The sequence below is a fragment of the Urocitellus parryii genome, chromosome 6 (assembly GCF_045843805.1).
Source record: "Urocitellus parryii isolate mUroPar1 chromosome 6, mUroPar1.hap1, whole genome shotgun sequence".
NCBI classification, from domain to species: domain Eukaryota; kingdom Metazoa; phylum Chordata; class Mammalia; order Rodentia; family Sciuridae; genus Urocitellus; species Urocitellus parryii.
This window is the reverse complement of record NC_135536.1, coordinates 132,171,377-132,315,555: the sequence shown is the minus strand read 5'-3', so window position 1 is coordinate 132,315,555 and position 144,179 is coordinate 132,171,377. Positions and strand designations below refer to the sequence as shown.

The window sequence follows — 144,179 nt, the reverse complement described above, 5'->3', positions numbered from 1 at the left end:
GAAAACGGCGGTCAGTATCCCAAGGCCAGGAATATTACAAAACCATCCGGCTAAACTGAAATTTCAGATAAACAATGAATAATATTCTTTGTGTGAGTATGCCCATGCAATTTTTAGGACATTTTACACGAAATTTTTTTTATCTGAAATTCGAATTTTACCGGGTGTCCGTTTTTTATTTGCTAACTCTGGCAACTCTACTTAAATTCAGAGAAGAGAGCAGGCAGATAGCGGGGTCTGGAATCTCACCAGGCTCTCTCTCTCCACGCATTAGGTACTCCTGTAGAAACTTGGCGTGGAAATGAAATATGATGAGATTAAGTAAAGCCCAGTAGTGTAGTGTTAGTATAGCGTAGTACCCTCGTTAGAGGCGAGGAAACGGAAGAGACATTTGCCTGCACCAGTAGGTGGCAGAGGCGAGAGCAGAATCCAGCAACTGGAAGGAGACCCAGCATACAGTGGGCATTGAGTACCTCCTTGCTGAATGAATGGAGTAAGAGCTCATTCACTGCCAGGCTGATGCCAGACATGGGGGTGTCCCGGGCTTTTTAGAGCCCACCCCATTTCACTGAACACCCCACCCTCCAGTTCCCTTCCTCTTCCCTTCCCTTAAACGTGGCTGGAAAGAGAGGACCATGCATTCTATATATAAACAGCAGGGTTTTATTCACAACTTCATCAGAGAAGCAAGAAAAACAGCAGGAACATAGGTTGTGTTTGCAACTGCAATATTTCTGGCGAACCAAACGGAAATCACAGTAATGGAATAACAGATTCAAGCTCAGGATTTACATCCAGATGGGGCCACCACTAGGGTTCCATTCAGCAACTTGCCTGGGTGGGCACAATCTAAGCCATGTTGTGTCTGCCCCATTACTGGCATCACTTCTGCAGTATCTGCACCAGCAGCCTCCTGTACTGAAGGAAAACAAAGAGAAGAAATGACCTGGGGAGAGGGAAAAATGATAAAGCCATGCTGCCATTTCTAAGTGCTGGGTGTTTGCAGATGTGGGCAGAGACAGACTCTCGATAGAAGCAGGCCACGGAGCACTTTCTCTCTGAAAGTCCTGAGAGGAATTAGGGGTGGTGGTTTTCTCAGAACACAGCCCCAATAGCACAGGGCAGGCATGACAATTACAGGAGATCATGGCAGTCAAGTAAAAGTATGGTGTCTGGCACTGGGCCATTGTCAGTGTCATTCTCCCTACCCCAAGCTCTGCCCAGACCTCCCTCAAGTTCCCCCAGTCCCATAGCTAGGGATTCTCTAGTTAATCTGTACATTTTAGGCCTTCAAATTCCATGGCCCTAGAGGTGATAATAGTCTTCCTTCAGATGGCCAGCCCAACCTCCTAGCCCTTATTATGTGAGGTTCCCAGGAGTTATGCATCTGAAAGTCAGGGATGTGGGCTGGGGCTAGACCTTTTCTAGGGAATGTCCCTCTCTTCTCTCAACATATGCATACTTTATGGTAGACACAGTGGCAGATACAAAAATAAGGCACCAACAGGTACTGCCAGAAAGCTCACAGATTGGTAAGTGCTCCTGTTTACTGAGGGCTTTCTATGTGCCAGCACCATGCTGCACAAATAACATAATGGGAGAAGGGCCTGTATTTCCACTTTATGGATGAGGAAGATGAGCCTTTGAGTAGGTAAGTGACATTCTAAGGTTATATAGCTATTGAGTAGCTAGGTTTTGAGCCTGGCACAGTGGCCAGAGCCCACATTCTGCCACATCACACTGCTTTCTGCACATGATAACAATACCAAGGAGGGTGTGTGTAGTAGGGATAGCACTGGGAGCAGCAAATGGAGGAGCAGCCACCCACCCATGCTAGCCAGGAAGGGTGGCTTACTTCCAGCTTTAGGACCTTGAACCCCATAGATTGTTGGTTTACCACCAAGAGTGATTTGCCCCACCCTGGGAGACACCTGGCAATGTCTGGAAGTATTTTTTGTTTGTTTGTTTTTAAAGACAGGGTCTTGCTATGTTGCCCAGGCTGACCTCAAACTCCTGGGCTCAGGGATCCTCCTGCCTCAATTTACCAAGTTGCCAGGATTACAGGTGTATACACCACACCTGGCTCAGAAATAATTTTGTTTGTCACAACTTAGGAGAGGCAAGGTGCTACTGACATCTAGTGGGTAGAAACCACAGACATGGCTAAACATCTGACAATGTGCAGGGATGCCCACAGCAAAGAATTATCCAGCCTAGAATGTCAAGAGCACTGGTGAACGTGAACAAGGTTTTAATTCTGTCTTGGTTGCTGACTTCTCTTGCCCTCTCTGGTTCTCAGGGTCCTAGCTCTGGTCATAACCATATGTAAGGCACAGCAAATATACACTTGGTTTATATAGTAGGGGACATCTGGAGTGGAACAAAGCTGTGTAGTTAGGGGAGAAGATTCTGCTGCCAAGAGGCCAGCCTGTGACTTTAGACTGAGTGATGGGGAACTTCTTTCCCTACTTCTTGCTCCATGGAGTCTGGTGGGAAGGTCAGCTTCCTTTCTTTGGAGAGTGTCTCCTTTAAGACTTGGGACACAGGGAGGGCCCAGAATCCTGGCTTTCTGGAGTTTATACCCATTATGCCCTGGCTGCGTAATCACCCAATCCTGGGTGGTAATTCCTCCATGCTGGATCGTAGGTGGCCTTGGCTAAACCATTCTGGTATTGGGGTGGAGGCCTGGCTCACCTGGGTTTGGGGTGCTGGGGTGCTGGGCTGCTGAAGCTCATGCTCAGAGCTTTCTTTATCCGTAGGATCCTGAGCAGATCATGACTCAGCTGCAGTCTCTGGTCCCTCAGGGAGGTATGGGGAGTTGTCCCCAACGGGAATGCTCTGGGGGACTCCAGACTCTTCTTCCCCATGAAGTGACCTAGAAAGGAGGTGCCCAGGTACATGGAAGTCAGGGAGTGAGGATCCTGCCCCAGTGGGAAAGTTCCCCATCTTTCCCACTTTTCACTTCTCTTGGAAGGAAGACAGGAAACCTTCATTCTCTTCACCAAGGAGCCACAAAGACATTGGAGTGGTGACAAAGACTGCTACCTCAGCTTTTCCTGAACAGGTGTAGGGACAGCACAGCTGGAAGGAAGGTGGGACAAACTAGGACCAGGGGGAAACTGCCAGTTGTACTGCCTGCTTGGAGGAGGGTCAGAAAAGGGCAAGGAAAGAAGTAGGGAATGAAGAGGTGCCTGGAAGATGAATGTGCAGAAAGACACACCAGAGGTTATAAGATTCAGCAGTCTTGCTTAAGGGAAGGACACCGGTTGGCAGTCGACCTAGGTAGGATTCAAACCCAGCTCTGCCTTAAACTTGCTAAGAGATCTTAGCCAAGTTACTATCTTAGCCAAATTACTCAACTTCTCTATCTACGAAATTAGATGATCCCCTAGTGCTCGGACACTAGGAGGGGCCACAGTGTTGAGAAAGAAACGGGGCCAAAGCGGGGTGAGGGACGCTTGCTGGGGTCCCCTGAGACTTACCGGTGGCCCAGAGGTTGCCCCGCGGGTGCACTCGGATCTTGCTTGTTCGGCCCCGGGATTCCGGAAGATCCCAGTTGAGCGGGGAGACACCTGCTGCCAGCAGCGCGAAGAGCAGGAGGCCACTAAGCCACCAAGCGCCCCCCGCGTGCCAGGCCATGGCCGTGCCCACAGCTCCGTCTGCCAGCCCGCGCCCGCAGCTGGCTCCAGGGGCCCGCCTTCGCTGCTTTTAAACCTGCGCCTGGGGCGGAGCTGCGGCAGGAGCCCCGCCCAGCCGCCCGTAGCGGCCCCGCCCCGCACCTGCTCCTGGCGGGGTGGGCGCTGCCTCCTCCATGGGTCCTGGATTGAGCAGCCCACCCTCCCGCCGCCCCCGCAGCAAGACAGTTCCGGGACCTCGCTCGCCACGGCCGCTGGCTTTTGGCCACCAAGTAATAACTTCAAACCCTGAGCTTCTCTAGGAGACTAAAAGTGGGGCAAAGAAGTCCTCCTCCTGCACAGCACGGGCATTTTTATGCCACTCAGGCAAGTGCCAGGCACCACAGGAGCTCCATAATTAATTCTCGACACCCCTCATTCTTGGAGCATCTGGCTCGTACCACTCCCGGGAGAAGGCACCAGCTGGAGGGCCCGCCTTAACCGTAGGCAGGAGGCAGACCTCTGTGGGTCCGGGGAGAGGAAAGAGCATTGGACCAACTCTACTTCACTTTCAAGTATAAAATGGAAATAACCACATCGCCTTATTTTTAAATTTTTTTTTAGATGTTGATGGACCTTAATTTTATTCATTTATTTGTATGTCGTGCTGAGAATCTAACCCAGTGCTTCACACATGCTAGGCAAGCGCTCTACCACTGAGCCATTACCCCAGCCCTAAATCATCTTTTTTAAAAAATTATTATTTTTTACTTGTAGATGGACACAATATATTTATGTATTTATTTTTTATGTTGTGCCGAGGATTGAACCCAGTGCCGACATGTGCTAGGCAAGCACTCTACCACTGAGCCACAACCCCAGCCCTCGCCTTATTTTTTATAGTTTTACATAAACACAATTATTTTGTGGCAGCAAGCAGCAGTTTTATAGGACCTGCCCTTTCACACCCAACACTACCGTCCTCCTACTTGAAAATAACTTTTGGATTAGTGGTATCACTTAAGGAGAAGGGGAAGACACTATGCTCCAGAATAATCCATTTATTTTTTATTTTTTTAAAATATTTTTTAGTTTTTATAGTTGGACACAATACTTTTATTTATTTTTATGTGGTGCTGAGGATTGAACCCAGCACCTCACACGTGCTAGGCGAGGGCTTTACTGCTGAGCCACAACCCCAGCCTCCATTTATTTTTTCTTAAACATTTACTGAACACCAATAATCAGAGCCCCATGAATGCCACAGCAGGAGGGGAGTCAAATTCCCTACTCCCAAGAGAGCTATCCCTCTCACTAGAAACAGTACAAGGAGAGACTGATGGAAGAGTGGGGTGTGGGCCAAGCCCTGGGCTCCTTGCTGGACATTGGACAGTATGAGTGTGACAGAGCTTACTACAATTATCTTTAAGAATTATTTTTTCTGACTTAATAATGACACCTGCTATTATTACTCTTGCCCTGGCATTTACACCTCTCTGCTTTCTTGTCACAGATTCCCATGGTGTGCAGATATAGCTCTTATCACCTTCCTATAATAATCATTCCCTTTGCATCCATTACACTCCCATCCTACCTTCTCTGGTCCATGGATGTAAAAATTAGTGGAAGCTCATATTAGTGATTCTTCCTTGCTTAAATGCTTGAACGAAATTATTTTATGTTTCTCTCCCTTAACTGGTGGAAACAGGATGAAAGAGTCACTTGCTTAGATATCTCACTGGAGTCTGGCTTCAGGTCTGTTGGGATCACTGTATCAGGTCCCCAAAGCTGTGAGGGCAGATACAGATCTCCCCAAATTCTCAGACCCACTCCTGTTTTACCATCCCATTTCAACACCAAGTTGGGCTTCAATTTCTCAGGGAGGAGAGGGAGTGAACACTGTATTTTTTACTTCTTTCCTGACAGTGACCCTGTGACCTTTTCTTACAGATTTATTTATATTAAGCTAAGCTTCCTCTAACACAAGCTCAGGTTCACGGCTCTGAGACTGGCTCCAGAAGCCCTCAGGACTATTTGAAATGTCAGCTCAGCACAGGAAAAAAGGGTCCCTAAGGATCCAGAAAAAGCAGCAGCTCCAAAGCCAGCTATATAACACTGTCCAGGAGACTGGGCTTCCCTGGGGGAGTGGAAGGAGCTACAGCAGAAAGGATGGCTAGTCCAAGGCAGTGCTAGGCTTTGGGTTTAGCATGAGGACTTCAACTGCTCATCGCATATATTCCCTATATACATGCTGATGACATGTATATAGGGTTGGGGGTGTAGCTCAATGCTTAAGTGCACCTGGGTTCAATCCACGGGGAGAGACTCAGTGTTTTCATCTCAAAAGTATATGGGGTTCATCATATCTTCAGGGTTTACTCATGACCCTTCCAGAATTCTACAACATTCAAGAACATCCGTGGAAAATGGGGAGAAGATTCATAGGATGATCAAAGGATCACCAAAGGGATGAAAGCTATATGGCAAATCCCATTATAACTAGCACCAACAAAACATTTAAAGTAGCCAGGTGCAGTGGCCTGGAAGACCCGATACATTCAAAGCCAACCTCAGCAAATGTGAGACTCTATCTTTAAATAAAATACAAAATAGGGCTGGTGATGTGGCTCAGTGATTGAGTGCACCTGAGTTCAATCCCTAGCACCAAAAAACAAAAACCAAACCTTTAAACTGCACCAAGTTTTAAAATCCAAAACAGTTTGAAATAAAGGACATAAATATTAATGTTTTTGCATGTCTTCATTAAATTGAAATCAATTACAAGTAAAACCTTTTCATAACTCTGTCTTTTTTGCCTGTTTTCTAAAAACACTTTCATGTATGTTCCCTTGATTCTCAGCGTGGATTTGAAGTAGAAAAGACTAGTACCATGCCCATTTTATAAATGAGTTAACTCACATAGAAAGCAAGTTAGTAAGAGAGAGGAAACAAATGAAGAAAACCAGACTAGACTTGTAACACAAGTACAGAGGATGACAGAGAAAGGGGAAAGCAGAAATTTAAATTAGACATAAATTAGTCTAGGTGAAGTCTCAGAAACTAGAGCTGTGTAGAGCAGGACAGTGTGAAGTCTGTCCTGGTAGACCTCTACACACAGTTCTCCATCTGTGTGGCCTGCAGAAATGAAGAGAACATCTTGGGAATGCTCAGGTCCTGCTCTTTAGTTTTACAATCAAAAGGAGTTTATAAAATCAGGAAAAGAATAGAATCTTCAAGAAAGGAGAAAGGAAGGGAGAGTCAGGGATTTGTGAAAGAATTTCCTGAAGTCAGGGGGAATACATAGGGGTTTTAGCTGTTCTGTAAGATCAGAACAGTAACCATTAAGAAGTACTATTAAGAAGAAATCCACAGATGGCCAAATGCCTGTAATCCAGCTCCCCGGGAGACTGAGGCAGGAGGATTGCAAATTTAAGGACAGTCTTGGCAACTTAGATCCTGTCAAAAAGGGTTGGGGATGTAGCTCAATTCTTAAGTGCACCTGGGTTCAATCCGTAGTACTAAACAAACAAACAAACCAAAATCAAAACCAAAACAACAACAAAAAACAAGAACTCAGGAAGGAAGGAAAGATCTACATCTAATGAAAAAGGATGAACACTTCAACAGTGGTTAAGAAGCTACTGTTCAGGGCTGGGGATGTGGCTCAAGTGGTAATGCGCTCGCCTGGCATGCGTGCGGCCCGGGTTCGATCCTCAGCACCACATACCAACAAAGATGTTGTGTCCGCCGAGAACTAAATAATAAATATTAAAAAAAAATTCTCTCTCTCTCTCTCTCTCTTTAAAAAAAAAAAAGAAGCTACTGTTCAGCTAAATGGCTCAAGTGCTCAGGGACACCATGAAAACCTAAGAAAGCAAGAAGCCCCAGGCAACATTAATAATTCATAATTACTTGCATGTAATATTCATGTATTTAAGGAGACATTTCCATAATTGAAGTAAATATGCGTTCAACTCCAAAGAGGGTTAAAAAGGCTTGGAAATCTGGTGGAGAATCTCAGTATTAATAATCTGAGCAAATCTGAGGAGGAAAAACCTGCGGCAAATCAAAAATTCCCATTTGACTTTACAGGGTAAAATAACCGGATTAAGACCTCCAGCATGGTGATGTGGTAAAAGTAACACACCTCAAGTCTGATTCTGCCATACATGCATTAGAAGATCCTGGTCAAATCCCTGAACCTCTCCTGACTTCTCTACTTTGTAGGATGGAGGTTATTTTGAGATTTATAAAATGAGAGAAAGTAAATATTTGTTGTAAATTATAAAGCACTTAGCAGAGCATCTGGCACATTCTAAGTACTCAATATTATTAGCTGGATCCTAGGAAAGCAAAACCTGCTTTAAATCTGAAGCCCATGACAGAGGGAAATGTTCGCTTGCTAGCAGCAAAGACCACAGTGCTCACACAATAGGGCCTAGCTCTGGCAGCATGCCTATTGCATCTTAAGTTGTTTGATAAACCAAAATGCCAACACATCTACCTAAACTCTTGACCAATTTCAAGAAAAGAATTCTATACTCCACATATTGTTTGAAAGTCATACTCAAAATAATAACATAGCTATTGAGAAAAGAAGATTGTTTTTATAATACAAACTTAAGAAAAAGAAATTTAAAATATTTTTCATTGATGAGGATAAGAGGGAAGTACTTATCAGAATGAAAATGAGGTATGAGATTTTCATGTTTTCTAAAAGGCCATGAGTGAGCTTTTTTCTTTTTTGGTGCTGGGGATTGAAGCCAGTGGTACAACCACTGAGCTACATGCCTAGCCCTTTTTATTTTGAAACAGGGTCTCACTAAGTTGCTGAGACTGGCCTCAAACTTGTGATCCTTCTGCCTCAGCCTTCCAAGTTGAGATTATAGTTGTGCACCACCATGCACAGTAGCCATGAGGTTTTTAAAGATCACAAAACACATTGGGCTGGGGATGTGGCTTAAGCGGTATCGCGCTTGCCTGGCATGCGTGCAGCCCAGGTTCGATCCTCAGCACCACATACAAAGATGTTGTGTCTGCCGAAAAAACTAAAAAAAGAAATATTAAAAAATTCTCTCTCTCTCTTAAAAAAAAATCACAAAACACTGTTCTAGAGAGAAGTTGAAAGTTCTTGGCTGATTAGATTATGAGGCCTTTTGCAGAGACTGACAAACTATACCATGTATGGATGAACTTTCTATGAAATTGCTCCATGAAAATCATTATGCTAATTAAAAAAATCACACAACATCACAGTATGTTTCTTGGTTCTCAGGTACTATTACAAAAACAATTTTTTAAAATTCCACAGAGCACAGAAATAACTATTTCTTTGCATTAGATGCTAAGGATGAGAGTCAAATGTATGGATCTCTTCTAGCACACAAAAGAATCTTCTGACATCTTATAGGTACTACTCTCGACTCCAATTCCATCCTTTTCTTTCTCCACACTTACTTCATCCCTGAATTCTTCAATAATTAAATTGTATTATGTTAATTTTAGTTTTTTACCCCCCAGCACAGGGAATTTGAATCCAGGGATGCTTTATCCCTGAGCTATCCCCAGCCCTTTTTGAAATTTTTTTTGAGAAAGGATCTCACTAAATTTCCAGCACTGGCCTCAGAATTTCCATCTTCCTGCCTCAGTCTTCTAAGCTCCTAAGGTGTGATCCCAGCAGCTTATTGCATCTACATAGGTTTCACCTGGCCCTCTTTAATTATTTTATATTTATCACATAGTGCTAGGTATATCTTTTATGAAACCAAGGCAGTGTATAAATAAATCTAAAATAAGTAAAGTACTATGATATATACAAAGATGAAACTGAAGCTGGTCTTGTCTTGATACCTTCAAGCAACTGGCCTTCCCTGGGGTGGGAGAGAGGGACAAACAGAAAGCAACCACTGTGAGGACAATGTTAAAGAGGAATATGAACAAAGTACAGGGCAGTCCGGAGGAAGTAGCACTATATAAATTTGAAAGCTTAATCAAGAATAAGAAACAAGCAGGGGGCAGGTGTGTATACCTGTATTCCCAGGTACTCGGGAGGCTGAGGCAAGAGGATCACAAGTTCAAGACCAACCTGGGCAACTGAGTGAGACCCTGTCTCAAAATAAAAAATAAAATGGTCTGGGGATGTAGCTCAGTACCTTGGGTTTAACCCCAAGTTTGACAAAAAAAGAAAAGAAAACCCCTTTTGGGGGCTTTCTATGCATCTATTATTATACTTATGATCCTATACTGAAAAATTTGTTTATGCACATCGCCTTATTAAGGCAGAGTTTCTGGCAAAGCAAGAAGGACTTTGCCTTACTCACTTTTGTATCCTCAAAGACTAGCTGAAACTCTACACATTAAATGCTCAATAAACGTCTGCTGAATGAATTGAGAAAGTTTTCAGCAGGTGAAGTGTGCAGGGACCCCAGGCAGGGACTAGCATAAGCAAAGACAGGTTATGTCTGTACGGTGAAACCTATGTAGATGCAACAATGTGGGACCTGGGGAGAGCCGAGACTGGAAAAGTCCAGAATGACACTTGGAAGATAAGGTTTTCACCATCTTTTTGGTAAGTCCTGCACATTCTAGTTTCCGTAATACTACTTGGTTACACAGTATTCTTTCCACACCCACTCACCTTGTGTATGAAGGATGCTGTTTGTTGTTTGACTTCTAAGAGCCCATGAAGGGAAGAAGGGAGATGAAGACATGCCTAGCCAGCAAACAGACTGAACAGGCTATAGCAACTGAAAGAGGATTGTGAGAAAGGTAGACAATCCATTTAACCAGATAGAATCAGCTGGATCATCTCTGACTCTTAACAATGTTAAATATATTGTCATGAGGAGGCTGACCTCAGGTGCTGAAATAGTCCCCTACTATGTTATGAAGGATTAGTTGGTCTTGGTAAAACTTATGCAAACAACTACTTTCGCAAATACCATCAAGAAAGAGGACACAAGAAGAGTCCAAGAACAAAAAAGAAACAGGATTAACATAAGAAAAATCTGGAAAAGGTACATGCAGCTTAAATGGAATCATGGAGAAATGAAGTTTTCAGATTCAAATTTGGCAAGATCAAGAGAATGTACTTACTAAATAACAGGAAAGCGCAAATCACTTTAATGATTCATATGCTCTACTCCAGAATAATAGTTCAGCAACAATGCTAACTGAAATTACTGCCTATGGTTCCAAAGCATGATTATACTGAACATTTAATATATGCTGTTTCATGTTACCAGGGAAATACAGCATAGTGTCTATAATATGAGACCCCTACACTGGAAAAGTTTCCAATCTGCTGGGGGATCTTGAGGCCATATCCATAAACTTAAACAGTACGAGACAGCCACTCGGTAGTGGCAGTAGAATAATTAATTGTGAAGATGGTAAGACTCAAAGACTAGCAAAGATAAGGGTATATATACAATACTAATGTGAAAAATTGCTGGGGATGTAGCTTAGTGATAGAGTGGCTTGCCTAGCACACATGAAACCCTGGGTTCAGTCCCCAGCATGTCAGGGGGAAAAAAAAAAGATGATAATGTGAAAACCCAGGGAATACAGCACAGGGATGCTTAATGTTAGCTGAATTCAAAGTTTGAAAGGTAGGAGAGACACAAAATTTATGGTCCAAGCAACAGACATTTCTGAAAATAAAAAGTACACTGAAACTAATTAGCAGGTGGTAATTGTCTAAAATAGGCACACAATGGAACACTGTGATGGGAGGTGAACAGATATAGTAGGAAAATGAAAAATCTAGGGAAGTATTCCTTCACTGAACATATGAACACTGAAGGGGAAGTTTGAGGGAATCACTACAAACTTGAGTTTAAAGATGGAACAATCAAGTGAAAGGGTCCAGGGGGAAGAGAGACAAAAAGACTAGGACTGAGGATAGGCAGTTAGTGTTATGAGAGTAGATAAGTAGCCAAGAGATGATCTCATTATCAAATTCTTAAAGTTTTATAGTTCTCATACTGTTTTCTAATTCCTTTCATTCACCACGTTGCGTCTCCAATTTGCCACATACTCTGCTAAATCTCAAAGAGCTGATACGTCCATTCAATTACCAAATTAAACCTCTCTGGCATTTCTTGCATTTTCAAAGAGCATTTAAAACATATTTACTAATAAAATCTCATATATTTAAGTCTTATTTTTAGTGCTAATCTACACAATATATAACTAGGAACATAAAATACCTCTTCCCCCAAATAATCTTTTTCTGTTTAATGAAATGGTTCAAATGTTTTTAACAGCTTTGAATACTTTTTCAGAGAGTTTTATCCATTGCTTAAAACAGGAGCATCTAGTAAAGGAGAAAGAATGATACTTTTACTGAAACATGCAAGTGAGGAAAAGTATTGTTTTCCTCCCATTTAGTGTCTAAGGAGGAGAAATTGGAAAGGAAGGAGATACAAATCTGAGGGTGTTTATATCTGGCTAGACAGGATTGCAGAGGATGATGGGATCCCAACTTTGGCCAGGAAAGCACACTATCTCCAGTGGACTGATAGGGCTGAACAGCTATCATTCTCTATAGATGATTAGGTAGGAAGAAAGAAGGTAATATAGTAATATTCTGCCATTCCACACAAGGAGTTGTTTCAGCACTCTCCTTTTCATGAGAAAATGTAAATATTATATAAGGACAGGTTCAAAAGAGCATTTGTTAACAGTGACTTGACAAATTTCACACACTGTTGAGACCATTAAGCACCCATATCCAAAGTTAGAAGGCTAAAGCCTAGTTAATGGATTCAAGGGTGGCACTGTGCTCTGCAGGGGAGGGCTGCAGAAGTGTGTCTCTGTTCTCATTCCATTAGCATAACAGCACGAACTGACTTCCACTTCAGTTGAACAAATAATAGAACTAGATCATGTAGCCCAATACAGAAAACTTGCCTATTTTGAGACTTATGCATTAATACAAGAAGAGAATAGAAAGACTTAATGAGTATTTTGTGCTTAAAACATACTGGCTTACCCTACACTTCCTGTTTCCCTATCGGTCTCAATATTAAAAGAAAATGCACAACTGAGCTTTGCAGTCGTTGCTTTAAACTCTGCCTTAAGTTTGCATTAAAGAAAAGCAGAGCCACGCACTTAAAAGAACACATTCAGGCAAATTAGAATTTAAAGACTAGTACAATGCTTGCCATCCAGCACCCTGTCCTGCCTCCTGCACATGCCCTGGTATACAAAGGACTAAGAATGTCTGAAGTGTACAAAGGGCTATGAGTTTTTACAGGCCAGTGAGATTTTCTGAATCTCTCAGGAACACTAGTTGGGTTTATACACATCTGAGTCACGCCCTAGTGAAGAATCAATTTTATGACTAAGAGATTTCCTATGAACGTCAATGGCTACTTTTGCTTCACAAAAACAAAAACAAAACAAAACAAAACAAAAAAATAACAGTATTAGGGCAATCTTCTTAGCTGAAGGGCTCTTCAACCCAAAACTTTTATACCCCCACAAGGAGTACTAAAACCATCCAAGGAAGGCAAGTCTCAGGAGCTTTCTGGACAAACACAATCCAGGGATAAGGGGTTCAATGTGCAAAGTCTTTTATTTAAAATTCTGAAAAGTTAAAGACTTATGACCACCTCAGTATGTGCCATTCCCATTATAAGGAGGAATGACAGTTTCAAACTCATGCAGAGCTGCATTTTCATTTACAGAACTCTGTAGGCACTTTAGAAGTGAAGCTTGGCTTCAAAATACAAACACTGGGGGCTTTGGCTCAACCTTTTAATATAAAAATTCACTGATGTACAAAAATGTGAAAGTGTGACAATGACAACATATGAAATTCTGTGATTGAAAGTCCCCTTGAGTGCACTCTAGTGCACACGCACCCGCCCAAACAGATTCTGGCGTGGAAACATAAACTAACGTAAACCAGGGCTACTGAGAAGCGCCAACATGTGTGTTCTCCATTCCACCAATCACAGACCAACAGCTACTCCAAACGTTCAGTAACAAAAAGTACGGCATCTTCCCAGGAACAGCAAGGCAGACTTCTTACTCACGATGGACCAGCACGAATAAACCCAGCAAAAAAAGTACTGCATACTACAAAATAAAGACAGAAACACAAGTCAGAGATGCTTTTAAAAGTTCTTAAGTTCTCAGAATCAATTAATAAACTAGACTTTTTGGCCATGATATATTTAAACTATTATTTTTTTCATGTCTCAACTATAATCCACTTAAAGTTTCCAAAATTAAGCAAAAGATCACTGTTTAGAGGCTTTAACCCAGGACCTCATGCATTCTAGGTGCATAAACTCTTACCACTGAGTTACACCCTCAGCTTGAAGTCACTTTTTTTTTTTTTTTTTTTTGGTGGTACTGAGGCTTGAACCCAGGGTGGGCACTATGCTATTGAGCTACATCCCCAGTCCTTTTTCTTTTGAGATAGGGTCTTGCTAAGTTGCCCGGGCTGGCCTGGAACTTGTGATCCTCCTGCCTCAGCCTCCAGAGTGGCTGGTATTACAGGCATGCACCACAATACCAGGTCCAAGATCACATTTTTAATGAAACATATGGTATAATCTCTCACCTTAAATTTAGGATAGTCATTCATGAGGATCGTCACAATTCCAATATAAGGAACAAATCTAAAATAAACAAAAACATGATCATCACAGAATTTCCTAAGCAAAGCAGCTGTTATCATTTACCAAACATCCATATCTTTCAGAGAAAACTAATTTTCAGTCACAAAGATCCTTTGTATATATTATTCTATTTATTCCTTCCAATAGCTCATGATAGGGAAGTTAGGAATATAACCATTTTATAGATGAGGAAACAGCTGATCATGCCCAAGGCACATAGCTTCCTTGTGGTGAAACTGCTACTAGACCTGAGGTCTTAGATCTCTAGTTGGTAATACTGATACAGGGTGTGTCCTCACAAGCTTTAGGGAGCTGTCAACCTAGTTGGGGAGACAAGGCAAACACAGCCAGAATATTACAAGGTATTTCATGTTAAGTGGCCACAAAGTAAATGTAAGAGCTCTTACATAGATGTACTTAGGATTTCACTGCCCTCTTATTTGAACCACCTGTAATTTGGGTTTGGCCCTCTTAATCCTGAAATTTAAAACAGTTTGAAACACCATACAGAGCAAACTAATCTCAGCCTCCATCTTTCTTTACATCTCTACAGCATTTGACCTTGATGACCACAACTTGTCTTGAAATCCCTCCTCCTTGGATATGTTTTATCTATCTGTAACAAATTTGTTTCTCCACCTACCTCTGCTATCATACAGAAGAAAGCCAAAGCGGAAGCTGATCTTTGTACACTTTGTAACAGCCCACAGATTATTCAAGGCACGACAACCTTCGCACCTTCATCCCATGCCAAAGGCAGCGGAAACAGAAATTATCTCCCATGTAACACTTCCACCATCAAAGCCTAAGGTAAATTTCAAGAATGGACATTTTGTCTTTGGTGTATTTCACTTCCTAATTCCGGTGGCTTGGGAGGCTGAAGCAGGAGGATCACAAGTTCAAAGCCAGCCACAGAAACTTAGAGACCTTGTCTCTAAATTTAAAAAAATATAAAAAGGGCTGGGGATGTGGCTCAGTGGTTAAGTGCCTCTGGCTTCAATCCATGTTTTAAAAAAAACCCACAAAAATACAAACAAAAATGTCCCTTACTCCTGTCTCCTCTCCTCACCCTTTTCCTGTTCTCTCTTCCCACAAACTTCCCTTCTACATACATTGGTGTTTCTTAAAACTTAGATCTCCTTTGTCACAATCATTTGAATGACTTGTTAAAAATGCATATTCTTGCCAGGCACAGTGGCACATGCCTATAATCCCAGCAGCTTTGGAGGCTGAGGCAGGAGGATCATTGAGTTTAAAGCCAGCCTCAGCAAAAGTGAGGCACTAAGCAACCCAGTGAAACCCTGTCTCTAATAAAATACAAAATGGGGCTGGGATGTAGTTCAGTGGCTGAGTGCCTGAGTTCAATCCCTGGTAACCCCCCCTCCACCCCCAAAATACATACTCTTCAATCTTCCCCAGATTTATTGGGTTAGGAAATCTCTGAAAGATGAGCTCCAAATGATGTTCTTGCACACTCAATTTCAAAAAGTCTAGCTCTAGTGTGAGGTGCACAGCACAGGTATGTGGTGAAAAGAATATCAACTCTTGGGGCCTATGTCTTAGTTTCAACTCCTGGGTCCTTCAAGAGCTGAAAAGTGACAGTCTCTATAGAATGGTATTGCTAAGCTCTAGGAGGGAAGATAGAGGCTGTCTATATTGTTTTATACATATTTTTTAAATTGCAATACATGTCTTGTCATTTTTAACCCTTCATAAAAGCAATCACTTTCAGTGAAGGTAAATCATCTAATTTAAGGACATAATGGCAAATGCCTCACTGTAAAATGCAGATTAAGACCTATAAAAACATCTGTTTTCTATAAAACATCAAGCTAATTCTGATCTGATGACCAGCAGCCATTCTCATAGGTAGAAGCTTTCTTCTGTTATCTCCATACAATGGTATATATGCCCAAAGAAAAACAACCACAGACCACAATTTGCTTAGGAGAAATTCATGGAAATTTTTTTGTTGTTGTTGTTTTTGGCTTTTCCTTGTCCAATATAGGTTAAAATGAAAGCAACCTCATCTTTTTTTTTTTTTTTCAATATTTATTTTTTAGTTGTAGTGGGACACAATACCTTTATTTATTTATTGTTTTATGTGGTACTGGGGATTGAACCCAGGGCCTCGAATGGGCTAGGGGAATGCTCCACCACTGAGCCACCACCCCGGCCCCAAAAGCAACTTCATCTTTAGGGGTAATATAAGAAAAACATATGGCAAGCCAAACCAAAGAGTTAATTACTTGTACCACTCCTTCCTGCCATAGACAGAGATAGCGGAATTAATAATTAAGTATATAAAGCGGTATCATCAATTATCTTAAAGGCATCAATCGTACTTTTTCCCTATTCTGCTCAGGTAAACTCATATATTAAAGGAGAGTTGAAGATAAGCAGAACAAGGTTTAAAGTAAATAAAATAAATACCATTCACAAGGCCAAATCCAATAGCAGCCTTCGCCAAGTTAACACCTAAATGGTAGAGTATGGTTGAACACATTTCCCTGGGAACTCTTGGGATCAAAGGTGCTATTCAGAAATAGCCTCTTTGGCTGATGTTTTTTTGGGGAAAAATGATTAAAAAGAAAAGATCAAACAGTAAAGGAGATAAGCTCCCCAACCCCGAAAAAAAAAAAAAATTAAGAGGAGAACCCAGAACACTTTTGTCAGATATTGAAAGGGATCTTAAGGAAGTTTGGACCCCAGCAGCCAACTAAGAGAATATGCAATTATCCAAAATGGATCATTTTGTTTCTAGAATGACCTGTGACTTGTTTCAAATAAAAATACATTTTAAAAGACTTATTTATAAAACTGATTTCAGTCAACAGAGAGCTCAGATACTCTGCTCCTTATATCTTATATCTATATATTTTAAATTTTGGCTTAACTTGTAATACTGGTACATTTTTTCAACATTTTTCAAATCAAGGGAGTTAGCATTTCCATTTCTTTATCATTGCTTTGTTTGGAAACTTCAAGCTTCTCTATTATAGTTCTTCCTTATATTTTTGTTCTTTTCTTTTCATTATTAATACTTCTATTTCCTGATCTTCTGCCAGGCTTTTAGCCTTTTCTCTTGTTGCTCTTTGAAAAAGAGGTCCTTTTGTGTTTTTCAACTTCCTGAATTTAGAAAGAATCACCCCTACTAAATGCTTAATGGGGCCAATATCAGTTTCATTTTCTAAAAATTGTTTTTACTATATGTTACAAGATGAACAAACCCTAAAAATTAGGACAAGTGAAAGAAGCCAGACATAAAAGACTAAAAATGGTATGGTTCTGTTATATGAAACACCCAGAACAGGCAAATCCACAGAGACACAAAGTAGATTAGTGGTTGTCAAGGGCTGCAGGGAAGGAGAGGATGGGAAGTGACTGCTAATGAGCATGGAGTTTTATTTTGGAATTGATGGAAATGCTTTGGAATTAGTGGTGATAGTTTCACAACCCTGTGAATAAAATAAAATCCACTAAATTGGACACTTTGAAATGGTGAATTTTATATCCCACTATATGAAAATTCTATTTCTTTTTTTTTTCTTTTTTTTTTTATTGTTGGTCGTTCAAAACATTACATAGTTCCTCATACATCATATTTCACAGTTTGATTCAAATGAGTTATGAACTCCCAATTTTATCCCGTATACAGATTGCTGTATCACATCAGTTACCCTTCCATTGATTGACATATTGAAAATTCTATTTCAATAAAAAATTTTTTCTTAGATAATTTTGATTTGGGGCTTTAGGCCCCAGTGTACAACTGTTCAAAAAATCAAAACATTTTTTTAAATGCCTAAAGGGATGTTTGTACCACAGTCACAAACTTGTCTGCAGAAAAACTCTATTGTCAAGGTTTGGCATAGCCTGACTTATCAGCTTAGTGTTTTATAAATACAATTTCCACAAGAGAAGGTGATAAATTACATTACATGTCAAAGTAAGTGGTGGTTTAATCAATGGAAAGTGAATTTGTACAGTCAAGAGTCTGTCCTCCTGCTGTTCATGTACTGTATGTTTATACTTCATAGAAATTTACTTAATACAGAGAGTAACAGACTATTACTTTCTTTTCTTTTCCCTCCTTCCCCCCCTTCCTTCGTTCCTTCTCCCTCCCCCCTCCCTTTTTTGTGGTACTAGTGTTTGAAACCAGGGACATTCTACCACTGAGCTACAGCCCCAGTTCTTTTTATTATTTGGCAGGGTCTTACTAAGTTGCTGAGGGTCTTGCCAAGTTGTCAAGGCTGGCCTCAAACTTGTGATCTTCCTGCCTCAGCCTTCTGAGTCACTGGGATTACAGGCATGTGCTGCATTGTTTAATTAAAAGCCACCAAAACATTGTATATATTTAAAGGTGGCAGTATAGAAATATTGGTATGTATAGTTTGGGATTTTTCAAAACTTCTTCAGAAAGACAAGTTACTTCAGTAAAAGTCTGGCTTCCCCAACATTTTAGAACATGGTATCTTTTATTCAACAAAGGGCCAGAGTGAGAATACACAGCTGTAATAAATACTTTAGAATCAAGACCCACATAAAGGGAGACACATGTAGGAGCACACATAAAAGTATGGCAAAATTTGCTGAAAGACTTTAACATATACATGTTTTACCCAATAGTTCCACTGTTTGGAATTACTGGGATTACAGTAATCCCAGCATCTTGGGAAGGTGAGGCAGGAGGGTTTCAAGTTAAAAAACTAGCCTTAGTAACTTAGAGAGGCTCTAGGCAACCCTGTCTCTAAATAATATACAAAAAGGGCTGTGGATGTGCCTTGGTGGTTAAGCGCCCTAGGTTCAATCCTCAGTACAAAAAAAAAAAAAAAAGATTGCTTGGGCAGAGGCACTGAGATATATATAACAAGGATGTTCACTATAACATTGTTCACAATTAAACAAAAAACTAGATTAAAAATAGAAGCAAAAAACTAGATACAGTCAGAATATCTAAATAACAGGAGAATGACTAAATAATAGTATGATCTATTAATCTATCCATATAGTAAAATAACAGCTTTGCAAATGATGATACACAAATAAATTTATTGATTTGTGAATATATTAGCAATTTTCTGGGTGAAAAGGGGTTATAAAATAGTTGTTTCTCCATACATGTGTTAATGTATCTAGAAACATATCTATTAATGTCTGCATCTTTATCTCTCTATATAAAGACTTAAAAGAACTTAAACCAAAAGGCTAACAATAAATACTTAAAAAGTAGAGAAGAAGGACAGTAAAGTGACTTTGCTTTTTGATGACTGGTATTTCCTTATGTATCTACATCTATCTGTTTTTCTGCAATTAAAGGGAAAACAAAAATACTAAAAGGGGTTGACAAGTCTGAATAATATTAGGGGCATCTTTGGAATTGTGGGAGATAGGTACTATTATTTCTTGAAGCACTGATGACTTAATTTGGATTTGTCTGTCATAATAAATGAAATTCTCCTAAAGCAGGGGTACAAGTACATGCGTGTATGCGTGTATGCGTGTACACATGCACACCAGCTCTGAGGGTTCTAATCTGATCTCTTTGGCTCAAAAAAAAAAAGCATCTCTCATGCTATAACTGAGGCAACTTTCACTTGTAACCTGCACTTCGGTCTGTACAGTACAATTTTTCATTGTGGTGGCCTGCTTATCAGTGTAATAACTCTGGATTCACACAGTCTAACTCTGGATTCACACAGTCTATTATAGGTCAGAAGGACCACAGATTGTGATAGCATTAAGAGTGCCATGAAGCACTGAAATAGTGAGAACCAGTAACCACCCTGTTCAGCAATGTTATGCCAGTAATTCTGGTGTGATGGTTAAGAGGGTAGGCCCTGGAGCTACCAGCCACTTAATACTATCAGTGTGATTTTTGATAAGTAACCTAATTCCTCTGAGTTTCCTCATCTGTAGAATGGGAATATTAGGGTTGTTCCAAGGTTAAAATGAGGTAATACCTATAAAGCATTCACAATCAGTCTCTGATAAATAGTAAACCCTAATGAAGGTGAGTTATTGTTAATACTATTAATAACAGTAAGGTAGTTAACAATTCCATACTTCTTTATACCAGTAACTTACAATTCCTGTTCTCCACTGATCTGTTCTCCTGATAAAATCTGAAATAAACAGGCTTAATATAATTTTTAAATTTCATATTACCTCATCAATTTCAAGACTAGAAATAAAACAGTATGGAATAAGTGGACATGATAAAATTAATTTAGATGAACACTTTTAAGTTGTTGACTCAGTAAATTCCTAAGAAATTATTTCAGGAAGCAGGATTAATACTGTTCCAAATCCTCACAGCCTTACCCAATACAGACAACAGAGCATTAAAAAAGCACCCAATATTTCTTTTTTTTTTTAATTTTTTAAAAAATTTTTTTAGTTGTCAATAGACTTTTATCTTATTTATTTATATGTGGTGCTGAGAATCGAATCCAGTGCCTCACACATGATAGGCAAGCGCTTTACCGCTGAGCCACAACCTCAGCCCGGCACCTGATATTTCTTGAGCAAACTGAATAAATATGAATTTTTAAATTGTCACATCCAATTCACCATCTCTTTTATTGTACCCAAGTTCATCCCCTCTGGAGGAGCAGACCTGAAAATATGGGTAAATTTTAAGAAGCACACTTTTCAAATGACACAAATATGATATGGTGAAACCAGGGCCAAAATGCTATGTATTCAGTTGCAAATGATCAGATAATATGATTGAGAGGGCCATGTTTCAAGTGACATAAAATTTCAAGACGTTCCCCTCTATACTTACCCTCTGGCTCTCCCCACAACATCTTTTTTCTCTAGCCAGTGTTGTCCTTGTTTATAGAGGCCTCGGTCATCAACAGCATTATTATCTCCTTTGGTCAAAAACTTGATATGCCCATTTTGCCTTGAAAGAGTAAGGTAAACTCAAGTCATTACACACCTCTTCATGGCATGTGAAAGCACAAAATATGCTCTTGTTAACCCAAAATTCCTGTGGCACTGGGGTACTTTATCAAAATTCCTAGCATTAAAATAACTCTTTAACTAAAAAATATAATTACTGTGTTTAAAATAAAGATTAAAAACAAACAAAAAGTTCAATTTTTTTTTTTAGAGAGAGATATTTTTTTTTAAATATTTATTTTTTAGTTTTCGGTGGACACAACATCTTTATGTTATTTTTATGTGGTGCTGAGGATCGAACCCAGCACCCCGCATGTGCCAGGCCAGCGCGTCACGGCTTGAGCCACATCCCCAGCCTCAAAAAGTTCAAATTTAGGAGCTGAAATACTATGCAAGCATTAAAATTAAAAACAAAGTTGTAGAAGAATATTTAATGGCACTGGGAGATCATACAAATTTTACTAAGTGAAAGAAAGGTTACAAAACATCATGTATATACTGGGGAATGAAACTGACCAAATTATGTTATGTGCATATATAAATATGCAACAACAAATCCCACTGTTATGTATAATAATAATGTACCAATTTTAAAAATAGCACACAGAATCCATCTCATTTTTAAATTTTTAAAAAATTATATGTGTGTGTATGTGTATAGATAGATAGATAGATAGATAGATATTTAGTTGTAGGTGGACACAACACCTTTATTTTATTTATTTATATGGGATGCTAAGGATTGAAATCAGTGCTTCACACATTGCTAGGCAAGTGCTCTACTGCAGAGCCACAACCTCAGCCCCAGAATCATCTAATTTTTACATTAAAATACATACAATCAATTTTCTAGAAATATTAACTGAGTAAAGCAATACATTAAATTACCCTCAGGATGTAACTGACAAAATGTAGACTTTCAGAAACAACAGAATGACCTAGTTACTTCAAATTATTTGCAAGAAACAAAGAAAATTGGAGAAAGAATCTCTAGATGAATTAAGACTATAAAAACACATCAACCTATTTAGCCAAGGACTTTATTTGAATCCAGATTCAAATAAACTGTTAAACTTATGACCTATTTGGGAATTTGAACAAAGATTATAAACAATGATGTAAGCAATTACTGTTCTTTTTTTTTTAAAGTGTAACTGAGATAGAATAGAATGAATAAAGAGGTAGAAAGGAGACAAAAGAAAACAGTGGCTTTAGCTGTAAATCTAAAAGCCCCATGATCAGACTTTACTCCCCAGACCTGATTTTTCCTCTAGGACTATTTACTCCCTAATTTCTGAGAAATCTATAAATCTTAGAGTTACTATAAATTTACTCATGTATGAAAATTAGCTAATTTTGATTAAAGTTTTATTAAGTGCATGTTATATGTTTTCAGATTAGATAAAACAAAGGGAGATTCTGGCGGGGCGGGGGAGACCAGGGATTAAACTCAGGAGCACTCAGCCAATGAGCCACATCCCCAGCCCTATTCTGTATTTTATTTAGAGACAGGGTTTCACTGAGTTGCTTAGTGCCTTCATTTTGCTGAGGCTGGCTTTGAACTTGTGATCCTCCTGCCTCAGCCTCTGAAGCCGCTGGGATTACAGGTGTGTGCCACAGCACCCGGCAAGGGAGATGTATTTTAAGAAACCTTTAAAACAGGCACATTCCAAATGTTACGTAGATAGAAGAGACAAGTGAAGATCCTAGAAAACCAGACCACCATAAATATCATGTAATTCATGACCAAAGAGCTGAGTTTGGCAGAATGACCTTGTTACCAAACACCTACCCACTCTCCCGCAGAAGAGGTGGGGATGTAGCTCAGTGGTACAGTGCTTGCCTAGCATGCATGAGGCCCTGGGTTCAATCCTAGCATCACACACAAGAACAATAAAAAAGAAGTACCCAAGGGCTGGGATTGTGGCTCAGCAGTAGAGCGCTCATCTAGCACTTGCGAGGCCCTGGGTTCAATCCTCAGCACCATGTAAAAATAAATAAATAAAATAAAGGTATGTGTCCAACTACTTCTATTAAAAAAAAAAGAAGTACCCAAGACCCCCAAAGCATTTTTAACTCTTCAGATGGTGGTCTTCATTCAGAATGTATCTTCAGCTTTCACTTTCTAATGAAGCTTTTTTATGGTATCAGGGATTGAACCTAGGGATGACTATCACTGAGCTACATTCCCAGACCTTTTTATTTTTTATTTTGAGAGAAGGTCTTGCTAAGTTACTGAAGCTGGCCTCAAACTTATGATCCTACTACCTTAGCCTCCTGGGTCCCTGGGATTACAGGTGTATGCCATGATGCCTGGTTCTAATAAAACTATACTCTGCTAAAATCCAAATCTGTGACATGTCGACATGTCATGTACCTGGATGATCCCCATAGAGATCTCCTTTGCCTCTGGAGAAAACTCTTCAGAACCCTTTATGGTGACATAACCACACTAATTGTTAAGTTTTACAAAAGTTTAGTAGTAAAGCTTGGTAGATACTTACTGAAATGCTTATACATGACATGATATGATATCAAAGATTTGATTCAAAATAATATAGGAGAGGGGGAAGAGGAGAGAATGTAGATGGGGCAGAATTGGTTCCACATTAATTATTACTGGGAATGGTGATAGATACATGGGGTTTATAATACTCTTCTGTGCATGTTAGAAAATTTCCAAATTCAAAAAACAGAATATAAAAAAGTGTATTAAACAATATATAAAATAACATACATAAAGGAATAAACAGTGGCTACCTATGACTTTCTGTAGATTACCATTCTTTTTTTTCTTTCTCTAACCAACATATATTACTTTACTAGAAAAAGAAGCTAACTTTAAAAGAAAAAAACACCCCAATTCTTTTTTCTTTTTAAGAGAGAGGTGTGAGAGAGAGAGAATTTTTGATATTTATTTTTCAGTTTTTGGCGGACACAACATCTTTGTTTGTATGTGGTGCGGAGAATCGAACCCGGGCCCCACGCATGCGAGGCGAGTGCGCTACCACTTGAGCCACATCCTCAGCCCCCACCCCAATTCTTCATGCTAGGATATACAGGAATAGAATCGTGCTTGATCAGAAACTGTTAATTTAATTCTACTAGAGAACTATGAGGCTGATAGTAATTTAAATTTTTAACTAAAAGCAAAGCATATTTTATAGTTCAGCCTAAAATTAATTCAAGTATTTGAACTAACCACTATACTAGAAAAGAAAATTAGCTTCAAATTTCTACTGACTAATATTCACTTTAATTCTAAGTCAGAAACTGCCTCACTAGACACTAAATCTGCAGATGAAACTAAATTGGGAGGTGTTGCAAACACCAAAGACAGTTAAGTGCAAACTTCACATTAAAAATGGTATTCCAGTAATAAAAAAATGCAAATATATACAGAGAAAAGTAACCTGTAGCTTACAATTCAGTAAGTGAAAGAATGTCTGAGAAATCTTGGAGTGTAAAAGAGGGTAGGTAACAGAAGGAGCTGGCTGCTATAGTCCAAGTCAGGAGCATCAGGAAGAAAGAATCAGTTCAACCAGGAAAACACATCAACTGCACAGATGCTGAAAAGTGAAATCAGATATGAAAAAAAAAAAAAAAACAGGAAATGGGAAACTGCATGGAAGGAAGGAAATGCTACTGATCTGGGCTATTTCCAAAGACTTGATGTGTCAGCAAAACAATCAGATACAACCAATTTTCCTCTACTAGCCTGTAATCAGGAAAGATCACAATAAGTTTTTTTTGAAAAAGCATAGCTATCCATCTGTTTAATGGTGCAAAAAATATTCTCTGGTGGTGAACAGCTCTTATTAGACTTATTAAGACATACTCTAGCACTTCACAATTCATTGACTCAAAATAGTGATTGGAGGAACATTTACATAGGTACTCCTCCCCTGCTAACACAGGGACCAAATATTTAATATGATCTACCACCAAGGAGCTCAAAAGCATTAAAATTTAATTCATTCATCACAATACTGTGACACTAGGAAGAAATAACCACTTCAAAGATGAGAAAAAAATAAGTCCCCAAAAGCCAATTAGGGGCAGAATAACGCATCTGTATACAAGAGAAAACAAAACAAAACAAAACTAAGGGCTCAAATCAGTCCTCCCAATGGCCAAATTTCCCCTTTGAAATAATTAACTGGTCTCATGCCAGTGTTCAATATTATCATATTATAATACTTCTTAAAGACTGAACTTACTAAATATATACATTTGGTTGTCAACTGACCTCACAGTTAAGTACAATGTTAACACTATTAAACCAAATAATAACTGCCAACACCAAAAGGAAAAAAAAAAAAACCCCAATGATTCCAACAAGTGTTTTCATTATCCCAAAAGAAAAGAGGAAACTGAAAACTTCTGAAAATTAATAGAATCTGTTACCTAAACAAGATGGTAACTTGGGGGTATCTCATGAATATAAAATAAATCACCCAAAACCCCTGATTATAAGTGCCATACACCTTAAAATTTTCAGAATTCTGTTAAAAATTATCCTAAAATTTAAGGAATTTGTAATTAACTTATTATCTGTCAATAAATCTGTCCTGAAACAAGATGAATTTTAAAAAATATATATTATTTATTTACTTATTGAGTTATTATTTATCTGTTTATTTTACAGTACTAGGGGTTGAACCCAGAGACCCTTTACTGCTGAGCAAAATCCTATTTCATTTTATTTTGAGCCCTTTCTATTTTGAAACAGGGTCTTGTAGAGCAGCCCAGGCTGTCCTCAAACTTGCCATCCTCCTGCCTCAGCCTCCTAAGTCACTGAGATGACAGGAGTGCACCACCCCACCCAGCTGTAAAACCTTTAGAATCATGTCAGGATAGATGCGGGGCATAACATCTAGGGAAAAAATTTCACTCTGTGTCTCAACCGCCTTATCTGTAATATAAAGAGCTAACATTGAGCATGGTGGCATAGGTCTGAAATTCCAACAATTTGGGAAGCTGAGGCAGGAGGACCTCAAGTTTAAGGCCAGCCTCAGCAACTCAGCAAGACCCTGTCTCAACATAAAAAGGGCTGGGATGTAGCTCAGGGTAAAGTGCCACTGGGTTTAATGCCCAATATCAAACAAACAAAAACAATCTAAAGGTTTTATAAGTATCTTTTCTGGTTCTAAAATGTTACAATTCTATATTTAAAGAAATAGTTCATGCTTCAGAAATTTTATTTTGAATTTTAAAAGTTGATGAATTTATTCTAACTTATTTGAAATGTATATTATAGTTACATTGTCTTATACTTCTTTTTTTTTAAGATTAGAACTGCTTTATTCCATTATATCATAAGAATTTATAAAGGATCAATTTTTTATCATGATTATGGTAGTTATATCCATGCTTACTAATTGACAGGGAAGTAGAGAAGAACCAAGAAAAACCTCTGGAAAAATCAAGGAAATAAATTAACTAATAAATAACTACTTCAAGTTTTCCAAATGTTCAAATCCTCAGATGTTCATAAAAATGGACTGGGCCCAGTGGTTTCTTGTTCTATCATAATTGTTTTGCTATCAAAACTAAAGACTAAAAAAAATAATAATAATAATTAAACACTAATAAATGTTTAAAAACAGGAAAGAGCAGGGCATGGTGGCACATGCCTATAATCCTGGCAATTCAGGAGGCTGAGACAGAAGGATTGCATGTTCAAGGCCAGTCTCAACAACTCAGCATAGCCCTAAGCAATTTATTGAGACCTTATCTCAAAATAAAAAATAAAAAGGTCTGGGGATGTAGTTCAGGGATCAAGTACCCTCCCCATTCAATCCCCAGTCTCCCAAACAAATAAACAAACAACAACAAAAACCGAGAAAGACATAATGTGTACCTACTTTTCATGAATCTTTAAGACTCGGTGAACTATAGGAATTTCTCTTCCTTCTATTCTAAAAACAACAATTTCTCCCACTCGTATGGGATCTTCAACTCTATTTGTTAGAAAAAGAAGATCTCCTCTATGAAATGCAGGTTCCATGCTGCCGCTGGGAGAGAAAGAAAAAGCATGAGGTTAAATTTACTTTTTAAATTAGATATTCAACACTAAGTCAAAAGTATCAACCTTTTACTATACACAACACTTTAAGAACTATCTCTTGGGGCTGGGGATGTGGCTCAAGTGGTAGCGTGCTCGCCTAGCATGCGTGAGGCACTGGATTCGATTCTCAGCACCATGTAAAAATAAAAAAAAATAAAGATATTGTGACCACCTAAAACTAAAAAATAAATATTAAAAAAAGAACTATCTCACCAAAATGCATATTTTTCTTAAAATACATTTTAAGAAACATTAAAAACTTTGCTGTACATTGAAATCACAGGGATCTTAAAAAAAAAAAAAAGGGGCTGGGGATGTGGCTCAAGCGGTAGCGCGCTCGCCTGGCATGCGTGCGGCCCGGGTTCGATCCTCAGCACCACGTACAAAGATGTTGTGTCCGTCAATAACTAAAAAATAAATATTAAGAAAATCTCTCTCTCTCTCTTTAAAAAAAAAAAAAAAAAAAAAAAGATGCCTGCTTCCCATTCCCAGACTTTCTGATTTTGGCATATGACCTAGGCATATGACTTTGGCATGGCCTGAACTAATAAAGAATTTTTAAATTATTGGGCTTTACTAACTAGGTCCATTTCAAGCATTTCTATTCAAAGGAGCTTAAGTCTTGAAAAGGGCAGTGTTGCTAATTCCTTAACCTTTTAAAATTTCAAATGACAAACAGAATATAAAAGAATGAACTTTAAAATACTGCCCTTATACCCACCTCATCTGAAAACACTAAACATATTCAAATATTCAAATGAGAACTGGATCATCTTCTTTTGCCTTTTATAAAGATAGAGACCAAGATGACCTTATGGGCTCAACCCATCATGGAGAAAAACAGCTCATCAAGTCAAAGAACTGTCAGCTACAGAGATAACACTGTTACCAATTTACTTATTTATTTATTTTTAAAAGAGAAACAAGAAAAAAAAAAGGTGGTTATGGCTGAGATTTTTACTTAATTCTATGGTAAAAAGTAAGAAAATTCTACAGAACATAGTCTTAACTCTCACGTGTTTTACCTTACACCATGTTCTGATAAAGTCCTTAGATATTTCACTAATTAACTATGAAAAAATAGCACATCAGTATAATTTCAGGACACAAGCTTCAGTTTTTAATTTCAATAGTTCTGAAGTAAGACTAAAATAGGCAAGAAATAAAATTCAAAATAGGAATATCATTGAACATAATGATGCATGCTTTTAATTCCAGCGACTTTAGAGGCTGAGGCTGGAAGATCACAAGTTTGAGACCAGCCTGGACTACTAAGCAAGACTCTGTGTCAAAAATAAAAAAATAAAAAGGGCTAGATATGTAGCTCAGTGGTAGAGCACTCCTAAATTCAACTACTAGTACCAGGGATAGTGGGCAGGAATAACTTCAAAGTACAAACATTTTTGTTTGAAGAATTCAGTTCCTCTAAACAAGGGAATAATGGAAGTGATTCCCAAACTTTACTGCACATTGGAATGACCTAGAGAACTTTAAAAAACAAAACAAAACAAAACAAAACCATGTCCAAGTCAAACACCAAACCATTTATACCAGAATGCCTGGAAATGGGAGGTAAGTATCATTTTTCAGATCCCACCGATTCCAATGTATAGCAAAATTTGGAAACCACTAAGAACATGGGTTTTTGTACGTTTGTTATTAAAGCTCTTGTTCAGGTTCCTTGAGGGGCAGTGAGTTCTCTTCTTCGACAAATATCTAGTCAGAAGGAATGCGTGTCTGGTGAAAACATTAGAGAAGATATTCTAGACACAAAAATTTCAAGTTTCACTTTGATTAATTTTTAAAATTAGTGACACTTTTTCTTCAAATAAAACCTTACCTGAAAAAGTATATAAATAAAACAGATAAAATTTGAGCTGCTCTGGTTGAATAGCTTGTCTTTATTGGGCCCTTATATACAAAGTGCTATTCTAAGTCTTTTTAAAGCAATTCTTTAAAACAGCTTTATGATATAGGTACTATAATTATTCCAACTTACAGATAGGAAGGCTGATGCTTATAAAAGTCCAAGAAGTTATACATCAATAAAATGAGAAGGGTGAGATTTGATTTAAAGAAATCCCATATAATCAACTCTTGCTAAGCTAAATAGCCTCTGAGCCACTCTAGAATTTTAAGCAGGGAGTACCATAATTATATTTACATTAAAGAAAAATCATCTCAGAAGTTATAGAGTACACAGAAGACACACAAATATTTTTAAATTAATAAGCAAACTGGAAAAATGATAAGACAGATTGGGAGAATAACTTTCTAGGTTATTATTAGAATTGAATGCTTAGTTGTTACTGTAATTGAACACTTGGTAACTATTAAAAGTATCACTTAAAACTCTTAGTAGTGGGCTGGGATTGTGGCTCAGCAGTAGAGTGCTCAGTAGAGCACTCTCCTCGAATAGGTGGGACCCGGGTTTGATCCTCAGCACCACATAAAAATAAAGGCATTGTGTTGTGTCCATCTACACCTAAAAAATAAATATTAAAAAAAAAACTCTTTTTAGCTGGGCATAATGGCACAGGCCTGTAGCCCCAGCTACGTGGAAGGCTGAGGCTGGAGGAACTCAAGTTCCAGACCCTGGGTTCGATTTCCAATAACACAATAAAAACAAAAAACCCCACTTCTTTGTAAAAATGGATATAGGCAAATAATGAGAAAAAAATAGACATTTTTAGATAAAGGATGCCCATAGTCAATTATATTAAAAATATACATAAAAACACTAAAAAGTTAACAGTTAATTATATCTCAGAATTACGAGTGACAGTTCCATCTAATTTTTTGTATGTTTTCAACATTTCCTATAATAAAAATATATTAACATTTTTCCTGATTATAAAAGCATTTTTTTAAAGGTCAGTACAACAGCCTAGGCAGGAAATGACAACAACCTAAAATAGAAAAACAGCAGGGAGAACAACTATAAAATGATAGAGGGAAAATAACAAATTTGGTGACCAATTAGATATGGCAGAAGGAAGAATCAACAATGACTCCTAGGTTTAACACTGGCAACTGAACAAATGGCAGTGTTAAGTCGCAGAAATGAGAGAGTAGTTTTGAGAAAAGGAGATGTATTTCAAATTTATTTTGTAGAGATTTAAATGCCTGGTCAACATCCAAATAGAGATGTCCAAATATGGGGTGAAAACAAGAGTCTAGACTTCAGTGAAGCAAGCTGGGTGAGAAACAGACTTAGGAATTCAGATATATACAGCAATTAAAATATATGAAAGTGGGCTGGGGATGTGGCTCAAGCCGTAGCACGCTTGCCTGGCATGCATGGGGCCCGGGTTCGATCCTCAGCACCACATACAAACAAAGATGTTGTGTCCGCCGAGAACTGAAAAATAAATATTAAAAAAATTCTCTCTCTCTTAAAAAAAAAAGAATTACTACAAAGCTATAGTAATCAAAAGAGGTAATATTGGTAAAAGGGTAGACATATAGGTCAATGAAACCAAACATTGAGCCCAGAAATTGATTCACACATGTGATCAATTGATTTCTGACAAATATGCCAAAACAACAGAAAAAGGTTGTTTTTCAACAAATAGTGCTGGACATCCATTTGCAAAAAAAATGAACCTTGACCTATATATGTATTACATCAAAAAATATATATATGAAAGTATGAAGTGAGAGGATCATTTAAACTTTCATTATTATTTTTTGTAGTGCTGGGGATGGAATTCAGTCCTTTGTTCATTCTAGGCAACTGCTCTACTACTGAGCTACATTCCTAGTCCAAGAGGACCATTATAGAATTAAACTGGGGGGGAGGAGGAGGGAAGGAAAAAAAAAGTTCATTGGATTAGACAAAGGGGAACGAAGGGAAGAGAGCGGGGATGGGAATAGGAAAGACAGTAGAAGGAATCAGACATAACTTTCTTATGTCCATATATGAATATATGACCAGTGTAACTTCACCTCATGTACAATCACTAGAATGGGAAATTATACTTCATGTATGTATGATATGTCAAAATACATTCTACTGTCATGTATAACTAAAAAGAACAAATAAAATATTTTCTTAAATAATTAAACAGGAGAAAGCTTTATTTTTATTCTTGTAGTACTGGGATTGAACCCAGGAGTACTCCACTACTGAGCCCACATCTCCAGTCCTTTTTATTTTTTGAGACAGGGTCTCACTAACTTGCTCAGGCTGGCCCCAAACTTGAGATCCTCCTGCCTTAGTCTCCAGAGGCACTGCGATTATAGGCGTGTGCCATGGTGCCAAGTTGGGGAAAACTTCTTAAACATTAAATAAATCATTAGCAAACCTTACTATTATCTGATTTAACTATACTTTTAAATTTATTATATCAATCATGATAAATTTTATTTTTTAATTAACACATTCAATTGTACATATTTATAGGGTGTCATGTTTTGACATGGGTATATGTTGTATAATGTTCGAATTAGGGTTAATACATCACTTCAAACATAATGTCTTATAGTGAAAACATTCAAAATTCTTTCTTTTTGCCCTTTTGAAATACAGAGTGCATTATCATTATCTATGGTCACCCTAATTATGTAACGAGACACTAGAATTTATTTCTCCTAACTATAACTTAGTACCCACAGATCAGTCTTTCCCCACCTTTCACTCTCCCTTACTCTGCCTAGCCTTTGCTATCCAGTATTCTACTTTCAACTTGTATGAGAAGTTGTCTTTCTGTGCCTGGTCATTTCACGTAACACAATGACCATTCAGCTCTATCCATGAAAATGGCAGGATTTCATCCTTACGGTAGAATAGAATTCCACTGTATACATGTACATTTTCTTTACCATTCTTCAGTTGATGGACACACTGAAGTTGTTACCATTTCTTCATTACCATGAACAGTGCTGCAATAAACTGGAGTTGAAGATGTCTCTTCAACATATGATTTTATTTCTTTTGGATACATAGCCAATAGTGGGATTGCTGGATCATGTAAAAGTTCTACTTTAATTTTCTGAGGAACCATTTTTTAGAAGGTATATAAAAAAAAGTTAATTTTTTAAAAACAGAGTTATGCTTCCAAAGCAAAACATTAGGTTCTGAATATTACCTGAAATTTTAGTTAATAAAATAATATGGAAGTGTCTTTATAGCCAAAGCGTCACAAAAATCCTACAAGTGGGGCTGGGGTAGAGCTCAGTGTTAGAGCACTTGCCTTGCATGCATGAGGCCCTGGGTTTGATCCTCAACATTACATAAAAATAAATAAATAAAAATCCTAAAAGTGGATATGTAGTCACCCTGAGTCCTCTGAGACATATTTGGTTTCAGGTAAAATTTATATTCCTTGAAGTTACACAAAACCCTGACCAGGTAAACCTACCTGGCCTCCCTGTAATCACATAGATTACCTTCCTCTAGAGTTAGAGTGTAGCTCAGTGTTAAAGCTCTTACCCAGCATATATAAGTTCCTGGGTTCAATTCCCAGCATAGAAAAAAAAATTTTTTTTAAATTTTTTACCTTTCTCTAATGACTACTTTCCTTCTAGTCTTGACCAAAGTCTTCTCTAATATAACCTGGTCTCTCTTAATTTATTTTCTTGATCTTAGATTGGCAAACAAAAAAGCTTATTAGTATATAAACACCCTAGCTACCTAATTGTCCAAATGTGGCTTTTAAGTACCAACTCGTAAAACAAATTTATCAGTTACAGAAGAATAGGCTACTTTCAGGATCATCAATATTTTGAGCAGGTCCTCTAGTCTAATTCCCTGTTGACTCCAGTACCCTCAGTTTAGAGGCTGATTGTCCTTAAACACCTCCACCGAAGGGAACTAAATCTGAAAGAGTCCCAGAAGAATCTCCAGAAGAAGGCTCCATTGGCCCTTTCTCTACAACTTTTCCCCAGAGTGCCAATTAGTATGGATTCTCCTTCTGTTGGTTGTTTAAATACTTTGCAAATTGAAGCTCTCTTACTGAATTCAAGGCTGGGAATTTAGGGGCACATAATTTCAGAACTGAAGAGGTCTTCTGACATCATCCCCAGGTCTAACCTTCATTTCTTTAAAAAAAAATTTAACCTTCATTTCTTTTTTTTAATATATTTATTTTTTTAGTTTTAGGTGGACATAATATCTTTATTCTATTTTTATGTGGTGCTGAGGGTCAAACCCAGTGCCTCACTCAATACCAGGCGAGCGCGCTACCACCTGAGCCACATCCCAGCCCCCTTCATTTCTTTAAAAAAAAAAAAAAAAAACTTAACCTTCATCTTATAGACGAGGAAACTGTGGTTTAGTGAATAAGTAAGTGACTTGCCCAAGGTTGTAGCAGCTGGACAATCAAAGAGCCAGAGATTTATACATTAAATGCTTTCCTGGCTAACAAGATTCATACATTTCTTTGGATCTCTAAAATCATAGTTGCATTTGATTAATAAGGAGAGAATTAAAGTGCAAGTATAAGTAATCAGAGACCTAGAGCTGGGGTTGTAGCTCAATGGTAGAGAACTTGCCTAGCATGTGTGAGGCACTGGGTTCAATCCTCAACACCACATAAAAATAAATCAATAAAATAAAGGTTGAAAACAAAATCAAAGACCTAGCCAGTATGGTGGCGTACATCTATAATCCCAGTGACTCGGGGGCAGGGGGCTGAGAAAGGAGAATCACAAATTCAAGACCATCCTCACCAACTCAGCAAGACTATATCTCAAAAAAAAAAAAAAAGTGTGGGGTGCGGGGGCTGGGGATACGCCTCAGTAAAGTGCCTCTGAGTTCAATTCCTAGTACTGAAAAGTAAAAAATAAACCAGAGACCTAATGTCTTCAACCTGGAAGTATGAAAAAATGAAAACAAAATAGTCAGGTTCATCTTGATAACGGTAATGTTAAACTGAGAGTGGTGGTGTACACCTATAATCCCAGCAATTTGGGAGGCTGAGGCAGAAAGAACCGAGTTCATGGACAGCCTGAGCAACTTAGTAAAACCCTGCCTCAAAATAAAAAACCAAACCGGGTGTGGTGGTGCATGTCTATAATCACAGTGGCTCCAGAGGCTGAGATAGGAGGATCATGAGTTCAAAGCCAGCCTCAGCAACGGTGAGGGGCTAAGCAACTCAGTGAGACCCTGTCTCTAAATAAAATATACAACGGGGCTGGAATGTGGCTCAGTGGTTGAGGGCCCCTGAGTTCAATCCCCACTATCCCCCAAAAATAAAAAATAAAAAATAAATAAAAAACAAAAAAGGGCTAGGGATGTAGCTCAGCAGTACATGTTCCTGGGTCCAAATTCCTAGTACTGCAAAAAAGAAAAAGGGGAGGAAAAAAAATACTGCTTTTTTAATATCAACTGTACCTCAGTAAAGTGGTTAAGAAAAAAAGTGTAATGTACTATTATCTACATTATAGATAATGTTAATTAGTCTATTTATTTTCTATTTGTACTCTATTATTTCCAGAAAAGATTTGAAATGATTACAAAATTAAGCCTAAAATAAGATAGAATATAATAATTCAATTAAATAATTGAAAATTCTCCAAAAATGAGATACTAAAATAGATTTTAAGATCACTAAGAGTATAAATACAAAGATAAGAGAGTGGAAAAAGAAATTTAATATTATCTTCACCTTAGAAGATGGGATTAATACCTCAAAATTCGTACAGTCTAGTTTAGAACTGATATTTAAAGGTCAACAGAAAATAAGAAAATAATTAGTGATGCTTCTTATTGCATAAAAACTCTTTTAATTTCTAGAGATACCATAAAATATAATGAACCAACAACTAAATTATCAAAGTAAGGAATGAACAACAGAATTTCAGGAAAATAAAGTACAGTGAAATTTTCTTAAGGGATGTGCCAAAAATAAAGCTCACCATAATATCCTTTTTAAAAATTTGTTTTATTTTATTTATTTATTTTTATGTGGTGCTAAGGATGGAATCCAGTGCCTCCCACATGGTAGGCAAGTGCTCTGCCACTGAGCTATAGCCCCAACCCCTCCCATATTAACCTTTTATAGAAAGGTCATGGGCCCTTTAAGGTTCTGATGGAGTGCCTGAGAAGGTGAGAATTTCTCATAATTGAGAAATAGTAACTAATTTTTTTCTAGGCCTTCTTCTGGGAAAGAGTTTTTCGAAGGGACTGTGATAAAAGTTACTCAATATCTCAAATTTTTTCCAAGTAATGCCATGCAATTTCATGCCTTGAAAAGAAAAATTGTTACCTGAGCACCACTACAATTGGACTTTCACTTCCAGTTATTACCATTAACCCCTTCCAGATCATTAGTGCCGAGGAGACAATCATTCCAAAATTTAGGACTTGATAATATAGCTGTAGGAACAAAAGAGAACAAATCAGATCCACTATTATCCCCAACCAGGAGAGCAAGTGAAAGTAGTATCCATTAATTTAAAAGTTAGGGCAGCTGAAGTTCTGAGACATTCTTTAAAATACTATAATAATTAAACCCTGAGCATCCCAGAACAATCCTCCTCTCACCTAAAGTACCCTGCTCCATTTTGTTTACTAAAACACTAATTACACCTTTATTACAACATAATATTTTCAGAATTTTTCACATAAACTATTTCATTTGGGCTTCATAATAATTTAGCTTAAATTCAACAGCATCCACATGCACTAACAGTGATAGTAATGTAGCTTTGCTTCTGAACTTTAGAACTTAATTTTCTATAGTACTTCTTCCTTGACAACCACAAGATAGTCAACAACATTTAACCCCACTTCCTCATTTTATACTTGAGAAAACTCAGAGAGAAAAGACTTCATAGAGTTCTAAGCTTATCAGACACATAGTTAAGCCTTGAAGACCAGTCTCTGTCTTACTAAATTTCCACTACTCTACAAACCTAAAGTTTTTATGACTTGAATAAGCAAATAGAACAGAAAGGCATTTCAAGTGAGCTAAGTGTGTTGGGGCAAGATTAGAAAATTGGTAAAAGTAGAGAGGATAAATGTACCCCAAGGCAAATATTTCAAGAAATGAAAGAATGGTGCTGGAAAATACTAGAGAAATCTGACAAAGCATATTAAGGTCAGATTACAAAGAATCTTAAATGTAGGACTGAAATATGGGCCTGAAAAAGCATTCACAATATAAAGTTCAAAAACAAGTTTCAAAAATATATATAATATAGGCTCATTTTTGTATTTTAAAAAATAATAATATGTGCTGTATGTGTGGCACATGCCTGTAATCCTATCTACTTCAAGGCTGAGGCAGAAGGATAACAAATTCAAGGTCAGCCTGGGCAACTCAGTGACACCGTGTATCAAAATAAAATAAAAAAAGGTCTGGGGATGTAGCTCAGATGAAGAGCACTCCTGGGTTGAATTCCCAGTACCACACACACACACAAAAAAATTATTTTTACTTATTCTTATCAAGAATCTCTAGAGGTGCTGAGGTTGTGGCTCAGTGGTAGAGAGCTTGCCTAGCAAGCACCACATAAAAATAATAAATAAAATAAAAATATCGTGTCCATCTACAACTAATATGTGTGTGTGTGTCTATATATATAAATTAAAAAAAAAAAAAAAAAGAATCTCTAGAGGACTGGGGCTGTAGCTCAATGGCCCAGTGCTTGCTCACACATGTGAGGCACTAGGTTTGATCCTCAGCACCACATAAAAATAAACAAATAAACTGGGGAGAGTGGCTGCCTCTGGGAAGAGAGACTAGGAGTCAAAGTGGAAGGGAAATACCTTCTAATACATAGTTTCATGTTTTTAAAGTTTCTACTTTATGCAAGTATTACCTACTCAAATATAACTGCTTAAGGGTCTAGAGGTGTGGATCTGTGACAGAGCACATATTTAGCATGCACAAAGCCTAAGTTCAATCCCCAGCAACAAAAACACATAGATAAATAAACTGTTTATTTTCTTAAGTCCATACTGATAGCCAGGATACAATTTTTCTGGCATTCCAATTAACATGAATAACATACTATATCAGTATAATTAACAAACATCATCCACAAAGAATAAATGGACATTTTCTAAGATACATTTGGAAATATTTGCTGTTCTCTGAATAATGGAATAGTAGGAACATATAAGTCATCTGACCAGTCTGACACCTTCCCTTCTAGTTGAGAAAATTGAGGCACAGAGAAGCTAAATGAGGTACTGATGACTGCAAAGCAACTGGCAGAAAGAGCAGCAACTAATACCATCTCTTCAAGATGGAGGCTTTCAAAAAGATAAAACCAATCTTTTTATTCAGATGACTAATTTCAGGAAGTGGAGGGGGAGATGATAAAAGGAAGAAAACAAGCTTCTGAGAAGTAACCATGGTCAACCAGGGGTAAAAAATCATGAATTCAGCTTAGTCTTCATTTTTCAACTTTCCATACAAAAAATATCATTTATAGTACCAATTTGTAAATGACAGGTTGTAGGCCCCAATCCAGAACCTCTGAGGGAGGGGTTGGGGAATTTTACAAAAACTAGGAAGTTTAGTTCCATAATCCCTTACTCAAAATCCTTGGGAGATCAGATATGTTTTAGAATTCAGAATCAGCCAGATTTTTAAAACACAATACCTGCATGGACCACATATGCTATTCTAAGCAGGGTCTATGGCAACATCCCATAATCAAACATATTAATATTTCCTCATAAAATGAACATAAAAATACACAGTAAAACAAATAAGAAAAAAAATAGTTACACCCCTATCAAGTCAAGTATATTGTGTTGAGGAAAACTTTGTCTTCAGAAAGATTGAGACACAGGACTGTCAGAAGAGTTACTTAATAAGATACCCAATAAGATTACTTTTTTTTATTTTGAGACTGGCTTTGTTGCCCAGGGTGGCCAGGCTGTCCTGCTTCAGTCTCCAGAGTAGCTGGGACCACAGAAGCACTCCATCGTGCCCTCTATAATCATTTATTTAATTTTTTTGTGGTGCTGAGGATTGAATCCAGGCCATGCTTGAGCTAGGCAAGCGTTCTACCACAGAGCTACACCCCTATTCCAATGACGTATCTTTTAAGTGAAAAATAAATGACATAAATTTTATAATTTCCTATATCTCTGGCAAGGAACTCATTATCCCATCCATATTTAACCTTTTCCTTAGACAGGTCATGCTACATTTACTATAGAATCATTATTGTGAAATTTATCAAGATCCTCCTCCTCTTCTTTTTTTTAGGGGGGTGCCAGGGATTGAACCCAGGGGTGCTTAACCACTGAATCACATCCCCAGCCCTTTTTAAAGTTTTATTTTATTTTTTATGTGGTGCTGAGGATTGAACCCAGCGCCCCGCATGTGCAAGGCAAGCGCTCTATTGCTGAGCCACGACCCCAGCCCCCCTTTTTAAAATTTTGGTAAAGGGTCTCACAAAGTTGCATAGAACCTCACTAAATTGCTGGCTTTGAACTAGCATTGCCCCTCCACAGCCTACTAGGCCACTGAAATTATGGGTGCTGCCACCATGCCTGGCTTCTTTTTAAAAATGGTACTAGGGATGGAAATCCAGGGCCTTGCACACACTAGGCATATGCTCTGCAACCCCAGACCACATCCTCTTCACCTTTCATACAAAAGTTAAATGTCCCTCACTGTGTTTAACTGGTATGTTCATTAAAAGGTGCCTGTGTGTAACACTGCTAAGTCAATCTATGGGCAAAAACTTAGAAAGAAGCATATTATTTGCTAAAACAAATACCCTATCTAAAAAACAGTTTGAAAAGTATTATACTCTACTCCCTTTATTTTTTCCTCCTCTTTTTCTGCCAATGATCTTCACTCAAAAGTCAAACTTATTTTTTAAAAGTAGGAAAAAAAAAGTGAAACTTACTGCCCCTCTAGTACCTGCCTTTTTTTTTTTTAAAGAGAGAGTGAGAGAGGAGAGAGAGAGAGAATTTTAATATTTATTTTTTAGTCATCAGCAGATACAACATCTTTGTTTTGTATGTGGTGCTGAGGATTGAACCCAGGCCGCACACATGCCAGGCGAGCGCGCTACCGCTTGAGCCACATCCCCAGCCCCAGTACCTGCTTTCTTTACCACTACATCTGAATGCTTATGAGTGTATATTATCAGAAAAAGGTTTTATCTGGTATTGGCAGAAATAAAGTGGCAGCTACTTAAACTCATACCATTTGATCACATCAAGCTAACTATTAATAAGACATTGTGGTGTGTGTAGAATAACAACCACAGAATTGAATAGTCCTATTATTGTTTTCTAAGAAGTGACTTGAACAGTATGTTCCTCAATGTTCAAGGTGAAACTAAAAACAATATTATTAAAACCAATGAGGTGGGTGCAGTGGCATATGCCTGTTATCCCAGCCGCTTGAAAGGCCGAGGCAGGAAGATCATAAGTTCAAAGTCAGCCACAGCAACTTAGCAGGACCTTTTATCAATATTATTTAAAAAAAAAAACAAAATTAAAAAAGAGCTGGGGATGTGGCTCAGTGGTTAAGCACCCCTGGGTTCAATCCCTGATTAAAAAAAAAAAAAAAAAAAAAAAACCAGACCCTCTATTATAAGACAAAAAAAATCAGCCAAATAATAGCTGAGATTATGGGCTAGGGATGTGGCTCAAGTGGTAGCGCGCTCGCCTGGCATGCGTGCGGCCTGGGTTTGATCCTCAGCACCACATACATACAAAGATGTTGTGTCCGCCGAAAACTAAAAAATAAATATTAAAATTCTCGCTCTCTCTCTCTCTCCTCTCTCTATCTTTAAAAAAATAGCTGAGATTAATTAAAATACTATAATTTAATAGTCCAGTTATATCTACTACAGTATCAAACATACCATTATGTTTCCAATTATTTTAAGAGATTATGTGAAGTTCAATACATAGGATATTTGGGAGCAAGGGACAAAGTTCAGTGGTAGAGTGCTTGTCTAGCAGGTATGAGGCCCTGGATTCAATTCCTAGCAGTGTAAAAAACAAAAACATATAGAATATTTTCACAAAACTTAGACTTATGGCAATTTCAAGCAAAGACAGTATTGACCATGGAAGCAAAAATGTGTTTTAGACTACAAAATAGTAGTTTGTGTAAGTCTTAAATTCCATTTATTTTAAGACCTCAAACTAAGAAACCACTAATCTATAAACACAATTCTGTTTTCTAACTCACAGGAAGAGGAGTATTTAGAAACTGTGAAACTTGTGGTGCTGGCAAAACTGAAGTAAGCTCAGGATACCCACTTTTACTGTGACCCAATAAAATCACCAAAGGCCCCAGCATGTACCTTAAGTGATAATTTTTAAAAATCCTTTTTAAACAAGCATAATATCAATAATAGTAAATTTAATTTTTTAAAAATCTGGGTTGAGGGTGTAGCTCAGTGGTAGAGTGTGTTTAGCATATACAAGGCTCTGGGCTCAATTCCGAGCACCAAATAAACAAATAAATAAATGTATGCTGCATCTTTCAAAAATCTGACCGATCAGCCCAGGTAAGGTGACTTGTGCCTGTAATTCCAATTAATTGTGAGGGTGAGGCAGGAGAATCACTTGAACCCAGGAATTTGAAGTCTAGAGTCTAGACAACATAGCAAAACAAACAAACAAACAAATGATAAAATGAAAATACATCTATACACACACCTGTTTACCAGTTTCCCTCATAATAGCCTCAACCTTGAAATAACTCAAGTGTCCATCAACAGTGAGTAAATGAACTGCAATATTTCCAGATAATCAAACACTACTCAGGAATAGAAAGGAATGAATTGATACATTAAATATAGGTGAATCTCAAAAATATGCTGTTTTAGCCAAATTCACCTACCTGCCTAAAATAACTAAAACACTGAACAAAACATATAAAACAAGGGTTTCAGGCATTGGACATGCGGCTGTGTCCAGGTAGCATATGGCTGTGATTACTTAGAAAGCAGAAACTAACAGGGAGAGACTAGTTGCTCCAACCTATAGACCAAATACAATTTCTAGACCACAGGACAGAGCTCAGTAGTTCACTTGAAGGATAAAGAAATGGTAGTTTATAGCCAGGAGCAGTGGCAAACACCTTTAATTCCAGTGGCTTGGGAGGATGAGGCATGAGAGTCATGAACTCAAAGCCAGCCTCCATAACTTAAGTGAGCCCTTAGCAACTTGGTGAGACCCAGTCTCTAAATAATATACAAAAAAGGGACTGAGGATATGGCTCAGTGTTGAGTGCTCCTGGGTTCAATCCTTGGTATCAAAAAAGGAAAAGAAATGGTAGTTCAAGGAGGTAAAGGCGGGGCTGGGGATGTGGCTCAAGCGGCAGCGCGCTCGCCTGACATGCATGCGACCCGGGTTCGATCCTCAGCACCACATACCAACAAAGATGTTGTGTCCGCCGAGAACTAAAAAAATAAATATTAAAAATTCTCTCTCTCTCTCTCTCTCTCTCTCTCTCTCTCTCTTAAAAAAAAAAAAAAAAAAAGAATTACTAACATTTGGATCTGGAATGTACCCCAGAAGCCCCTGTGTTAAAAGCTTGGTTCCCAGTTTGGTGATATTGGGAGATGGTGGAAACAAAGATGTTGTGTCCGCCGAGAACTAAAAAATAAATATTAAAAATTCTCTCTCTCTCTCTCTCAAAAAAAAAAAAAAAAGGAGGTAAAGGCATCTAGAGACTACAAAACAGTGCAGAAATAAGAACTACACAGAAATCTGCAGAGGGTTTCTTCTCAAGTCTTGGACTAGGTGATGATCAATGCATGCATGTAAGGAAACTGAGGATTTAAACCATTTAAAAGGAACAGACAGAATAATTCTCAAAGCTCACATGGGGTAGGAATAGTTTGCTTCTACCAGCTGGAGTGGAAATCCTAACAGATGGGGCTTTCAATAGAATATGCAGGAAGATTTTAGTCACTTATGGTACTCCTAGACTAAAGGCTGCTCTGAATCTACCTAAGGTTCAAAAGAGCCTTGAAAGGACTAAGCTGTTTCCAAGTAACCTGCCTGCATCTCTGAATAAAGCTCAAGAATATTTATGTAAACATGAAAATATCTAGTACCCAAAAAAGGTAAAATTCACAAAGTTGGGCAACCAATAAAAAATTACCAGATGAAGGTTGGAGCTATAGCTGAGTGGTAAAGCACTTGCCTACCATGTGTGAGGCCCTAGGGTTCCAACCCCTACAGTGCAAAACAAAACAAAAACAAACCAGACATGCAAAGAGACTAGCAAATATGACCCAGATGAGAAAAATCAATTGAAACAGACCCAGAAATGACTGAGGTGGTAGGACTAGTAAACAAGGACATTAAAATAGCATGTTCAGAAAAAGATTGAGCATGTTAAATAGAGAAAGAAATGAATATCCAAGACAGCAGGGCACAGTGGCATATGCTTGTAATTCCAGCGGTTCAAAAGGCTGGGGCAGGAGGATCCCAAGTTCAAGTTCAGCCTCAACAATTTAGTGACACCCTGTCTCAGAAATCATCATCATCATCATCATCATAAAATAAAAGAGGGCTGGAGATGTGACTCAGTGATTAAGTTCTGCTGGGTAATCCCTGGTATTTAAAAAAAAAAGACATAAATCAAACTTCTGCAAATTAAAAAACACAATGTCTGAAATAAAACTTACACAAGTAAAATAGCAGATTAGATACCACAGAAAAGTTTAGCAATTTGAAGTCACAGCAACAGAAATAATCTCAAATAAAAAAGTGATTAGGAAAGGAAAAAAAAAGATCGGAAAAAAAGGGAACAAAGCAATTGAAAAATAATATCAAGCAGTCTAACATAATGTAATTGGATTCCCCAGGAGGGGTACGACAGAAAAAAAAATTGAAGAAATCATAAACAAAATTTATCCAAATTTGACTAAGACCATAAACCCATCAATTCAAGAAGCACAGCAAACAACAAGCAAAAGAAACATGAGGAAAATTATAACAAAACACATGATCATCAAACTGCTTAAAATCATTGATAAAAAGAACATTGGCTAGGTCGGGTGGTGCATGCCTCTGATCCCAGCAACTTGGGAGGCTGAGGAAGGAGGATTACAAGTTCAAAGCAAGCCTCAGCAATTCTGCCAGGCCCTGTCTCAAAATAAAAAGTAAAAAAAGCTGGGGATGTAGCTCAGTGACAAAGTGCTCAGTATCAAAATAAATAAATAAATAAAAGCAAGAAAAAAATATGTAAAAAGAAACAATGATAAAAACATCAGCTTCTCTTTGAAAGTATCAAAAGCCAGAAGACATGGAGCAAAACCTTTAAGTACTGAAAGAAGTCAATTGTGGTGGTCTTGCCTGTAATCCAATGACTTGGGAGGCTGAGGCAGGAGGACCACAAGTTTGAGGCCAGGCTCAATAGCAATACCCTGTCTAAAAACAAAAAATAGGGCTGGGTTGTGGCTCAGAGGTACAGCACTTGCCTACCATGTGTAAGGCACTGGGTTCGATCCTCAGCACCACATAAAAATAAAATAAAAATATTGTGTGGGCTGGGGATGTGGCTCAAGCAGTAGCGTGCTCACCTGGCATGTGTGCAGCCAGGTTCGATCCTCAGCACCACATACAAAGAAAGATGTTGTGTCTGCCGAGAACTAAAAAATAAATATTAAAAAATTCTCTCTCTCTCTTAAAAAAAAATTGTGTCTACCTATAACTAAAAAATAAATCAAAAATAAAAAAACAAATAAATTGAGCCAGGGGTGTAGTTCAGTGAAAGCTTGTCCCTGGGTTTAATTTTCAGTACTGCAAAAATAAATAAGTAAGGAAAAAGAAAGCAGCAGTGACTGCATTAATAACATACAAAGAATTTTCTGCAAAAAAATATTACCAGGGACAATGGTAGTCATTTCATAATGATAAAAAAGTAAGTTTGTCCATGAGGATATAACAATCTTAAATGCTTATGTAATAAACAACTTAGCTTCAAAATAGAGCAGTCAGAAATTTCTTTTCTTTCTTTTTTTTTGGATATTGAGGATTGAATTCAGGGATACTCTACCGCTGCACCACATCCCCAGTTTTATTTTGTATTTTTTATTTAGATATAGGGTCTCACTGAGTTGCTTAGCACCTCGCTGTTGCTGAGGCTGGCTTTGAATCCTCCTGTCTCAGCCTCCTGAACTGCTGGGATTACAGGCGGGTGCCACCGTGCCCAGTTATAGTCAGAAATTTCAAAACCACTCTGTTAGTAACTGATACAGCAAGAAAACAGAAAATCAATAAGGATATAAAAGATTTAAACAACACTTCCAACCAACTTGACTTAATTGATATTTACAGAACATTCAGCTCAACACCCAACACCAGCAAACGCATATTAAATTCCTTTTACGTACATATAGAACATTTACCAAGACAGACCATCAAGACTACAAAACAAATCTCAATTATATAATGTAAATTATACAAAGTGTATTCTCTGTTTACAATGGAATGAAAATCAATAATAGAAAGACATCTGAACAATCCCAAATATTCAGAAGTCAAATAACACATTTCTAGATAACTAATGGTAAAAGAAGAAATTGGAAATTAGAAAGTATTTGAACTGAATAAAAATACTACATTGTAAAAAGTGTGGGATATGCCTAATACAGTGGACATAGAGGGAGTTTTTATAGCTTTAGAGGCTATAACTCAGTGGTACAGCATTTCCCTGGCATGCACAAGACCCTGAGTTGAAAGGGTTTACATTTTAGTTTGTTTTTGTTAACACGATGCATTCTACCCATGGTTCCTAACCTTACTAAAGAGAGAGCTTCCTCCCTCACCCTGCATTTACTATCTCACAGGGAGTTCCCAGATGACTATGGAAGACTCTAGACCTGGTTTTTATGTTTCTATATAAATCACCTAGCACCAACCCAAAGTAGATAGCTATGATATTACAACCTCAGAATTGATCATGAAGCCTGATGGCACGCTTCTTTGTCTTCAGTGTTCCTATCAAAATCACCACTCATAACGTTATGGAAGGCCTTATTCTGCATCACAGTATCCCAAACAAACTGCTTTTGATCACAAAACGTATTTTATGGCAACTAAACTACAGTAGTAAGCACAAGATTGTAAAATGTCTTACTATGTCCTCCACAGCCTTCAAAAATCTTGTGTGAAAGAACAGTGGAGGTAGGCCAGTTATCAACTTATTCTCTCTCAACTTCAAATACACCCTTCTAAGTGTTACTTGGGGTGATTTTATAACATTCTCCTTTGCCAGCTGGTTAAACAATGTCAGGTTTTATTAATAAAAGGTGGGGCACACCTGGATTCCCACCAATTTGGGAGGCTGAAGAGGAGGTGCCCAAGTTCAAGGCCAGCCTGGGCAACTTAATGAGACCTTGTCTCAAAAAAAAGCAGTGGAGAGGGTAGAGAGGCTGGGAATGTAACTTGTGGTAGAGTGTCACTGGGTTCAATCCCTATTACTGCCAAAAAAGGGGGGGGGAGCGCTGAAGGGCCACTGCTAGGCAACAGAGGGAGTAAGGGGATTCTCCTGGTTCCAGTGGTGTTTATATACGACACAGCAGTAGTGGATCTGTGTCTAGGAGCCTAGTAGTGCTCACCTCAGGGAACATCATAGTTGGGCTCTGGCAAATTTCTCAGCTTCTCATTAGGCCAGATCCAGCTGACTAATCTGAACCAGATCCAGCTTACTAATCTGTCAAATGTCACTGCCATGCAATAAGAGGTTGCAAATTCCTGTGGCAGTTACATCTTCTTCAAAGAGGTCTAAATCTCAGTTTAGGAAGGGTGGTTGTAGGAAAGTACTTTGTTAGCTCTTTCCTTATCCTACTGGGTAGTGCTATTTTCTGCCTATGCTACCTCTAAACCCCTTAAGAGTTCTCTTTTACCTTTCTTGTAGTGATGTATATTTTACTATTTAACTCCCCCCCCCCCAATGTTGGGGATTGGACCCAGGGCTTCACACATGCTAGGCAAGCACTCTACCACTGAGATACATTCCCAGCCCTTAGTTAACGATGTTTTATATTAAATATTCATTGCTCAATTCCTGGTGAGAGCGATCCTCTGATGCCCATCTAAGGTTCCCACATACAAGTTAAGAAAAACAAGTCAGGTACTGTGGCTTGTTTGGGGGAGGTTCAGGCAAGTATAAGAAAGCTAAATACATCATCATAAAATTTTTAACCTCATGTATTAACTATCTATTATGAAACAAGATAAACAATTAGTTTTTAGATACATGGGGGTAAACCAGAAAAAAACAATTGTAAGAAATGAAAATGTTGGGCTGGGGTTGTGGCTCAGTGGTAGAGCACTTGCCTAGCATGTGTGAGGCACTGGGTTTGATCCCCGGCACCACATAAAAATAAACAAAATAAAATAAAGGTATTGTATCCATCTATAATTAAAAATAAATAAATAAATAAATAATAAAGAAAATTCTGCTATAGCTAGAATATTGCTGTTTTTTATTATATATCTCTTGTATATAAGTATATATAATATTTTTTTTTAAAGAGAGAGTGAGAGAGAGAGAGAGAATTTTTTTTTTAATATTTATTTTTTAGTTCTCGGCAGACACAACATCTTTGTTGGTATGTGGTGCTGAGGATCGAACCCGGGCCGCACGCATGCCATGCGTGCGCGCTACCGCTTGAGCCACATCCCCAGCCCCCGATATAAGTATATATAATATTTTGATGAAAATAAAAATTGATTTCAAGAAGAAAAAAGTAGGTCACGAGTGATGGCACAAGTTACTCAAGAGGCTAAGGCAAGAGGATCATAAGTACAATGCCAGCATGAGCAACCTAATGAGATCCTGTCCCAAAATAAAAAATAAAAAGGGTTAGAGATATAGCTGAGTAGAATGCTCCTGGGTTCAATCTCCAGTACCACACACATACAAAAAAAAAAAAAGGCAATTCAGGTAGGACTGCTCATGACATTAACTCTTCAGTAAGGAAAATTTGAGTCACTGCATCAGGCAAGAAACCATGACCAATTTAGGTTCTTGTGGAGGGTACAGGAAGAAAACAGCCATGACCATGTGACCAATTACAGAAACAAAGGATAATTACAGCACCTTAGACAGAAATATCTTAGCTTGAATTCTATCTTTCTTCCTTGAAATCAGAAGACAATCCTTTTGGAGAAGAGTTATAATGTAATCACAATTTCTGCTTAAGTAGAGCTCATCTCTATTGTTTTAGTCTTGAACCATCTACTGTTGAGAATGAATAACCATGCTTGTTTTTTTTAAAAAATAGCTTTTTTTAGAGAGAGAATTTTTAATATTTATTTTTTAGTTTTCATCTTTGTTTGTATGTGGTGCTGAGGATCGAACCCGGGCTGCACGCATGCCAGGCGAGCGTGCTACCACTTGAGCCACATCCCCAGCCCACCATGCTTGTTTTTATGTCCATGGACAGAATGTTATGAGGATGTGAAGTATGAAGGGACAGTAGCAAGAAACATCTGTAATCCTTGCTAGGTGCTACATTCTGGATTTTTCAGTTACACAGGGCAGAAAATGATTTCTAGATGGTCAAGATGAATATACCTGTGGATGGCTAAAGGCAGTTTAATTTTTTTTCGTGTGATTTCCTTGTGTATTTAATGGAGATTGATGTTAATATTTCTACATTGAAATGTGGCAATTTGTTAAGGAATGCTGACACCCTATCAGTGATAAAAACTTTCCTATTCCTAAACAAGATTAGATTAGTTTCCAATCATCAAAAAAGAAAAAAAGGCAAAGAACAGTAATGGATTTTCTGTGTTGCATACACCTCCGATTTGCTGCACATTTACTCATATTAGGTCCAACCTAAGAAAAATCTGGGTGCAGCCATTACAGTAGTGCAGCACACTGGTATTCCCAGCTATTGGTGGCGGGGAGGGGGCGTGAGGCACGAGGATAGAAAGTTCCAGGGCAGCCTTAACAATTTAGTGAGCCCCTGTTTCAAAGAAAAAAATATATATATGTGCACGTCTTAAGAGGGTCAATTCATTTACAACAACAAAATTATCAAACATACCTTAAATTCAATCAGATACTACAATAGCCATTAAGAGTTGGGAGGTCCAGGATGGGCGTGGTGGCACACAGCAGTAATTCTAGCAGTGAGGCAGGAGGATCAACAACAGTTCAAAGCCAACCTCAGCAAAAAGAAGGTGCTAAGTAACTCAATGAGACCTATCTCTGAAGAAAATACAAAAAAGGGCTGAGGATGTGGCTCAGTGGTTCAGTGCCCCTGAGTTCAATCCCCAGTACCTCCCCTCCCCCCAAAATGAATTTGGCAATCTTAAGAGAAAAATATTAAAAGAATGATGGAGTCTATCAAGTTTTCAGGACTTTACATTTAAGCAGAAAAACACAGAAAACCCAAAGAAAATTCAATCAAGCAAGTAAAGTAATAGAAAATTCAATTAAATAATCAACCTGGGGATAGCTAAGCAAACTTCTATTAGAGATTAGTCACATCAAGACTCAGACACAGATCCAATCACATTCTTGCCAATATCCCCTGGCCATTAAAAAATTTCAGCACAGAGAAGAAAATTCCAAAAATTATATGTGAAAAAGTAAAAGGACTCACACCTCTAATTCCAGATATTTAGGAGGCTAATATAGGAGGATGGAAAATTGAAGACCAGCCTCAGCAACTTAGTGAGACCCTGTCCCAAAATTTAAAAAAGGGCTGGGGATGTAGCAGTGCCCTTGGGGGTTCAATCCCCTGTATTGAAAGTAACCATAAAATGAAAGTAAACATAAAAATAATCCAGCATGACATATTTATTTACTTAGTGAGTAAACATCTTTTAATTTCAGGTGATTTGTAATTGAAAATGAAATTTTTAGCATGGTGTGATGGTTCTCAGTTACTTTAGAGGCTAAAGTAAAAGGACTACAAGTTCAAAGCCAGTCTAGGCAAATCAGTCAGACTCTGTATCAAAATTAAAACAAACAAACAAAAAAGTCAGGGTGGGGGCTGGGGATGTAGCTCAGTGGTAAATCACACACTTGACTAGCATGGGTGAAGCCCTGGGTTCAATCCCTGGTACTGCTGGAAAACCAAAATTGTTAAAATTTGCTACACTTGGGCTGGAGTTGTGACTCAGTGGTACAGCATTTGCCTATAGCATGTGTGAGGCACTGGGTTTGATTCTCAGCACCACATAAAAATAAATAAAGGTTGAGGCTGGGGTTGTAGCTCAGCAGCAGAGCTCTCACCTACCATGTGCAAGGCCCTGGGTTCGATTATCAGCACCACATTAAAATAAAGGATTGTGTCCAACTACAACTAAAAAATAAATATTTAAATAAATAAATAAAGGTCCACCACCAACTAGTAAAAAAAAAAATTGCTACACTTTATATAGAATAACATTTATGAATTGATTTGAAAAGCTTCAAAACTAAATTGTTGCTGTTTTTGTTAATTTTTTTAAATTTTTAAAATATTTTTATTTTTTGGTACTGAATTAAACCAACTGGGCATTTTACCAATGAGTTACATCCCCAGTCCTTTTTATTTTATTTTGAGACAAGGTCTCCTAGGTTGTCAAGGCTCGCCTCAAACTTTTGATCCTCTTGCCTCAGCCTCCCAGTGTTGTTGCTTTTAAACCCCATATTCCAAAACTTAGTTTCAAAATTTTAGCTTTTATAAGCTGGGGATATAGCTTGGTGGTAAAGCACTGGCCTAGTACTGGGGAAGCCCTGAGTTCAATCCTCAGCACTGCAATACATGAAGAAATAAAATTTAACTTTTATAAGTATTAATTTTTTAAAACTAAAGATAACACTGAATAGGCTTTTCTACCTATTGAGGAAAAAAAAACATCTCAATGTGCATCAGAAATGCTATTAACCAATGGTATGATGGAGTAAAAACGCTAATATTTTTAACAATTCTCAAGCCAACTGCAGAATACACTGCTGTCAAAAATAAATATAAAATCTGTGTGGTTGTGCACGCCTGTAATCCCAGTGACTTGGGAGGCTGAAGCAGGAAGATCCAAGTTCAAGGCCAGCCTCAGCTCTTTTGCCAGGCACCAAACAACTTGGCAAAAATTTAAAAAGGGCTGAGCACTTAGCTCAGTGGTAAAGCGCCCTGGGTTCAATTCTCAGTAACACCCCCCCCCACCAAAATAAAAAAAAGAAAGAAAAAAAGAAAAAACAGAATACAGATGTTTACAGCAGTGCTATTCCTAACTCCCAAAACTTGTGACTAAGATGTCTTTAAGTAGGTGAATGGATACACTTTGGTACATCCAGAAAATGGAATACTATTCAGTTCTAAAAAAATTAGTGGGGGACCTTAAGTGCAAACTATTAAGTGAAAGAAACCTACCTGAAAAGGTTATATACTCTTATGATTCCAAGCACATGACATTCTAGAAAAGGCAAAACTATGAAGACATAAACAGATCAATGTTGTCAGGGTTTGGGAGGATGAACAGGTGATGCACAGGGGACTTTTAGGGCAATGAAATTAGTCTTATATACTATAGTGGATACATGTCATTACACATTTGTCCAAACCCATAGACTGTACAATATCAAAAGTGAACCTTAAACTATGGACTTTATGTGATTATGATGTATCAATGTAGTTTATCAAATGTTACAAATGTACCAGTATGATAGGGGATGTTGGTATGCTCAGAGGGTAGACACATGTCAGAGGACAAAGTATAAGGGAAATTCTGTACCTTCCTCTCAACTTTGCCATGAACCTAAAACCCTCTTTAAAAAATTAAATAGAGGCCTGGCACAGTGATGCCTGCCTGTAATCTGAGCTATTCAAGAAGTTGAAGCAGGAGGATAACAAGTTTTGGGCCAGCCTGGACAATTTAAGAGAGATCTGGTCTCAAAACAAAATTTTAAAAGGGCTGGGGATGTGGTTCAGTGGGAGTACTTCCCTGAATTTGATTTTTCATGACCACAGAGGAGGTAAGGGGATTAGAGAAAAAAATTAATTAAAACTGTACATAATCTGTGATTCCATATATAAAGTGTAAACCCCACCACACTGACAAAAAGCAAAGCTGCGGTTGCTTAGGGCTGGGTGAGATGAACTACAAAGAGGAAAAAAGGATCTTGGGGGTAACAGAAACATTTTGTATCTTGTGTACACCTAACTGTAAAAACTCATTAAATGGCATGCTTTGTACTCAATGTACAGACTTTATTTAATAAAATATTTCTCCATAACCTAATAAGAAAAAATTAAAACAAGACTAAATAATCAGACATTTGTTATGTGTGTCATATATAAACAGGCATAAATAGGAAAGTTATGCAAGTAACAGCAATTCTAGGAGGAAGAAGACAGATCAAAATCCTGTCTTCCTTCATTTGATTAACTCAGTCTCTATAATCGCTGTCAATTCTTTTTTCCAAATAATATATACAGGTAAAATCTCATTTCAACTCTCCCTCACATTATCCTATGCTATCTAATCCTTCCCATCCATTCCTAACAACCTGAGAAGTTAGGGAGGACAATTTTACCATATACTCTTCCACTAATCCTGAATGTCCTGGACGTAATGGATTCTGAACCAGTCATTCCATAGTAGGGATATAAAAAGGGTAGCCTACTAATTCTCTCACCATGTTCCTGTCTATAATTTATTATAGAAGTTATCAATAGTTGACATTTTTCTTTGTTTCTCTTTTAGACTGGTAAACCACGAGCAGGAAGTATGCCCTATACATGTCTGTGGACTCAAGAGCCTGCCACACAGTATGTCTACAAGTATTCAGTGAATGTTCTCCCATTCTTTTTCTCTTGAATTATCAAAATGCTAAACAACCCACAAAAACGTTAAGGTCTTTCAAGGCAAGGTGTGTAGCTCAGTGACAGAAAAGTGCTTAGACTATGTACAATCCCCAGCACCAAAAATAAAGATCTTGGGCTGGGAATACAGTCAGTTAGTTGGTACAGTGCTTGTCTTGCATGCACAAGGCCCTGGATTCAAACCCCAGCATACATACACACACACACACACACACACACACAAAAAAAAAAAAAAAAAAAAACTTTCAAATTACAGTTTAAATGTCAGTTCCTCTTTAAAGATGTTCCTAATATCTGACTGGAACCTCTAAATTTTGTAGACACATTTAAGAGGTGATGATACCAAGCTAGCTAAAGTCTGAAGAAGAGTAAGGGAAGGGTGTATACCTACTTCCTTAAATGGCAATTATAAACCATGCGAAATACAAATGGGGGGGGCTTTAATAGTGACATCGGGATAATTCTTAACAGCAAAACGAAAAAAAGACTGACTTCAAGCAAAACTGATATACAGACATACATGGTGTAGAAGACAAAAAGGAGCAACCTTTTTGTAATAATCAAATAACTGCAAAAGTACTCTCAGTACCTTTTGGTACTAACAAGATCAAGACAAAGTAAGCTTTAGGGGTAAAATCTGGAGACCTAAATTTCAAGATCCTTGTGTCACTGACATCGCACGGTAAAACCAAAGATTCACAAGAATGCCCACTTCTTGCTAAGTGGACTCAAGGACAAGTAGAGTAACTATTTCGACTCTAAGCTTAGAGTCGTCCAAGTTAAAGTCGGTGCAGCCTGCTGGGGCCCAGCTGGACTGGAAAGATAGCGACGGAATGAAAATAGGAACGGCTTTTGTAGGGCCTACAATCACCTTTCCGAACTGCTAAACCTTGTCTCCCTGGACCTTCTCCGGACCCCAGCGGCAGTGGCTTCGATTGGAGAAACCGAGTTGACTGCCTTCACTGTGTAAAACAATAAGAAACCTCAACTCCCATAAAGCGCTCCACGATTTTTATCTCACTGGGAAGAATGGAACATGAAGACACTGCGTCCCGCTCCGTCCCAGACAGACCCAAAATCAGTTAGGGGGTTAAACACAGCTGGTGGACAAAGGGCGTCTGGCCACCAACTCCAAAGAAAGGGGATGATCCAGCGTCAAACCGCGCAGGCCCTCCACCGGGCTCAGAGCTCCTCCGGGGCCCGCAGCAGCAGCTTCGAAACGACAAGAAGAACCCGAGGAAACAGGGGAGTCAACCTCACCTGCCTCTTGTTCATCCGCCGCACATCGTCCAAAAAGTCTAGAGACAGCATGGCGGGACCGACTAGCGGGACACCGGCAGCGAGGAAGCACTATATGACTACCGGCAAAACCGCTGGCGCGCTGGCCCGGCTCACAGTGGACGGGACCCCGCGGCGCCTGCACTTCCGCTTCCGGGGCGGGAGCCGACGCGGCCCGCCCTCTCAGTGCAGAGGGACAAGAAACTCACAACCCTCCTAAGTGCAGTCCAGGTTGCCCTTGCGGTGGGAGAGCCTTCCCGGTTTGGCCCTTGACGGCTGGGAACCGACGGGATCATGCGGTGTCCGGTTCAGCTTGGCGGCTCCTCGTGGAAGTGATGGCTAGACCAGCCTGCGACCTTTGGAGGGCGGGCCTCGTGTGCTCCTGGCCAGTCGGAAGCCGAATCTCAGTGCCGGGCGGGCTGAAGCGACCCAGCGCCCGCGCGGGCTTGCGCTGGCTGGGCGTGGCCCTGGACGTGTCTCCTGGCAGGCAGTCAGTTCTCTGGTCGAGCACTTGCGGTTCCGTGCTCCTGGAAGCTGACGGCTAAGCTGGTGTCAGTAGGTGCTTTTCGCGTAGAGGTAGCAGGCTTGAAACTTTCAAAGCACTGTCTGATTTCACAGTCCGAAGGCTGTCGGTGATTCGGTGATAGAACACTTGTATCATGTTCAGAACCCTAGGTTCCATCCCCAGCGCCCCTCAACCGCCAAATCGAATTTACAGTCAGGTTGGAGAGAAAACAGCCTGATGCAATTAGAAAATGACCAAGCTCTGCAACAGCATGAGGAGACCACCGCTGGTGACGCTGGTCAGGAAGTCTCTTGCTAACAAATTTTGGTTTTATTTCCTTGAATTCTACCTTCTGGCACTTTGATACCACCTGTTTGTTACATCTGCCTTCTGTCTCCTTTCTATATAAACATCCTTTGTTTTGACCTTTGTAATCTCCTAGTGCCCAACTGATCTCATGCTATTACTTCTCTCTCTTTTTTTTTTCTTTTGGTACTGGAGATAGAACCCAGGAATGCTTTATCATTGAACCACTGGTTATTTTTAGATAGGGTCTTCTTTAGGTGAAGTTCTCACTAAGTTAGTGAGGCTGGCCTCTAACTTGCCATCTTCCTGCCTCAGCCTCCCAACTCGCTGGGATTATGAGCATTCCCCTTGTAGGCAAAAGGACAACTTAGCAAGACCCTATCTTCAAATAAAAAGTAAAAATGTGGCCGGGCGAGGTGGCGCACTTCTGTAATCCCAGCGGCTCAGGAGGGCAAGTGGATCGAGAGTTAAGCCAGCCTCAGCAAAAGCGAGGTCCCAAGCAACTCAAGTAGACCCTCTCTCTAAATAAAATACAAAATAGGGCTGGGGATGTGGCTCTGTTGTCGAGTGCCCCTGAGTTCAATACCCTGTACCCAAAAATAAATAAAATAAATCAATAAAAATGTGAGAGGTGGTAAATGTAGCTCAGTGGTAGAGTGCCACTGGGTTCAGCCTCTAGTTAAAATTTATTTATTTTTAAATAAATAAAGCCCAAAAGTATATTGGATCACGGCTCTGATTTTTAAAAAATTCAGATAATAACTTTGGGAGAGGTCATAGGGAAATTGTAACCCTCAGATCTGATGGGAATGTAGCAGGCATTTTGTAAAATAGCTGCCCTTCCTCAAAAGTTTGAATATAAAGTTAAACATATTAATCAGCAATTCCACACCTATGTGTTTACTCAAGAGAACTGAAAAAATTTGTCCACAAAAAATTTGTACATAAGGGACTGGGGTTGTGGCTCAGTGGTAGAGCACTCACCTAGGTAAATGTAAGGCTCTGGGGTTGATCCTCAGCATGATATAAATAATAATAATAATAATAATAATAATAATAATAATAATACATAGAATAAAGGTGTTGTGCCCTTCTACAACTAAAAAATAAAATATTTTTAAAAATTCGTACATGAACCAGGGGTGGTGTGGTATAGGCCTGTAATCCCAGCAACTGGGAGGTTGAGACAGGAAGATTGCAAATTTAGGCCAGCCTCATTACTTAGGGAGACACTGTCTTAAAAAATAAAAAAGGCTGAGAATTTTTTCAGTGGTAGAACTTCCCTGGGTTCAGTCCTATAAATAAACCGGATATGGTGGCACATGTCTATAATCCTAGCAATTCCGAAGGCTGAGACAGGAGGATTGCAAGTTAGAGGCCAGCCTTAGCAATTTAGCAAGACCCTGTTTTGAAAGAAAACAGAAAAAGGGCAGAGGTGTAGTTCAGTGGTAGAGCACAGCTAGGTTCAATCCCTGGTACCCAAAATAAAAAAATAATCCAAATGTTCATCAACTGATGAAGGGAAAAAGAATATGTAAGGGCTGGGATTGTGGCTCAGAGGTAGAGCGCTCACCTAGCATGTGTGAAGCCCTGGGTTCGATCCTCACCACTACATAAAAATAAAATAAAGATACTGTGTACACCTACAACTAAAAAATAATAAGTATTTTTTTAAAATAATATGTAATATATTAATATATATGTACAATGGAATGATTTGACAATAAAAAGAAATACTACAAAATGGATGAACCTTAAAAAAAAAAAAACAGTGTATCGGGCTGGGGCTGTAGCTCAGTGGCAGAATGTTTGCCTAGCACGTGTGAGGCACTGAGTTTGTTCCTCAGCCACATAAAAATAAATAAAATGAAGGTATGCTGTTTATCTACAACTACAAAAAGAATTTTTTTAAAAAACAGTATATTTAGTGTAAAAATCATATAATACATGGTCATAAAGGACCAAGTATTATATGATTCCATTTATGTTAAGTGTCCAGAATAGGCAAATCTACAGGGACAAAAACCTGGTTGCATAGGGTTAAGAGAGTTGAAGGTAATGGGTGAATGTTAATGGTTATGGGGTTTCTTTTTATATATATAAATATTTATTTTTTAGTTGTGGTTGGACACAATACCTTTATTTCACTTATTTATTTTTATGTGGTACTGAGGATTGAACCCAGGGTCTCGCACGTGCTAGGCAAGCGCTTTACCGCTGAGCCACAACCCCAGCCCTTTATGGGGTTTCTTTGGAGGGTAATAGTGGTACAACTCTGAATATACTGAAAACCATTGAATTGCACATTTACTTATTTTGCAGACCTGGGTAGTGAACTCAAGTCTTTGTACATTCCAGGTAAGTGTTCTACCACTGGCTACATCCCTGGCCCAAACTGCACATTTTAAATTGGTGAATTGTGCAGCATGGGAATTATATCACAATGAAGCTGTTGTGAGAAAGAAAGAAAAACAAAACACTGGTTCACTACTAAATTCCCAATGGTGTACACATAGCCTGGCACATACCAGGTACCAATGAATACTTGTCAAATTTAAAATTGTGTGTGTATGTAATCTCCAACTGCTACCACTAGTCATGATGCTACCATATCTGTATGTACTAACTTGAAAAATAAATTATTTTTTAATATGCTAGACAAGTGCTCTACCACTGAGCTACATCTCAGCTCTAAAACATGAGTTCTTGATTTCTCCAAATTAGGAAGGCCTGTGGAAGAAAATACATGTAGACTCTGAGGGCAGGACCCTTATCTTGTTCACCTCTGTACTCCAGCTTCAGTAACAGTGCCAGTCTTGTAGCACAAACTAAACATTTGTTAATAATTGTTGAATATAGATTATAATCTAAATTCTGGCTAGTAGAACCTTTGTTCTATGCTTGCTAATGTTGAATTCAATCTAAAGGTGATCTTTGGATGTGGTGGTACGCATCTGTAATTCCAGGGGCTTGGGAGGCTGAGGCAGGAGGACCTCCAAGTTTGAGGCCTGCATCAGCAACTTAAGCTCTAAGCAACTTAAGCTCTAAGCAACTTAATAAAATTCTGTCTCAAAATAAAAAGAGCTGGGAGTATTTCTCAGTGGTTAGGCATCCATGGGTTCAATCTCTGATACAAGAGAGAGAGAGAGAGAGAGAGAGAGAGAGAGAGATTGCTCATGCTGGCATTGAATTTGCAGTCTACCTGCTTCAGCCTAACAAATAACCGAGATTACAGGGATGTACAATTGTGCCTGGCTCCACTTCTTGTACTGTGAAGAGCTCTAAGAGAGGCACAAATTCCTGTAGAAAAGGTCAGTTTAGTTTGGGAGCTGAAGAAAGGTCTTGGAGAAAACATTTGAGACATGTGTAAAATTCACTTAACACATGGGTAAGGTTGGCAGATGAAAGAATACACTGAATGAGGGGAATTGCAGGAATAGAGGTCCAGAGGCAGGAAACTGGAAAATATATTTTAATAATTCAGTTTGAGCCAGGTGCAGTGGCACACGCCTGTAATCTAGCAACTCTAGAGGCTGAGGCAAGAAGATTGAGAGTTCAAAGCCAGCCTCAGCAAAAGGGGCATTAAGCAACTCAGTGAGACCCTGTCTATAAATAAAATACAAAATAGGGCTGAGGATCAGGCTCAGTTGTCGAGTGCCCCTGAGTTCAATCCCCAGTGCCCAATAATAATGATAATAATAATAATAATAATTCAGTTTTATTTTCCAACCTTACCCATCCCATAAAGAACCAGATTAGTCTGGCCTGCAGGTGTTCTCTAGTTACTGAGGAGGCTTGAGCAAGCTTAAAATGTCACTTGTTAGAGTTATACAATTCTTGCTCACAGCCACATCTAAGTACTGCTCTACAGCTAAAACCTTATGCTCTCATAACCCACCTTCTGATAATTACTTTTTTCCCTCTATATATTTTAAATTATACAAAGACATGACTATATTTTCATTGTAAAAGGTTAAAACAAGATAAGCAGGTGAGGTGTGGTGCTATACATATATAGTCTCAGCTACTTGGGAGGCTAAGGCAGGAGAATATGTCATAAATTCAAGGTTAGCCTGGGCAATTTAATGAGATTCTGTCTCAAATAGAATAAAAGGATTGGGATGTAGCTCAGTGGCCCTAGGTTAAATCCCAGTGTTTATAATTAATAAATGTTTTATGAATTGAAAATAAAATGGCTCATGTCTGTAATCCCAGCAATTCTGGAGGCTGAGGTAAGAGGATCACAAGTTTGAGGCCAGCCTCAGCAGTTTAGTGAGGCCCTAAGCAACTTAGTGAAACCCTGTCTTAAAATAAAAATAAAATAGCTGGGGTTGTGGCTCAGTGGTTAAGCACCCTGGGTTCAATCCTTGGTATGAAAGAAAGAAAGAAAGAAAGGAGGGAGGTAGGGAGAAGCGGGGGTGAAGGGGAAGGAAAGAAAGAAACAAACAAACAAATTTGAGACCAGCCTGGGTGTTAGAACTTGCCTCAAAATTTTTAAAAAAGGGGCTGAAGATGTAGCTCAATGATAGAGTGCTTGCTTAGCATGTGCTAGACCTTATATTCAATTCTCAGTACTGCTATTTCTGGTCTAGGGACCATTTGTTGGAAAGATGCTGATAGGCTGGGGTGGCACCATCTGTAATCCCAGCAACTCGGGAAGCTGAGGAAGGAGAATCACAAGTTAGAAGCCAGTTTCAGCATCTTAGTGAGGCCCTAAGCAATTTAGCAAGACCCTGTCTCATAATAAATCATAGAAAAGGCTGGGTATGTGGCTCAGTGGTTAAGTACCCCTAAGTTCAATCCCTAGTTCCAACGAAACAAAACAACAAAAAAAGTATAACACAATGAAATTTCAAAATTGGTCCATAAACAATAACACACATATAAAATAATATGGTGATTTAGATTAGCTACATCCCATTAACTATTAGCTGAGAAATGCTGTGAATCAATACAACCTAAAATTTCAAAGCAAAATGGTTATTGAGAGTGTAACATGATTTCTGAGAAAGTTTAAAATAATCTGTCATTTAATTTTTGTGAAATAACTGGTGAGTTAGCACATGCCTATAACCAACCTCAGCTCCTTATGGAGGCTCAGGCAAAAGAATCACAAGTAGAATGTTGGGGATTATACTTCAATAAAGTCAATTTTAATAAATATTTTTAAGTGTAGATGGACACAACACAATGTCTTTATTTGTATGTGGTGCTGAGAATCGAACCCGGGTCCTGCCTGTGCTAGTCGAGCACTCTATTGCTGAGCCACAATCCCAGCCCCCAAAAGTCAATTTTTTAAAGTCACAGGTTTTTGCTAAAGTTTTTAGATTATTTAAAGACAGTTTTGTTCAATGGTTTAATCATTTAGAAAGGATCAATTAGATTATGCAAACTTAAGACAAAAAAAAAAAAAGGAAGACAGAAGATTGTACTTTTAAACTCAGGGGAAAAAAAATGTTGTATTACCGGAAATCCAGTGCAAATAAATACACAGGGTGAATCTGACTGTGTTGGGTCGGTCTGGGTTATCCATAAGTGTTGTTTCCTGATGAGCAGCTGAAAAAGAAGTGCTAATAGGAAACAAACTAAGCCTCTAAGAATCAAGTTTTTTTAAACTGGTGATCTATTTGCCCATGGTTCCCAGTACATTATATTATGAACTTTGGTCAAACAGTGGTCTAAATTGGATATAGTGACACACACCTGTGGTTCCAGCTACTTGGGAGATTGAGGCCAGAATTTGAGGCCAGCCTGAGAGCATAGTGAATGTTGTCTCTAGAACAAAGAAAAGAGAAAAATAATAGTATAATAATGGCAAAAAGGCCACTGAAGCTTTAGTGTTATTAGAAAACAATTAAGTAGCCAATGTGATAATTAAAACAGGTTTTTCAAGGGGAAAAACACAAAATAATGCTTTCTAACATACAATAGTGAGATTTTTCCCTAAATATTAGAGAAGTGGGCTGGGGTTGTGGCTCAGTGGTAGAGCATTTGCCTAGCATGTGCAAGGCCCTGAGTTCTATCCTCAGCACCACATAAAAATAAATAAAATAAAGGTATGTGTCCAACTACAACTAAATAAATAAATATAAAAAAATATTAGAGAAGTGATCAAAGCAAAAAGCCACCCCTCCCACCCCAATACTAGGGATTGAACCTATGGGCACTCTATAAAGCCACACTTTCAAATTGAAATTTTCTTTCCTCCCTCCCTCCCTCCCTCCCTCCCTCTTTTCCTCCCTCCCTCCATCCCTTCTTTCTTCCTTCGTTCCTTTCTTTCTTTCTTCAGTACTGGGGTTTGAACCCAGGGACACTTAACCATTAAGCCACATCTCTAGCCCTTTTTTATTTTTTATTTTAAGTAAGGGTCTTACTAGGTTGCTTAGGGCCTCACTAACTTGCTGAGACAGGCTTTAAACTTGAGATCCTCCTGCCTCAGCCTCCTGAGCCATTGAGATTATAGCTGTGCACCACCATGCCCACCAAAATTGTACTTTTCATAGCCAAAACAGTGACTAGTCATATTCTTGCCAAGAAATTTCTAAAGTCAGTGACAATGTTAATGATCAATATGCTTCCTAAAGCTGCCTGTGATCCCAGTGACTTGGGAGCATGAGGCAGGAGGATTGAAAGTTCAAGGCCAAACTCAGCAACTTAAACTTTTAACAATTTAGCAAAAATATGTATCAAAACAAAAAATAAAAAGGCCTGGGGACATAGCTTAGTGGTAAAGTGCCCTGGGTTCAATCCTCAATACTTAGGGCAGGGGAGTGGGGAAAATGAGCGCATGCACACACATACACACAAACACACACTTCATAGGAAAGCAAAATAATCTGGCAAAATTCCTTTGCCAAAAGATACTGTTAAAAAAAAAAAGATATTGTTGGAATACCAGTGGCATAGAAAGTAGATGAGCACAGAGTCTGAGTTGTCTAAAATTGCTGGAGAAGTTATCCAACTTTGCAAGGCCTGAGAAACTCATCCCACCACTTCGCTCATTTTCATTGATCTTCTGAATTTGTTATCTGTTTCTACAAAGTAACAACTTAAAACTTAACAACTTAAAACAATATTATCTAACAATTTTAGTCAGTCAGAAATTTGGAGCTAGCATAGCTAGATGATCTTTCATAAAGGGGCTACAGTCTCATTTGAAGGTTTGTATGGGAGAGGATCTTCAAGGCTCTATTCATGTGGTTAGTATAAGGTCTCACTTCTTTGTGCTGTTGGATTGAAGCCTTATTTCATGGTTGAGTGTTGACCTGAGTTTCGGGCCATGTGGGCCTCTCTATAGGACAGCTCACAATATAACAGTTGGCTTCCACTAGAAAAAATTACATGAGAAGGGACTAGGGTGACCAACTTGTCCTGATTTGCCCTGAACTGTCCTAGTTTTTGCATTGAAAGTTTCACATCCCAGGAAACTTATCACTTCCAGGTAAAACAGGACTTTTGGTGACCCCATCAAGACAAAAATCTGTGGGCCTCGGCCTGCCATCCCAAACATGATAGCTCTGCTGGGCATTATGTTCTCCCAGCAGCCGCGGGTTGCCATTACCCCTGCCGGGACTTCCTGGCCAGGCCTTGTTTCTTCAGGCAGTGCCTGGCGCACTGAGAACTTGCAGCAGCACCTTGAAGGACGAGTTGGAGTTGTCATTTGTGGTTAGCTTGCTTCAAGTGTGAGTCAGGATTATGTCAGTGGCACCAATCAGGAAGAAATTCAAACTGATGTTGATCAGTGTATCCAGAAGTTTCTGGATATTGCAAGACAGACAAAATGTTTTTTTTTTCTTTAATTTTTTTAGGTGTAGATGTTCACAACACTGTGCATTTATTTATTTATTTATTTATGTGGTGCTGAGGATCAAACCCAGGGTCTCACACATGCGAGGTGAGCACTCTACCGCTGAGCCACAACCCCAGCCCCTATTTTTTATTTTATTTTTGAGGCAGCTTCTCATTAAGTTGATTAGGGCCTTGCCAAATTGCTGAGGCAGGCCTTAAAATTGCAATCCTCCTGCCTCAGCCTTCTGAATTGCTATTATTATAATTGTGCACCACTACATCTGACTTATATTCCTTAACTCAAAATCTTTCAGTGGATTCCCATGACTTTCAGGGAAAGGTCAATATCCTTAGCATGCTATGAAAGGCACTTTATAGCTGGTCCCTGCCTACCTCTCTGACCAGGTCTCCTTTCCTGCTTTGGAATTTCCTGAATGCTGCATGCTCTCACTCTTGTGTAAGCTGCTTCCCCTGCCTGAAGCCCTCTCCAGCCCCATCCCACCACAACATTTACTATTGCTCCTTCCTTTGAGTCCAGCTCATGCATCATCTCCTCTGGAATGCCTTCAATGCACTTTTCCTCCCAGCAAATTCACCAGACCCTGAATTTCCTGGGGGTATGCGCCTTGTTACTTATCTTTTTACCATCAGCATTTTGCTTGAATAAACACTCAAAGACATTGGTGAGGCCCCCCATGGTGGAGCTTGCTACTCCAGCAACTCAGGAGCCTGAGGCAAGACGATCACAAGTTCAAGGCCAGCCTGGGCAACTTAGTGAAGCCCTGTCTCAAAATTAAAAATATAAAGGGTTGGGGAGGTAGGTCCATGGTAGAGTGTCCCCAGGTTTGATCCCAGCACTGTTAAAAAAAAAAAAAAAGAAAAGGCATTTTGTTAGAAAGAGTGCTGGTTAATAGGACATGTTTGATATCCAGGTTGCCGTTAAGAGTTTTGTTGTGGTGGTTGTACTAGGGTTGAACCCAGGAACACTTTACCACTGAGCTATATTTCCAGGCCTTTTTTTTTTTTTTTAATAATGCTGGGGATCAAACCTGGGGACACTTTTTAATTTCTATTTTAAGACAGGGTTTTGCTAAATTACCCAGGCTGGCCTCAAACTTGTACTCCTCCTGCCTTGGCCTCCTGAGTTGGGATTATAGACATGTGCCACCACACCCAGCAAGGTTAATAGTTTTGTGAAGACAGACTGAAAAAGAAATAATTGGGATTGTAAGAAAGCATTACTAAGGAGCAGAACTAGGAGAAAGAAAGAGGGATCTGGAAAGGCTTAATGAGATTTCCTGCACTTGTACAACAGATACAAGTGTGTCTTATGAAAATAATTCAGATATTTAGGACAGGTGATCCCGACTAGAAAAAGATGTAAAGCCTAAGGAATTAAATTTTCCAAATGTCAGACTCTGACATGCTATCTTCTCTGCTGACTGAGATGCCAATCTTCCTAACACATAAGTCTTTTGGACCTCATCAATCACAATGGCATGTCTGGTATTTTCTTTCAAAGATAGCCTGCTGCCTGTCTAAAGGTTAAGTCTGACTCATTGACTTTGAACTAGAGATCATCTTGGACCAATCAGTTAACTCTATTTTATCCTCAGTTTTCTGGTGTATAAATTGGGAATAACAAAGAATTCACATAATTTGTGGATGAAACAAAATATTACATGTAAGTATGTCTAATAGCAAAAGAAAATAGACTTGACAAAAAAAACTCTAATTTAGAATAACTGTAGCTAGGCTTGGTGACATATGCCTGCAATTCCAGCAGCTCAGGAGGCTGAGGCAGGAGGATCACGAGTTCAAAGCCAGCTTCAGCAAAAGGGAGGCTCTAAGCAACTCAGTGAGACCCTGTCTCTAATAACATACAAAATAGGGCTGGGGATGTGACTCGGTGGTTGAGTTCAATCTCTGGTATCTGCTCCCCGCCCCCCATTTCCCCGCACCAAATAACTGTAATTGTAGGAGTTGGGATTTAGTTCAATGGTAGATCATGTGCTCAGTGTGCCTGAGGCCCTGGGTTCAATTGCCAATAAAAGAATAAATAAACTGGATGTAGCTCAATGGTAGACCTCTTGCCCAACACATGTAAGGCCCTGGGTTCAATTCCGAGCACAGAAAGGAAGGAAGCAAAGAAAGAAAGAAAATATTATATCACTGGCTGCTGCTTGACCTTTTAAATGAAGGAAGTGGTGGGTAAAAGGGGAAAGTTTCCCTATAACCATCCCAAGAAAGGAAGTGGCCCAGGCATATCACAGTAAGCTGGTGCATAGACCACACGGGAGACATGGCTCTTCCTGAAACAATCTGAGTTTACTGGGAGGGTCCATCCATTTCATCCCCTGGAGGTCAGGCCAGGGGCTGCCAAGATGCATCTTTCTGCTTACTGACTCAGGGTTATGGAATCAGATATTATGATATAAAAAGATGCAGCACCTCTGTACAGTATGGGGTATTGGAGAAAAAGTTTAGTCTCCCAAATCAAAGGAACCTTCTGTGAAGAGAGATTACTAAAGTCACTCAAGTCTCCCTGGAAAGCTCTCTTTAAAAAAAAGTCCCAAACAGCTGCAAGAGCAGCTGAGAGAAGGAAGCACCAGGTTTCTGGATTGGTATGTGTATATATGTGATGGTGGAGAGAGAAAGTGAGGGGGACACATTGACACCACAGTTTCCTGCTTGGTAATACTGCTTTGGCTAAAAGAAGAAAGGGGCTTTGGTTTTGTAAGGTCTTAGAAGAGAGTCTTGTGAATGAGGAATGCCTGCAGGTAGAGGGCCAAGACTGGGAACCACATCACCACATCACTTCAGCCTCTCTTCTCCAACTGGGGATTAATTAACTAACTTATTTTTTGGTACTGGGGATTTAACCCAGGGAGGAATTACCATAGAACTACATCCCCAGTTCTTTTATTTTTTTCTTACTTTGAGACAAGGTCTTGCTAAGTTGCACAGGCTGGCCTCGAACTTGTACTCCTCATGCCTCAGCTTCTGGAGTCACTTGGGTAACAGGCATGTGCCACCTTGCATAGCTGTAATGTTCTGTTGTTGTTGTTGTTGTTTTCTCTTTTCCAGGGATTGAACCCAGGAGGCTTAACCACTGAGCCAAATCCCAAGCTCCTTTGTAAAAATATTTTATTTAGAGTCAGGTTTTCACTAAGTGGCTGGGGCCTTGCTAAGTTGCTTGGGGCCTTGCTAAGTAGCTGAGGCTAGCTTTGAACTTGTAATCCTCCTGTCTCAGCCTCCTGAGCTGCTGGCATTACAGGTGTGTGCTACTGCATCCGGCTGTAATGTTCTTTTAATGCAACAACATTCAAAGATTAGTAATCACTTATATATGGATTTAGTAATAAAAATTATTTACCTAATAATTGTGTTCATGCTGAAACTTTGGCATTTGACTCCTGCCTCCTTTATCCTTCATTGGCGTTATTTATCTCTGATGTTCCTTGCCAACTCTTTACCCTATACTCCAGACATATCCAATCATCTACAGGCCCTGGAAAGGCATAGGTGTTAATGAAGTGAACTCTGGAGTCAAGCTGCTCTAAATCTTACAAATGTGTGATTCTATACAAGTTATTTTATCTACCTATATCTCAGTGTCTTCATCTGTAAGCAGTGATTATAATGTCTAGGTTCTTCCTCCTCTTTCTCCTCTTTGGTCTTTGCAATACTGGGGATTAAACTAAGGGCCTTGCATGTGCTAGGCAGGAACTCTACCATTGAGCTACATCCCCAGTTCTTTTAAAATATTACTTTATTTTGATACAGTCTCATTAAGTTGCCCAGGCTGGCCTCAAACTTGGGATCCTCCTGCCTCAGCCTCTGGAGCAATCTGGAATTATAGGCATGCTCAGTTCCATTCTTATATTTTATATGCATTTTTATATGTCTTTTATGATATGAAACTTTAATCATGTTCAATTTTCTGAATCTAAAATAAAGGTTTAAGGCCTGATATAATCTGAAAAGAGAATAATTGCTATATCAGAGATCCATGCTTTTCTAAAGAAAAATTTATTAATACATTTAACTCTGCAACTGGTGAACTTGAACTGAACTGGTGAAGGAATATTTTTGGGATGGAGTACTTCCTGTATTGGGCCTGTCTATTCCAGATTTGTCAACATCCTGCCTCCCTACTCCCACCATTAACTAGACTGCCCAGAGAATAATGCACAATACCAGCCTCACCATTCACCCTGTAGGTCCCAAACACATTGAACTCTTTTCAGTTCCCCCTAAGCCATCTTGGTCTTTCCTTTCTCCTTTTCTTACTTTTATATATATATAAAAGTATATATATATATATATATAATATATATATATATACACACACATACATATACATACATACATATACATACACACACACACACACACACACACACACACACACACACACATACACACACATATACTGGGGATTGAATCCATCCAGGGGGACTCTACCACTGAGCTACACTCCTAGATCTTTTTATTTTTTTAATTTTGAGACAGGGTCTTGCTAAATTGCTGAGGCTGAACTAGAACTGGCAATCCTCCTGCTTTAGCCTTCAAAGTTGCTGGAATTATAGGCATGTACCACTGTGCTCGGCTTCTGGGCCTTTCTTTCTTTCTTTTTAAAATTAAATTTCACAAATAGAATATTCAGAAACAGTAGAAAATATAGATTTTAAGCAACTTAAATTTGAGTTCCAATTCTGGCTACACAGTCTTGAGCAGATCACACTTTAGATTTCTTTTAAAAGTATATATCTCTCTCTGTGTGTATATGTGTATATATATTTTTTTTTCCATGTTTTTTATTGGTGCATTATAGTTGTACATAATGGTAAGTTCAGTCTTTCGTAAAGCTGCTATTTCTGGCATTCTCCAGCCCTCCCTTCTCCCTTTTCTTAGGCATCTTTTACTCAATCTTCAGGTTCCAATTTAGATATCATTCCCTCCACCCACCCCAGCCATCTCTCATCTACCAAAATGGATTAAATTATTCTTCTAGGTAGCCACTTTGCTCCTCATCTTCCCTCTATCAATATTTATCCCATTTTATTGAAAGTATTTATGTTTTTTTCTGCTAAATGGTAGACTTGTAAACCAGGTAGTATGTCTGTTCAGCTAGCTCTAGGCAGAATCTCTGACCCATAGTTGATGTTTATTAACTGTTAAGAGAAAATATGGGGCCGGACATGGTGGCTCAGGCCTGTAATCCCAGTGGCTCAGGAGGCTGTGACAGGAGGATTTCGAGTTTAAGCCAGCTTCAGCAGTGGTGAGGCACTAAGCAATTAGATGAGAACTTTTCTGTAAATAAAAATACTAAATATGGCTCATGATGTGGGTCAATGGTTGAGTGCCCCTGAGTTCAATCTCTGGTAAAAGAAAAGAAGAAAAGAAAAGAAAAGAAAAGAAAAGAAAAGAAAAGAAAAGAAAAGAAAAGAAAAGAAAAGAAAAGAAAAGAAAAGAAAAGAAAAAAGAAAGAAAGAAAGAAAGAAAGAAAGAAAGAAAGAAAGAAAAGAAAAGAAAGAGAGGGAGGGAGAGGGGGGAGGGAGGGGAGGGGAAAGGAAAGGAAAGGAAAGAAAGGGAAGGGAAGGGAAGGGAAGGGAAGGAAAGGAAAGGAAAGGAAAAGAAAAGGAAAACGTGGGGTTAGGGGCTGGGGAATGTTGCCCCATAGTAGAGCAGTTGTGGCTTAGTGAAAGAGTGCTTGCCTGGCATGTGTGGGGCACTGGGTTCCATTCTCAGCACTGCATATAAATAAATGAATGAAATAAAGATCCATTAACAATCTAAAAATATATATCAAAAAATTTTTTAAAGAGTCTGTATACCCAGAAGTTTTAAAAACAGAAAAACAAAACAAAACAAAAAGCCATCTCTCAGGGATAGAAAGAAAATTAACTGAGAGGGCTTTCTGTAACATTTAAAGTTTCAAACTAAAGCTGAGCTGGGTGTACACCTATAATCCAAGTGACCCAGGAGGCTGAGGCAGGAAAGATTGTAAATTCAAGGTCAGCCTCAGCAAGATCCTATCTGAAAACAAAAGCTAAAAGGGCTCAGTGGTAAAGCACCTTGGGTTCAATACCCAGTGGCTTGAAAATTAAAATAAATGAATAAGTAAAAATTCAAACTAGAGACTCTTAGTATGAGAATGTTTTCCCACTTTCTTAAAAAAATCAGTCATACCAAAATCAGTCCTACCCAATTCAACCTGTTGAAAGGAAGATGGCAGTGGGTGTAGCTGAGTGCTAAAGCAGTTGCCTTGAATGTTCAAGGCCCTGCTTTGATCCTGTGCTACTAGGGTTACTGTGGCAGGAGGATCACTTGAGCCCGGGAATTCAGGGTTAGTCTGGGCAATATAGCAAGACACTATCAAAAAAAAAAAAAAAAACTAATTTGTTTTTCCTGGAAAAAGCTTTATTTTCATTTGGTCCAAGGCTTGGGAAGGGCTCCACAGTGGTTAAAAATCTGCCTAGGTGTTGCCTCACTCATCTTGAGGTTTCTGCAAGTCCTGGAAACAGGCCCCTACTTTGTTTTAACATCTTCAGGAGACTTTGCCCTTCTCCTCTGCCAACTTGAGGAAGTGGTACACAGCACCATGGTTTAAATAGTAGCTCAGAGGAAGGGGTGAGTGTAGGAGGTGTACAGATTCCTTTTTTTTTTTTTTTTTGGTACTGTGAATTGAACCTGGAGGTACCCACCGAGCCACATCTCCAGCCCTTTTAAATATTTTATTATAGACAGGATCTCACTGAATTGCTTAGTGCCATGCTAAATTGCTGAGGTTGGCTTTGAACTTGTGATCCTCCTGCCTTAGCCTCCCTAGCCACTGGGATTACAGGCATGTGTCCCCATGCCTGGCTGCACAGACGCAAATTGACCAGGTGGTTGATAACAGCCTCCACATCAGTGGAATAATTCTGAATCTGGGAGATCATGGTTGGTGGGCAATAAGGAGCTAACCACAAAAAAACGGAGTTGGCTGGTCTTGAAAGCAGGTGATGGGCAAAAAGATGGTCCTGGAGGTTGCAAATGGAGATCAGATTGGAAGGCAATTGGAAGCTAGAAGAAAGGGAGTCTCTGGGTCTGTGCAGTCCAAACACTGTTGAAGCTAGGGACAGATCCATGGGACCATTTTTTTTTTTTTTTTGGTGCTGGGATTCAAACCCAGGCAAGGCCCCACAATTGAGAGATAAGCACTTTATCATTAAGCCATGCCCCATGTTCACCCCAATTTTTTTTAAATCATAAAATTTTTAAAAAGGTAGAAAAGAGGAAAGAAGAGATATGGAAAAACAACAGCAAAATACTCTAAGATCAAGTATGGTTTTCTGCATACTGTCGGACACAAAAGCCTCTAGTCATATGTGACCTGGGAGCACTTGAAATGAGGCTAGTTCACACTGAGATATGCTGTGTGTGATAAATATATCAAGATCTTGAAGACAGCATGAAGAAATGGAAACCATTCATTATATTGATTACAAGTAGGATGACAATTATTTTAATATGTTGAGCTAAAGTATGTTATTAAAATTAATTTCACTTTTTCCTTTTTACATTTTAAAATTGTATATGTGGCTCCCATCATATTTCTTTTTCTTTCTTTCTTCCTTTTTTTTAAAAAATTCTTTCTTTTTTATTTTGGTACCAAGGATTGAACCCAGGTGTGTGCTTTGCTTCTGAAACACATCCTAGTTCATATATATATAAATTTGAGACAGACTCTTGTTCAATTGTGTAGGGCCAGGAGAATAAGGAGGAGAAGGGGGAAAACAAACAAACAAACAAACAAAAACAAGAAAAGAAATTGTATAGGGCTTTTCCAGACTGGTCTCAAACTTGTGATCTTCCTGCCTCAGCCCCCCAAATCCCTGGGATTATAGCTGTGTACCCCACAGCACCTGGCTTATTCGTATTTCCTTTTCTTTTCTTTTTTTTGGTTTTGTTTTTGTGTTTTTACTAGTGCATCATAAATATACATAATAATGGGGTTCATTGTGAGTTAGTCATATGTGCACATAACATAATCTGTTTCATTTAAATCCCTAGGGCTTCTCTTTTCTCTGAACCTCCCTCACTATCCCTTTCATCTACTCTACTCATCTCTTATTTATTTATTTATAATTTGTGCCTTATAATTATACACAAAATATTCAATACCACATTCACATATAGTATTATATTTCTATATAAAGTATTATTTTTTAGTTTTGGACGGACACAACATCTTTGTTTGTATGTGGTGCTGAGGATCGAACCTGGGCCGCACGCATGCCAGGCAAGCGCGCTACCGCTTAAGCCACATCCCCAGCCCCAAAGTATTATATTTCTATATAAGGAATAGAATTCTTCTGAGAAGTGAGTGAACTGGGCACATGGGGCTAATTTACAAGCTGTATCAGATGGTTATTTCTTTTTCACTTAGATTGGCTTTTTTTGGGGGGGAGAGAGAGAGAGAGAAATAGAGAGAGAATTTTAATATTTATTTTTTAGTTTTCGGTGGACACAACATCTTTGTTTGTATGTGGTGCTGAGGATCCAACCCGGCAGCACGCATGCCAGGCGAGTGTGCTACCGCTTGAGCCACATCCCCAACCCACTTAGATTGGCTTTTCAATCATTTATTGATCTACTAAAAAGCCCTTGAATCCTGGCATTTTCTCATCTACATTTGGTGTGACCTCTGGGGCTGAGTCATATGTGTGGGGACAGGATCTGCTCATCATGTCCTGGACCTTGGGTCCTGTTTGCACAGTTTGCTCACCAGAGCTCCCAATTTTCATGTCTCTGTCTCTAGCCTGTGCCTATGACCTGACTATGGACATTACACAGTTCTTTTGCTTTATGGTTTGGTTTGGTGGAATTTTTTTTTTTGTGTGTGTGTGTGTGTGTATGTGCATGTGCATGGTGCTGGGGATGGAACCCAGAGTCACAAACATACTAGACAAATGCTCTAGCACTGATCTACCTCTAAGCTACATCCCTGGCCCCTGTTTTGGAATTTTCTGCATTCATTCCATGTGGGAGTTTGACAAAAATACATGGGTCTGTTCTTTAGACACACACATGTAATATATTAATATATAATAATATATGATAATAATAATATATATATATATATATATATATATATATATATATATATATATAGGGGCTGGGGATGTAGCTCAGCAGTAGAGCATTTGCTTGGCATAGGTGAGGCCTTGGGTTTGATTCCCAAGCACCAAAAAATTATATATACATACACATATATCTATATATGCATATATTATATGTGTATATATCATACATTACATATATACATTGTATATACATGTATACATTATATATACACATGTATGTATATTATACATATGTATATATGTATATATGTAACATTTTTGGTGCTGGGCAATCAAACCCAGGGCCTCACCCATATAATATACACATATATGTATATTATATATGTGTATATATAATGTATGTACACACATATATGTGCATATTCATATATGTATAGAAAATGTATCACATGTAATGTATATATAATATATGCATACACATGTATGCATGCATTATACATTTTATATGTATACATTATATATGTGTGTGTGTGAAAAAAAATATATATATATAAATTTTTTGGTGCTTGGGGAAACAAATCCAGGGCCTCACACATGTCAAGCATATGCTCTATTGCTAAGCTATATCCCCAGCTCCTAAGCAAATATTTTGAAGACTTCCACCAGAAAATACTGATAGATGACAAATACATCTCAAAATCCTTATAATTGCCACAAACAACTTGCAGATATGTACAATCTGTTTTCCCCTACATTCTTTTGAATTAAAAGAGAATTAATTCTCCCATAAGGCATTCATTTGGATAGAGGGTTGGGTGAATGAATGGGCCACACAATTGTCCTGAGTCTTCAGCAGGAACTTTCTTGGCCATGTCTAACTCATTCTCTGACTACAGAAAAACTAAGCCAGATTCTTTGGCCTGAATTTACTTCTACATAAAAATGAGACTTTCTCAATCATGCCAGTTTTAAAGGTCCACGTGTTTATATATGCAAGAGGGAAGGAAAATAATTCCAAACAAAAAATAAGCATAAATCATAAGTATATGAGCCTCTTCTAATTCTTCCTTCCTCAGTTCTGAAAGAAGTATCCCTTCCCCCAACTTTTCTGCTTGTCTCTGGCATAGGAGTAGGTACACATTGGTGCTTTTGAGTCATATGTCCTGGGTTCAAATCCTGACTTTTCCATTTACAATCAGGGTAAGTGATCCTGGGCAAGTGATTTAACTTCTCTGAGTCTCAGTTTCTCCCTCTGAAAATTGGGGATAAAATAAATCTTATTTAAAATAATAGATGCGCACAGTAAATGATACATGCCTATAATCCCAGAGACTTGGGAGGCTGAAGTCAGTGGATCACAGGTTTGAGGCCAACCTCAGTAACATAGTGAGACCATGTCTCAAATAGAAAGAGAGAGAGAGAGAGAGAGAGAGAGAGAGAGAGAGAGAGAGAGAGAGAGAGAATGAATGAATGAATTAGGGGATGTAGCTTAGTGGTAAAGTGCTCCTGGGTTTAATTACTAGCACCAAAGAGAAAGGAAGAAAATACTGGTTCAGAGGAGTTGTTTACTACCATATTATGCTGGTATCATATCCCAACAGACTATCAGGCCCCATTTATTCCTTTTTTAAAAAATAAATTAATTTTTATGTGATGCTGGGGATCGAACCCAGGACCTCGCATGTGCTAGGCGAGTGCTCTACCGCTGAGCCACAACGTCAGCCCCCATTTATTCCCTTTCTTGCCAGTATCTACAATTCCTAGTTTTGTCTTAAGGGAAGAAGAAAAAATAAGTATAGCTTTCTTGACCTTTAGAAAGAAAAATATTCCTCACTTGACTCTGGAATTCTCTCTAGTTAATGTCTTATTTTTCCTTTTCATTTCAGAGTTAGTTAGGAAGTCCTTGGCTACTTAGACAGTTCTTGTGTTCTTGGATGGCATGTGGCTTATAGCCTCACCTTTCTTTTTCTCCATTCTTCTCTGCCATGTATCATTTGCTTTAACATTATAGTGGTCCTCAAGATTCTACTTCAGGGGCTGGAGATGTGGCTCAGCGGTAAAGCACTTGTGAGGCCCTGTGTTCAATCCCCAGGACTGATTTTAAAGAAAAAAAAAAAGATTCTACTTCAGTCTGTTGCCACACAGTTGGCAAATTCAGCAATCCCTTATTCAGCTCTATTCTTCCTAGCTTCATTATGATGACATTCGACACTCACTGCCCCTTTGGGGAATAATTTTTCTCCACTTATATCTCCCATAACCACCAGAACTTACCCAACTAGGCAGATCAGTGTCCCTATCAGTTCACTGTTCTGAATCAATCTCTGGTGCTCTCATCTTTCCCTCTCCCCTCTTGGAAATGGTGTTTCACAAACTTTCCCCCTCCCCCACTGGTAACATTCCTTCTCACTTGCCTGTGGTTACATGAGAGTCAGCACCTGCACCCACTCTGGACTCCTCCCCTCCATCTCACAAGGGAAGTGTCTTCAAGCTGGGCCTCCACCTTTTACTCAGATCTCTCCCCTCCTGCCATTTGGGCAGATCATCAGTGATGTGTCTTCAGTGACTTCTGCTCTGCTACATCCCCCTTGTCAGTATTTTAAATTCTTCCTTTTTTTAAATTCTTACTTTCCCCACTAGTTGCCTCTGTCCTTTATTTCAGTCAGAGTTCTGGAAATCAAGCCCAGACTCTCTACACTTTCTCTTCTTGCATTCCACTCTGGTTTCTGCCTGAAGGCTCTGCCAGGGTTCCACTGCATGCCCTGAATTCTAAGTGCTTTATAGATGATTCATTTAATCCTCACAATAGCCCATGAAGTAGGTGAGAGTACTGCCCCTATAAAGCACCTGTGATGTACAGATGGCTTGAGTAAATTAGCCAAGGTCACCTGGCAGGGTTTTGAAGCCAGAGAGTTGGGCTCAGAGTTTGCCTTTGACTATCCTGCAACCCTACACAACCCTTCACCTCATGCCTCATACTGGATGGTGTCACTCAGTACAGCTCCTTGCCTGCAGGAGCTCAATAAGTATGCCTGAATTAGTAAGCACATGCTGCAGCTTCTTCATTTCACTCTTCAAATAGCCCACGAATCCAGGAGTTCTTGAAGAGTGCATGAGTTCAGGGTTATTTATGCCTATTGATTTAACATATTTACTTATCTATTGTTTGCACACCCCTACCAGGATGAAACTCCATACAGCAAGGTTAACTTTGTTTCCTCCTAATTCCCTAGGGCCTAGTGGTTCCTGGCACAGTATAGGTAGCAAATAATTATTATTTGCTACCTATATTATTGTTGAATGCATAAAGTGTTGCTAGGAAAAAGAAATATATAGAGGCTGGGGTTGTGGCTCAGCAGTAGAGAGCTTGCCTAGTGCGTGTGAGGCCCTGGGTTCTGTCCTAAGCACCACATAAAAATAAATAAACAAATAAACAAAGGTTAAAAGAAATATATAAGCTAATATCCTATAGGGGAAGAATTTTTAATGCTCCAATCCAATTTAACTCACACATGTCTCTGATTAACTCCTCCCCAGCTCAGACTCCAATTCAGTGTTACTATTATTCTTTTCTTTCTTTTTTTTGGGGGGGGGGTTGAGGAGTTTTTAGGATTGATTACAGGGGTGCTTTGTCACGAGCTACATCCCTGTCCTTTTTTAAATTTTGAGATAGGATCTCACCAAGTTGTTAATACTGGTTTTGAACTTGTGATCCTCCTGCATCAGCCTTAAGAGTCACTGGGATTACAGGCATATGCCACCTTGCCTGGCTCCAGCTCAATATTATAGTGAAACAATAAAATGGTCCAACTTCTGGTTCTTATCCTTGTTTCAGCATGAGTAAATAATTTACTTCCCTTTCTACCTCTCCTACCCGCCTTATAGCTACCAGAGCTTTTTTCCAGGCTTCCTGGAAGTCCTTGGCCACTTAAGACAGTTCTTGTGTCCAGCCACTTGTAGCTTAACCATTGAGCCATATCCCAGCCCTCTCCCTGCATTTTTAATTTTCACACAGGGTCTTGCTGGCCCCAGTTTTCACATTATTAGTTGATCATATACCTGCCGAATATTCTCTTTCCCTTCTTCTTGTTCCCCCCCCCCAGGGCCTCATACATGCTAGGAAGGCACTTTACCACTGAGTTATACCCTAGCCTCTTCTCTCCTTTTAAACAGGGATTGAACCCAGAGCCTCACATATACTGGGCAAGTACTCTACCTTTGAGCTACATCCCCAAGCCCACCTGCTGCATGTTCTGGGCTGAAGATATAGCTCAATGGTAGACTATTTGCCTAGTGTATGTTAGGTCCTGGGTTCAATCTCCAGTACTACAGAAAGGAGGGGGAAAATGGAAAAATCCCCCAAACCTGCCAGCTATTCTGCCTTTGCCTCTCCTGATCCTACTCTCCACCTCCCTATACTCTGCTCTTTAACTCCACAGGCTGGTCTTAAAGAGCAGTGTCATTTGGGCTCACTTGCCTTTAGGCTTCCTGTTTGGGCCCTACTAGTGGTAGTACTGCAGGAGAGTTGAGAGAAAAATTAAGAGGTAGTGTTGTGTGTCCTTCACTTTCCATTCTGTTTTCCCTCAACCCTGCCCACATCTTTGTACATTGTTGCTTTTTAAATGTTAAGTTACACATTAAAAATGCCTGTAATCCCAGTGGCACTGGAGTTGAACATGGGCACAATACCTTTATTTTTCTTATTTGTTTACTTTATGTGGTGCTGAGGATGGAATCTAGTGCCTCATGTGTGCAAGGCAAGCACTCTACTACTGAGCCACAACCACAGCCCCACAATTGTATCTTTTTAAGAAAAATTGAGCTATGAGCCACAAAATTTATCCTTCAAAAGTCTGTAGTTCCATGGTTCTTGCTGGGTGTGGTGGTGCATGCCTGTAATCCCAGCAGTTTGGGAGGCTGCGGCAGGAGGGTGGTGAGTTCAAAGCCAGCCTCATCAACTTAGTGAGACCTTGTTTCTAAACAAAATATAAAAAGGGCTGAGTCTTGCTCACGTCCCATGTGGGTGAGGGAATGGGTACTAGTCAAAGGGATGGGCTTGCTGTGAAATAAAAGCTATGAAAGTAATATATCAGAAATAAAGTATTATATCAGAAATAAAGACAAAAGGGAAGAATATTTTGAAAGCAGGGGCAGGACCAGTTGAGCCCACCCAAGGGGTCTGGCTTCTAATAAAGAAACAGCCAGAACTTGCTTTATTTATAGTGATGCAGATCAAAGGGAACTGGTAGGTACAAGGCTTCAGTGTAGGAGGAGTCTTTTTTTCGGTGCTTGCTTCTTGATGTGGCAGGGGTCCTTCAGTAAACAGGTTATTTTGTTCTTGGTGGGTTACTCTCATCTCTGGGGCTGTGTTTGAACTTGAAGCTATGAGCTAGGTCAGGGTGCCAGCATGATTTGGACATTCTCCAACTGGGGGGTTCCGCCCAGTTGTTCCCAAAAGAGCAGCTTCTCTGCCTAATAGTTCCAACATTGCCCAGTTCACACTCAGCTCATAGATGGCCTCCAGCAGCTGAGGATGTAGCTTAGTGGTTAAGCACTCCCCTGGGTTCAATTCCTGGTACCCCCCCCCCAAAAAAAAAGTATAGTTCCATGGTTCTTAGTACACTTTAGTGAACTGTATCTTTTTTTTTCATTTAATATGTAATCAAATGTTTTCCAAGTTACCTCCTTCTCTGTGTCAAGTTAAATGTCAAGTTAAACAATGTTGCATAGTATTAGTTACTTAATCATTTATTATGTTTCCAAATTTTTACTATCACAAATAAGATTATAACAAATACTGTTGTGGTGGGGCTACTCTCTTTGGGGGAGGATTACTTCTCAAGAAAAAAGTTTCTAGGAGTGGTACTGATGAGTCAAAAGAGAGTCACTTCTCTATTTAGGCTCTTTAGAGTACTGTCAAATGGCTTTTCTAAAGGATTACACTAATTTTTTTTTAAAGAGAATTTTCAATATTTATTTTTTAGTTTTCAGCGGACACAACATCTTTGTTGGTATGTGGCGAGCGCGCTACCGCTTGAGCCACATCCCCAGCCCCTAGGATTACACTAATTTACACAGCCACAGCTTGCTCTGAATGTACCAGTTGCAACATCTCATTAGCAGTGGAAAATACTTATTCACAGTATATTTTGCTAATTTATTAGGTAATCTTATGATTTGAACTTCTTTGATAGTCATACAAACCCTAAATCATTTAAACCATTATGTAGTTGGGTGTGATGGCACATGTCTATAATCCCAGATACTTGGGAGGCTGAGGCAGGAGTATCCTAAATTGGAGGGCAGCCTCAGCAATTTAACAAGACCCTCAGCAACTTCATGAGACCCTGTCTCAAAATAAAAATAAAAAGGACCGGGGATGTAGCTCAGTGGTAAATCACCCCTAGGTTCAATTTCCAGTACTGAATAAATAAAATTAGAGCCATTTTGGGGTTCAGGGTATCACTCCGTGGTAGAGTACTTGCCTGAGGAAATAAGAGGAAAACCATGGGTTTGTTCCCTGACACCTTGAAAACAAACAAACATATTAAAGCTACTTTTAGCTAAGTGACTGGAGGGATAGTGATTTTTTAGGGAATGGGATAGAGAAAAAGTAAGTGATTTGCTCTCCAACATTCCTCTTTCATTCATCTAGCCTCCTTATCTTGTTTACATATCAGTTTCCCTTTCTTCTTCGAATTATGCTTCTTAAAGGCCAGTATGGCACCATCCTGGCCACCACCACAGACCTCAACAAAATAGGATTTTTTTTTTCTAAAAAGAAGGAACTACTGTTTATATTGCTTTGTAAGAGGTTTTAACTCTTCATATATTTTATTTTATTGGTACCAAGGATTGAACCCAGGGGCACTCAACCTCTGAGCCACATCCTTAGCTTCCCCTTTTCATTTTTTGTTATTTTGAGTCAGGTCTCGCTAAGTTGCTTAGGGCCTCACTATATTGCTGAGGATGGCTTTGAACTTGTGATCCTCTTGCCTTAACCTCCTGATGTGGCACCCAGCTCTTCAATTTTAAAGAAACAAATTGGAAATCATAGAAAATGCATCATGAATATAATTTATAGATGGTTCAAGAATGGATAAAGAAAATGTGGTATGTACAGACAATGAATTATTATTCAGCCATAAACAAGAATGAAATTATGGCATTTGCCAGTAAATAGATGGAACTGGAGACTGTCATGCCAAGTGGAATAAGCCAGTCCCAAAAAACCAAAGGCCAAATGTTCTCTCTGATTTGTGGATACTAACTCACAGTAAGTGGGGAGGAGGGAAGAATAGAAGTTCACTGGACTAGACAAATGGAAATGAAGGGAAGGGAGGTGGAGATGGGAATAAGAAAGACAGTAGAGAACGACTAACAATAAAAAAAAAATTAATTAATTAAAAAAAAAGACAGTAGAATGAATTGGACGTAACTTTCCTATGTTCTTATATGAATACATGACCAGTGTAAGTCCACACCATGTACAACCACAAAAATGGGAAGTTATATCCCATGTATGTATGATGTCAAAATACTTCCTACTGTCATGTATAACTAAAAATAATAAAAAATTTAAAAACAAACAACCAAAACCCAACCTCTCCCCACCCCCACCCTCACAAAAGAAAAGAAATATGGTTCAGGAACCATAATCAGAAAAGGGTTAGCCCACATCTAAAGAGTGTTAAATGGGCCAGGCCCAGTGGTGCATGCCTGCAATTCCAGTGACTCAGGAAGCTGAGACAGGAGGATCACAAGTTCAAGGACAGCTTCAGTAACTTAGTGAGACCCTGTCTCAATGAAAAATAAAAAGAGCTGGGGAAGAGCTCAGTACCAAAAAAAAAAAAAAAAAAAGCTAAATGGGTGTTCCTTATAGTTTTCAAGTGAAAATTAAAGACTGGGTGTTGTATGTATGGCCTTTTGGGGGGTTGATTGATGTCTACTGGGGACTGAACCCATTGGTGCTTTACCACTAATCACATCCCCAGTCTTTTCTTTTTTTTTTTTTTTTTTTTTTTAGCTGTTGATAGACCTTTATTTAACTTATTTATATGAGGTGCTGAGAATCCAACCCAGCACCTCACACATGCCAGGCAAATGGCCAAATGGCTACCATTGAGCCGTAACCCCAGCCCCTTTTTTTTTTTTTTTTTTTTTCTCGGCGGACACAACATCTTTGTTGGTATGTGGTGCTGAGGATCGAACCCGGGCCGCACGAATGCCAGGCGAGCGCGCTACCGCTTGAGCCACATCCCTAGCCCCCCCAGACCCTTTTTGAGACAGATTTTTGCCAAGGATGCACAACTGTGCCCAGTTCATTACATCCAAACTTATGAGGAGGGGATGATACTTACTGTTCCTATAATTCTCCAAAAGTGTTGAATAAAACAGATTCCATGTATTGTCACAAATAATAGTCACAATTGAGATACATTTTTCTTTTAAGTCCATGATTTTTTTCATTTAAATGAAAAATTGTCTCTAGTCTGCATGCAATAGTTTGCCTTGTTTGAGGTTTCAATCTGTATCTTAAGTTGGACAAAATATTTACAGCCTCTAAGAAATACTGATAATAGGAAATATTTACTGAGAAATGAAGAGGAAGGAACCCAAACATGGTTCTTGCCAACCCTTCTATCACCTCCCCCACATCTTCTTGTGAGGATCTTGTCTGCCCTGTTGATTTCTGGGACATGTAAACATGGCAAGCTTAAGGTCGTAGGCTATAAGATTATTCAAAGTTAGAACTGGAAAATAGCAGGGGATAGTCTAGCTTCTTTTCAATTTCTTTAAGTCTTGTTGTAATGTGGTAGAGGATAATAGAGTCAATGAGATCAGTACTGATCAACACTTAAAAGGAAATAAAACTTAAAATATCATCATATATTGTGTAAAATAAGGGTGATACTTCATGAAACTTTTGCTTTAGAAGTGTTTTTATGTGTGTACACATGTGTATATCCTGGGTTGAGATGTAGATGTGCATTTCTTATGGAGGATCACAATTAAAAAGTTTTTAAACCCCTGGTTTCTTCTTCCTTTACTCGCTTTGCTAATTAACTCTCTCTCCAAAACTCTGCCATCATCTAGTGAATAAAAATTATAGTAATAACCAGAGATGTAAGGCTCAATCTCACTCTATAAATAGCTGGAATGCAATGACTGTTGTCCCTACCTCATTGTTCAGAGTCAATCACATGTTCAAATATTAGGACTGAAGGGCGAAAGACCTACCACCTCACTAAGTAAGAGATTATAGAAAAATCTACCTCAAGATTTATCATCTGTGGGCTAGGGATGTAGATCAGCACTAGAGAGCTTGCTTTGTATGTGCAAGGCCTTGGGTTTGATCCCCATAACTGGAAAAAAAAAAAAAACTTATCTGCCTAATCCCATTGGTCCTCTTGACCCACAAAGTCCAAAGGATTCACCTTGGCATTCAGGACCCTATTTGAACTTTCCAGACTGATCTCCCTCACACTAATCCTGTATTCCAGCCAAACAGACCTCTTGGTGTTCCCTAAGCACCCCATCAATTTCCTACTCTTGGGTTTTTCCCCCTTTATTTTATTTATTTATATGAGGTGCTGAGAATCCAAGTCAGTGTCTTACACATGCCAGGCAAGTGTGCCACTGCTGAATCACAGCCCTAACCCCTACTCTGGGTTTTTGATTGCATTGTTCCTTCTGCCTGGGATAGTCTCCTGACCTCATCTATCTCTGCTTGCTAAAGTCCCACCCACACATTACAGATTCCACTTTCAATTTCCTTTTCTTGAATCCTAATATATTTTCCTTTCCAAATTAATGAATATCTTTTAAAAATTCCTCCTAAAATACTTTAAAAGCATAGTTTAAAAAATTATCTTCTAGGGCTGGGGCTGGGGCTCAGTGGCAGAGTGCCTGCCTCGCACATGTGAGGCACTGGGTTCGATCCTCAGCATCACATAAAAAAATTAATAAGCAAAATAAAGATATTGCATTCATCTATAACTAAAAATATTTTAAAAATTATTTTCTCTATGTCTAAGAGAAATATAAATGCACTGTAAAAGTAAGAAAATACAGAAGTCAGAGAAAATATAAAAGTCCCATTTTTAATCTATTCATGATACATATTATATTTCCTTACAGTGTATTTTAATTACAAGTATTTCTTATGTCACTAGTCTTTTTCTTCAACATGATTTTTAATGGCTACACATAAACTAATTTAACAGTCATAACATTGCCATTTTGTTTACATGAATGTACACAATGTTGGGAGAAATATATGGGTGATATCCAGTGTATGGTGTCAAATTTCCTTAAAGAGCACAATACAAAATTTATAAACAAGAAATTTGGGCTCAGGCCAAATCTCAACTCAAAGTGGTGGCAAAAACCTGTAATTTTAACTATTTAGAAGGTTGATGCAGGAGGGTCACCGTTTGAGGCTATCCTCAGCAGCTTAGGGAGCCCTTGTTTCAAAGTGAAAAATTAAAAGGGTAGTGACAAAGTGTTCCTGGATTCAATTCCCAGTACTGGAAAAAAGAAAAAAAAATGGGACCAGAGATAATTACAAGAAGTACAGGTGCTGGGGTTGTGGTTCAGTGGTAGAGCACTTGCTTAGCAAGTGTGAGGCACTGGGTGTGATTCTCAGCACCACATATAAATAAATAAAGGTCCACTGACAACAACTAACTAACTAACTAAATAAATAAATAAATAAATAAAAAGAAAAAAATAAATACGCGTTTACCAGGAATCTCTGGAGATACTGGCAAATATGTGGAGTTTCCCATGATAAGTGGTGTAGGGATTTGAATCAATTGTTCTTAAGTTTTAAAGGACAGCGAATTTACCGGAAACATGCATACCTCTCCGCTTCAAAATATTTCTATTGACCTACACCTGTAATCCTACCTGCTTGGGAGGTTGAGGCAGGAGGATTACAAATTTGAAGCTATTAGCCAGTGCAAGTTAACTCGACCCTGTCTCCAAAAATGCTTCTATCTTCATGCATTCTTTAGAACTTGTAGAAGAGTTTCCCTCTGACTTCTTCCTCTCCCCATCTCCTTTTCCTTTTTTGGAAACTTGCACTATTAATTATTCGGTCTCCCCTCTCAGCTCCTTTATTTAAGATATCTCAAATTGGACAATTTTTTCTTCACTTTTAAACTAAAAAAAAAAATCCCTTTTTTATTTTTACTAAGCCTTTGAATTATAATCCTACTTGTTTATTTGTTTTGTGGGTTTTTTTTTTTTTTTTTTTTTTTTTTTTTTTGCGGGGATGGGGTACCAGAGATTGAACTCAGGGGCACTGAGCCACATCCCCAGCCCTATTATTTGTATTTTACTTAGAGACAGGGTCTCACTGAGTTGCTTTGTGGCTCGCTTTTGCCAAAGCTGGTTTAGGACTTGCGATCCTCCTGCCTCAGCCTCCTGAGCCGCTGGGATTACAGGAGTGCATCACAGCGCCCGTCCATAAGCCGACTTTTATTATCTCTCCCTGTCAAACTTCTGGAAAGACTCCTCACCCTTTACTGCCTTCATTACCAACATTCTTCTTACTCCTTACCCAAGGCTCAACTGGGCTCAGGGCCTGGTGCACAGCAAGCCTGGTTGAGTGTCATTTCCAGTCTCTTGCGGTGTCCTGTCTTTCCGGGTTCTTCAAAAGGAATTTCTCCGTGGTTAGTTGGTTCTCACCGCGTCTCCAGAGCCTCCTACGTGCATTCCCACACCCTAACTTTCTTGCTGTTTTAATGGTGCAGACCCATTTCCAGGTATGTCGGGTTCTTGGAAGGTCCTGCCCGCCTCTCCGAGTTTTCACTTGGGCAATCATAGCTTCCCTGGTAAAACCCTTGAGAGCCTCCCAGTCTACAGTGAGAGGCACCCGATGCCAGTGCCCCAGCTCCGCTGACCGAGCGTTCCTCGGTCACCCCAGAGGCAACGTGTCAGAGCGCCCAGCGCCTCCAAGACTACGTGCATGTCTTTATATCCAGCAATGGCCAGATGTTTAGTGAGCACCTGAGTGCCAGGCCCACGCCACCCCTGCTTCCTTTCACTTAACAGCTTTTACTAGGCCCCAGTACACGTCAGATCTAAAAGAAGAGGACGCCGTCCTGGCTCCTGAGGCGCTCGCGGTCCTCCAAGGCGAAACAGTCGAGTGGGCAGGTTTGGTCCCTCTAGTGGGCGGCTACCACCCCACTGAAGGCCCCTGCCCCAGGCACGCCAGAGGACTGGAGACTTAGGTTGCAGGGAGCGGCCGCAGGCCCTGACCGGGGAGTCCAGCGGGCCCGGCGGGGGGGATCCGGTGGGGGCCGCGGGGTCCCTCGTAGCCCTGCGCGGCGCCGGCCCCGCCCCGCCCGCCGCCGCCGCCGGCCCCGCCGCGCACCCGCCTCAGGCGGGAGGCGGAGGCCGGCCCGCGCCGGGCAGCCCTTCGGCCGCACCGCCCTGGCCGGTGCCCAGGTCCGAGTCCCTTCCGCCCGCGCCCCGCCCGCGCCCGGCCGGGCCCTGCCGCCGGCGCCCGCCCCCGCTCCGCCCCCGGAGCCGCGGCCCCGCCCGCCGCCGCCGTCGCCATGTTGTGGCGCCCGCAGCCGGCGCTGGGGACGCGCGCGGCTGAGCCCCGGGCCTGCAGCCGCTGCCGCCGCCGCCGCCGCCAGGTAAGCGCCCCCCGGGCCCGGGCCGGGCGGGACTGCGCCGGGGCCGCCTCCGGGTCGCCTCAGCGCAGGCTAGGGTCGAGCGGCACCGGGACCGAGCCTGCGCCCGCGCCCGGCCGGGCCCTGCAGCCTGCGGACCCTGCCCGCCGCCCGAGGCGGCAGCCACTGCCTGGACGGTCGCCTGGTGGGCCCGGCCGCCACCCAACCCAGCCCCCGGCCGCGGCTACCGGCCCCTTCCGCCGCGGTGATCGCCGCTCCGGGCGGGCCGGGCGCGCCGCTGTCCTCCCTGCGCGGGACGGGCGGCCGCCCTAGGAGACAGCCCGCGGCCCCCCGCCCGGGCGGGGATAACGGTGCCACTTTGCCCCGCCAGGACTCCCTGTCAGCCCGACTGTCCCTGCCACCCGAAGAGCTGGCGCCGTCATGGGGCAGGCACTTCGAGGATCGACCCTCTTCGCGCCCCTCCGCCTCCCCTCCCCTCCCCTCCGCCCAAGTTCTGACCCGGAGAAGGTTCTCCCGGAGCAGACAGGTATTCCTGCTCCAGAGTTAGGGTCCTCTGGGGAGAACGGTCCTGTTGATTAGAGTAGAAATTGTCTCTCTGCAGGGACTCTTCTTGCCAACCTGGGGGTTGGGGGAAGGCTCAGTGTGACCCGAGGGAGGACAGGGGAGCGTCTGCTGGGCAGATGGCCTCCTGGCCTTGGATCAGCGTTTGTGAGGGGGAGGGGTCCCTATGACTTTAGGTGTGCCTGCTCTTGAGAATCGCAGGATTATTAGAGCTGTTCAGGGATTTTTAACTTTTTTCCCCCCAGTAGGCCGGAGGTGACATTAAAAGTGCTGGATTGGAATAAATCCGCAGGCCCACCCAGGGAGGCTTTTTTTTTTTTTTTTTAAAGCATCCAGGACTATCCTGGATTTGGGGTGGGAGGCGGGTAGAATGATTTTTACCCCAGGGTTTTCCCACTTGCTTTCAGTCCTCTGTTCATGTAGGGCCTGTAGGGCACTTCTGTCAAGTGTACAGTGTGGCTAAGCACACAGGATGTGGACACATAGGTGCTTGGCCTGGTTGGTACCCCATGGGATTTCAGGGATCTATTTCCTAAAACTCACAGGTAAATTACACAGTGAAGGAGAGGAAGAAATGTCAAGCTACTGGGATATTTTGACCGTTTTCCAATTCTTCCAGTGATCATGACTGATTCATTTAGTTAAAAAAAAGAATTTTTTTTTTTTTTGAGATGGGTTCTCATTGTGTGCCCAGGCTGACCTCCAGCCCCTGAGTTCAAGTGATCCTCTTACCTCATCTTCCCAAGTAGCTGGGCCTACAGGCAGGCACTACCATGCCTGACTGTAAATTTTTATTGAGCACTTATTACATGCCCATGACTGAGCTGGGTGTTGGGGGGTATTGAGGTAAACCAGAAAGACACCACCTTTTAGTTTTGGAGCTCTTAGCCTAGTTCAATAATTAGTAACAAAGAAAATTCATTCAGCAACAAATATTTGTCAACAAATGTGTGCAAAACATTGTTGTAGATGCAGTGAATAAAGCAAGCAAAATAACTGCCCTTGAGTTTTCATGCTAGTGTGTGTGTGTGGGGGGGGTAGACAATAAAATATGTAATACAAATATCATGTTAAAAAGTGCTAACCGCTAAAGAGGAAAACAGGGAAAGAGAATCTGAGGTATCAGGGGTGGTGGGGGTTGAATTTACACTTAAGTGGCCTGGGTTTTTTTTTTTTTTGGTTGTTGTTATCAAGCCAGGGCCTCCTGCTTCACTGTTGAATTACATCCCAGCCCCAGAAGGTGTCTTTGGAATAAAACTTTGAAGAAAGTGGTAAACTAATAATTTCAAACTGGGGAGAAGGAAGTAAAAGAGATTGATTTGAGTGGGGGGCTTTGGGGAAGGTTTCCCTGAGGAAGTGACATTTAGGCCAGAACCTGAGAGGGTTAAGAGTTAACCATGTGTGGAACAGTAGAGGTTGGCAAGTTGGAGGAAGTGAAAGAGGCCTGTGGGTCTGGAGGAGGAAAGGGAGTGGGGTGAGGGGAGAGGGGAGATAAATTTCTGCAGAGAGGTATGGCGGGTCACAGCGACCAGGCCTGAGGGAAATGCTTTCCCTCTTTAGTTTGGATTGTGTCTCTAGTGTAATTAGGAACATTTACATTTTAAAAGGTCTCTGGCCCCATGCAGGGAATGTACTTTGAGATAAGCCGGTAACGCCAGGGTGGTTTCTATGCTGAGTGTCCTAACTACCTGATCTGTTTGAAAAAGTCTTAAGCAGTCCCTGGGAGATCCTTTTCCTTTGTGAGTGGGCTTTACCCAGCTTTCAGAAAGGGAAGGGAAAACTGAATTGGTGTTATGGAGTGCCTGCTAGGTGGGAGAACCGATTTTAATGATTTTTGTATATGCAATCATATTTAATTTAATCCTCTCTGTTCTCTAGGAGAAAGGTTATCATACCTATTTTACAAGGAAACAAGCCCAAAGGGGATAGATGATTTATCCAAAGTCACATTTGTTACAGTCTTAAATTCAAACCCATGTATCTCTGATTCCAGAACCTACTGGTGGTTCTGGAGCCTGACCATTGAAGTTTGTATTTTATTTCTGCTACTTACTAACCAAAAGATCTTCAGTTATTTAATCTATCTGTCCCTCAGTTTCCTCATCTTAAATGCAAATAAAAGTCCCTACCTTATAAGATCGTTGTGCAGACCAAATGAAGCCCTGTAGATAGTTTAGCTCTTAGTTTAAATGTCAGTTGCTATTATTTAAATTTTTAAAATGTCCAGGCTAAAAATAAATAAAATATCCATGCTGCTTCCTAGTCATGTTGTGGTCATTTTGGATAAGATTAAATATATAGATAATTCAGTTCCTGAATTTTGTGTAACTATCTTTTTCTCTCCACTTTTCTTGATAACTTAATGCTGTGTTCCAATATGATCAATCATTCAACATTGATCTCTTATTTCATGCTTTGACACTGTACTAGAAGTTGTGGATACAAAGTGACTTCCTTCTTTCCAGGAGCCCAGAATCCAGGAGAAGTCAAATAAAGAAAGTGCTACAGTATATATTTAAATTCTCTATTACAGTTGTGGTTAAAGAGCTGTTGGGAAAAGTAAGAACAAAATACCTGGTGAAGTCAGGAAGGCTTCAGGGAGAAGGTGACTTTTGAAATGGGCTTTGGAGCAAGATAGGAGTTTTGCAGGCCAATAAGATTGAGCAAAGGACATTCTAGGCAGAGAGAGGCATAAATATGAAAATGCAGAGCAATGAGAGGTCCTGTTGTCTGGGAATGAGGCTGGAAGGCTGACTAGGGGTTGTGAAAAGCAGATCAAGGATTTTGGACCATGGGGAGTACTGGAAAGTATTAGGTACATCAAATTCATTCTGTGAGGGGTGTTGTAGTTACAAAGTCGTTATAGGTGTCATCATAAGGCAAATTTTTATCTGTGGGATCACTGTGCTATAGATCTGGTTCTCAACTTTGTAGACTACAAATTTAGTTTTGTAGGGTACTCAGTTGATTGGGTCCAGGGAGACTGACTCACTCACCAAACTTGGAAGAGACTGATGAATAAACTTAGGATATTAACTGACCATGAGAAATGAAACTGCTGAATGACAGATGTTTCTGTCCTTTGGCCATTCCACCCCTCCCCCCTTTTCTGGCCAGGGCTGGGACACTAACAAACTCTCACTCCTCAATTTGTTTGTTTCTCTCAGACTGCTTAAAAACCAATCCTTTCTCCGAACATAATCATTCCTTACGTACTATTCGATGTAGTCAGCAGTCATTATTAATGGATAGAATGAGTGATTCTGTATAATTGGGTGATTGTGAAACTTAAGAGGAGGAATAACCTCCCCCACCCTTGTCTCTGAACCCAGGGCCTCATACATTCTAGACAAATGCCACACCACTGAACTACCTCCACAGCCCTTTTTATTTTATTTGGAGACAAGGTCTCTCTAAGTTGTTGAGGCTGGCCTCAAACTTGTGATCCTCTTGCCTTAGTCTTATGAGTAGCTGGGATTTACAGTCACGCACCACTACGCCTGGTAGGAATAACTTTTTAGAAATATCCAAAAAGGAAGTTCCTAGATTTGGGTTAATGGAGAAGGTATGCAGATTCTAAGTTGTATGGGTAATTTTGTGGTGTGGGACACATGTATTGAAAACTGTTCTGGGAGCAGAGGTCTGTGAACTCTAGGAGCTGGTAGGGAGTTTTTGGTTGCACTTGGAGAGATTATTTTAGAATTATTGTCTTTTCTACATAGTGAAGTAATAATTCATGCCCTTAACCTGCTCAGTCACTGGGTGAGCTTTCCTATTGGACTGGAATTTTCATGAAGTTGAACTTTATGTTATATTTCTTCTGCAATAGTGGGAAGAGTAATATAGACCCCCTAGAGTTTAGAATCTTAAAAAAAAATTAACCACAGGAGGTGTGCTCGGCTACTGAGTTACATCCACAGCCCTTTTTATTTTTTATTTTGAGACCAAGTCACTAAATTTCCCAGGCTGGTCTTGAATTTGTGATCCTCCTGACTCAGTCTCCCTAGTTACTGGGATTACAGGTGTGTATCACTGTGCCTGGTTTAGAATCTTTATTTTTCTTTAGTGAAAAATAAGTCCAAATAGATTAACACAGATTTTGGGTTAATTATTTTGCTTTTGAAACTAAAAATAGGGATTCCACCTCTTGGGTCCCCTTCTTCCTCCGGGAGAAGTCTTTTCTGCTGTCCTTTAATAAATTTCTAATTTCTACTCTGGAAAAAAAAAGAAACTAAAAATAATTATGCAAGAAATACATATTCAAGCCACACACAGTGGCACATGCCTATAATCCCAGTGACTTGGAAGGCTGAGGCAAGAGTATCACAAGTTCAAAGCCAGCCTAGGCAATTTTTTTTATATTTATTTTTCAGTTGACACAACATCTTTATTTATTTTTATGTGGTGCTGAGGATCGAACCCAGCACCCTGAGCATGCCAGGAGAGCATGTTACCGCTTGAGCCACATCCGCAGCCTAGGCAATTTAGCAAGGCTCTAAGCAATTTAGTGAGACCCTGTTTTAAAATAACAAGAGCCCCCTGGGTTCAATTCCCAGTAGAAAAAAAATAGAAATACATATTCCTTTGGGAGATTTAGGAAATATAGATGGCTATACAAAGGAAATAAAGCTCACTGATAAATAGAGCCATTGTTAACATTTCAATATTTTGGTATTTGTATTAGGCCTTTATCTCCATCCCTATTTATACATGTATGTTTAACTTCTTTTCTTACAAAAATAGCAACATCCTGAATAGGAGAAAGTTTTGACAGTTGATGTCCATGCCGTAGAGCAATTGCATGTACCCAGAATCTGAATGTTTTCATTTGTAGGCATCTCGTCTGGTACCTTCCCCTTTGCTTGCTATAGGGATGCAGGATATAATATTAATTATCTAATTACATTTGAGAATTTTTTCCACCCAACCATTTGCTTTTACTTAACAGCAGGGAAATAAATGTATGTTGAAATAACAATAGATCCATTTTATGAGTCCCAAGAAAAGTTAATGAATAGTTTTCAAGTTTGAGGTCACCAAAGTTTGGATTGTCTTCTGCTAACTGTGACTTTGGTTAGGTTCCTTACCATCTACATTTTAGATTCTGAAGATGTGTTTATCAAGAGATAATGGTGAGCCAGGTGCAGTGGCACACACCTGTATTCTTAGGGACTCAGGAAGCTGAGGCAGGAGGATCACAAGTTCTAGGCCAGTCTCAGCAATTTAGGGAGACCCTGTTTCAGAAGAACTGGGGCTGTAACTCCTCAGAGGTTAGAGTATCTCTGGTCTCAATCCCCAGGTTAAATGAATGAATGAATAAATGAATGAATGAATGAATCAATCAATCAATCAATCCTCCCCCTTTCTCTCATTAACTTATACCAGGGAATGAAATGGGTGTGATATCTGTATGTATGGTTGGTTGTGGGAGGACTGCCACAATGTTGAGTGAAGAAGAGGAGTGTGTCTGATCCTGGTCAGGAACAGTTAACTCCTGCTCTCAAATCAGTATGTGTTTGGGTGGTGGGGGAGGGTCTTGGGATTTTAACTTGTATCTGTTTTTAAGAGCTCCAGGATTATTGGGGCTCCTTTGAAGATTCTGAAACTTTAAAATGTTTTTAAATCTTTATTTTAACTGTAACTCCTCCTTCCAGTGGCGGCATTAAGAATCCTCCACAAAAACAAATTCACATGCTTATCCAGAGAATGTAAGAGTGGCACCCCAAGTCTAACTCAGAATAGCCTTGATTCCACTCTGTAAGACAGAGTTTGCCATAAGATCTTCTTACCTCTGAGGGATGGAATTAGGGTGGTTATTATGTTAGCTTTTTTTTTTTAAATTATAGATGGATACAATGCCTTTATCTTATTCATTTATTTTTATGTGGTGCCAAGGATCAAACCTAGTGCTTCATACATGTGAGGCAAGCACTCGAACACTGAGTCCCAACTGAAGCCCCTATTACATTAATATTTATGTATATTTTCACTATTATTTGAATTTTATACAGGCTTCTATCTTGTCTTTACAAAAACAAAGGCGTTTATAAAAAGCGCCTGGTAAATCTGTTTTCATTTCAGAGACAAACATCGAAGGCTCTAAATCAAAAACTCATTGCCTAGAACTGTGCCCCTCTAGAAGAGGTATGATGTTGGAATTGCCTATACCTCCTAGGTCATTCTCGGGGGGTGGGGGGATTCTTTTGTGGCAGCCCAACCTGCCAGTTGCATTAGGCTAGCACCTCTGATTGGGATAGTCCCTAAATTCAGATGAGCAGAGTGTGACTTGGCTTCTAGGTTCATTTGTTGGGATTTTTTGTTTGTTTTTTTTTTTTGCAGTACTGGGGTTTGAACCCAGGAGTGTTTTACCTTGGAGCTATATCCCCAGCCCTTTTTAAAAATTTTATTCTGAGACAGGGTCTTCTAAGTTGTTCAAGGTCCAGGCAGGCCTAGATTTTGTGATCCTCTTGTCTTAGCCTTACAAGTAGCTGGATTATAAGCATGTGTCACGCACCTGGCTGGACACTTTCTTTAGAGGAGCCATGGGTCTTTTGTGGACCATTGGGTTCAGTCTCCCCCAAACCCATATGGAGTGGCTAGAGGTTTTGGTGTTATTACTTGGGGGCTAAGGGACTATAAAGAGAGGGAGTTCCATGTAAGCCTCACATACCTTCCTGGGATTCCCTCCCTTTTGGGTCTCAGCCCATCCTGGGGTGAAGTGGGGTCTGCATCTTCCTTCTTCTAGTCTTTGGATGCAGGAACATTTTACCCACACTGTCCTTGGCAAGCTGGAGCTGAGTGGGAGGCAGTGGGATGAACTGTGGCTCTACTTTTATTTCCCAGGTTTGCTGCAGTTTATAGCATTCTACTCCTTTCTGCTAATTTAGTTTCTGAAGTTGAATGTGTTCCTTTAGCAAGCCAAAGGGCAGAGTGAGGCCATTGAGAGGGGTTTTGAAGGTATTTGTCCATTGTAACTGCAAACCATTTCCGGGCTGTTCCAGGGTCTGAAAACACATCTGAGGCAGAGCTTTGGCATTTTCAGAGGGGTGGGCACTGAGCAGCTGTTCAAATTCTTCTGGGCTTGGACGGACTGCTTACTGTCTTATCTTTGTGAGACAGACCTCCAGGCCTAAATCAAACTAGCTGAGATTGTAAAACTTCATTGTCTAATATTTCATTAAGGCTATAAATCTCAGGCCCTTAAAAATATTACATGTGTGATTAATATTACTGTTTTCTTAATTAGAATTACTTGTATTTAAAATTCTGCAGGGCCTCTTTGCAACTGGGCCATCATTGATCTGTAATCTACAGTTGGGTGTGAAAGGCCTACCCTGGGCCCAACTCAGAGCTGATGCTCTGTGGAGCATAAAAGAATCAAGCGAGATGAACTTTGCCCTCAGGGGTTCTCCCACTGAAAGCAATTAGAGAACAATTTGCTTCTAGACCAAAAGTGTCTTAAGTGGGCTTTCTTTCTGAGGATGGTGGCTACTCACCACAGGTCACTCTTTGAGGTGACTGGGGTTACGTTTGGGGAACATTTTATAGTATAAAGATGGATTGAACAGCCATTTGGGAGGAGTTGTGGTAGTGATGTAATCTCATCTTTCATTACTTCACTTATCTCTGCTTGACACTGTTTCCCATAGTGCCTGCACTCTGTAGTAGGAGGGATCCCCTGTCGCCAAAATATGAACTCCAGGACCTACCATTCCACCATTATACTCTATTCCTAAGTCTAAGACTTTTGCCTTTCCAGTTTAGAGATCTCTTTTAAAATATTTACACCCCTTGGGAGAGGTCATACTCTTAGTAGTTCATCAGCAATCAGTAGCTTTAATTACCAGGAATTAATTAAAATCAACTGAAACAAAGACTGGGACCCAGGCAGACACCTGGGGGCAAGGGTGTCTGAAGGGACACACTCTTTCATGACAGGAGAGAAGTGAAGGCAGCAAAAGAAACTTTTCATGCAAATCAGTTTCTGCAGGCAGTGCTGCAGAGACACCTCCTTGCTGATACTGGGCCCATCTGATGGTCCTGTTGGCAGAAGAATGGGGTATAGAGTGGGATAGCCCCAGTATAGGGGCTTTGTAACAGAGGTAGAATTTGAGGGGAGCCTGCAAGGGTTGGGAAGATTGTTTTTGTTATTTTTTGTCTTATTTAAAAAATAACATATGCCCAGGGTTAAAAAAAAAAAGGAAACATTAAAGGAGAAAACAGATCCCTCATAATTTTTCCTGATTGATGGATGAGATGTAGAGAAGAGTAAATTTCTTTTCTTTCCTTTTTTTTTTTTTTGATGGTACTGGGGATTGAACGCAGGGCCTCATTATTAGGCATTGGCTCTACCATGGAACTACAGCCTCAATCCCTCTATCATCTTTTTTTTTTTTTTTTTAGGAGTCTATTTTTTTATTTTATTTTTTTATTGGTTGTTCAAAACATTACATAGTTCTTGATATATCATATTTCACACTTTGATTCAAGTGGGTTATGAACTCCCATTTTTACCCCGTATACAGATTGCAGAATCACATCAGTTACACTTCCATTGATTTACTTATTGACATACTCATGTCTGTTGTATTCTGCTGCCTTTCCTATCCTCTACTGTCCCCCCTCCCCTCCCCTCTTCTCTCTCTACCCCCTCTACTGTAATTCATTTCTCCCCCTTGTATTCCTCTATCATCTTTTAACTTCATTTTTTGTCTTTCTGTTTCTCAGGATAAATTGTCTTCAACTCATAGGTCCATTTGGGTTGGATTAATGAACTGGAAATACTCATTTCTGAATGTTTTCTCTTTTGTTAGACTTCTAGGCTGTTTTAAAAAAAAGGCTTTTCCCAAGATGGAATCAGTGGAGAAGAGATTTTTTGGTGTAATTAGCCTCTTTATTTTTTTTTATTTTTAATTTTTTTGGTACAAATCATGTCTTAAGATTGGTGTTTATGATGTATTCATTAATTTCTTCTTTTAGTTATAGTTAGACAATACCTTTGTTTTATTTATTTATTTTTATGTGGTGCTGAGGATTGAACCCAGGGCCTGGCATGCCCTAGGCGAGTCCTCTACCACTGAGCCACAACCCCAGCCCTTAATTAATTTCTTGAATAAATATTTGAGGGTATGCTGTGTACCAGGTGCTGTTCCAGGCACTGGGTAGGGAACAAAATTAAAATATTCCTCTCAAGGAACTCACTCTAGTGATTGTGAGTTTATAGACAATGAACAAGAAAAATATTAAGGATGAGAGATGGTGGAAAATATATGGAGAAAAATAAAGCAGGGATAGTGGATGGGGGTTTAGTAGACAGATTTCCTATTTTATTGGAGAAGTCAAACTAGAGAAGATGGTGCACACCTATAATCCTGGCTACTCAGGAGGCTGAGGCAGGAGGATTGCAAGTTCAAGACCAGCCTGGGCAATATAATGATAGCACATCTGAAAAATTAAAATAAATAAATACAATAAATAAGTCAGAGAAAGCTGGATCTGGTGGTACATGCCTGTAATTCCAGTGGTTTGGGAGGCTGAGGCAGGAGGTTCTTGAGTTCAAAGCCAGCCTCCACAATTTAGCAAGGCCCTAAGCAACTGAGAGAGACCCTGTCTCTAAATAAAATATAAAAAAAGGGCTTGAAACCAGTACTTTAAAAAGGGGTGGGGGGCACTGGGGATGTGGTTCAGTGGTTAAGTGCCCTTGGGTTCAATCACTAGTTTAAAAAAAAAAAGAGAAATATCACTGATGAAAAGATATTTGAGTTGAGGTCAGAAGGAGGTAAGAGAGAGAGAGCCATGCAAATAGGGAGGACTAATCAAAAGCCCTGGAGGCCAGAGTACTTAAGGTGCTTAGGAATAGTGTGAGGGAAAGAAGGTACAGGAGCAGAGGCCCACCCTGAAGATGGTCTGCTTCCTAGGTGTTTCTATTGTGCTTGCAGGGCTGAGGATCACTGGGTTGAAGGGTTAAATCAACCCTTCTCTGGATATTTGATGGAGAGATTTTAAATGGGTAACTGAGTAGGAGGCTTCAACCCTTTTAATGGGAAGATTATTTAGGGCCCTATTACTTAGGAATAACAGGAATCTTCCACAGTAATAAAAACTATTTTTTTTCAGTTTATGTACCGTTTCTAATTTGATTGCCTCATGTCTCTGGGCCTCAGTTTCCTTGTTTGTAGAGTAAGTGGCTTAAATTCAATAGTTTCCTAAAGTCTCCTTGGCTCTGAAAACCCTTGATGTTTCTGATCTTGGAAAAACCTCTAATCTAGAATACTGTTGTAGAACAATGTTTTCTAATCCTAGTCTTACAACATGCTAAGGTATGTCATAATTATGGCAAGGGCTAGAGCAAATGTCTCAATACCAAATTGAAGGAAAATTTGTGCCCTATCTAGTATGGGAAGATGAAGGTATTGGGAAATGTGAAATGTGAAACTGACCTCCCAGTTTAGAGCAAGTACAGGACAACTTGGTCCTTGGAGGCAGGCAGGAGCCCTGAGGTCTCATTTGAGAGCTAGTCCTAGCTCACTCACTGGTAAGACCATGTGAAATAGAAATAGTTGTAAACTGTAAAGCTCCCATACATCTACCCATGAATATGTAATTAATCTGGGAGAAGAAGCCATCCTGGGTTAGTGAAGCCTGATGCTCAGGATTGTTAGCTCCTCTCTGCAGACTAGCTGCATTTACTATCTGCATAGCCTTACAGAATCTTATTGCTGGAGGCACTGAAGTGATCCTGGAGTAAATAACCAGGTACTCTCTTTGGAGCACCTCTGAACTTATTTGCTATTGAACAGTAGACCCAAGACACATCCAGGCTCCTCTCATTTAGACATTATAGTGTCTGCTCATTAGTTTATGTTTTGAAATGTGAAGATGTGAATAAGAAAAGGAAAACTTCAGAAAAGTTATCCCTATTTCCCTTCTGTAGAATTGGGATAACTGGCTTCCTTCTCTTACCTTCCAAATTTTTCTGTTAATATTTTCTATATCTCACTGGGAATGTAACTCAGGGGTAGAGCACTTGCCAGAGGGGTGGAATTAAAAAGTCTCTATCTCCAATTTAGAACCCAAACTAAATGCTAGTCTGGCAAGGTTAAGACAAAGATGAGGTTAAGAATGCAGGATTAAAATAAAAAAGGGCAGAATTAAAAGTTCAAGGGTAAGATTTTGATTCTGTTATTTGTGAATACATATACCTGACAGCATTAGCCTGTCTTTCTGAACATTGACCAGTTAAATCTGAATCTTGATAGGTCATTGGCAAGGATTAGTAGTTTCCAAAATTCCCAAGGTGATTCTCAATTTGGTCACAACTAAAAACTATCTACTTCAGAAAAGTGGGTTCTGCCATTCCCCATTTTGTTTTATTTTATTTTATTTTATTTTATTTGGTAACGGGGATTGAACCCAAGGGTGCTTAACCACTGAGCTACATCCCTAGCCATTTTTATTTTTTATTTTGAGACAGGGTCTTACTAAGTTGCTTAGAGCTTAAGTTGCTGAGGCTGGCCTCAAACTTGTGATTCTCCTATTTTAGTCTCCTGAGTTGCTGGGATTATATTATTATGCACCATGGTGCCCTGCAGCTTTTTCATTTCTTTTCTTATTCTCATCTACTCAGTGCTTACCCCCTTTGCCTCTCCCCCACCTTATTTGATTTTCTCAGCTTACCTGCCACCTGTCCCTGTCCCCTGACTCTGTTTCCTCAGCTTTATCAGGCATCCTGAGCACTGGCGGAGAAGCTGTGTAGAGGGGTAAACTGGTTTCACTTGCCTTGCCTCTCTGTCCTCTGTGCATGCTTCCCATCAGTGAGCTACCAGGGCACACTGACGACATGTAAAGGAAAGCCTGCTGGCTACTGGGGTTGGTGGCAGAGTACTTCATAAACACATGCATTTGCTGTGTGAAAGGCAGTATGGTAAGAGCTTTACAAATATTAACTCACTGAATCTCTTTAATAGCCCCATTTTATATATGGGGAAGCTGACATGCAGGTGCAGCATCTTGCCCAATATTAAATGGCTAGTAAGCAGTTGAGCTGGGATTTGAATCTAGGTGGAGTCTGCTCTGAATTTCTGCATGATGATAGTGGGAGGGAAGCAGATCTGGGGCTGGGAAGAGTTTATTCTTTGACTGCCTTTGGGGCCTGCTTTTAATTGTTTGGAGATTTTTCTCAGAGTCTTCCCTGGAATGATTATTATTAGTTTTTAAACTCTCTTTCCTAACTTTAACATTTACCTTCAAACTCATTTAAAAAACATTTTGTTTTTCTTCTTTCCGTAGGTGGTGTTTGGACACTAGACCATGTGCCTAGGTAGTTTTTCCTTTCTCCGCAGCTCTACTCCCCCAGCAACGCTCACCACACCCTTGTTTTGAGAACCTCACTAAGGTATGATGTCTAGGCTGACCTGAGCTGGCCTTGAAGAGCTGAGTTTTGGACACAAGAGAGCTTTTCTGTTCCTTGGGTTTTGTTTTGTTTTGGTGCTAAAATACAACAAAATTTGTCATTTTAAAGTATACAGTTCAGTGGCATTAAGTATATTAATTCACATTTGTGCAACCATTACCATCATCCATCTCCATCCCATATTGAAACTCAGTATACATCAAACAACTCTACCCTACACCCCTGGCAAACACCATTCTATTCTGTTAGTTTACCTACTCTAGGGATGTCATATAAGTGGAATCATTCAGTATTTGCTTATTATGTCACTTAGCATAATGTCTGCAAGGGTCACCCATGTTGTAATATGTGTCAACTTCCTTCCTTTTTTTAAAAAATGGTGCTGGTGATTGAATCCAGGGCCTCACACATGCTAGGCAAGTGCTCTAGCCACAACTCCAGCCCCATGGCTATACCATTTTATATTCCCAACAACAGTGCACAAGGGTTCCAGTTTCTCACATTCTCATCAACAGTTTACTATTTTCTGGTGATTTTTTTTTTAAAATAGCCATCCTGATGGGCGTAAATATCCTCGGTGTTACCTAGTTGGACCCATGGAGTCCACCCAATAGGCTAGTTCCCTGTTGTCCTAGAATGTATAAAGTAGAAAAAATAATTTGACAGAGACTTCCATGTATTCCTCACCCTAATTCAACAGTTAATAATTTATGACCAATCTTGTTTGATTTATGTTCCCTCCCTGCTTTCTTCTTGCCCTGTGTTATTTTGAGGCAAATCCCAGACACCATATCATTGTATCTGTAAGCATTTCACTATGTATCTTAAAAGGGGCTTTGTTTTGTTTTGTTGAGATGTGGTCTCCAGGTTGGCCTAGAATGCCTGTTTCAGTCTCCTGACTAGTTAGAACTATAGTCACATACCATTGTTAGGATAAGGGCTCCTACTAATAAATTTTTTTCTGATGATAGAAAGGCACATAGAGTTGTACCTTTGAGAAGATTATTCCCTATCATTCTCTTGAATCAACAGGGACATATGCAGAGGGCACACATGAACACATGTGAACATTATATCTATTGCCATGTTGGGTTGTTCGGGGAAAGGCTGCCTTGGCTGGGGCCCTGATTTCCTGCAGAAAACTGACTGCCCTTAGATTGAAACAGTCTTTTTGGAGAGGCCATCCAGGTCTCTGTGAAGAGAAGAGGGAGGAAGAAGGGAATAAGGAAGAGAGTGAGAATGGGAGTAAGTCAGTAATACACCATGGAGAAAGGAATAGGGGGAAAAAGGATGAGAAAGAGAAGAGTACAGATGGTTCCCAGCTTTCTAGTTTGACTTTACAATGGTTTGAAAGTGCTGTGCATATATGCACACTTCCAGTTTTGAAATTTGATTTGTGTCTCTGGCTGTTGATATGTGATTTGCTGGGCAGTTCCCAGTCACAATTCCTAGTCAGCTATGAGATCATGAGAATGAACCACTGATATTCTTCAGTGTATTGTGTTGTTAGACTATGAGGTTTGATGTCTTAGTTTGTTTTCTGCTTCTATAACAAAATACCACAGACTGGGTAATTTATAGACAATAGAAATTTATTTAGCTTATGGTTCTAGAGGCTGGGAAGTCCCAGGATCAAAGGGCTACATTTGGTGAAGGCCTTCTTGCTGTGTCATAACACTGATAAAAGGGTTAGTGCGCATATGTGTGAGATACAGAATCTGGCCGAATTCATTCTTTTTATCAGGGAACTCACTCCTGCCATCATGAATCCATTCCTGAGGGTGAAACCCTCATGGTCTAATAAACTCTCAGAAGCCCCACCCCTTAATGCCATTACAATGTGATTTCTTTTCTTTTTGTCTTTTTTTTTTCTTTCTTTCTTTTTTCTTTTCTTTTCTTTTTTTTTTTTTTTTTTTTTTTTTGTGGGGAGGCAATACTAGTGATCAAACCCAGGGTCACTTAACCACTGAGCCACATCCTCAGCACTTTTTTATTTATTTTGAGTTAGGGCCTCGATAAGTTGCTGAGGCTGGCTTTGAACTCACAATCTTCTTGCCTTAGCCTCCTGAGCTCCTGGAGGCATGTGCCATCATGCGCAGCCTAAGTGCATTTTGACTTACAATATTTTCAATTTACAATGGGTTTCTAGGGGTATGACCCCATCGTAAGCTGAGGAATATATTCATATATGAGAGGACAGAAAGAGAGGAGAAGAAGAAGAAGAAAGGGAATGAGAAAGCAGAAGACCTGGGAGAGAATTTCTCCATTAGCCCCTTGCTTCACCAGCTCCTAACTCATGTAGAAATCTAAAGTAACCTGAGATACCTGAAGACTAATGGCATGCTCCTTTTTTTCACCTACAATCTTTTCACTTTTCGAATCTTTGGGACTGTCATTTCCTTGTGGTAGATGAGACTAGTGGTGGCTCAGAGTCTGGCAGAATGGCCATTTTCTCTTCTCAGGAGTTGAGGTCTGATTCCCAGCAGGTCTGAGGCTGTTAGGCTTTTTGGTTAAATCTGGGAGTCCTTACTCCCAAGAGATGATGCCCACAGGATGGCATGTGAGCAAGAAGAGTCCTGTACCTCTTTCAAGTCTCTGGGTCCTGTTCTCACAAATTGGAGTGCCCAAAATAATGATTAATCAGTTTCAAAGTAAGGAAAGGTGAAAGGAGTGAAGATTATAAATTATCCATATTTATCTAAATTCTCAGGTCTGTAAATTTTGCTGCCTATACCTAGTTTCTACTTCTCTGTTAACCTTGTAGTTGGGTATAATCCCAACCCCCTCTAGTTCTCTTTTTTTCTTCTAATATAACAACTTTATTGAGATATAATTCACATATCACACAATTTCCCCACTTTTTAGTCTGTTCACAGAATTGTATCCCCATGTCTTAAGATTCAAGACTCTGCCTTCCTCTTCCCTATGGTTCTTAGAGCTAGCTTTCCCATTCCACTGGTGTCACACTCATCAACACAGATCTCCTTATTGTGGGGGCCTTGGCCAGGAGGCATTTTCCACTGATAAAATATTTAAATCTAGCCAGGTACAATGGTGCCAGCCTGTAATGCCAGCAGTTTAGGAGGCTGAGGCAGGAGGATTGCAAGTTCAAAGCCAGCCTCAGCAACTTAGCAAGGCTCTAAGCAACTTAGCAAGAACCTGTCTCAAAATAAAAAATGAAAATGGCTGTGATGTGTCTCAGTGGTTAAGAGCCCCTGGGTTCACTCTCTAGTACCCACTCCAAAAAAACAAAAAAATCTAATAAGTCCTTGAAGGGGCCCAGGGTACATTTGAAAGGGCTACTTTTGTGTAGGTCCCTTCTCACTGCTGAGGTCCCATCAAGGTCTCAGTATTTATAAAAAATTTTAAAGGGCTGGGGGTGTAGCTCAGTGGAAAAGCATATGTTTAGCATGTGTGAAGCCCTGGGGTTAATCTCCAGTATATATGCTTGAGTGCGCATTTGCGCGAGTGCGTGCACACGCAAGTTTTAAAAGCTAAACACAGTATGTTGCATATTTGCCAAATGTTTAACCTGCTTGGGAATCTGTGAGTGTCCTTGAACAATCTTAGCTCTCAATAGATGAACCTGTCAAATTCTAATGGTGGATATCTTCTAGTAAACAGAATGAAACTTATAAACAGACAGTAAAGCAATGAACAATAATGTATGTCCAGTGGTGATTCATGCCAGGAAGAGAAACAAAGCATAGTAAAGAGCTAGAGATTGAGGGTGGGGATTGGTATCTCATGTAGGCTGGTAATGGAAAGTGCTAGATAAAGTGACATAGGATTAAAGACCTTAAGGACCTGAGGGAGTGAGCCACAGAGATCTGAGGCAAGAACCTTTCAAGTAAAGGAAATAGTGAATTCATTGGTCCTGAGGCAGGATGTGGCCAGCATGCTTGAGAAATGGTGAGGAGTCTTTGTGTGCTGGGAAACACTGGATATAAGGGAGGCATGTGGGAGATAGGCAGAAAAAAATGGCTTTTACTTGGGAGAAATGTGACAGCTTTGGAGGATTTTAAGGCAGGGTTGTCCATGATTTGATATAGGTGTATTTTTTTGTTTTTGTTTTTGTTTTGCAGTGATGGGATTGCATTCAGGGCCTCATGCATGCCAGGCAAATGCTCTACCATGAGCCACATACCCAGCTCCCTGACTTAGGTTTTCAAAGCAACATTTTGGCTGCTTCAGAATGACTGGTTGAGGCAAGGGCAGAAGCAATGTTACCAGTTAGCAGGCATTGGTGGGAATCCAGAAGAGATGATGATGGTGCGAGATGGCGAAAAGTGGTTAGATTTGGGTATATTTTGAAAGTAGAGTTCACAGATTTGCTTGCGGATTAGATGAAGGGTTTGAAGGAAAGAAAGGTTTTGGCCTAAGGAACCAGAAGGATGGCAGATTAGTGTTTGGAGCCTTGGTAGGGCTGGGCTCTCAGGTATTCTTTAGTCAGGTGAAACAGCTTGGGCTCACACACAGAGGCAGGAGAAAGCGAGAGGCCCCAGTATGATTAGGATAAGAGGTACCCTGGGAAATGGCTGGAGTTGGGTGGAGACCAGATCAGAATGGAGCTCCCTGTGAGACTGAGCAGTTGACCTCTATCTTGATGATGGGGATTTTGAGCAGGGACATTTTTAATCCAATGTGTGTTTCACAGCAACCATTCTGGCAGAGTGCATTGGAGGAATTAAACTGGAGCAGGGAGAAGACAACTGAAAAATGTTGTTTTGCCTGGGCCCATTGGGACAGCTATTTCCTGTACACTGCTGGGAATATTTTGGGCCATTTTTTGCTAATGGTTTTGAGCACCAGGTGTCTCATGAAATGAAACACTGGACACCGACTGACTAGGAACATCTGTGACTTGGGGCCACCTGACCTGTGAGCAGGCCTGGCTGTACTCAGGGTGGGGGAACTGTGATGTGTACATGGTGGACTTCTACTTTTCCACATTAGGAGTTAGTATATGTGTGGATCCATTAGCACTAGGTTAATTTGCTCAGCTGTTGCGGCTTAACCGGTTCAAGGACTCAGAGGTCCTTAAAGATAGTTTAATTTTACATATTAATTCAAGACCTTCCCAAGGTCTCCATGTAATCAGTTAGTGTCAGCAGAGAGAAGAGAGTTGATTCCTGTGGTTCACAATTCCTTATTATTTTGGCTTTGTCATTCCTGGTTGGGATTTCATTCTGAATCCAGGAACATAAGACTTTTTACAGTTTTATTTGATCTGGTCAAAGTTTCACTGAGCTCCCTTCATCACCACCTGTGGAATCAATGCCTCCCTCTGATCAGTGTTTCTGTCAGAGTCCAGGAGCAAATTCCTTCAGGTCTTGGGAGCAGAAGTATTCTCTGGACCTTGTTTGCTCATTCTGTCTTTCCTCTTGTCCAGCCTTCGTTTCTGGTCAAAAGAAGTGCCTCTGCCTGGTACCCAACTCAACAATGCTTCCTTCTGGTCAGCTACTGCTAAGGAACAATTGCCCCTCCTTCTGCCCTCCTGTCCTGTGTGTGCGCCTCCCCATCCTTCTATTTCTGTTCTTCCATCTCTTTTTCCCTCTCCCTCTGTCTCCCTACTTCCTTATTCGCTGCCCTGCAGGCCCCTGGACTCTCATTGCATCCCGTAACTTGAGTTATTTATTTATTTTTTCTCTGTTGTTCTCTGGGATGCTCTTTTCTAGACAACTGAGGGCAACTTTCATTTACCCATTTAAAAATCCTTGACTCTTATAATAATTGAGCACAGGTGATGTCAGTATGTAAGCTGTAGGTAATCATGTGGGGGAACAGAATTAAGAGTTTACCCACAGGTTGAAAAACATCCACCTTCTTCTTGCCTCATCCAACAAACATGGCAAATTAAACACACTCACACAAAACCATCCACAAAACTTAGTTTTGTTATCCCCCAGTTCATTGTTCCTAAAACCATGCTGCCTTTCACTTTCCTTTTTTTTTTTTTTTTACTGATTAAACCCAGAGCTTTGCATATGCTAAGCAGGTACTCTACCACTGAGCTACATTTCCAGCCCTTTATATTTTTTATTTTGTGGCAGGACTTTATTTTATTTATTTATTTTTTTTATGTGATGTTGAGGATTGAACCCAGGGCCTCGAATGTGCTAGGTGAGTGCTCTACCACTGAGCCACAACCCCAGCCCCATTCTTAGTTCTTTAGAGCCTTTTTTCTCTTCTTTTTTCTTCAATATTCAAATATGTATCTATTATTGCATTTATATTTATATAAATAATAACATAATGTTTTATAACCACATATATATATTTTGCACTGCTGGGGATTGAATTTGGGCATGCTGTGTAAAAGCTTTACCACTGAACTACATCCCCAGCGTGCATGTGTGTGTGTGTGTGTGTGTATCTCTCTCTCTATATATAATTTTTTTTGCCCTGTAACAACTTCAGTGTATTTTCTGACTAATGGATAAACTCACTTTTTATTTATCTACATTTTTAATTTAAAATTTTAAAATACTGCTCTTTCCTCTCTGATATTTTCAGATTTGATGAATAAAACTATTTATCAAATAAACAGAATAAAAAACAGAATAAAAGTTATGATTTCCCCTTTCCCCTAAATCCTCATGTCTTCAAAATGAAATAGTTATTTTTTATATTTATTTTTTTAGTTGTAGTTGGATAGGTACACTTATTTTATTTATTTATTTTTATGTGGTGCCAAAGATTGAACCCAGGGCCTCACTAGGTGAGCGCTCTACCACTGAGCCACACCCTCAGCCCCTAGTTATAATATTTTTAAGAAACTTTTTAAGTTTTTTATTAGTGCAGTTCATTTTTTTAAATTAAAACATATTGTTACACTTTATTTATTTTTTTAAATATTTACTTTTTTAGATGTAGAGGGACACAACACAATCCCTTTATTTTTATGTGGTGCTGAGGATCGAATCAGGTACCGCCCATGCTAGGCTAGTGTTCTACTGCTGAGCCACAATCCCAGCCCCTAGTGCAGATCATTTTAACATGTTCATGAATGTATAAAACATAATTTGCTCTATTTGAAATAGTTGTAATCTTTAGGCTCTTGTTAGAAAGCTCTTCCATCTGCATGTATGTATGACTTCAAGAACCTCTTCCAACTCTGATGTCTTTCTTTTTATTTTATTTTTAAAACTTTTTTTTCAAGTTGTAGATGGACAGACACTTTTATTTTATTTATTTATTTTTCTGTGGTGCTGAGGATAAAACCCAGTGCCTCATATGTGCTAGGCAAGTGCTCTACCACTGAGCTACACCACAGCCTCTGATGTGTCTTTCTTAAGGTGTGGGGAACCAAAACTGCCCAGTATGGGTAGCTGTGGACAGGGAGGTTTTGAATAAGGGCAGAATCACAAGTTTTAATTTTTTTCTGGTGTCCTTTCTGTGCCTTTTGTGATGAAACAAGCAATGTGGTGTCATAGGGAGAACAGTCTAAATTGATGCTCTGGCCTCTTTATTGATCAGTTTAGATTAGAGCCCATAATAATTGGAATTGCTTTCCCCTAAGTGTTCTTTCACATTTGCTTTCATTGATAGATAATTTGCCATAATTTCCCCTATTTATTCAACCTCTTAAGAACTTGTCTTTTAATTTTGCATTTTTGCTTTGGAACAACTTTAAGGCAGTGTGCAAATTTGAAAGTTTTACTTCAGGGGCTGGGGATGTGGCTCAAGCGGTAGCGCGCTCGCCTGGCATGCGTGCGGCCCGGGTTCGATCCTCAGCACCACAAACCAACAAAGATGTTGTGTCCGCCGAGAACTCAAAAAATAAATATTAAAAAATTCTCTCTCTCTCTCTCTCTCTCTTTAAAAAAAAAAAAAAGAAAGTTTTACTTCATTGCTTTGACAAATATTTATTGAATACCTAAAGAGAAATTTAGTGATGAATGAGACAGATAAGCCTCTTCCTTCATAAAGCTTACAGGCTAACTTTTGTTTCCCAAAATGTTTTGAGTGTGAGACTTCCTTTGTAAAATAAGTTATTCCTGACTTCACATGTGGTAGTGGTGTTTCTAGTGGCTAATCATTGAGAACTCATGTGTGTTAAAGTTGGGTCCTGTGTTAATCAACTTTTTTGTAACAAAATACTTGAGAGAATCAGTTTTAAAAAAGGAAAGGTTTATTTTGGCTCATGATTTCAGAGGGTCCAGTTCATAATCAGGGCCCTATTTCTGTTTTGGGTTTGTGGCATGGCAACATATGGTGGGGAACACATGGTGGAGAAACCTGCCTGCTTCATGACAACTGGCAATTAAAAAGAGAGAGAGAAGAGGGACTGGGATCCAAACATTCCCTTCAAGTTCACACCTCTGTGACCTAATTTTCTTCTAAGTCCTATCTCCTAAAAGTTTTACTACCTCCTAATAGAACTATGAAATGACAACTAAATCTTCAATACGAGCCTTTGGGGGACATTCAAGACCCAAATTGTAGTTGATCACATTATAGGTTGATATCTATCATTCTAGGTAAGCTCTAGTCGAGAAGTGGTCAATGGGTTGAAAATGCCCCTGTTCATAATTACCTATAAAACACAATCACATAGTCACACACAAACAACATATATTCACTCAAGTTCTATGGAATTCAATTTTTTTTAATAGTTTTTGTTTTTGGTACCAGGGATTGAATCAAAGGGCACTTAACCACTGAGTAACACATCCTTACCACTTATTTATTAATTTTAAAGAAAATTTTGAGATAGGGCCTCAATAGGTTGCTTATAGTCTCGCTAAATTGCTGAGGCTGGCTTTGAACTGTGATCCTCCTGCCTCAGCCTCCCAAGCTGCTGGGATTACAGGTGTGTGCTACCATGACCAGCTGGTTTTGGTAGAATTTTGACAAGTAAAATCTACAGAAATTCTCACTACTAGTTCTGCCAGAATCATATAAAATCATATTGTTTTTATCTCCTTGAAGAATTCTAATAGGCTGATTAGACCTGACAAGGCCCTTCCAGAGTTAAGATGCTCCTTCCTCCCACCCAGTTGATATGTTTACTTAAGTATTGCGTAAAGTTTCTTGGATAAGTTAGTAGACCCTATAACAAACAATGGAAATTTGTTATTCACTATTAAAAAATTTATAGATCTTCCCTGGATTGGAAACCTATCCTAAGAAGAGGGTGTAGTGTTAGTCTGTCAGTCTTGGAGTTGTTCTCTATCTCGCAGGGGGTTGTACATACTGTTGGATAGTTCAGTTCCACTATCAAGGGAGCTTGGGTGAAATTTGCTCTCATCCTAGGCCAAAGAGAATCAGTGATCTTGCCTTGCCTGTTGACCAGGCCACTCTAAATCAGTGAGCTCACTAGGCCTGGATCTAGTTTGTTCAGATGCTTCAGGGTGAACCTCTGCCAAATGCTCTGCATGGTGGACCATGGTTCCTAGGCTGTTATTTGCACACATGACTTTGGGCCCTGGGTGACTATCCCCAAGCAAGGTAGGTAGCTGCTTGCTCTTCCCAATTTTGCTTGTTGCTTTCAACAGTTTGCAGACACTGGTGTATGCTGAAGCTTTTTATTTTAACATGTCTTTTATTTTAAGTTACTCCATTGATTTTCTAGCTAGCATTTCCCTACCAAGTCATGCCTAATGTATTTTTTTTTAAACTTTCTTTTTTGTGGTTGTGGATGGACAGAATGCCTTTATTTTATTTGTTTATTTTTATGTGGTGCTGAGGATTAAACCCAGTGCCTCACACATGATAGGCAAGCACTCTGACACTGAGCTACAGCCCCAGCGCCCCAAATGTGTTTTAAGAATTTTTTATTTAAAAAAAATATAGTAAAGTATAAAATTAAGAGAAAGAATTAAAAAAATATATAGTTTAGAGTCTTGTATAGGACCTTTTCAAATTTTTTGGCCTGCCTATTTTCCTCTTCTTTTTGTACATTAAAAAATAAACTAATAAAATTTTATAAGTAATAGAATCTGAAATAAATTTGAATAAGTTGAAAATGAAGATAAATGAAAGAAAATAGTTTCATCATCTGGAGATACCTTTGGGAGTATTATTGCCTTTTTTACAAAATGTATACTTTAAAATTTTTGTTTTAAGTAAATGTTATATGCTGCAGTATCATTTTTCTCATTTTATATCAGGAGCATTGTTGTTGTTTTTGTTGTTATTATTATTATGATGATGATGATTTGTACTGGGTATTGAACCCAGGGTGCTTAACCACTGAGCCACAACCCCAGCCCTTTTTTATTTTTTATTTTTGGGACAGGGTCTAGCTAAACTGCTTAGGGCCTTGCTAAATTGTTGGGGCTGGCTTTGAACTTGTGATCCTTCTGCTTCAGCCTCCTAGATTGCTGGGATTTAGGGTGTATGCCTCTGTGTCTGGCCCAAGAGCAGTCCATAGCCTTAAATATTTATCTGTAATGTTATCAATACTGATGCCTAGTATTTAATTGTATTGATGTTAATATATTTACATATAATTATAAATAGTACTGTAATTTCTTGAATGTATTCTTATATTCTTATTATTGGATTTTTAGGTTGTGTGTCATTTTTTGTTATAAATTCTGTAATTGTCTTTGTCATAAGCATCTGTATTTCCTTAGGATATATTTCTGGAAGTAGAATTATTGGACTTTCTGTGTCCACTATTAAATTGTCCTTTAGACAAGTTATATTAATTTATACTACTTACAATTTTTATACTTCTTATTTTTTAAAAATATTTTTTTAGTTGTAGTTGGATACAATACCTTTATTTTATTTATTTTTATGTGGTGCTGAGGATCGAACCCAGCGTCTCGTATGTGCTCTCCTGTCGAGCCACAATCCTAGCCCCTATACTTCTTATTTTGCCAAATCTCTGCCAACTTTTTAAAATACTGTTCAATTAAAAAAAAACTGGTCAATTTTATAAGCCAAAAGTAGTTTCTTATTATTTTAGTTTGTGTTTCTCCAATTTATTATGAGGTTGTAACTTTTATAAAAATATATATTATTTGTCCACTTGTGTTTCATTTAAAAATAGCCTGCTCATCACCTTAACTGAGTTGCTTATTTTGTACTTATTGCTTTGTAAGTTTTTTTAACATATTAAGATATTAGTGATTGTGACTGTTTCTTTTATTTTTTTAGCATTTTTTTAGTTGTAGATGGACACAATATCTTTATTTTTATGTGGTGCTGAGGATCAAACCCAGGGCCTCACATGTGCACGGCAGGTACCCTACCACTGAGCTCCAGCCCCAGGCCCTGTTTCTTTTCTTTTCTTTCTTTCTTTTTTTTCCCTGATACTGAAGATTTGAGGATTGAACTGAGGGGTGTTCTACCACCTAGCTACATCTCAGATGTGTGTATTTTTATTTTGTGTCTTGCTAATTTGCTCAGGCTGACCTCAAACTTGCAATCCTCCTACCTCAGCTTCCCAAATTGCTGGGATTACATGTGTGTGCTACCATGCATGGCATTGGTTGTCTTTTTCTTTACAGTTTCTTCTTTGCTTTTTTTTTTTTTGTGCTGGGGATCGAACTCAGGGCCTTGTGCTTGCAAGGCAAGCACTCTACCAACTGAGCTATACCCCAGCCCTCTTCTTTGCTTTTATAACCGAATAAATTTTCTTTAATTTCTATTTTCTACTTATAAACAATGTGATGCTCACTTTAGAGCAAGGTTCAAAGAAATATGAACTTTTAGGTATGGTGAGTCTCTTAGTCACTGTTACTAATTGCTGCTGTTATGGTGTTCCTTACCAAAGCTAAATAGAAAACAGGATGTGGTCTTTGGCTTTTAAAGACATCAGCTTTGGTATTTAAAATCCTTATGGAGGTTTTTCCTGTCGCTGATATTGAGCTGCCATACCATTTACTAGCTCTGATTTTCTAGTAAAAGATACTTTAACCTCTGACTGTTTTCAGCTATCCCTGAATGTCTCTGAGAGGAGTACATCACATTCTTCCGATGTAATATCTCTCTGCATCAAGCCCCTGAAACTTTCTGTTAGATGACAACTGGCTCCCAGCTAATCCTTCTCACTCCACCAACTATTCCCCATCCTCTCTCACATGCTCTTACCGTCTCTTTGAAGGACCAATCTATTCTGCCCTTCAGGAGAGAGAGAGGAGAGAGGAGAGAGGAGAGAGAGAGAGAGAGAGATGAGGAAGGGTGTGGAGAGGAGAAAGGAATAAGAGCATAAATACCAAGAGGTGTCTCTTCGTAGTTATGATCACCCTGTATAATAGTCACTTGGCATTGGGATGTCAGTGCTTTCAGTGATATTCAGTATTTTCCCTTTGTTTATGGACTCTAGGAGGTAATTGTTTGTTCTATTATAAAATGTATCTCAGGGCTGGGAGTGTGGCTCAATGGTGAAGTGTTTGCCAAGCATGTGGGAAGCCCTGGGTTCCATTCTCAGCCCTGCAAAACAACAAAAATTCATTTTAGTCAGATGTCCTGCCAACTCGTGTTTAGATAATTGGTATTTCATTTTATGATTACCTACCCTAATTAAGTGTCTTCCCAGTGGGGAGGGATCTATATTTCATTTTCTGTGGGAACATTTATCGGCAAATGTGTTTTTTGGGGGTGGGGTAGAAACCAAATCTGCAAACCTGATCGTCCCATGGGGAGGTAAGAGATATATTCTGCCATGCCACCTGCTCTTCTTGTGGTCTAAGTGTTCTTTATTTTCCCTTTTAGAAATTGTAAAAGTAGTTGGATATGGTGGTATGCGCCTATAATCCCAGGTACTTGGGAGGTTGGGGCAGGAGGATCACAAGTTTGAGGCCAGACTTCTCAAAATACATTTGTTTAACAAAAGGGCTGGGGATGTAGCTCAGTGGTAGAATACCCCTGGGTTCAATCCTCAGTGCCACCAATAGGGTGGTGGGAATTATAAAGCAGTCTATTAGCCCCCAAAAAAGTTTTGAAAAAATAACCTAGCAGTAATCTTACCACCCTGCATTTTTCTTTTAATCATGGCTTAGATAAATATTTAGTTTACATAGTTATCATTGTCTACATATATAATCTATCATATATATATATATATATATATATATATAGTATTATTTATTTATTTCTTACTTATTTATTTTGGTGCTGGGGATTGAACCCACGGCTTTGTGCGTGCTAGGCAAGACAGGGTCTCACTATTGCCCAGGCTGGTCTCAAATTCCTGAACCCAATTGATCCTCCTGCCTGAGCTTCCTGAGTTCTGTAACTTTAAGTACATGCTGCCACACCAGGCTTTTTTGTGCTGTTTTAGCATAATTTTGTGTATAGCCTTTGGGAATTTTTGTTCTTAGGATAAATTTCTGGAAGTGGGATTCCTGGACTTAAGACTTTGCCACTTTCCTGGTACTGTGTAGTGACCATGCTGCTTTGTCACAGTGTTGTGTCCATCTGCTTCCACAATGGTTTTTAGCATCAACACAGTGTAAGAAATATGTGAGTCAGAAAAGCCTTAGGATGTTGAAACAGAAATTAAGATTTAAGGGCTGAATAAGGGAGATGATGGTTTTCTTCTTTTCTCCAGCAGGTTTGAGCCAGCCAGTTTCATCTTTCATCTAAGTGTGAGCATTACAGTAACTTCTCATATGGAAGGACTCTTGTGGGGTTTTTGTTGTTGTTTGTTTATTTTGGTATTGGCAACTGAACTCAGGGATTGTCCAACACTGAGTTACATCCTCAGTCTTTTTTAATTTTTGATTTTGAGACAAGATTTCACTAAGTTACTGAGGCTGGCCTTGAATTTGTGATCCTCCTACCTCAGACTCCTAATTTGTTGGGATTATAAACTTACAGCATCAGCCTTGCTGGAAGGCCTCTTCTTAGGGCCTTGGTTTCTTTTGTCACAATGTTTCTGTAGTTCTATTTTCCTAGACTAAGAAGGAAACAGGTGTATTAAGTCAAACTAGAATTGTTATTCTGTTTTTTGTATATTAAGTTAAAATAGAATTTAGTCTTCCCCAAAACAGTCACCTGCTCAGTTTGATAACTATGTGGTGCCTTGAGTCACTCTGTTTCTCAGGCTTAATGCTCCATTCAACCAATAACAATTTTAGGGTAAAAAAAAAAAATTAAGGAATCAGCCAAGTATGATGGCACACATCTGAAATCCCAATGATTTGGAAGGCTGATGCAGGAGGATCATAAGATCAAGGCCAGCCTCAGCAACTTATCAAGACCCTGTCTTGAAATCAAAAATAATAGAAAGAACAGGGGGTGTAGCTCAATAGTAAAATCCTCAGTACCACAAAAACAAAACAACCACCAACCAACCAAATAAACGAAAATAAGGGATCAAGCACATTTGCTGAATAGAGAAGAAACTACCAAGGAGGCGTACAAGGTCAAATCTCATATATGAATCAGAAGTTTTCTCAAGGAAGGAAGTGTTGAACAATGCTTTTAAAAAGGGGGGAGGGGCTGAGCGTTTGGCTTTTGGCTAGTGTACATGACCATGGTGTTAGGAATGTGGTAGGAGTCTACCTTCTTTTTTGGCCATGCAACTAGCCAGTTAATTTCTAGGTATTGAGGTTTAAGGTCTTCCAGATAGGCTTGTCATTACATATAAATTCTTTTAACCCCTCTGCTCCCTTCTAGAATTTCGTCTCAGATTTGTGACTTTCTATCACAGAACATGGGATTCTGCTTTGGAATTCCAGCTGTTTGTGTGTGTTAGTGTGACAGGTGTCCAGTGAAGATGATGCAGGACAGTCCAGTGAGGCCCTGGTGTTCACTGACTCTGTTCTCTGTTTCTGTCATAGCCCTTGCCAGCATCCAGCCATGGGGGATATGAAAACCCCAGATTTTGATGACCTTCTGGCTGCCTTCGACATCCCAGACCCTACCAGCCTTGATGCCAAGGAGGCCATCCAGGCTCCCAGTGAGGAGAATGAGAGTCCCCTCAAGCCATCAGGCATGTGTATAGATGAGAGTGTGTCCTTGTCTCACTCAGGATCAGCTCCAGATGTGCCGGTCGTGAGTGTCATTGTCAAGAACACCAGCCGCCAGGAGTCATTTGAAGCAGAGAAAGACCACATTGCTCCCAGCCTCCTCCACAATGGATTCCGGGGCTCAGACCTGCCTCCAGACCCCCACAACTGTGGAAAATTTGATGCTACTTTCATGAATGGAGACAGTTCTCGGAGTTTCCCTGGGAAGCTGGAGCCTCCTAAGTCAGAGCCATTACCCACCTTCAACCAGTTCAGTCCAATTTCCAGCCCAGAACCTGAGGATCCCATCAAAGATAATGGGTTTGGGATAAAGCCTAAACATTCTGACAGTTATTTCCCACCCACTCCTGGGTGCGGGACTGTGGGGGGTCCAGTCCTGGAAGCTTTGGCCAAGTTTCCAGTCCCAGAGCTGCACATGTTTGATCACTTTTGTAAGAAAGAACCGAAGCCAGAACCCCTGTCTCTAGAGAGCCACGAGGAGCGCGAGCGAGTTGGGCCGAAGGTGGAGCCTCACGAGGAGCTGGATTCCAGTCGATTCTTTGGAGAAGCTCTGGGTTTCAATAGTCACCCTAGCAACAGTATCGGAGAGCCTAAGAAACTTGTCCCAGATCTTGGTACCCGCTCATCAGTCCCCCCTAGGCAGCGTCTTAAGCCCGCTCATTCCAAATTGTCCTCTTGTGTTGCAGCCTTGGTGGCCCTGCAAGCAAAAAGGGTGGCTAGTGTTACCAAGGAGGATCAGTCTGGCCACACAAAGGATCCCTCTGGGCCCACTAAAGAGGGTTCTAAAGGCAGCCCCAAAATGCCCAAGTCACCAAAGAGTCCCCGGAGCCCTCTGGAGGCCACTAGAAAAAGTATCAAGCCATCAGACAGCCCTCGGAGCATTTGCAGTGACAGCAGTAGCAAAGGCTCCCCTTCAGTGGCTGCCAGCTCCCCACCAGCAATTCCCAAAGTTAGAATCAAAACCATTAAAACATCATCAGGGGAGATCAAACGGACAGTTACCAGGATTTTGCCAGACCCTGATGATCCAAATAAGTCCCCTATCGGGTCACCTGTAGGGAGTGCCATTGCTGAGGCCCCAAGCGAGGTGCCAGGGGATGAGGGTACAGCTGTGCCTGTAGAGGAGCACTTTCCTGAGGTAGGCATAAATTCAGGGAGTCCCCAGAGTGACAAGAAAGAAGATGAAAGCATGACAAAGGCTGTTGACTCTACATCTCCCTGCTGTAGCTCTGGGCCCCGGGTCCCAAAGGGGGCTGCCTCCAGCTCACAGGTGGGCAGGAAGCAACAGAGCACAGCACTGCAGGCATCAACCCTGGCCCCTGCCAATCTTCTGCCCAAAGCCGTGCACCTGGCCAACCTGAACCTGGTCCCCCACAGTGTTGCTGCATCTGTGACGGCCAAGTCCTCAGCCCAGAGACGGAACCAGCCTCAGCTTACACAAATGTCGGTGCCCCTGGTCCACCAGGTGAAAAAGGCTGCCCCTCTGATTGTGGAGGTCTTCAATAAGGTCCTCCACAGTTCCAACCCTGTGCCCCTCTACGCGCCAAATCTCAGCCCACCTGCAGACAGCAGGATCCACGTGCCGGCCAGTGGGTACTGCTGCCTGGAGTGTGGAGATGCATTTGCCTTAGAGAAGAGTCTAAGCCAGCACTATGGCCGGCGGAGTGTCCACATTGAGGTGCTGTGCACACTGTGCTCCAAGACACTGCTCTTCTTCAACAAGTGCAGCCTGCTCCGTCATGCCCGTGACCACAAGAGCAAGGGGCTCGTCATGCAGTGTTCTCAGCTGCTTGTGAAACCCATCTCTGCGGACCAGATGTTCGTGTCGGCTCCTGCAAACTCCACGGCACCAGCAACCCCAGCCCCTTCCTCCTCCCCCAAACATGGCCCCACTTTGGGCAGTACCAGCCCTAGCCCCCCACCTCCAGCCTTTCCTCTTTACCCAGACCCTGTGAGGCTCATCCGGTATGGAACCAAATGTCCTGAATGTCACAAGCAGATGAGGGACTACATGGTCCTGGCTGCACATTTCCAGAGGACAACAGAGGAAACCGAGGGGCTGGTAAGCACAGACCTGCACTGTGATGTGTGTCAGGACCCTGGCTTACATGGGTTCTGATTGAGCATGGAGAGGAAAACTCATTGATGCAGGAGCAGATGTCTTAGAAGAGGACATCTGGCTTAATGGTTAGTGGCCCACCTGAATAAATAATGCTTTGTGTTTAGTGGGAAAGATGTCCTACCCATAACTAAAGGAGACCATGAAGATTTAGCAAATGTGTTTATGGACGTGCCCCATGTCCTACTCAACTCCCACTCCAGTGGGCTCTCAGGTCCACTGTAGGACCTTTCAATGCTGGATGATCTTTTTCTGGTTTCTGGAAGGTACCAGCCCAGTCTTACATGTGCCCAGAGAACCTAGGGACAGAGGTAGGTGAGTCACTGCCCCTGCTTAACTCTGTTCCTCTAAGACCTGCCTTTACATTTTGTTCTGCCCTGCAGTGGACACAGCTGTTTTGCAGAGTCCTTTTGGGGATACTTAAGTAGGACCATCAGTAGGGCTGAGGTGAAAGAAAGGAGGTATGTGGGCCCATGGCAGAGGCTTTGGGGGCCCCTTCTTTCATCCATGTTCTCATCACTTCAGGGAAGTAGTTGAGCTTGTCTGCTTGTTCTCATTCTTGGTTATACTTGATGAGGCTTGTTTTTTTTTTTTTTTAAAGGCTATCATATACCCATGTATATGTCATAAACATATACCCTTTGGCACCTTCTGAAGCAGGTCCCTTCAGGAAGGTGGCCTCCAGACATGCCCTTGGTCTCTTCCTGACCTGCAAGGTTGAGTTTGGAGGAGGGAGAGATAGGGTACTCTGGTTATGGGGAACAAGTGCAGAGTGGGTTTGAGGGGCAGGGAGTTGTTGGATATGAGACTGACCATCAGTGTGGGGGCAGAGGCAGGAGGGCAAGCGGGGTAGGTCTGCAGGGGTTCTGTAGAGAACTTGGCCCTAAAGGAGTTAGGGGGTACCATATGGGGTCACTTTGTGGCCTTTCATCATTGCCTTCTCTCTGTCTCATTTTCCTTCTGATAAGTCAAATGGAGTGTGGTCACCTGGCCGCTTCCCCAGGGGATTCAGTGTTCTTGCTGTCCAGCATGCTTGAGTTTACTCAGGTCCTTTCTACAAGTCATGTGATTGAGCACCTTTGGCAGTGGACCTAGGGGCCTGTGGGTTTTTCATACTGCTTCTCATCCATCTTCTACAATCTGCGTACACAAGGATCAGAGTGTAGGACCCCAGGCTGGCGCTCTTCTTTTCCTATAGTTCTCTTTGTTATTCTCCCCTTTGTGGGAGCCCCACAAGCACACCCCCCAGACAGGAAGGGAGGGCAGGCCCAGGAAGGCTGTCAGGCTTCTCTCAGCCTAGCTCCAATCTTTTATAAAATTTCCTATCACTAAATGGAGCTTCTGAGTCTTGGGGTGGAGCTCTGGGTTCGAAAACTTGCCTTGGAGGCTGCTGGACTTGGGTCTCCCTGTGACAGTACTCAGGCTTTAGGCCACGTGTCCCGTGCACAGATGGGGTGGGGTGGGGTGAGGCTCCACGCCAGAGCAGGGACTGAATGGACAACATGTTTGGGCTCTCCATCTTCTTCTTGGAGGTCTGCCCCTGAACTGAATCTGCCTCCCTCTGTGGTGACTGAAGGGGTCTTTTCATCCTTCCTCTTGTGTTACAAGTCACCTTGTTAGGGAAGTATTTCAGTACAGAGGGACTATTCTTTAATGTTTTTAAGCTTTTATTTAACTGTTTGTTGTTGTACCTAGTTAAAATTTACCAAAAAAATATGTAATTTAGCTAAGTACATTTACGTTGTTGTACACTCAATCTCTAGAATGCTTTTGGTCTTGCAAAACTGAAAGCTGGTGTCCATTAGACAACAACTTGCATTTTCTCCTCTACCTGCAATCCCTGGCAATCACCATTCTGTTTTCTGTGTCTGTGAATTTGACTATCCTCAGAAACTCTTGTGAGTCACTTATCTTGCTTGCCATGACCTCAAGTTTGATCAATATAGCATGCATCAGAATTTCCTTTTTTGTGGGTTGAGAGGGGATGGGTGTCTTACTATGTTGGCCAGTCTGGCCCCAAACTCCTGGACTCAAGGAATCCTCCCACCTCAACCTGCTGGGTAGCTAGGATTATAGAGTGTATACCATTGAACCTACCTAGAATTTCTTTCTTTTAAAAGATTCAATAATATTTCATTTTGTTCATGCATTTTGTTTATCCATTAATCCATTTATGGGTACTTGGATTTCTTTCATTTTTAAAATATATTATTAGTTGTATTTGGACACAATCCCTTTATTTTATTTTTATGTGGTGCTGAGGATCAAACCCAGTGCCTCCCATGTGTGAGGTGAGAGCTCTACCACTAAGCTACACTCCCAGCCCTCTTTCATGTTTTAACTAGTCTGAATACTGCTAATATGAATATGGTGTAGCATTATCTCTTTGGGACTTTGTTTTCAATTCTTTTAGTTATATACCTAGAAATGGTATTACTGGATCATATGGTAATTGTGTTTAATTTTTAAGGAACCACCATACTATTTTCCACAGCAACTGTACCATTTTACATTCCCATCAACAGTGCACAAGGGGCCCAGTTTTTCTACATTCTCACATTATTTAAAAATTTTTTTTGTAGTCGTATATGGACAGCATGGCTTTATTTTATTTGTTTCATTTTTATGTGGTGCTAAGGATGGAACCCAGTGCCTCATACATGCTAGGCAAGTGCTCTGCCACTGAGCTACAGCCCAGCCCCCTCACGTTATTTTTAAAAATTTTATTAGTTAACCTAATGAATGTGATATAATTGTCTCTATTGTTTTTAGTGTCATCATGAACTCATTGGTATATATTCAGTATGTTTATATATTCTATTATTATTTTTTTGCAGGAAAACCAACTCTATTGATAAGTACAAATTGCATGGGGTGAGCCTCCTGCCATAGCCAGAAATCCTGCTAGGCAAATTCTAAAGGAGCTGCAGCATTCAGTATTCTTTTTGGATACTCAGGTCATCCCATCTTTGGTCAGTTGGATCCCCTTCAAGCTGGCTCCTATGTCCTTTCTTGATACTAGGGTTTGAGTCCAAGGGTGCTTAACCACTGAGCCATATCCCCAGCCTTTTTAGTGTTTTATTTTGAGACAGAGTTTTGCTAAGTTGCTTAGGTCCTCCCTTAAGTTGCTGAGGTTGACTTTGAACTTGGAATACTCATGCCTCAGACTCCCAAGCTGCTAGGATTACAGGTGTGTGCCATGTGCCTGCTATTTTTTAAAAAATGTTAACATTATTGTGTCTGTAAATATTCTAGTATGTAGCTATGTGTTCTTCAAATTTATGTTTTGATAAAAAATACCTGAGATGATCATTTTATGGAGAAAAAATATTTTGGCCTATAGGTTTGGAGATTTTAGTCCATTACCAATTGGCCCCACTGCTTTGGTCCTGTGGTAACACATCATGGCCAAAGTGTGTGGTGGAATAAAATGATTCACGTCACAGCTGGGATGTAAAAGGGGGAAACAAATAAAATACCAAAAAGGGCTGGGATGTGGCTCAGTGATTAAGTGCCCCTGAGTTCAATCCCAGGTCAATAATAATAATAATAATAATAATAATAATAATAGTTATTATTATTATTCTTATTCTTAACTGCAAGAGCAGTAATACACACCTATAATCCCAGCTACTCAGGAGGCTGAGTCAGGAATATTGCAAGTTCAAGGCCATTCTAGGCAACTTAGCAAGACCCTGTCTCAAAATACACTACATAGGGGGCTGGGGATATATCTCAGTTGGTAGAGTGCTTGCCTTGCATTCATAAGGCCCTGGGTTCAAACCCCAGCACCACAAAAAAAAAAAAAAAAGAAAAAAGAAAGAAAAGGAAAAAAGAAAAGAAAAGAAAGAAAGAAAGAAAGAAAGAAAGACAATACACTACATAGGCCTTGGGGTGTAGCTCAATGATAGAGCAGTTGTCCATCATGTGCAAGGCCCTGGGTATAACACCTAGCACCCAAAAGACAAAACAATAAAATAATAATAATTAAACCTTAATATTGTGTGAAATATCCTAATATTCTTATCCTTAATTTTAAATATCTTTTTAATTGAAATATTTTAAATGTTAATTTTTAAATATCTTTAATTTTCTCCTTTCTTTTTATACTTGCTTGTTTGAATCAAGATTCAAATATAGGCTGAATGTTGCAATTGGTTTAATTTATAAATTCCCCTTTCCTCTCTGTCCTTTTTTTTTTCCCCTTGCAATTTTTTAAAACACTCGGTTGTTAGTCCTTTAGAAGTCCCTCATTCTGAATTTTCTGATTAAAGCAGAGATCTTTTCCCATCTTCCCTATTAATTTGTCCCTCTGAGCATCTCTACCTCCAGGTCAGTGGTCCTCTTAATGAGTAGTACAAGTATCCCCTAATCACTAAAAAAATAGAAAAGTCCCCTCCAAGATTCAGGTCCCAGCTCTGTTTGTTGCTGTCCCCTTCTGGACTGTCTGGGTTCTGCCTATTAGAGGAAGGAAACATTATCTTAGAGGTATGTAGAGAAAATAGGGCCAGATCTGTCACTGACTAATAAGGTGACTGACAACACTTGCTTGGGTGTCAGTAGCAGCACTTGTAAGGAGGTCTGGAGATGTCACAATGTCCTAAAAGAGTTGGAAATAAGAATGATTGGGGAAGGAGGTTATTCTGACTGCTCTCTTGGGAGAGCCAGTCAGCTCTGATGGGAAAGTCACAGGTCTACAGCACCTGCATGATCTGCTTTCTTGGTGTTCTTTCCTAGACCTGCCAGGTGTGCCAGATGCTGCTGCCCAACCAGTGCAGTTTCTGTGCCCACCAGCGGATTCATGCACACAAGTCCCCCTACTGCTGTCCAGAGTGTGGGGTCCTCTGTCGCTCTGCCTACTTCCAGACCCATGTAAAGGAGAATTGCCTGCACTATGCCCGTAAGGTGGGCTACAGGTGGGTGCTTCCTGGATTACTGTCCTGGTATTGCCCAATGGTTGTTCCTTTTTCTGAGACTGAGAGATTTGGACTTAAAGCCTAATAGAATAAGAACATTGGTTGATATGTGGACAGATGTTTTTATTTTATAGAAGGCAGGATTAACAAGAGGAAAGAATGATTTTTTAAAAAATATTAAATATATTTTTAAAAAAGCTTTGAAGGGGAAGGTTTTGGGGAGGTTAAACATGTTGTCACCTTGGTTTTAAAAGGTATATACAGGGCTGGGGTTGTAGCTCAGTAGTAGAGTACTTGCCTAGCATGTGTGAGGCACTGAGTTTGATTCTCAGCACCACATATTAAGGGAAAAAAAAGATACATTGACAACTAAAAGACTATTTTTAAAAAAGGTTTATATTTAATTTGTTCACAAATTTCTGTGTTTGCCATACTAAATTTTAAGCACTGTTTCAATAAAAAGTTTACTAATTATAGTACTTTGAAATGTTTCTGGTTTCTATTAACAAATGGGGCTGTATGACACCAACCTCAAAGGGCTCTCATGTCTTCATTTTAGTTAGTTTTTGTCAATATGTGAGAAACAGACAAAACCTGAGTATGGAAAAAAATGATCAGCCATATAGTAAAACCAAGAAAATTCTTATTTTGACTGAAATGTCTTCCACTATGTTAAACATTTATAGGCAAGAAGTCGTTTTTAGGAAATAGATCAAAATGGGGGGAGAAAATTTATTGATCTTTAATGTTTTCATTGACCCAATTAGGTCTCCTAGTTAGGAGCTCCTACTTTATTTTCACTTTTGAAAATAATTTTGATCAAATTTGGTCAAGTTTCCTACTCTTTGCAATTTCAGAATTTTTTTATTTAGTTCATTTGACTTTTTGTTGTGTATATTTACGTCGTATGTTTTGGGCATTATTCTCGATACTCAGGATACAAAGATGATTATGACACAGCTCTTGCCCTCAAGCAGGCTTTCATCTGGTAATTATAATTCAGTGCTCCCATAGTAGTGGAATGGTCAGAGAAGTTTTCTAAAGGAGATATTAGGGAGTTTTCTAGGCAAAAAAAGGGGAAGAGCATATCTGGCAAGGGTACAGGTAGGGAGTCCAACAGACATAAAAAAAAAAAAAGCGTTACAGGAATGATAAACAGTTGCATAGAGATGTCAGGATGGACCTGGGAGTGATGAGACAATCCTGGGGAATTGGCAGAGACCAGGACATGCAAGACTGTGCTCCTTACCAGACATTTGGATTTTATCCAGTGAACAGTGAGGAGCTACAGATATTTGTAGTAGAGGTATAATCTGGCTCATCTATTTTAGAGAGATCATTTTGGGAATTTGACACAGGAATTACACAAGGGAAAGAGTGGAAACTGCCTGAGAAGTAAGTGTAATGGTCCAGATGAGATGCTGAGGGCTTTGGCTAAGACATAGATAGCTGTGCTGGACACAGTGGCACATCCCATCCTGTAAGCCTCACTACTCAGGAGACAGAGGCAAGAGGATGGTGAGTTCAAGGCCAGCCTGGGCAACAATAAGCTCTGTCTCAAAAAAAGGTGTGTGTGTTGGGGGGGCATAGCTATGGGGATGTAGAAAAGGGACTTAGGAATTAGAATGATAGTAGCTTTTATGTGGGAAAGAGTGGTGGGGGAAGGGTTAGTGATGACTCCCTGGTTGTTGACTTGTAAACAATTGCAAATGTAAGCTGATTTTTTTTTTTTTTTTTTGGATTATGGAGTTTGGATTATCTAAAGTGTGTTAGAAACAAAACAAACTGAAGATGGGGTTATACAGAGGCCTTACCACCAGGGCTGGTAAGAGCATTACTTGGCAGCATCCCAGGATACATTTTTGATGGTACTGGGTGGATTGAACCCAGGGTGGCTTTACCACTGAGCCATGTTTTTTTAAAATTTTTTAAAATTTTGAGACAGAGTCTTGATAAATTGCTCAGGCTGGCCTTGAACTTTCAATCCTTCTATTTCAGCCTTCCTGCTTCAGCCTTCCGAGTTTCTAGGATTATAGGTGTGTACCACCATGCTCAGGTTAGAGCATGTGTTTTATAATATTCTGTAACATTTAAAAATACCTTTCAAACTATGACTTGAACACACACTGCTTATTGGGATCAGTAAGTTAACAGTGCAATCAATACTGAAATATTTATCTTTGAATCTTTTTAAAAAAATTTTACTTGTTCTACTTAGTTGTACATGATAGCAGAATGCATTTCAATATATCGTACAAATGGAATGCAACATTTCAATTATCTGGTTATACCACCGTGTAGAGATACATCATTCGTGCAATCATACATGTACCTAGGGTAATGATATCCATCTCATTCCACCATCTTTCCTACCCTCTCAACCCCTCACCTTTGCCCAATCCAAAGTTCCTCCATTCTTCCCATGCCCCCACCCCCAATTATAGATCAGCATCCACTTAATTAGAGAAAACATTCTGCCTTTTAGTTTTTTTGGGATTGGCTTACTTCGATTAGCATAATATTCTCCAACTCCAACCACTTACCTGCAAATGCCATAATTTTATTCTCTTTTAATGCTGAGTAATATTCCATTTTGTATATAAACCACAGTTTCTTTATCCATTCATTTATTGATGGGCATCTAGGTTGGTTCCAGAGTTTAGCTATTGTGAATTTAGCTGCTATAAACATTGGTGTGGTTATGCACCATAGCATGCTAATCTTAAGTCCTTGGAGTATAGACCGAGGAGTGGGATAGCTGGGTCAAATGGTGGTTCCATTCTAACTTTTCTGAGGAATCTCCACACTGCTTTCCAAAGTGGTATTACCAATTTGCAGTCCCACCAGCAATGTATGAAAGTACCTTTTCTCCCACATCCTCTCCAACACTTACTATTATTTGTATTCTTGATAACTGGCATTCTTACTGGGGTGAGATGAAATCTTAAGAGTAATTTTGATTTGCATTTCTCTAATTACTGAAGATATTGAACACTTTTTCATATATTTGTTGACCACTGTATGTCGTCTTCTGAGAAGTTTCTGTTCAGTTCCTTAGACCATTTATTGATTGGGTTTTTTTGTTTGTTTGTTTGTTTTGGTATTAAGTTTTTTGAGTTCTTTATACGTCCTGGAGATTAGTGCTCTGTCTGATGTGTGTGTGGTAAAACTTTGCTCCCATATGTAGGCTCTCTCTTCACCTCAGGGATTATTTCTTTTTCTGAGAAGAAGCTTTTTAGTTTGAATCCATACCATTTATTGATTCTTGATTTTATTTTTTGTGCTTTAGGAGTCTTATTAAGGAAGTCAGGGCCTAATCTGACATGATGAAGATTTGGGCCTACTTTTTCTTCTACTAGATGCCGGGTCTCTGGTCTAATTCCTAGGTCCTTGATCCACTTTGAGTTGAGTTTTGTGCATGGTGGACAATAGCGGTTTAATTTCATTTTGCTACATATGGATTTCCAGTTTTCCAGCACTATTTGTTGAAGAAGTTATCCTTTCTCCAATGTATTTTGATTTTTTTTTTCCAGTGCTGGAAATTTAACCCAGGGCCTCATGCTTGCATAGGCAAATGCTTTACTGCTGAGCTCCACTCACAGCTCCTATCTTTGAATCTTGAATCCAAGAAATCTTCAGTTGTACAGATGTATTCATAGCACTTTATTTTGTTTTTTAATTAAGTATTTTATTTTTTTCTGTAAGAGTAAAAGAAAACATCGTGTCTCAATAGTAATTCAGTTATGAAGACTTTTTTGTAAGGCATGATAGATAAAAATATGTTAGATAAAAAATGTTGTGATTCAGCAGAGAGATTACTGAAGAGAGTGACACTAAAATCTTCAGTGATCTGTAGTTGAACTCAGAAGACATACAACTAAGTCAACTATTCATTTTCTTGTAATTTTTATATAATTTGCATGCCATACTATTCACCCATTTAAAGTATTGTATATAATACTGTGGTCTTAAGTATATTCACAGAGTTGTACAGTTGCCACAGATAATTTCAGAACATTTTCAGCCCCCTAAAAGAAACCCCACATTCACTAATATTTCCATCCCTTCACAAATTTACTTTCTGTCTCTGTTTCATAGGTTTACCTATTCTGGACATTTCATATAAATGAACTCATGTAAACATGGTCTTAGCATAATGTTATAAGATTCACACATATTGTAATATGTATCAGTATTTCATTCCTTTTCATGGCAGGATGATATTTCGTTGTCTTGGTATACACATTTTTTTTTTCCATTCATCAGTTGTTAGATACTTGGATTATTTCCATTTTCTGCCTATGAACATAAATGTACATATTGTGTGAACATGTTTCTTTTCTTTTTGTGATGCTGATTGAATCCAGGGTTATGAACACACTAGGCAAGTGCTCCATCTCTAGCCCTGTTTTCCTTTCTTTTGAGTGTGTACCTAGGAGTGCAATAGTTGGGTCAAATCTTGTTTAATTTTTTTTTTTTTTTTAGTCCCAGGGATTGAACCCAAGGACACTTAACCACTGAGCTACATCCCTAGCCCTTTTTATTTTTTATTTTGAGATAGGGTGACACTAAGTTGCTTAGGGCCTCACTAAATTGCTGAGACTGACTTTGAACTCACAATCCTCCTGCCTCAGCCTCCTGAGTCACTGGGATTACAGGTATGCGTGCACCACTATACCCAGCCATGTTTAGCTTTTTGAGGAGATGCCAGATTGTTTTTGAAAGTGGTTGCATCATTTTTACATCCTATCAGGAATTCATGAAGTTTTTGACCTCTCTGTATCCTTACCAATGCTCATTATTATCTGACTTTTGGTTGTAACTATCCTTATGAAAATTTACAGTTCTCCTAATAGATAATGATATTGGGCATGAGCATCTTTTCAAGTACCTTTTGGTCATTTTATATTTTATTTTGAGACATGTCTAGTCAGATCCTTTGCCCATTTTAAAAATTAGGTTATTTGTCATCTTATTGATTTTTTTTTTTTTTAAGAGAAAAGTGCTGGGCTTTAAACCCAGGGTCTCTGCAGGCTAGGCAAGCACTCTCCCACTGAGCCACATTCCTATCCCCTGTCATCTTATTGAATTGTAAGACTTATTTTATACATTCTGGATATAAGTTCTTTGTTAGATATGATTAGCAAGTATTTCTCTCCACTCTTGGTGTTAATGCTTTTTAAAAGTAGACTTTAAAAAGATACCTATGTTCCATTTTATTGAGCTGTACTAAAGAGTTTTACATTTTTTAATGTTTACACTATTTTTGCTTTTTCTTAAAGACAATATAAAAAAGTCTATATGTGTATATACATAATTTATATTTTATATGTGTGTGTGTGTATATATATATATACATTATATTCAAATTTTAAAACTTTTTCTGTTCTTTGTTGATATTTTATTCTTTTTTTTTTTTTTTTCCTGTGATGCTGGGGATTGAATCCAGGGCCTTATGCATGCAAGGGAAGCACTCTACCAACTAAACTATATCCCCAGCCTCTTTGTTAATAATTTGAAGAATAGCCAATAATATCATAAAGAAGCAAGATTAGACTTTTAAAATTTTTTTCTTTTAATATTTTTTTAATTGTCAATGGACCTTTATTTTTTATTTATTTCTATGTGGTGCTGAGAATTGAACCCAGTGCCTTACACATGCTAGGCAAGCACTCCACCACTGAGCCACAACCCCAGCCCACAGACTATTTTAATAATATATTATTTTCTTATTTGTGATCATTAGTGAAGTTAAATATTTTACATTCTTTTTTTCTGAAACTTCTCATATTTCACAAATATGATGCTGTTGTCTATTTTAAAATGCGGTCAAAGTTTGTGTCACAAAGTTGGATTTCTTTTATGGATGCTTTTTCATCAATTTGTAAACCCTGCTGGATTCAGTCCTTCACAGAGGCTACTTTGCTTGTGATGAAGGCTACTTTTCATGTTCTTTTATCACTTTAGCAGGCAGGTGGTCTACTACCTAGTACAGCCCCAGCTCTATCCTTTCTGTTCTGCCTTTAGTGAGGTTTCTCAAAGAACATCTGTTGGATAAATAGAACGAATTCTCTGTGGCATTTGTGAAAAGTACATTTAAGTTGTTTCTGTAGGAATTTAGCAAAAACTGCAATATAAAACCACTTAACACACATCAGGTTTGTCCACTTTGGATGAATTTGGAACATGTGACTTTTTTCCTCATAATATCTTGCAGTGTGGAAATACTTCTGTGTGCTAGAAGTTGGTTTCACTTTCTTTTTTTCTTGTTCTGAAGATTGAACCAAGGTCCTTCAATTTCATTATTTTGTTTCCCAGGAGAGAAAAGAAATAAATGAATAATTTGTATAGAATCTTTGTAATTTAAAGTATGTACAATTTTAGTACTGAATGGGCTTCATAGTTTAATGCAAATAACTTTCTAGTTCTACAGGTTGATCGTCATTGCTGAGATTTGCAGAAGTGATTCTATTCTCCTTTACCCCTCAAACCCTGCCCATACAAGGAAAAAAAAAAAGAATTTATCAGAATTCTGGGATGATTATGTGGATTGTGGAAATGGGCTAATATAATAAAGGCTGACATTCAGGAGTCAAAGAATTCTTCTTCTTTTCTGGTACTTGTACTGGGGGTTGAACCCAGGAGCACTGCACTGCCAAACTACATTCCCAGCTCTTTTTATTTTTATTTTGAGGCAGGGTCTTGCTAAATTGCTGAGGCTGGCCTCAAACTTGTCATTCTCCTGCCTCAGTCTCTTGAGTCACTGGGATTATAGGCGTTCACCCCCCTACCCTTTTTTAATTTTGAGGCAGTCTCATTAAATTGTTGAAACTGACCTTGAACTTGCCATCCTCCTGCCTGAGCTCCTGAGATTGAGATTACAGGTACGCACTACCACACTAGACATAAGAGTAAAAGAATTTACTTAAGTGAAAGCAGGTCCTTTGAGTAAAGCAAGAATCTCTCTTCTAATGCCTCCTGGCAAGTCAAAGTCAGAGTGGCTAGCAACATTGCTACAAAAGAAAGATAAAAAGAAACAGCAGGGAGCAGAGAAGGTATTCTTTCATGAAGGGAAACCCCTATGTGTGTTTACAGATAGGAGGAAACACTCCTTTTCTCTAATACTGAAAAAAAGAAAGACTATTTCTAGAGAGATGTTTTGAGGTTGAAGAAGTGTTTTACATGGCCTTGATTTTAGAAAAATGACTTAAGATGATTCCTTATTTTATTTTTTCATACATAATAAAAATGTATATATACCAAACAAAACTCAGAAAATACAAATTGGTAGGGAGAAAAATAAATAAAAAGTTAACTGCAGTCTGGATACCAAGGAGTTGTCACGACACTTTAGAGCTGCACTGTCCAGAATGGTGCCAGTCATGCGTGGCTATTGAATGCTTGCAATGTGGCCAGTGCAGCTAAGAAGTGAGACTTTTAATTTGATTTCATTGATTTAAATTTAAACAACCATGTGGACAGTACAGCACAGAACATTTCCTTTATCACAGTAAATGCCACTGGAGAATGCTGCTTTGGAGTACCTCCTGCTGATCTCTAAGAATTGTTTGTTTTACTCTATTGATTATTAGGTGAGCAAAGCATTTCCTGACTGCACATTTCATTAGGTGGCATCCCTGCTAACTCAATACCAGCCCAGGGAAAGGCAAAGGCTTTCTGCAGCCTCCTTCTGGACTTCTACAGTTGGGTCACACTTTAAATCAATACTGTTTATGTGACTACTAAATCATTCTCCTCCCTTGCCACTCCCACCTTCTCTTTGGTGGGCTCAGGTTAATGGTCTGCAGAAGCATATTCTCTGGCCAGTTGAGGGAGAGGTGGGGTTTCTCCCTCCTTCTCTACCAGGCATGATCTTGGGCTTGAGGAGCCATGGGTATCTGTGCTGTGCCTAATTGCAGCAAGCATGCTCTCAGGATGTTTGTATGGAAGATGGAAGCCTGAGTGCCTCAGTGAGGTAGAGAAAATTTCTGTGAGGTGGCTCTTTTCCTGTCCTCTAACCCTCCTCTTCCAGCTCCACCCCTGGGTCTAACATTCCCTCCCCTCTGTCATCCAGGTGTATCCACTGTGGTGTTGTCCACCTGACCTTGGCCTTGCTGAAAAGCCACATCCAGGAGCGACACTGTCAGGTTTTCCACAAATGTGCATTCTGCCCCATGGCCTTCAAGACTGCCAGCAGTACCGCGGACCACAGTGCCACCCAGCACCCCACACAGCCCCACAGACCCTCCCAGTGAGTGCAGCTCCAAGGCCAGTGGGTTCTGTGGGGCAGAGAGGAGTGGCCTGGGTGCTGTAAGGGGTGGTTTAGGGATGGACTGGGAAGCTGAGGCTAGAGGCAGAGATACCTGGAGACTGTTGAAGACATCCTTAAGCAGGGGAGTATCTACAGTGGCTCAGGGTAGTGCTTTCCCAAACCTAACTGTGGTTCAGAGAGAGCGGAGAAGGGGTGAGGGGCTGTGTGGTTCTGCAGCAGAGCCTTGGCTGCCTCATACCCTGGGGCTTGTCTCATCAGGCTCATTTATAAGTGCTCCTGTGAAATGGTCTTCAACAAGAAGAGGCACATTCAGCAGCATTTTTACCAGAATGTCAGCAAGGCGCAGGCAGGCGTCTTCAAGTGCCCTGAGTGCCCACTCCTATTCCTACAGAAGCCAGAGTTGATGCAACACGTCAAGGTGGGCTGCCTTGGGGGTGGAGGCTGGGGAGGAGGGTACCTCAGGCCGGGGGTCTGACTCTGTGCATCTTTCCCCCGCCCAGTCAGTAATCGCTCTCCCCATCCCCAGAGCACCCACGGTGTTCCCCGAAACGTGGACGAGCTATCAAGCCTCCAGTCTTCAGCGGACACGTCCTCCAGCCGCCCTGGCTCCCGAGTTCCCACTGAGTCCCCAGCTACCAGTGTGGCTGGACGGGGCAGTTCCCTGCCCTCTGGCCGCTGGGGTAGGCCCGAAGCCCATCGCAGGGTTGAAGCTAGGCCTCGGCTGAGGAACACTGGCTGGACCTGCCAGGAGTGCCAGGAATGGGTTCCCGATCGAGAAAGCTATGTGTCCCACATGAAAAAGAGTCATGGTCGGGTAAGTGCAGCCACAAGGTCACAGTACAATGCAAGAGTCACTGGACTTTTGTCCTGTGAAGTTAAGGCCCCCTTATGTGGCTGACCCCATAGGGTTCCTGGTACTTAGGGCAGGTTGGTGCCACAGACCTTGAGGTCTTTGGGGGCATCTTCCTTTCTGACAATATCATGTGAGAATAAAGATGCACCTAGAACTATCTTCTGGTTCTGATGCTTTGTGACTTGTCACCTCTTCCCTTAGACATTGAAGCGGTACCCGTGTCGGCAGTGTGAACAGTCGTTCCACACCCCTAACAGCCTGCGCAAACACATCCGCAACAACCATGACACAGTAAAGAAGGTCTATACTTGTGGGTAAGTCCCTGGAGGTGGAGGGGAACAGGCCTAAAATTCAGGATTGCCTGTGGCCCCTCTAGGGCTTTTCTCTGCTGCGAGATCAGGAGTCTGAGGCAGGAGATGAATGAGTTTCTAACATGAAAAACACTGTCACTAATTCAGAAGTCAGGGAGATACCAGCTTCCAAGACCTGGTGGCTCCTGAGCTTTCTCCATCTCCTCAGCCCCAGCCAACATAGCCAGTTGTGAGGGACCCTGAGGTTTAAAAAGAGTGAGGTAATGTGATGCATTCTTGCCCCACTCTTGTGATCATCTGCCCATGCTTCAGCATGTACCCTGGTCCTTTCACTCTGACCACTAGCCCAGCACTGAGGCTTCTGGGCAGTGATATCAGGGAGCAAGATGGTGGCTGAGGGCCAGGTGGCAAGTGTGCAGGCAGGCTGACCTGCTATTGTCTGCCACCTTGACTGGCTTGCTGTCTGGATCTCACTGGGAGCACCTGGTGCTAGTACCAGGCCGTCTAAGGACACAGCTGTCTGCCTGCTTCATTCTTCCTGGTGTTCATTTGAAGAGCACCAAGGAAGCTTGCAGCCTGGAGTCTTACCCCAATTCTCTGGCTGGCTCTTGCAGGTACTGCTCTGAGAACAGCCCCAGCTTTCCTCGGCCCTCACTCCTAGAGAGCCACATCAGCCTTATGCATGGCATCAGAAACCCTGACTTGAGCCAGACATCCAAAGTCAGACCTCCAGGTGCACATTCCCCTCAGGTGAGTGTGGGCTGCCTATTCAGTTAGGCCTGGGGTTTGGGAATCATTAGGAGGAGCACAGGGAGCCCATTGGTACTCATAGCCATGGAGCAACTTGTGATAACTTCCCTTAGTGTGGGTCACTCTAGTCTGTGACCTACATGGGGAATGCACAAAAGTAGAGAACAGGACAACATGGCCTGTCAGCCTTCTGTTGCTATTGTTTCCCTGTCACTGTAACCACCCGTTCTTCAGTGTGTGTGTGCTCCGTGGACATTGGAGCATTTTCACAGACACCATCTTGCTTCTGTTTCATAGCAGTCCTGTGAGGCAGGGCTGCCCTGTCAGGTGAGAGTCATGACGCCCTGTCTGACTAGTTATGGGAAAAGCCAGGTCTAGACCTGCTATCTAGGCCCTTTCCCTGACTTCATCTCTATTCTGTGCCCTATTCCTATTTTTGCTATACTTTGGAGCAGCCTATATCCCCTCCTAACTGCAGACTCTTGCCATGTCTGAGAAACTCTGAGGGCTGCCTGGAGTTCCAAGGCATTCTCAAAACTTTCTTGGTCTATTCAGAGTGGTGCTTGATGGCAAAGGCCCTTTCACACATAGTAGGTAGGGTGCAATCAATATTTTCTTTCCATAAGGAAAATGTACATTCTCCCTTCCCCCCAAAATGCACATACTTTCTGATCCAGCAATTCTGTTTCTGGGGCTTATCTGTAGAAAGCTTTGGTCTTGGGCATAAAGAAGTGTGTTCAAGGATGTTCACTGCACTGCTGTGCGTAGTAACAAAGATAGAACTCAACCAATGTTTGCCAGTGGGGACTGTCATTCCCACAATGGGTCAGTGTGCTGCCATTAGAAGAATGAAGCCTCTGTGTGTGCTTTCATGGAGACAAGCTCCAGTATATGTTGTTAAGTAAAAACTGCAGGGTGAAGAGAAGTGTGCATGGCACATGATTCATTTTGTAAAAGACAATAGCTTTATTTTTTTTTTTTTTAAAGAGAGAGTGAGACAGGAGAGAGAGAGAGAGAGAGAGAGAGAGAGAGAGAGAGAGAGAATTTTTTTTTTAATATTTATTTTTTAGTTCTCGGCGGACACAACATCTTTGTTGGTATGTGGTACTGAGGATCGAACCCGGGCCGCACGCATGCCAGGCGAGCGCGCTACCGCTGAGCCACATCTCCAGCCCCAATAGCTTTATTTTTGTATGTGCATAGGATAACTTTTCCCAGGCACAGTGGCACACACCTCTAATCCCAGCTACTGGGAAGGCTGAGGCAAGGGGATCCTAAATTTGAAGCCAGCCTTGGCAGTTTAGACTCAAAAACTAAAAATAACAAAAAAGGGCTAGGGGTATAGCTCAGTGGTAAAGCACCCCCAGGATCAATTCCCAGAATCACAGGGAAAAAAAAAAATCTCTTGGAGAGGCTATAAAATGGTACTATCATGTCTTTGGAGAGCAGGCCTGGGGAATGGGGTAGGAGGGCCTTAAAATGTTCATATATTTGGAATGTTTGTGCCACATGTATGTTACACTAAAAAATACACAAAGATTGGAAATGAACCAAACCAGTGTTTAGGTCTGGGTGACCCTGGCCCGGGAAGTGTCTTCTTTGAGGCCTTTGGCTAACCTGGTCATGTCTGGGGGCTCATGTCAAGGGCTTGGCCTTGATTCTGCTCATGCTCTCTCTCCTTTCAGGTGAACCATCTGAAAAGACCAGTCAGCGCAGCAGGGAATGCTCCAGGCACCAGCAATGGCACGACTGTCTCTTCCAACAAAAGGCACAAGTCTCTTTTTCAGTGTGCAAAATGTAGCTTTGCCACAGACTCGGGGCTCGAGTTTCAGAGCCACATACCTCAGCACCAGGTGGACAGCTCCACAGCCCAGTGTCTTCTCTGTGGCTTGTGCTATACCTCTGCCAGCTCTCTCAATCGCCATCTCTTCATTGTCCACAAAGTGAGAGACCAGGAGGAAGAGGAAGAGGAGGAGGAGATAGTGGAAGTGAAGGTGGAGGCAACAGAGCCGGAGGAGGGCTCTGGGGAGGAGGTGGCCATGGAAACTAGAGAAAATGGACTAGAAGAATATGCTGGTGAGCCTTTGTCAGCTGATCCAGGGGCAAGGAGATCATTAGGCCTGGCCCCAGAGGAGGACAGTGCCCAAGATGCTCAGAGTCAACCCCAGGCCTCTCAGGACCAGGACAGCCATGCACTATCCCCTCAGGTGTGACTGGAAGCTTTGCAATGTGTGCGGTCAGGGTGGGCCACGGTATCCTTCACCTGCCGTGCAGACTGTGGGAAATAAAAGGCTCTGCCCTGGTGTGTGCGTGGCCACTGTGCCCTAGAGCAGTGTCTGCTCTGAGCTGTGGGTCCTGGGTGTCCCCTAACCCCAGGAAATATGGGGTCACCCAGGACCCTCACAGCTCTGAATTTGCTTCTGTTATTTATGCCTTTGTGCTGCTTCTTGGTACCCCAACTCTTGTCTGTGTCCTTCCAACCCCAGGCTGCTGTGTGGCCCAACTCCAGTGCTGTCAACTCAGTTTGAAACCCCTCTGCGTCTGCTCTTCTAGGAGGCTCCTGCTTGCTGTCTTTAGCCAGGAGACTCCTCAGAGCTCTATTTGCCTGCAGATACTAGCTCTCCTTCCTTCCTTCAGAGCCTGAGAAGGAGCAGAATGAGGGGTGCTGACAGTCCCTCTAGGAGAGCTCTTCCCAGCCTGGCTTGGCCAGGGCCCTTGGTCACCTTGCCCTTCCTTCCTGTCTTTGAATCTTTTCCTCAAAAATAGTCTCGAGAACTAATTGTTATACTGGCTCATCATGTCTCTGTGGGTGGGAGAAACTTCAGCATACCCCTGTTTGAAACCAGGGACAGCAGGAGGTATGGCAAAGGCAGGTGCCGAGATCCAGATCTCCTTCAGAAGGAGCTGTGGGTGGGTCTTTGCACTGCTGCTGTCTGCCTTCCTTGACAAGTGGGGTTCGGGGCACACAGACATTGGAATATTTGTATTCTTGCTCCTGTGCCATTAGAGAGGCTGCTGCCCCAGGCAGACCAGCCCTCCTCCTCTTGGCTACACTCATGTTGCTCAGACTATATTTCAAATAAAAAAATCTTCTTACCATACAGGTAGGCTCTTGTATTCCTCTTCAAGTGAGCCTGGCCCTTCCCTGCTCCACCTGAGGGTCTATCCCCCAGACTTCCGTTGTTTATTCCATCTCTGAGGGAAAATAATGCTTCCTATTGTCCGAGGAAGATCCTCTAGATTCTGGCACTTGTGGTGAGGAAACCGGGAACCCCATACTTCTTGGTTCTCTAGAGACCTTCTGAAGGAACAGGGGGAGGTCTCAGTGCCAGTCAAGTCACCTTTCAGGTCTCCCCTGGGCTAGTGCCTTAAGGCCTATCAAACTTCTCTGAGCGTCTCCATCTTTCTTACATAGTAATTTTCAATCTAGTGTAACCTTCTGCTGGTAAAGGGACGAACAGGAGGAATTCTGTAATTCTCTGGCAGCATTCGAGACCTTGGTCTGTTTTCTGCCACAGAGAACTCGGATGTGGCAGAATAGGGATTAGACTGGGGAGGTAGGTCTGTCCTTTCACTGGTGGTGGATTTAGAACCTGCCCAAGCACAAGGAGTAGGCTGTCCTCTGTCATCTGACCCAAGTGGCCTGGGCCCAGGCCCAGTAGGATCTAGTACTGGCTAAGTACTCAGAGGTGATCTTTAAGGGGAGGCAATTATAAATTAAGTCAGATAAATATGTCTTTCCACAATTGAAAAAACAACACATTTTTTTCTTCTATCAAATGCCAAATTTTTGATGGAAATGCTAATGGCAGTGGGAAAGGTTAGCACTTGCTCATTTTCAGAGAGATTTTGGCCATCTGTACCATTTTAATGATTGCTCTTTCTGGCAAGTCCACCATGGTCCCTGCTTTCAAAGCTGGCAGTCAGGGCAAGTTGGGCCTGTTTCTGGCTGCCTGCAAAGCCAGAGCAAGCCCCTGCTTAGCTATTGTCCCTTTCCTAATTCCAATTGCAGGTAGCTAGCCCTGTGCCCTAGGTCCATTTGCAGAAAACAGGTTCTGGAGGAAGGAGGCAGATAAAGGTGTTTGAAGTGGATGGCTGAATTCCTTCCTGCTTAGAAACATGGAAGCTAGAGCACAGGCAGAGACCCAGACCCATCTCTCCTCCTAGTGTGGAAAAATGTGAGCTGCCCACTGGGAATCCTGGGTCATGACCTAGATTCTGCCCTTAACCAACTCTCAACCATGGGCCTCTCTCCTTCAAAATGTAACTAGTAATTCTTACTCAACTCCCTTCACAGGCTTTTATGAGATCATGAATGTGCCCATACTTCTAGTTTATATAATGCTATATGAACAGGGGAATCCATACTTGAAGGCTTGGAGAGTGGTACATGCCTTCCATTCACAGCTGTATGCTGACTTTAGTTCAGAATTGGCCTGGCACAACTCCATTATTTAGTAGTAGAGATGATAGAGTTGTAAGCCCCACTCACATGCCCAACATCTTGCTCGACACTTTTTGATGACTCTCTAATTTAACCCTCACAAAGATCTCAGTTATCCCCCATTTTACAGAGAAGAAAACTGAGACTCAGATTGAATGATGGACATGTTGGGCTACTTGTGGTGACAGTACAAGTGAGTCAAACCTGTCAAACCACTGTGCTGCCTTAGTGACCAAAGCTATTTAGGCTGGCTGCCTGCTCATCAGTGGTTTGCAGACATCCTGAAGTCCACTTTTCTGCTTCCCAGAGAGTTGAGGTGCCCCACAAGTGCCGGGTTCTCTTCAGAGTCCATCTATGCCTTGTCACCCTGTGCATCGCACCTGCTTGTGAGGTCCTAAAGTACATGCAGTGTCTACAAACATTCATTCTCATGGGGATTCACTTTGCCATTTGAATACTATCATTTTTTTTAAGGATTGTCTAGAAAATGTTGCCTAACCTTCATAGGGTACACATGGTTCCCTCAGAGTCCAGTATCTTCTGATCTTCTTTTTTTCATGATTTTTTTTAATGGTTGTGCTATCATTTGTCATCATCAGAGAATGCTTGCTGTAACAGGCACTTAACTGCTGCAGTGAATGCTCTGCTGATCAAGTTAAACAGATAAGATGCCTGCTCTGTACAAACTATCATTTAATACACTCTGAAGCTTGACAAATGACTAGTATTTATTCTCCAACTGCTTTATCTCTGTAAAATGATATGCTGAATTACTATGAGCTAATTGTTGTAGAAAGAACTTTCAACTTATGTAAACAGTCTGGATTTTAAAACATACTAGTTGTGGCCCAACAAGTTCCACATTTTGCCTCCCCCAAGACTAAGGAACTTCTGTCCTGTTCACCACTGTATATGCAGTACCAGGCTGTTTCTTTTATTTTTTGTTTGTTTTGAAAAATTAATACATATACATGGTAAGACATTCAACAATAAATATAAGGGTATACAATAAAAAGTAAACTCCCAAAGGAGGTCAGCCTCCAGTCCCCTCTCCAAAGTTAATCACTGTTATTGATATCTTGTATATCCTTTCAGAGCAATTCTATGCATTTAAAATTTATAAATATGTATATTTATATATCTATTTTTAATACAAATGGTAGCATTCTGTACACAGTGTTCTGAAGCTTGCTTTTTTCACTTACACAGTAGTTTGGAGATCGTTCCAAACTCAGGCTGGGTTATTGGTTATCATAATTCTTTGAAAGCTTCTAGCACAGTTCTTTGCATACAATAATGCTTCTAAACGTGTATGGATGAGTGAATGAATGTGTGCATGAATGAATAAATCTGATTCAAATGGTAACTACAAAGTTCTCTCAGGGTCTGACCTGCTCAAGATGGGACCTTCTAGATTCTAGAATTTATCCTCTTTTGTTTTCCAAGGAATTCAGGCTATTGTTCACCTTCTCTGTAGATGCCACAGCAGCCCTAGGAAGTGGACACAGGATGACCTGGGCCCCTGGAGGAAAGAGCTCTAGGCTCTGCTCCGGAGTATGGGATTTTTTTCCCCCAGGTCTCTATTTAAAATGTCTCCTTCTTTTTTTTTTTTTTTTTTTTAGAGAGAGAGAGAGAGAATTTTAATATTTTATTTTTTAGTTTTCAGCGGACACAACATCTTTGTTTGTATGTGATGCTGAGGATCGAACCCCGGCTGCACGCATGCCAGGCGAGCGCGCTACCGCTTGAGCCACATCCCCAGCCCCTAAAAATGTCTCCTTCTTATTGGAAAACAGTGTAACATTGGAGAAGATAGAAAATATGCATATTTGTAATCTTGTCCTTTTACCATTGCAGTATCATTTTTGTTATATCACATTCCAGTCCTTGCTCAACACATTTGTTAGGTTAATTTATGGCATAATCGTTGTAACAACAGTGGTTCATATTGAACATTTCTATGTATATATCTATTTTAAAACAAACAGTAGCAGACATTCTTATATTTTTTGGGGGGTGGGGTGGGGAGGAGGGTTCTGGGGATTGAACCCAGGGGTGCTTCACCACTGAGCCACATTCCTAGTCCTTTTTATTTTGAGACAGGGTCTCACTAAGTTGCTGAGGCCAGCTTTGAGCTTGTGGTCTTCCTACCTCAGCCTCCCAAGCCATTGAGATTATTGGTATGTGCCACCACACCACATTCATTCTTTTACTTAGCCTCATAACAATCCTATGTGATAGATACTACTAGTATTATTTCAGAGTTAGTGCAGTTGAGGTTCAGAGTGGCTGAATGATTTCCCTAGAGCTACAAAGTTAGCAAGGGACAGAGCTGGGATTTCGTACTCAGTGTTAGTATAACTAACACTCTATTGTCTCTAATTTCAAAACATACTTCTCTCCACTTAACATTACATCATGAACATTTTCTGAGTTTCTACATAGCCTTGAAATATTTTCAATTATTTTAATTAATTATTTCATCATGTCAAATCAACATAATTTACTTAACCACTTCCTGTTTAACACTTCCATTTTCCACTTCATCAGGGAAATGAAAAATGTTGGGCATACAGCCTTTTGCTTCTGCAGAATTATTTCCTCAGGAGTTTGTCCCTATTTTTCCTTGAGTAATGGCAATGTGATAGAATGGAGCAGGCCAGAGACTAAAAGTTAAAAGCCCTTAGGTTCCAGTCTCCATCTGACAAAGTCATTTGCCGTCAGTTCTCTCACCAGTCAAATGAGGAGATTGGTTTATATAGCTGGATATCTTGAGTTTGGCTAGATTGTGTCTTCTTATTTCTGTATATATTCAGGTCAAAGTAGAGAAGACCTTCCCAAAAGCAAGAATTCTTACAGTATTCTCCCTTTGCTTATTTACTTTTGGCCTAGATATATAAAGAAATGGAAAAGACCTCCCTTTGCTCCCCCCACCATGTATCACTTTTATTTCAATTTGTAATTTCAATTAACATCAGATTTGTGTTTTTTCAGATAGAGTTCTAGCTCATCAGGCACAGTGTCATATGCCTGTAATCCCAGCAACTTGGGAGACTGAGGCAGGAGAATCACAAGTTCAAGGCCAGCCTCAGCAACTTAGCAGGGATCTGTCTCAAAAAAAATAAGAAGGGTTAGAGATGTAGCTCAGTGACAGAGACTTCTGGGCTCCATCTGTAGCACCGGGGTAGGGTGGGGATGGGGATAAATTAGCTCTTTTATGACTATTTTCTTTGGCTTTTGTTGAGACTGTCTAAGTTTGAACTATGGATCATTCCGAAGCATCCCTAAACCCTTCCATCATTCAAGCACATTAGGCACCTATATTCAGATGAATTTCTTAGCAAGTTCATTGTGCTATGTACTGGCCCTTTAAAATGCTTTTTTTTTCTTTCTTTTAACCATTTGTAAATTTAAAGTGTGTTTAGTGAAGGAATAAAAAAAAAAAATCAACAAAGAGCCCAGCGTGGTGACTCAAGCCTGTAATCCCAATAATTTGGGAAGTTGAGACAGGAGGATCACAAGTTCAAAGCCAGCCTCAGCAGTTAAGCAAGGCCCTAAGCAGCTTAGTGAGAACTTGTCTCAAAGTAAAACATAAAAAGGGCTGGGATGTGGCTCAGTGATTAAGCACCCCTGGGTTCAATCCCCGTATCAAAAGAAAAAAAAAACTCAACAAAGAGCCAGGTGTGGTGGTGCACACCTGAAATCCCCTCCCCCAAAAAACCTTCTGGTCATGTAGCTCAGTGGTAAAGTCCTCCTGGGTTCAATCCCCTATGTACCAAATAAATAAATAAATAAAAATCAATAAACATGTCATTGATCATATGAAAGATGGAAGGATGTGATAAAGCTATTTACAATTTCTGTCTGGAATGAGTCCCCATAATTGTGCTCTAATGATAGTGGACTGTAGCACCAGATCACTTCAAGGGTGGTCATGGTATTGCATAAACATCAATTGTCCAGACCTATTAGACTTTCTAAAATTGAAGCCCATCACCTTTGCCTCTATTCTCTATGAAAAAGGGGACTACTGATTATGCTTTTATTTGAGAGAGTGGTTAAAATTCTCTTCCACCTGCCATTCATTAAACTGGGAAACCCCATTGTTTCCAAGCCTCTCTTCTCAATTACAACCCAGGACACACTGTACACAATTATTCTACTCTGGGTCTTTCTGGTCCACAGACCAATCTGCTTAGAATTTCCCCCTAAATTCATTGTGCATAGTCAGGACAGAATATTTTGGGTATCTGAGGAGGGTGGGTATAGCTTTTTAAGAAGCTCTTTGTCAATAGAGAAAGATTCACATTTCTTTCCTTGACTGATTTTGAAGAGGGCTTGGGATATGACTTAAAAATGGGCAAAGACAAAGACAGAGGTTGAGGGGTTGAGTGAACAGTATGGAGGTGATGGCAGAGAAAGGGTTAGAAAGTTGAGAAAAGCTGGGGAACAGCTCAGTGGTAGAGTGCTTGCCTAGCACGCTCAAGGCGCTGTTCCATTCCCAGCATCACAAAAGAAAAAAGTTCCTGTGTGAGGAACAGGCAGGAGAGTTTGAACGGAGTTTAAAGCTTGGAAAAAATGCACTTGACTCCTAAGACAGTGAAAGAGGTGGTGGCTTGATTTGTCCATGGCATCCCTTGGGTGGGCAGTAATGATGGCAACTGAGGCAGGGAGGTATTCAAGTTTTTAGAAGAGTGAGAAAAATACAGGTGTTGAGGAAAAGGAAGGCTGAGATACGAAACATTCCCTTAGTCAACCACGCATGGAGGTGCAAGCCTATAATCCCAGCTACTCAGGAGTCTGAGGCAGGAGGATCTCAAATTTGAGGTCAACTTCAGCAACTTAGGGAGACCCTCACTCAAAATAAAAAATAAAGGTCTGAGATGTACCTCATTGGTAATGTGCCCCTTCTCCACATTCAATCCCCAGTACTATTTTAAAAAATGCTAGAGATATAACTCAGTGACAGAGGCCCCTGCATTCAATTTCCCTGTATGTGTGTGTGTGTGGGGGGGGGGCGGATCGGAGAGGGGAGTGGCGGGGCCGTGTTCCCTTGGGAAAAAACCTAAAGGAAAAAGGCTGGTTCACTCTGGTTGGAGATGCATGGGTTGAGAACAACCTTTCTTAGGTTCTAAAGAAGATGTGTTGTATCCTGGATCTAACTAATTGCTGCCCCTGACCACAGAGTCACCCTCTCACCAGGAAAGTGCCTAGATTTGTGGCAGTCTGATTGTGGAATCAGAGTAAGTAGATTGGGGAGGACCCCTAGCTGGGGTAGCCCTAATGTGAGCCCCCAACTCCCCTTTCAATCAAAATAGAATTAGGAGTGGTTTCTTGTTGCCAGCAGTCGTTTCATTGGTGTCCACTTACACAAGCACAGCTGTGGCCACATCACCAGTCCCTGGATTCAAACATGCCTGAGTAGCTAGCTCATCCCAGGGCAGCAGGACCTGGAGGCTCCACCCTCCAGGAACAGAGGCTCAGCTGTCTGAGCTGAGACCTCTGGCAGCTCCAGGAGGAAATCAGTCAGGCAGTCAAGAGCACTGCAGATCAGCCAGCAGAAAGGGTTGTTTGCAGTGCAGGAGAGTAGATTCCTGTGGGAGGGCAGGACCAGCAGAGATTTGGGTTTTGTTGAGCTTAGAGCCAAGACTTGACTTTAGAATAAATGGAATCAAGAGAAGGAGAACCAAAAGAGGAGATCTGGAGGGAGTGCACAGGTGTTTGATTTAGTCGGGGGAACTTTGAGGGCTGCAGTGGAAGCCGATGATGATGCATGAGGAGGTCCTCCCTGATGTCTCTCCTAGTCCTGTGCCACAGCTTATGGAACAAGCCACCTCAGTATGAGTCCATGTAGGTGCCAAAAAGAAAGAAAGAAAGAAATTAAGACCTGAAAAATCTACCAGTCATAGTGAAGTTGGTGATACTTGTGTCCATTTTGCCCTGTAAAGCTCACAGGTGAAGAGTAACCATTTATATAGTACAGTAGCCTGAGATGGACATCGGCAAAGCAGACATGTCCAGAGAGGAACATCCTGCATGGCATGGGGCTCACAGTGCCATTTAACATAAGGAGCTGTTGAAGGAACTTGATATTTCTTTAGGAAAAGAAATATAGGCACTCTTTTCACACACTTGCAGGCTGTTCTATCAAAAAGGAACTAGACCTCCATGGGGCCTCTGTACAGAATTCGACTTGGAATAAAAGGAAAATCCTCCTAAAAATGAAACCGGATGCCTGGCAGAGGGGCATATTCCATCCACTGGGGATGCCCTTGCACAGGCTGGGGCACCTTTATAGGAGTACCCTAGATAGTGCTGAGACCCTCCCTGCAAGGGCAGGGTGGGGATTGAGGTGGGGAGTACTTAATGATGGCCAAGTTCCCTTCCTGCCAATGCTGACTGCTTCTGCCTCGTATCTCCTCTCTGGCACATAGCTAGAGCTATATGTTCTTCCCTTCACTTCCCCCTCTCCCAGGCCAGGAACCAAGTCTGGGCTTTGGAGTTCCATGTCAATTAACCCTCAGGGACTGGCATTTGGTCACTTTTGTTGGGCATGCCTGATTCTGACCTTATGTTACAGCTCCAGCCATTGGATTGCTTCTGCCTTGTTCTGAAAGCCAATGGTTCCACATTATAACTAAATTCTGATAACCCATTACTGCTCGATATTGTGACTGGTTACCCTTGGGCTCTTTTGAGAAGTTTGGTAGTGAAGGGAAGGATAAATGTCTTAGGGAAAAATTAGCATTAGATAATCTTCACAGCTGTGGGGAGGAAAGCCAGTCAGGGGACAGAAGCTATTAGAGCAAAGTGGCTGAGAAGGCCAGAAGTTTGGGAGCTGGGAAAGGGAACAACAATACATTTAAAAGTAGAGGTTGGGGGGCTGGAGTTGTAGCTCAGTGGTAGAGCTCTTGCCCAGCATGTGTGAGACACTGGGTTCGATTCTTAGCACCACATATAAATAAATGAATAAAATAAAGGTCCATCAACATCTAAAAAATTTTTTAAAATAAAAAGTAGAGGTTGGTGGGACACCGGAATGATAAAGCTAGCCTGTCCTTCAGAGTTGACATTCTTGCCCAATGACCTCATTTCTTCCTGTGTGTTGAAGGAACAGTTGACCCTTGGAAGTGAGGAAGAGGAAAGGGAGGTTGGAATCTTCTTTGAAATATTTGCTATAGGGAAAGAAAAAGGTCAGCTTGGGAGAATGTCAAAGGATTGCCAAACTGTAGGAGACCAGCCTCAAATTGAACATTAGAAATGTTGGCCCTCTCCAGAGCAAGAAGTAGCCACAGCCAGATTCCAGATTCCACCAATAAGGTTAGTCTAATAGAAGGTCAACAGGCAAGTGAAAGGAAATCCCTGAGGAGAGGGTAGTTGAAGCTACTGTCCACTCTCCACTATGTCCATTTGTGGTCAGAGTGGATAAGAGAAGTCAGGAAGGAATGTGAGAGTATAGAGGTGAGGGGTGAGGAGTTGAGGCCTAGAGCTGGCCTGAAGCCAAGGACAGGCTTGGAAAGTAGAAAGATAACAGAGTGTCATTTTAGAAGTGATGGAAAACCTGGTGACAAGGTTCTAGTGGTGGGCATTTGATTGGATTACTAAAGGCTAGTAAGAGTGAAGGCCTTTGAGGGAATGAGGCCAAGGGACCTGCTGCTGGGGGGTTGACTAAGTCATCAGAAGGGCTAGAATGATGGTGGGGGGCCAGAGCCTGGTGCAGCACAGTGGAACTTTATGTGAGTCAGTCATTGTTTTTAATAAGTTCAGGTGGAGGGTGGTGACAAATGTGATATAATGTCCTGATAGCTAATAAATATTGAGGGTAAAAGCTGAGGCAGGAAAATCACAAGTTCTAGCAGCTTTTTCTCAGCACAGCCTCAGCAACTTAGCAAGACCTTGTCTCCAAAAAATCAAAAGGGATTCCTGGGTTCAATCCCCAGTACCACAAAACCAACAAATAAATCAGGGGTAAGTATTGGGTAATGTAGTATGCTCTGGTCAAAGCTTCGAAGGAGGATGGATTTATTAAATTATTAAATGTCCCTTTCACGGCTCCCAAACTTCTGGCCTTCTCAGCCATCTTATTCTTTTTTTAAATATTTATTTATTTTTTTAGTTCTCGGCAGACACAACATCTTTGTTGGTATGTGGCGCTGAGGATCGAACCCGGGCCGCACGCATGCCAGGCGAGCGCGCTACCGCTTGAGCCACATCCCCAGCCCTCAGCCATCTTATTCTAATAGCTCTGTCTCCTGCCTGTTTCCCTCCCCACAGCTATGAAAAATATCTAATGTTAATTTTTTCCCTAAGACATTTATCCTTCCCTTCACTACAATTTATTATTATTAAATTTATTATTAAATATTCCTTTGACATTTGTTAGCTTTGGGAGGGAGAAAGCTGAGTAGGAAGAAGAAAAGTTGCAACTAAGTTAAAATACAAGTCATGTTCAAATTCATCCAAACCTTGGTGAAAGGGGCTGAGGTAAGAGAGCCAGAGTATCTGGGGAGACTCCACTGTGCTCTGGCAGGGAACAGCTTTCCAGTAGGCTAAGTATGTTAACAGTAGCCCAGCATTTTCCTACAGTAAGCATCCAGTTTACTCTGGGCCCCCAGGAAGTTTGAAACAACTGGAAGGAGGGATGCTGGCACAAGTAGCAAGTTCGTACAGCGCTTCATCAGTGCTCATGTTTAATGACAAACACTGACTGCATTGTGCTCGATTATTCCTAACGGAGAACCAGAGCATGCACTCCTCTGGACTCTTCTAGCATCATGTACAAATCTCTAGCAAAGGATTTATGGCTGTTTTAATTTTTCTATCTTTCCTTCAGGCTTGAGAGATCGAGTCTCAAGGGCAGAGACTAGACCACATTAGTTTCTGAACCCTCAGCACCTGGCATAAAGCCTGGCATGGAGTAGTTAGTTGTTGCTTAAGTGCTTGTTGAATGAGCAACTATGACCTTCAGGATAGTAAATAGAATGCCCCACTCCCTTTTACAAAGATGAAAGCTAGCCAGGCACAGTGGCACACATCCATGATCCCAGAGACTTGAGAGTCTGAAACAGACCACCAAGAAAGTTATTAGTGGGTACAGTACAAAAGCAGAGAGATGCTAATTTTGTTATAGCTACACTAATCTAACCTCTGCAGGGGCCACATTAAAAAAAAAAAAAAAGCAAAACTGATGAGCTGGAGGATATACCTAGGGTAGCTAGGGCTACCATACCCACTGTTACATGAGAAATGGCCTAGAGGGAAAGTCCAATCCCACAATGTGCTATACAAGGCCTCCAGACTCAGTCTCCTCCATTTGTTCACTTCTGCACACTTGAATGACATGCATACTGCTATATGTTTATTCATACCATCCCCTCTATCTGGAATATTCTGCCAACAGTCTAGTTGGTGAGTACCTGTTTTCAAAATCTTTCTCAGTATTTACCTCCTTCCTTAAAAAAATTATTTATTTTTTATTTGTAGGTGAACACAATATCTTTATGTGATGCTGAGGACTGAACTCATTTGTGCTAGGCAAGCACTCTACCACTGAGCCACAACCCCAGCCCACCTCCTTCCTTTTAAGACTGTCCTAACCAGGGGCTGGAGTTGTGGCTCAGTAGTGGAGCTTTGGCCTAGCACATGCGGGGCACTGGGTTTGATCCTCAGCACCATATAAAAACAAATACATAAAATAAGGGTATGGTGTCCAACTACAATGAAAAAATTTAAAAAGTAAAAAAAATTAAAAAAAAAAAACTGTCCTAACCAAATCCCTAGACAGAGCTAGAATCCTAGTAACTGAGGCAAGAGGATTGCAAGTTCAAGGTCAGCCTCAGCAACTAGTGAAACCCTGTCTCAAAATAAAAAAATAAAAAGGGGTGGGATGCAGCTTAGCAGCAGAGCACCCTGGGTTCAATCTCCAGGATTACAAGAAGGGAAATAAAATTTCCAGGCAGAATTACTTTCTTTTCTCTTTCTTATTTTTTCTTTCTTTTTTTTTGGGGGGGGGGGCACTGGTAAAGCAACCAAGAGGGGCTCTACCACTGAGCTACATCCTTAGCCCTTTTTAAAATTTTTTTTTTTTTATGTTCTAAGTTGCTGGGGCTGATCTTGAACATGTGATCCTCCTGCCTCAGCCTCCTGAGTTGCTGGGATTACAGTCATACACAACCACACTCGGCTCTTTTCTAGTACTTTAATGTTCCCTTATACATAGTTTTGTAATAGTATGTTTCACCCTGTGTTGTATTTTATTTATATGCCTGTCTCCCCTATTAGACTTAAGCTTCTTGCAGGCAGAGATTATGTGATCCCTGTTTCTAGCTCAGCTGCCCTAGCCTGATACTCTCTTGATTTAAACAAATGAACCAAAACTTTTAGTGGTTTTCAAATGTTTGATGGACCACACTGTAGATGACTAAAGGGATGTTAATGCACACACCTTCAAAGACCCAAGAACAGGCTGAATGGAGACATGTGATCAAGAGATGGATTTGGGCTTCTAGGAGAAAATACTTTAGTATTGGTCAGTTCTTAGATTCCACCAATAGAAGCCTAATTTGAAGTAGCTTGAGCAAAAGAGAGATTTTTTTTTTGGCACTCAGATTCCAAGGAAAAGTTGAAATGCCAACCTGCAGGAAGGCCAAGGACAAAGCTGACAAATCTGGGAACACCTGCAACAAAGTACCTGAAAGCTTTCAGGACCCTGTGGCCCTCCCCTCTGCTGAAGACTTCCTTCTTCCTCAATGAAGATTGGCCTCCTCCATATAGTAGCAAGTATGGCTGCGGACAGGTTGAATCTCATAGCTTTCTACCACAGAGACATCAGCTTTCACTCCCAATTCCAGCAAAGAATGTTTTGATGGAGAACTTTCACAGACACAGTTTGGTGTCTGTGGTCAGGAAGATGGGGTACCATGAATAGCCTGGTTTGGGTCAAATGTCAGCTGGCTGAGCTCAGGGATGGGATGCCATTGGGAACCACACAGAGGGGGAAAACAATTTCCAAAAGGAATGGGGATGTGGGTGCAACCTGGAGAACTGAGGGGTTGAACTCC

At 40.4% G+C, this 144,179-nt stretch overlaps 3 protein-coding genes across 9 annotated transcripts; 1 reads left to right on the top strand and 2 right to left on the bottom strand.

Annotated features, from left to right (window-relative positions):
* Nucleotides 1-718: 718 nt before the first annotated feature.
* On the bottom strand, nucleotides 719-3,652 carry Nmb (neuromedin B). Of its 3 annotated transcripts, none has more exons than XM_026388259.2 (3): nucleotides 3,483-3,652; nucleotides 2,695-2,875; nucleotides 719-918 (listed from the first exon to the last, which is right to left on the bottom strand). In XM_026388259.2, exons 1-3 carry the CDS (start codon nucleotides 3,637-3,639, stop codon nucleotides 789-791), a joined length of 468 nt encoding a protein of 155 aa, XP_026244044.2. In that variant the 5' UTR covers nucleotides 3,640-3,652; the 3' UTR covers nucleotides 719-788. The 3 variants fall into 3 exon arrangements, with proteins under 3 accessions (XP_026244044.2, XP_077656359.1, XP_026244043.2); XM_077800233.1 differs by having other exon boundaries at nucleotides 719-920; nucleotides 2,710-2,875; XM_026388258.2 differs by having other exon boundaries at nucleotides 817-913.
* A 9,523-nt stretch (nucleotides 3,653-13,175) lies between these two features.
* Nucleotides 13,176-53,569, bottom strand: Sec11a (SEC11 homolog A, signal peptidase complex subunit). Of its 2 annotated transcripts, XM_026388257.2 has the most exons (7): nucleotides 53,211-53,569; nucleotides 35,438-35,547; nucleotides 27,025-27,174; nucleotides 21,039-21,158; nucleotides 20,336-20,373; nucleotides 14,191-14,248; nucleotides 13,612-13,700 (listed from the first exon to the last, which is right to left on the bottom strand). In XM_026388257.2, the coding sequence occupies exons 1-6, from the start codon at nucleotides 53,259-53,261 to the stop codon at nucleotides 14,223-14,225; spliced, it is 495 nt and encodes a 164-aa protein (XP_026244042.1). In that variant the 5' UTR covers nucleotides 53,262-53,569; the 3' UTR covers nucleotides 13,612-13,700; nucleotides 14,191-14,222. The 2 variants fall into 2 exon arrangements, with proteins under 2 accessions (XP_026244041.1, XP_026244042.1); XM_026388256.2 differs by lacking the exon at nucleotides 20,336-20,373 and having other exon boundaries at nucleotides 13,176-13,700; nucleotides 53,211-53,379.
* A 29,907-nt stretch (nucleotides 53,570-83,476) lies between these two features.
* On the top strand, nucleotides 83,477-134,656 carry Znf592 (zinc finger protein 592). 4 transcript variants are annotated; one of them, XM_077800230.1, is made up of 11 exons: nucleotides 83,487-83,551; nucleotides 83,919-84,074; nucleotides 96,398-96,503; nucleotides 111,266-113,516; nucleotides 118,311-118,489; nucleotides 126,564-126,740; nucleotides 127,020-127,179; nucleotides 127,288-127,575; nucleotides 127,816-127,928; nucleotides 128,540-128,675; nucleotides 130,361-134,656. In XM_077800230.1, the coding sequence occupies exons 4-11, from the start codon at nucleotides 111,285-111,287 to the stop codon at nucleotides 130,886-130,888; spliced, it is 3,813 nt and encodes a 1,270-aa protein (XP_077656356.1). In that variant the 5' UTR covers nucleotides 83,487-83,551; nucleotides 83,919-84,074; nucleotides 96,398-96,503; nucleotides 111,266-111,284; the 3' UTR covers nucleotides 130,889-134,656. The 4 variants fall into 4 exon arrangements, with proteins under 4 accessions (XP_026244028.2, XP_077656356.1, XP_077656357.1 ...); XM_026388243.2 differs by lacking the exon at nucleotides 83,919-84,074 and having other exon boundaries at nucleotides 83,477-83,551; XM_077800231.1 differs by lacking the exons at nucleotides 83,919-84,074; nucleotides 96,398-96,503.
* Nucleotides 134,657-144,179: the final 9,523 nt, after the last annotated feature.

Excerpts from the sequence above, each read along its gene's own strand:
- Sec11a (XM_026388256.2), bottom strand. The coding sequence starts at position 53,261 with ATGCTGTCTCTAGACTTTTTGGACGATGTGCGGCGGATGAACAAGAGG. Across the intron at positions 35,548-53,210 it reads GGCGGATGAACAAGAGGCAG|CTATATTATCAAGTCCTAAA; the intron begins GTGAGGTTGACT and ends TTGTTCCTACAG. Across the intron at positions 21,159-27,024 it reads GTCTTAAAGATTCATGAAAA|GCAAAATGGGCATATCAAGT; the intron begins GTAGGTACACAT and ends TACTCTTTCAAG.
- Nmb (XM_026388259.2), bottom strand. The coding sequence starts at position 3,639 with ATGGCCTGGCACGCGGGGGGCGCTTGGTGGCTTAGTGGCCTCCTGCTC. Across the intron at positions 2,876-3,482 it reads GGGCAACCTCTGGGCCACCG|GTCACTTCATGGGGAAGAAG; the intron begins GTAAGTCTCAGG and ends CCTCCTTTCTAG. Across the intron at positions 919-2,694 it reads CCCCAGCACCCCAAACCCAG|TACAGGAGGCTGCTGGTGCA; the intron begins GTGAGCCAGGCC and ends GTTTTCCTTCAG.
- Znf592 (XM_026388243.2), top strand. The coding sequence starts at position 111,285 with ATGGGGGATATGAAAACCCCAGATTTTGATGACCTTCTGGCTGCCTTC. Across the intron at positions 127,576-127,815 it reads TGAAAAAGAGTCATGGTCGG|ACATTGAAGCGGTACCCGTG; the intron begins GTAAGTGCAGCC and ends CTCTTCCCTTAG. Across the intron at positions 128,676-130,360 it reads CAGGTGCACATTCCCCTCAG|GTGAACCATCTGAAAAGACC; the intron begins GTGAGTGTGGGC and ends CTCTCCTTTCAG.